General features: G+C 37.8%; 3 protein-coding genes across 6 annotated transcripts; 1 reads left to right on the forward strand and 2 right to left on the reverse strand.

The window, feature by feature from the left end:
* Positions 1 to 1,643: 1,643 nt before the first annotated feature.
* LOC134654036 (protein lozenge-like) lies at positions 1,644 to 28,589 on the reverse strand. Of its 3 annotated transcripts, none has more exons than XM_063509430.1 (3): positions 28,143 to 28,271; positions 2,787 to 2,918; positions 1,644 to 2,271 (listed from the first exon to the last, which is right to left on the reverse strand). In XM_063509430.1, the coding sequence occupies exons 1-3, from the start codon at positions 28,225 to 28,227 to the stop codon at positions 1,751 to 1,753; spliced, it is 738 nt and encodes a 245-aa protein (XP_063365500.1). In that variant the 5' UTR covers positions 28,228 to 28,271; the 3' UTR covers positions 1,644 to 1,750. The 3 variants fall into 3 exon arrangements, with proteins under 3 accessions (XP_063365500.1, XP_063365501.1, XP_063365499.1); XM_063509431.1 differs by lacking the exon at positions 28,143 to 28,271 and adding an exon at positions 27,842 to 27,966; XM_063509429.1 differs by lacking the exon at positions 28,143 to 28,271 and adding an exon at positions 28,294 to 28,589 and having other exon boundaries at positions 1,645 to 2,271.
* A 161-nt stretch (positions 28,590 to 28,750) lies between these two features.
* Positions 28,751 to 66,940, reverse strand: LOC134654038 (protein lozenge-like). Of its 2 annotated transcripts, none has more exons than XM_063509434.1 (4): positions 65,856 to 66,940; positions 53,924 to 54,163; positions 35,064 to 35,177; positions 28,751 to 29,077 (listed from the first exon to the last, which is right to left on the reverse strand). In XM_063509434.1, the coding sequence occupies exons 1-4, from the start codon at positions 65,962 to 65,964 to the stop codon at positions 28,845 to 28,847; spliced, it is 696 nt and encodes a 231-aa protein (XP_063365504.1). In that variant the 5' UTR covers positions 65,965 to 66,940; the 3' UTR covers positions 28,751 to 28,844. The 2 variants fall into 2 exon arrangements, with proteins under 2 accessions (XP_063365504.1, XP_063365503.1); XM_063509433.1 differs by having other exon boundaries at positions 65,841 to 66,940.
* A 34,690-nt stretch (positions 66,941 to 101,630) lies between these two features.
* Positions 101,631 to 105,274, forward strand: LOC134653809 (uncharacterized). The gene is made up of 2 exons (XM_063509174.1): positions 101,631 to 101,781; positions 104,631 to 105,274. Exons 1-2 carry the CDS (start codon positions 101,767 to 101,769, stop codon positions 105,258 to 105,260), a joined length of 645 nt encoding a protein of 214 aa, XP_063365244.1. The 5' UTR covers positions 101,631 to 101,766; the 3' UTR covers positions 105,261 to 105,274.
* Positions 105,275 to 144,179: the final 38,905 nt, after the last annotated feature.

Here is a 144,179-nt window from a genome sequence, read left to right on the forward strand (position 1 = left end):
TCTTTGGTGTAAAAATGCTCCTCCACTGCCGCCTTCAATGCTTCATCATCGGAAAATTTATTTCCACGCAGATCCTTTTTAAGATTGGGGAACAAAAAGAAGTCGCTGGGGGCTAAGTCCGGACTATACGGTGGGTGAGTAACAGTTTCAAACCCACATTCAACAATAGCTGCCTTGGCAATATGAGCAGTATGGACGGGGGCGTTGTCATGCAGAAGCATAACACCTTTGGTTAACTTTCCTCGCCTCTTTTCTTTGATTGCATCCTTTAATTGACGTAGAATGTTAGCGTAGTACTGTCCTGTGATATTTACACCTTTTTCTTTATAATCGATCAGTAATACTCCTTCACAATCCCAAAATATCGTGGCCATGACCTTGCCAGCTGAAGGGATGACCTTGAACTTCTTGGGATGAGCTGAACCCTTAATGTGCCACTGCATGGACTCTTGTTTACTCTCTGGGTCATAATGATGAACCCAGGTTTCATCTCCAGTAACTATTCTTTGCAGCACCTCATCAGGATTTTCACCGCACAGGTCAATAAAATCGGAACAACAAGCTACACGCATGTCTTTTTGAAGCCGAGTCAGCATTCGCGGAACCCATCTTGCACTTACTTTTGACATATTAAGATGGTCATGGATAATATCATGTACGGTACCAATAGAGAGATTGGTTACTTGTGCTATAGATTTTACCTTCACTCGACCATCTTCCAATATAAGTTTTTCCACTTTATCAATATTTTCTTGTGAAGTAGCTACTACAGGCCGGCCAGGTCTAGGGTCGTCTTCAACACTCTCCCTTCCACGTTTAAACTCGCTTGACCACTTTTGAATGGTAGATAAAGAAGGAGCAGACTCACGGTAAACACAATCCATTTCCTCTTTTATGGTTTTTTGATTTTTACCCTGTTTTGTCAAGAATTTTATCACGCATCGATGTTCTAATTTAGTTAACATTGTCAATTCCCACATGATGTTCATGTTTGTTCAGCAATTGCAGAAAAACAAAAGAACATCTCGGTTCGAATTATACTTTTTTTTAATGTCAATGAATAAACCTTAGCGGCCAGTAACGAAAGAAATTTTAGAAGAGGTGGTAAGATATCAATACCGAGAATATTTTGAACGCCCCTCGTAGGTGGAACAAGTGTATAGAGTTAAAAGGAGACTATGAAGAAAAATAAATGCATATAAACAAAAACAACTGATTATTTTTTTCATAAACGGGTACTTATCAAACAGCCCTCGTACTTAACCTCTTGCCTGAGGCTTGCCTGTGTATGATAAGGATTTTGACCGAATTTTTATTAGTCATCTACCTACTAGCATTTTTTTCGAGAAAGATTTTTTCTGTTCTATATAATATAGCATAACCGAGGTTTGAACCCACGATTTATGACCACCATACACACACATGAAAGTTTAAGGAAATAAAATACTGGCAATATATTTTTGTATTTTATTATCTTACTCATCATCTAATAGATAATTAACATTTTAATTAAGTAATAAAATTAATGTTTAACATTAATTGAGCTTAGATTATTTCTATACAGATAAATATATACAAACTAAATATTCTAAAAGTGTCCTCATTTGAGCAACCTAAGCAAGTCGGACATAAAATATTGCTCGTACCGATGCCAACAGAACTGCTCAATTAGGGTCACCTCTTAACAATTGGACATGAATTAAATCACAATATGTACAACATTAAAATTGTCTTTAGTACTGACGAAACGTCAATAGGGTCGCCACACTTGGTCCTGATTGCCACCGCCATAAAGCCCGTGTTTCACTTCGTCGTTGCTTTCACAATTTGGAACTAGCCCGCTGGCTTCACTGCCCTGTAGCTCCGCAGTTATAGAAATACCACCATCTATATCACTAATTTTGATGTCTGTGGGTATTGTATACTGTTCTAAGTTATGCTTATCGGCTGCACTGTGTAAGTGCACGTGTATTTGGTTCTGATTTACTGTTGAATAGAGGTTGGGTAGGAGCATTTGAGGGTTGGAGTTTATATAGGGTGTGTGCGACTGTAGACAGGATGGGTTGTTGTTTATATTATTGTATTGGTAATTGTTGAAGTTGTAGTTGTTGGCGGGCCAGGAGTTGTAGTAGTTGGGGTCGTAGCGCTGCGAGGTGGTGGGGTTGAGCTCGGTTAGAGCGCCCGCTCCGCTCGGGCTTCCTTTTACGAAACCGGAGCTGCTTGTCTGGAAGCCACCGTAGTCGCTATGAGGTAGGGGGATGTCTGGTAGAACTGTGGACAAAAAGGATATGTTAATTAATTATAAAATGTGCGATATTTTTTAAAAGGAAGGAGCTGGGGCCCGTTTCTCAAAAGCTTGTAACTTGTAATACACTTGTATTACAAGTTACAAGCTTTTGAGAAACGGGCCCTTGATGTTGCTTGCTATCAGTAGGTAACACACGATAATAAATGTACTAAGTAAATAATTTTTCTCTCAATTTCATACGCCGACACGACAGCAGTAGGTTATTATTTAGAAAAAAGTGGACGTTACCATGATTTTTCGATATCTTCCACTATCCTCTTAGACGTGCGTCACCATAATATTAGCACTCAAGTCTAATGGAATATATACTTTTTTACAGAGTAAAAACACGGATGGGCTTGTAGTAAGAACCTAAGCCCCTAAGCTGTAAAGCCCCCTAGGCTAGGTACACGGAGGCAATCGAGGAGCACCCAGTGGTCACGGTACCACATAGAGGGGCAGGGGCACAGAAGAATATGTTAGGGGACCTGACGCGTACCTGCGGGTATATGTATCGCTGGATCGGGCTTGTAGTAAGTAGGCTGTAGCGCCCCGTAGGCTGGGTACACGGAGGCAGTGGAGGAGTACCCGGTGTTCCACTCGCTGGCTCCAAGGATATTTCCGCCTGTTTCTGGAAAAGAGAAAAAGATAGTTATTAAAAAAGAGTAAAGGGACTAAATCTGTACGTTTAAGGTATAGCCTGCCAAATCAATTTGTCAGTAGAAAAAGGCGGTTGAAAAATATAGGTTCGAGTAATTCATAGATTATTTAAATTTTCTTGCTGTCAAATTGGATTCCCACTACTACACTATACTACACCACACTATATTAAAAAATATATACTCTCGGGGGCTTTCCTTAGAATCATAGACAGGACATTGCATGTGTCTTATTTTCTCCATTGAACAAGTGACATCAAGTGTTTTAATTCTAATGGACACTTCAAATAACCGAGCACTAGGGTAAGTGTATTATTTTAACTTTATGCATACCTACGTATTTAATTAATGGATGCATGTGCTATTTTCCAATTGACACGGGAAATAAAACTTAGATCACACACGAACCGGTGATAAGGTCGGGTAAATCAATCGGTTATTGTCAAAGCTCATCACTATGGCAGTCACGCGACTGGGTTCATTCCGGCTTTGACCGCTGAATTTATTGCGTTCTCTACACAAAAGCTGAAGTTAGATAAGCTGACTACTGTTGTTGAAATGTTGGTTTTCTTTGAAAATTTTCCATAGGAAACCTACCTTATGGAACATTTTCAATATACCTACTAAATAATACTTAAGTAATACTGCAGTTAAAAACTCGCATAAAATGTACACTTAGGTACAATTAAGTGCTTGGATTAGCCAAAATAGTAAACGCATATTTTCATAACTTTATGCTTGCATACATATTTAATTGATGGCAGCATGTGCAATTTTTGAAACCTGATAACCAATTTTCAAATGGAAATAAAACTTAGATCACATAAATTAAACGTTAGTTTTTGACTCATACTCATTTAAACAAATATGCATATCGTACTTACGCAAATTAAATGCAAACATGGAAATGACAACGAATTTTCCAATCACCACGGGAAAAAAAACTTAGATCACAGCATACTCGTAAGGTAAACAAAACTTAGATCACATGAAGTAAACAGTACAGTCCCTAACCGGTACGACCCGTTCACGGAACTAATATACTACGAGTGAGTAGGTAGTGCTGGGAATGCCGCTGATTCATACACGCCGTCATCGAGGTCGGTTACGTTGCCGAATCTGTTTATTGGTGAAATTCGTTTGTCAGGGTTATGATGAATGCAATGTTTTGAGTTAGGTATGATAAGAGAAATAAGAGAAATAGCACATCAAGAGGCAGTGTTTTTAGAATTTTCAGTTAGTAGGTAAAGTTAGTAGATAAGAATTACTCGTATTGACTGTAAGTATTTTTTTTATTAATAATATCTATTTTATTCTCAATATTAAATCATAATCCGAGTAACGCTGATTTACGTAATGCAGACGTAATGGATATCTAATTTTTAAACTTAGGTAAGCGTTTGAGAATTGCCCTACTGATTTTGCACACACTCCGCTTCGTTAAGTTGCATTAGAAATAAATTATGGAAGTTGTGGCCTAATAAATGTTTGTAAATAAAGTCAAAGTGTATTTCAAGATTTTCAAGTCAGAGAATCTAATAATGATACAGTTTTGAATAGATTTTGTCACGTGACGGTAATCACGTCTAAGATACAATTTAGTTGTGTATTTGTATAGATAGGCTATACTCGTACATACAGCTGCTAAATCCTAATCAATTAAGAGTAAAGTCTATTTTTTTATTCGGTAGACTAAAATGACATTTCATAGTATGAAATGACATTTTATGTTCATACTAAGAACTGTCATTTCAGTCTACCGAATAAAAAAATAGACTTTAGTAGGTTTGACGCATGGTATAATAATATACTCCGCCTGGTACTCTATTCCGAGATTCGCGAATGACCTAACTGGCACTTGCCTACGTCATCATGCTGTTTACAGGTTCTCAAACTATAAAATGTGGGAGAATTTTAACCAACAGTGAAAATTATTTTAACGGCATTAATTTTAAGTTATTCATGTAGAAACATAGTAAAATAAAACAAATCTATACTGCACTTTTCACTCCTACTCTTACAGTTCCGAATAGAGCAGCCAACCATTTTCGTAACAAAACATTAATTACGAAGCTTACGACGTGAAAAGTTTGGAAAACACTGCGACTGCTGACACTGAGCGAGAAGGAAATAACAATTAACACGCGTTCGACAAGGACGGTCGGTCAGGGACAAAATGGCGGATTGTCAAATGTGACAGCGCTATCCTGTGTTGCCAGTAGTGTAAACAGAATTACCCGAACGTCTGAAATTTCTTTCGTGAATCGGAAGATATTGCTAACGAATAATTAAAAATGACGTGTTATTGTAAAATTTAAGATAAAATACATATAAATGAAAATTATTAAATTATAAAGAAATAAATTAACTTATTAACCATAGATATAATGTACCCATGTAACATGTTATGTTGAAATAAAGTGGCAATGTTATTGTGACGTAGGCAAGTGACACTCTGGGAAGAGAAGACCATGTTTTATTAGACCATGGTTTGACGTCAACGTCATCCTGCGCGCGATTCCAACAGACGGAAACCTATGTAGCCTGCGCAAAGGCAACAGTCAACATACGCAGTGTCGTATCTTGTTCACCGGTCACATTGAAATGTCAACTGTAATTTAAGGGAGTAAGATCCATTTTGTAAGGGAGCGAAACAATGTGATAAGAGGAGTGCTGACTCTTGGTGTCAATGAGCGCTCCTGACTAATAAGATTTGATGTCGTGGACGAAACGCTATGGTAATGAGTAAGTAAGAAGCTTTGTATGTATATTTGCGGTACATGTCTCGGGACACGTACACACGCCCTTAGTGGCATCAATAAAGGTAAAAAATTCCATTTAAATTGGGATTTTCGAAGGACAATGGATTTGTTTGTTACGTGTGTCTGAATTTCGCTTTCACTTGTTTTTTGTGAAAGTATAATATGACAGACATGCATTGTGTTGTAAACCATGTTTTTTGCCAAACAATTTTTTTTTGTTTGTACAATAAGTAGGTAGGTATATGTACTTTCGATATGCTAAAACAACTGGTCAGGGGCATGGTATTTACCTATTACATAATAGCCTACCAAACCAAACCATCACCAAATGCAAAAGCTACGTTATCTTAGGGAAATAAACGAAATGGGAAGGTAAAATTTACATTATTAATAACTTCCTATTTTTGAATTTCCGTATGCATGGTGAGCATTGCAGTCGCAAAATAATTTGAAATATAAAATATAGGTAGGTACGGATGGCTAGTAAACAGGGTTCCATTTTATAAATAGACCAGTTATGTAGATATTAAAGGAGATATGAATATGATAAAACAAACTATAATTAAATATTTGAGCGCAAAATTTGAGTGCGCATAACATAACAATATCTGGGAGACCGAGCTTTGCTTGGAAAACATATATAAAACTAAAAAAATGCGCGTTTTCCCAGAGATCTAGATCGATTTTTTGCCCTCGAAAACCGCCATATAGCAAATTTCATCGAAATCGTTAGAGCCGTTTCTGAGATCCCCGAAATATATATGACACCGTAAGATAGCAAAGGTGCTAATGTTAATGTTTGCACAATTATATAGGCTTGCCGTAACATATGGCAAATTCATAGTTACTCGAACATGCGGTTGTTCACAAGTTGTTATTTAACTCAACTTAGTGTAATCCAGACAAACCAGTATAAATTGACCCTGACCACCATAACAACTATGCGTAGCCAGAGTTCAGAACTTCAGACTTACACTGATTTACACACGGTAGATCGTATAGTTATTATAGCACTGACGTAGGTATGTAGAGGTAATTCCCACGTTAGCAGAAACGTATCGATTATTATTAGACTGTTTAATGAGAACCGAGAAACCTGTTATACGGAAATAACTCGTTATTAAACAATGAGACTGTATTCAGGGTTTTACGAGAATTTACAAGTGATCACGAAGGGGTTTATTGGCGTGAGTTGATGGGGATTCTACAAAATTCTAATTAAATATTATGTCTATAATATGATTTGGATGTTGGGTCGCTGGTGTATTGTAAGTGTATGTATTGCTCTTATGGTAACTATAATATTATGGGACTCTATAATAGCCTAAGAAAATAAAATGACATTCTCATCATTAGGTATACCATCATCGTCGGCTTCATATACTAGATACGAGCCTCTCATGAACAACTAGACGGCTTGGGGATTTAATAAAATATGATAATATTATTTGTTTTTGGCTTATAATTCTTATAAAAAAAGTACTTAATTCAGTTTAGTATATTAACAGGAAAATATGCCAGTCGTTGTGGAATAATATTAATTATTATATTAACTTGGAATCAAATAATGTCTGTCGTTTCGGAATTAGGTGTTAAAAACAAAAACAACAAAATAAAATGTAACATATTGGCTTCCACGCAACATACAATATGACTAAAAGTTTTAGAATTGCGTAGCCAAAATGGTCAATATGCAACGCTTTTAGTTTTCCCAGCTTACCCACAGCTATGTACGTGTCGTATGAATAATTCGTATCTTATTACAACGCGAAATAAATTAGAGTAATTTATAGTAAAAAAATAGACTACATTCATCCAAGTAGGCATTATTGCCTGTGTGTATCCCTATCCCTAACCACCCGAATGGTTATTGACTATAATATATAACTATATAACTATCAGGATAACTTTATCATTATTATTCGCGCCTAAACAATGACTCGCGGTTAAATAGTGGTTTTATAAATTATAAAATGTTCGCTTCTTTGTTTTACGTATCTGTAAGTACCGGTAAGTACGATGAGTGAATCATGGCAACGTCAAATATTTACTCATTCACATTTAATTACTATTATTATTCTAAAGACGTATTGTTTCCTTTTAATTAATTAAAGGATTAAATTATGTTTCAGGGTTTAATTAAAATTGGTTGATAGATATCGCGGAATTAGCATTACGTACTGAAATTAGCAGTGAAGAGGTACGTTGTGAGATCTACTACGGGGATATTTCTCTCTTGGGAATTGTTCTATTTCACGTATAATTGTTTAACTTTTCACGCTAATAATTCTCTCTATTGAAAATGCCGGTGGAAAGTCAAAGTAGATCGGATCAACCCGTGCACTCCGGCGCCCACGCACTCTCCTAACAAATAACTGAAAAGAACTGAAAGCTGTTCAGATGGAGTGTGGTGGAATTAACTTTAAAGTTTAAGGTCTATATATGCACGTTAACGACGAATTCATTTACCATGGGCTCTTTATACTGTTTCGAATTGTGGTTTTTCTTTGTTACACGTCTCTAGATAAGATAAGCTTTGGGTATAGCAAGTAGCAAAACAGGCGGAGCTCAAATAATTTATAAATTCAGTCACGAACTATCCAAAATAGTAAACCTATGATTAAGTTCCTAACAAAATTGACTAGTTAGGATAAAAACAAATACCTAACAAAAGCAACCCCACTTGCCACACATCCATATCACCCCCACCACACTAGATTGGAAAATGAAAAACCAATTTTGTTTAGCTAACAACCTGCGTTCAATTCAACTTCGCAATTACGTGCTAACGTTAAAAGTGTCTGATAATGATTTTCACTCGTGCCGATACCAATGCCACTCAGCCCGCTCAACGAGTCCACTTCATTTTGCGGTCCGACCGTTCAGTGTTCCTAATTTTGTGCGCTCGGACATGAAATTAAAATCGGGTTAATGTATAAATGAGATATGCACTTAATAAATATTTAATTAGGTGTCTAAATAAAAGCGTTCGGTGCATTGGGGCTTGCGGTTCCCGTGCACCGCTGTAATATAGTGGCGCGCGCAAAAACCGCGGATTTTGCTACGAATATCGCTGTTGGGCAAGGATTGACTTTGATTAATGGTGTTTGAGTATTTAGATATTGTAGGAATATTGACACACATATTGAATGAAGGAGGCATAGGGCCGGAACGAATGGAAAACACAGGGGCTAAGGCTCACAAAAGGTTTCAACGCCGAAACGAATACAAAGAAGAAATAGCAAATGCATATTTTATGCAGTCAGTCTTACAGCAACTGAGATCGTAACTTAGGTAATAATTATGTGCAAAGATAGTGAAGTACCTAGATACCATAAGAGACTGGATCTCGTTTAAAGCGTAGGTGTGGTTCTATTTAGAATAGCTCGGTTTTTTACGTTAGATAAGTAGGTACTTCTAGCGATTGCCCATAAGTAAAAGATGGATAAAATATACAACTCGTAATACGTTTAATAAGTGTTGAAACCCGTTGTAGACAAAGGCACTATTATTGAGTTGCTGTCCTGTATTGATAGGTACACCAAAGGATAAACATATTAAGAAATATTACAATTGTTCACCAGTATTTTTCTCTTGACCTACAAACAAGTGATTAATCGGTATTTTTTAATAATTACGTGACATAGAGTCGTCAATGATTCCTTGGGTTTTCCCTACTTACGCAGAACGAGCGCGTTTACGAATAAAAGCTCAAACATGAATAATTTAACTTATACTGTGAAATACTAATCTACCTACATCGTCATCAGCAGCCGGACTGAATACTAAATATTTTTTTTAAATATGTTCATAAAGTATACCTTATGTCTTATGTCATACAGCGGGCTCAGCATGGTTCCATTTTTATCGACTATGCCCGTCACTTTCGCACTTACATACTTGTTAGAACGTGACAGGCATGGTGACAAACGATAAAAATATGACCGTGCTACTAGGGCAGAAATATATATTTTATATTTCTCTATGCTTATGTTTAGTAATGCTCCAAAACAGTAAACTTATTTAGGCATGTACCTTACTTCATTATCATCATCTTCCTAGTGTTTTCCTCGGTGTTTTACCAAGGCTCTCTAAGGGAGTCTAGGGTCAGCTGCCCATTGCAACCACAAATGTACCTATGTTCTGAAGGAAAGAGAGACTACGTAATATCTGTATTAAAATTATCTAAACACACACGCGTAACACTGCAATGATGATAGAGTCATGTTCAATCGTTAATGATAATAGAGTCAATTTTGAGCACTTACTTTGCTCTATGTAGCTGGAGGCGACTGTACAGTCGACGTCAAAAACATGTTAACACTTTCGCATCTTTTTTTTTATCGTGTTTTTATTATTCCTATGTCCTAAAGTCATAAATGTCACTGTATCGATTACCTGTGCCGTGCCCGTTGTTACTCACAACTTAAACTAAGAAAATGTATGATTAGTACGTAAGATTTCCATTCTTTAAATAGTTTAAATGACTATTTAAGTAGCTAAGCCCTAATAGCGTTAATTACCAGGCGCCTGAATTGGCTGTTACAAGAACGAGCGCTGATCAAAGGCCCTAATTACTCCGTCTAATCAACGACGTCCAGACGTGCACGGCATAACTATGTCTAATCAGATACTATAAAACTTGATGTCAGATCATATCAGTTGTGATTCGGTAAAAATATCTGGCAATCCGATGAAAATACATTTCAGTGTTTATATTACTAAAAGCATATAGGTAATCTACATTATTATTTTCAATCGCATGATACAATTTGTGATAGATATTTGTTAAGAAATTATCAGGTTGAGTTTTCCTAAAGTTGCAAACCCCCTTGCGAAGGAGATAAGAGGTTAGCGACTTTAGCCGACGTTTTGAAGTTGGAGCTATCATTTACTTAGCTACATCCATCTTTTTAACACATCGTGACATGGGTAGTAAAAAACAAGTTGTTGTTTCCCGTTTACCGTGATTTTCATTTCCAACGTCCAAAAGTCACTAGCACGTACCTTTTCCGTTGAATTCCGAATAAATTCCCTCTCATTTGTAGCATATTTGTTAACCAGTTCGGTTCTGTTTTGACAGGTCGCGACGCGGACGGAGGGTGTTAATGTGACATTACGCGGGGGGTGAAGGGGGAGGGAGTAATTATCTCACGTCAGGCACAGGCCTAGGCGGCGCTCTACCTACGCTAGCCTTCATAATGTTAAGTAAATACCGGGAAATGCAGATGCAAACCGATGGAAACCGAATAAATTAAGGTTTTAGGCTAGATATGAGGGTAAGTTTACTTAGATCTAGGAGGATAAAACCTCTTAGATTGACTTAGATCAAAGAGAAATTATTCATCTAAAGGATTTTTTCAACTTACTTAATTGAAAAATGAATGCTGTGAAAGGTAAATCATAAACAGGTTCCAACTTTAACCCTTAAATGCATAGTGTTGCCAAATGTCTACAAAGCAAAGCATTAGACAGCTCACAGATTAAGGGTTAACCAATTTCTATTTGTTCCTGTATATTATTTCAATAGTAAAACTTATAAATTTTCCGAATTATTACATAAATACGCAGTATTTTAATTTATAAAAATTACATTTGTTTATAGACGAAATGTCGGAAAACTTGGAAAAACCTGGAAGTTGATGATTTTTAGTATGTGATTTTGGGCAGATTTTTAAAAATAATTAATATTGTTTCATGTTAATTTCCATGTACTCCACCACACTCCACTTGCACCAATCGCAGCGAGTTGCACCGATAGATATAATACCTACTTAAGAAAACATTTAAAAAATCTAAATTATGTATAAAGGGGCCCACTGATAATCAGTCCGCCGAACGATATCGGCTTGTCAGTTAACAGCAACCAGCAGCAGCAGCGCAGCAGCAGTTGTGGTGACAGCTCCGAACAACTGACAGGCCAATATCGTCCGGCGGAACGATAAAAAAAAAATTAAAAATAGTGCGGCTGTAAAAGTTTTTTTAACGTTGCTAGTCAAGTTATAAGATTGCTCTACATAAAATATTACATTTTGTACTAGTAAAAATAAAAACCTGTACAGAAGCCATAAATATTAAAACACGTGAATCGTACTCGCATTTTTCTTCAAAACGTCTTGATTTACAAGGTTTTTGCCCTTTTCAGTGAGATAAAATACCTTCCTGAAGCTTTATAAATCTCATTAAACTCCCATAAGAATATTCTCACCCCTCGGGCGTTGTTCGTTTTGTGTGAGTTTTTGTACCCGATCACTTACAGCGTAAGTTGGCGTAATTCGATACATCCTGTGCAGTCGACGGTCGGCCCGCTTGGGAAAGGGTCTAACTGCCCTTAAAGATAGGGTTGCCACTTGGTTTCAGAGGAGAACTAGACAAGAAAGGCTGTGCGAGAAGATCGGTCAAGAAAGACACTCAAAACATGAATTAATATCAATTAATTTCGTCACATGTTAACGTTTCACAAAACTTATATAGGCATGGAAACTTTAAAATAGGTTAAGCCTGACAAATATATGATCATTGTAAAGAGGGCGCTGTTATTCTCATGTAGGGTGACAGTTCAGTATAGTATGAAAAAAATAGTTCCAGTGAAATTCCGCAATATGGCGCGTGATATTATTTATTATATATGTTTTTCGGTGGGGAATCATGAACCAACAAGAACTTATTTCTGCTTTGGGTTGGAAGCTCTGAAGGCTATAGCTTTTGACAAAGGCACATTCTCCGGCATTTGAACTTGCCGTCATCACTGCCTTCAATTGCACAAAGTGTTTATAATCGCATGTATCAACTAAGCCTTTATAAATAGATTTAAATAAGACGACAATGACCGTATATAATGAACGAAGAATTGTCTAAACAGAAATAAAAGGAGGCAACCCTGCTCAGATGCCCTCTTGAAGCCTCTTGGAAAGGGGTCAGCCTGGCACTACGCAGTCTACGGGTACAAATGGCTGTGAATACTTTTATTTTAGGTCTTCAACTTTTACATTGCAGTGGATGAGCTAACAATCTGCACTGACCATCAGTAGACGTTATGTATTTGCAATAAGGTTTAAAAACTGTCAGTTAACCGTGTGGACGGTGGTACTCGAAGATTCGCTGTACCCAGTAGCAGATTGCTGTCGTCTTTTTATAAGACAAGATTTCATTTACGTCTCCGTAATACTATATACCTTACATATACTGAGATTAATGAAATTAATCTGTGGTCTTGTTCTGTTGCACATTTAATCACATTGTAACTTATTGAATGTCGAAGAAGGAAGTAAATTTATTAATGTATGAAAATGAAGTTCAAGTAGCTTATTTAAGTCCTAATTCATTGTGGGAGTTTAATATTTAGGTCAAAAGTTAGGTTTATCAAATTTCATTTAACTATAATTTAATATGTGGTTGGTTCAAGAACTTGTATTTAACTACTAAATCTTTGGTAATTGGTGGACTTTGTGTCATCGGAAGAAGTTACGAGTTTTTAGTTAGGTAACAGCGTGGAAGATGGATCAAGAATTAAGGTTTATTTAAAGTATACAAGTACTTTAAGACTTGAGTTGTCACAAACTTGTACCCTTACATATTATCCACAGAATAATGAGCCATTTAATATTAAAATTAAGTTTTTAGCTACATAGTAGCGACATGCTTAAGCTACATTTACTAGATCGTAGGCGCGCGAACGCTGGTTCGAAGACCGACAAAGCTAAACATTAGTAGACCCTTTCTCTTTGAAAATAAGGTTCAGGAACAGTTAGTGATATTATAGTATTCGTTGATACGAGTAATGTTTTGTAATGATAGCGTGCCGACCGCAGCTCGGGAGCTACGTCTCGCACGTACTTTTAGGATGTGATCATTAAGTTTGCCTAGAGGAAATTATTTTACTACGTGGTGAAAGCATGATGATGCTTGCGAAGTAGATACCGCTTGTATTTAGAGGACTGAAAGAGGACCTGTATCAAGGATGGTTTTGTATCGGATCTCTTTCAACGGTCAGCAATATTTGTTCTGTACTACGTAATTTTTAACAGAAAAATGCAATAAGTACTTATAAAATGTGGAGGTCTAAATAAACCCCAAACGTCTAAATTTTTGACTAAGACTTAAGTAAGTAATTTTTGTTTTTTTTTTATGATAAAAGTCTCAAGTGTGGTCACGAAATCACCCAATGATGTAACTAATCAAAGACGGTCCTTTTAAGTAAATCTAAAAAACTAGTTTTGCTGCAGTTTATAAGTTCTTGTAGTACTTAGTGCTTTTTTACGAGCAAATAAGTTTTTATACGCTGTAAAAACTTACAGTACTTATACATTTATTTATTTAAACTTAAAGAAAATGAGTACAAATGGCAGGCATTAGTGGCATTAAGGCATTCCCTACCAGTCAACCAGGGCAAAACAGAAATACGAATGTCCTCAGGTACCTAAGGAGAAGGTATATGAATGAAGCGATTATTATAGAAAATCAATAAACTTTTCATATAGCTACGCCCAGAGATGGGTAACTACCCGGGTAAATAACCGAGAGTGGGTGTTTACCCGGTATATACCCGATATTTACCTACCCGCGGGTAAATACGCGGGTATTTTCGTTTTTCTTCTAAATTTGATGTGTTTAATGGTATGTGAGTATAAATAAGATTAATTAAGGTAATTTTTTATGATGTTACATAAAATGTATGTTAAAACTAATTACGAAAAGTTCGATTTTAACATATAAGTCAAATTATGAATATCGTGTAAAATCATTCCATGGCTTCCGGAAATGTTTTATAACGCTTTTAATATACATTAGAAAGATGAAAATAAAGACTACTTATGAATGATAAGAAAAAAAAAAATTGTGCAGTGTCACAACTTGGGAAGCTCATAAGTCAAATACAGTTAGTTTTAGGACAAAAATGTATATAACCTTTTTTGTAGAAAATTCTGTGTACTTTAGTTTGTACATACGACACTTTTCGATATTAATGAGAGATTCCAAGAAATATTAAAAAGTTCACTTTTACCCCCCTCCCCCCAACCACACCCCCCGCCGACTGAAGTTCGAATGTGTATTATCAACGTATAACTATGATAATTTACTAAAATCTAAAAAAAATACTCTTATGACGGTCTTTTTTTAATATTTATCAAAAGTGTACTAAAAATTCCTTAGTTACAACTGCAGGTTTCACTAAACCTTTTCATTTTAAATGACACACATTAATTACAACCATTAACTCGGTTTATATCTCCACTTTAACACAAATCGACATGTGCAATAAGAAATGAATCTACCCGTCCATTTGGGTAGATACGGGTAAATACCGGGTAGATGGGTATTTACCGGGTATTTACCTGGGTGGGTAAATTGGGTAAATACCCGCGACCCATCTCTAGCTACGCCTGATATGATTACCTACTTATATTAATTGACTTTGTAAGTTAGATGATTTCAACCTTTTTACGTTGCTGTGAAACTAAGCGAGAAACTCATCAACCTAATTAGCAATTACTTAAAATTCCAATGCAAAATAGGAGCTTAGCGACTGAATTCCGTAGACCCGCAACTTTATTGGATTCGTTGCATGTTCAGCAGTTAACGAGTGCTACTCTACAGAGCGACTATTCCAACTCTAAAAATACTAACTCGATCTGATATTGGGAGAGGACACTGACTTCTGTAACACAGGTCTTTACCTAGCTCAGAAGTTAGGGACTTCAACACCCACCTGTAACTTGTTTTTGTCAATAAAAATATTTTATATTTGAAAATATATTTTTTTTATATTGTTAAATATTATTCACACTACATATCTCGCTCGTGCATATTGTGGTACGAGTACGTGGTAGTGAGATGTTATATTATTATTCTGTGAACCAAATATCAAATTTTATTGTACCTAAAATATCAAAATCTTTTAGGTACGGTAAAATTCCGCTTATATTGTACAGAATGGGGAACTCTGTCTATCCGCCAAATTGTATCAAAATCTGACGGAAAAAACGAAAAAATATAAAAATTGGCCCAAATTGAGTTGAGGTTTTTAATGTTTGAATTGAACTCCAGGCCGTGTGCGCGCTCCCAGCCGGCATAATCAGATCACCTTCGCTTCACGGGACACTCATTCAAACGCGAGTGACCTTAGGATAGTGGGCCTTTAAAAAACAATAAATATACTGTTTTTTGTTGGTATGATTAACGGAGCACTTGTATAGATTTTAAAAGTACATTAATCCTTTTATAAATTTGTAGTTATGAAAAAAGTTGCGTAAGGATCCCAAAAGGTTAATCCAACTTGCGTAGATTTATTAAAGTTTTTATTGATAAAGCATTGGTAGAAGTAGCTACGAGAAAAACAAGACAAGAATTGTCTAATATGATTACCGGCTATAGTAAAATTAGTAAAACATGTATAGGTACACATTCTTATGCCGAGCACGAGCGCTTAGACTTTACATTCTTAACTGTATCAGATAAATGTTTAAGGTAAAATTTGAAAAACCTACTAGCACAATACCATTGTCGATCTTTCAGAAACAGTATTGTAAAAAATCCTCTGAAAAAGTTTCACATTTCTGAGAAATTGTAGATGCTCGTTTAAAAGTCATTGAAAGTCCAGTTGAATAATGCCAACGTCGACATTTCAGACACAGAGTACGTAAAGATTGTCCGAGAAACTGCGAGTATACAATAAGCCTAGAACATTACCTATAAGATTACTGGTTATAATAAAACACGTATACATTCTTGTAGAGCAGCATTAGCTGAGATGTGATAGGTAACGCTAGCCCGCGTATCGCGTGTTCACCGTATAGTATTACGCGATCGGCGGGCTGTATCAACGGTCCAATCGGCCGGATCCATTCCGTGTAACAATACCTCCGGGGTGGCCGTGAGACGGGCGGAGGCGGAGGTGGAAGCGGGAGAGGGAATTTACCTCTTTAGAGTAAGAGGGTGAGGGCGCAATACCATCAATAGCAATAATTTGCGTTAGAATTACATATTAAGGGATAAGTTCGCCTTTGTACTAATGACGAATGTTATTTTTCCTGTTTTGTTCTGATTTTTGTACAATAAAGTGTTTTACTTCTACTACTACTAAAATATTCTGTGTTTAAATATAGTGACTATTAAAATATGTATTGGCCTCGGATTGGATCATCACTGGATTCTAATAAGATTTATTCCTCCAATAACAACAGGTAATCAACTTGGGATCATGTACTGATTAGGTACGAGTAAATATTATACATAAGTAGGTAAATGTTCTGTAACAGAACTCTAACTTTGTCCCTGTAGCCTATATACCTATATCTACCGCAACATTTTCACGCTCTTTTAGCTTGGCTTTCCAATTTAATTTAATTCAATTAAAATACTGATCATTTACTCTTTAATTTAGGCATATTACAATGCGCTCTAAAATGACGAAAAGTTCCACCAAAGTGCCAAAAAGTTTGTGTTTTTCTAGTAAAGGTGTACGTACAGTATATTTTCAGACACTGCTGTTGTATATTCCGCGGGTTTAGTGGCCTCACCTAATCTCGGCAAGTCACATTAGCCACAGCGAGCGTGTCTTGAGATGCGAAGCACTGAACCGGGAAATGTTACCGTTTGTATGTTTCTATTAAAAGCTGTCAACATTTATTTGCGCTATTCCTAAGCGGTAAAATATTGGTAAAGTAGTTGTTTTTGTTAATTTATCCGCTTTTAAGTACCATTTCAAATATTCAAAATCATTATCCTTTTTCAGGTTTATTAAAGTGTACAAATTAGAGCGAGAGAATTAGATTGATTAGGCACAGGTCTGAAATACTGGTAGTGCCTACTTATTTATGCTATCCGAGATCCGAGAAAGTATCATAACTCGGCTAGTCTGTCGAACAGTTGCCATACAAATTACATGGTTAATCCCTCGAATTACCTTCCGCCCGACGTAAACTGCCTACGCAAATTACACAATTTATAATTTTAACAATAAACTTTTTTCCAAACTTATGCACATTACCGACAGAAGGCAGCCGTGTAACACGTAGAACAATAATTGATTGTATTGAGCCGGCCGACACCTCAAAAATGTATCAGACAATATCGAAAGCGATTATTTCTCGCTTCTCCTTCTTACACGTAAGTTTGTAGTTGTAAAAGCGAGAGAGAAGTTTGCTCGGTGTTACCCGATACGTATTTTCCTCCGGAGGATCGTATCCTTGGTACGTGATTCGGTGTTTTTTTCGTGGGTGGAATTATTTGTAAGGTTTCGTTATGTGTTGCTCATTACTGAACAAGCAGGCATCCTGCGGCGACCGCAAATGCGCGGTGCTATCGAGAGCGGCTGCAGGAACACCTGACTCGATGTACTTACTGCTAATGCTCCATACGTGCCGGCTACTACCGATATACTACGAGCACGGATTACATTTTTTATAGAGCAAGGGATTTTTTTAAAGTGCAAGGTCAAAGCTCAATACACCCTTGGTAAGACTAACACGTACTTAGTGTAGCGAATTGAATTTTCGGTTTAATTTTCTATTGAGTGAACTGTTTGTAAGTAAGCAATAACGATATCGCAATATTTGTAGTGTCATTAGTTTAAGTTTAGGTAGGTATTGTCTGAACTCAAAATGCGCCGCTATGAATATTCACTTATACGTATTTATTGACCTGACTTTAAATCGGAACTCAAATAATTTAACAATTTATAAACAAAGTTAATATCTATAGAGAACGATACAAGAAATTCAATTTCGCTTGAATGCGAAACAAGCGGCAAAACGTTGAAAAAGTAAAAAGTTTAACGTTGTTTTAGTGCTAAATCGACTGTTTTGCGTTCCCATTCCAGACTGCATAAATAATCCAAGACCAAGAATTTCTTCAGATGCATTCAGACTTGCGGTCGACGCGTTTTACCGCCGTTTACAAATTTACCGTAGAAAATGGTTTGGATGGTAGAAAATGGCTACCGAAAATAGTGGTCGCTAATGAGAGTAATGAGCGAGGGGAAAGGCTCAATTAAATGAATAATAGACAGAGTCGGGCCGCGAAAGTAGTTAAAACGATGCTGATTGGTGATTTGTGATATATTATGCAGCTTGATGGACAATAGGCTATCTAATCCGATTTGAATTGGCGTTATGTATCAACAGATACCCTTGAATGATCATTTGACGACCTTATGTCTAAGGGGAAAAGGTTTACCAATGGCTTAGAATCTAACTTTTTTCATATGAGTATCTACTCATGAAGGATGACTAAGGAAGTTTTACAATAAACTTGACAGTGAGCGACTATTTCGTGGGCAATTGAAAGGTTAAGTCCGAACTGGAACGAATATGGCAAGAAACCGAGAGCACCATTAAATTAGAATCTCGTAATATTACATTGACAGGTAAGTACCTACTTCGATCATTAAAATAGTTATGCTATAGGTAAGTACGTTTCTAAAATTTTTATACACAATTATGTGTGGGACATCACGAGATAAGGATTCCACGTTAAGAGCCAACAGGAGCTAAGATTAAAATATTTTAGGTAAATATACCCGTCTCGCTAACGGAAGCGGCCCTAAACTAGTGCGATAAGGACAAGGCGAAAAATCCTGCGTAAAAATATCAAAAATCGAGGTTTCGTACTCGACTGTTTCCTCCTCCAAAACTTAACCAATCGTAACCAAATTTGGAAATCTAAATGATTATGACATTATCTGTGTCGGACCGTTTTGCTTTTTTGACTAATTGATGTCAGTTTTGAATAGCACGCCTCTCATTGCGGCATAGTCAATTAGGCCATTTTGGCAATTTTTGAAGGGCTCTAGCGCCTTAAAAAACAAAAATATCAAAAAAAGGAAAACGGTCCGACACAGATATTGACAATATTAATCTGTGTTGAAAAAATCATTGCTCTAGCTTCAAAACCCACGGAGGAAACAGTCGAGTACGTTTGTATGGAGAAATGACCACTCCTGTTGGCTCTTAAAAAACTAAACGGCCAAGTGCGCGTTGGATTCAGTAAGGACAGAAGGTCTGGTTCTGGTATCATCACAATTTCTTTGAAAACGCTTTGATTGTTTTTTTATACTCTTATAATATTCTTAGATATTATAATGACTGCTTTTCTGGCCCGTCCATAGGTAGAGTACGCAGTACCTAAGATCCACTAGAACTAGGTGTTCATGATGACATGATTCAGTCATAAATAAAAATAAACCATTACTAAAAAAATTGCAATACAAATATGGCCATTTCGCGGCCTTTAAATTTTTGCCTACACCTCCATTGCTCTGAAAGTACCTATACTTCCGTTCAAAATCATTAATATTTAATATTAGACATGTTTTTTATATAAACTATAAATTTTATATAACAATTTAATATTAAAACTACACTTTTTGCGATAGCCCCCTCTTAAGGTAACCCTATGGTACATTCATTTGATTCATTGTAGGTATTCATTGTATTTTTCGATTCAAAGAAATTGATTTACCATTTCCGAAGGGTCACTCTAATAACAATACTTCATAAACATAACGTCTCTATCTCTATTTAGAATCACCGTAAAAACTTCCAATCTTAATCAGAATCTAGCAATAATCGAGCCACCAGCAACTTAGGGGCATTAAAACTATTAAAATGTTGCGAGGGCGGGCCTGCGGGTAGAATTAAGCTCCCGGCCGCAAACCACAGCTTCTGGACGATCTGGACTGATCCCTATTATCTATAACTATATCTTTATAATCATCGGAGGGCTATTCCAAGGTACCGCTTCGTCAATCCAGTTTAGACTGAGTAACTTCTTAGGAATTCAATGATGAAAATGGAACCCTACGAAGCCTACTAATATGATGGGGTTTTACGACAGTACCGCTAATATTGGCTCGCGATTAAAAATATAAGAGGCACATCAAGATCGAGAGAGCTAAAAGACGTCCACTGTTGGATATAGGCCTTCCGTAATAATCATTAGAATTTTTGGCCTCTTCCCGCTTTTATATCCAAGCAGTATGGGTCAGTGGAATTCTGCATCTCGATCGTCAGGCCATCTTGTAAACATGCAACGCTATCTGTCGAGCTTTTCGAAATCCATCTGACTAATCGTCCAATCTAACCTTGTTTGCAGATTGTCAATGTCATCAGTTCGCATGTCGGGCGCGTGCGGCGGTGAAGGCGGCAAGCCGTTTATTACCTCCCACAGTAGCACACCGATTGAAACCGCAACCGTTGCCCCTCGATTTCTGCAGCCCCATCGATCTATAGTTTCGTTATCAAATTTTCACACGGGCCCGCGCCAAGATTGACTTTATTTGAGCAAGTGTAACCACAAAGCTACGCGTTGCATTAATGGATCAAGTACAATGCTCCGATAGTTCCACTTTTAAACAATCTACAATCTTTCCGAGCATTGTAAATCGAAATGGTATGTCGGTTGTGTTGGATTAGGTTAGGCCAGTAGCCAATCATGGCGCCCGAGTTGATCATCGAAATTGGTCAATCAAATCGAAAATATTGTACCGGAAATAAGGCGCGATATTATATTACAATGTTCGTTCAATTGAATGCTTGACGAAATAGATTTCTGTTTCTGGGAATCTACCTACTTATTAAGTATTGATAGCGAAGTGTCAGAAAACTTGTAGAAATTGAATTGAAGGTGTGAATATTATCTATCGTTAACCATTTTTTTCATGCATGTGTTCTATTAAAATTTACTTTACAAAAATATGCGTGAATATTTTCAAATGGTAATGAGATTGTATGTAAAAGTGATGGAGCTGCTACTTTGATTGCTACTTTGCTTTCAGATGATAGACTACAGAAGATTATTGCAGTACCTATAACACGACAAAATTTGGCGGCGTTCATTTTTCAGTAGATGCATGTATGCAAAAAGTGGACACAATGGTGGCCACGTCACGATCTATCAAGCTGACCAGTGTAATAGGCCCCAGTTCTGAATCTCATAGAAATTCTAGTACGTAAACTTTCGAAATTCCTTTACAAATGTGTCTGATTAATAGGAGAGGAGGAGTAGGTACATTGAAATGGCATGGCTTTAAGCTTCTGACTTCTGAGAATTTTGCGGCATTAAATTATTTAAAAAAGCATTTTCTTTGTATGATAACTTGTCGAAGATGTGATTATTTGTCGAAGAAACGTCTCGAATTTAGTGAAAAGGCGAAATGGTTCAGTGCAAGTATGGTCTATTGGTGCGTAGGTCTGTGGCGCACGAAGCCAGTAATGACATTGTGCTAGCGTCGGTTTTTTCTCGAGAGTTTGATGTTATTGTTATTATATCGCATCCCGGGGTGAACGACCTAAGTCGGCATCCTGATTTCTTTACAAGAAAGCCGTACGATTTGACCAAGTTTTTTGTTGATTGTTCGGAGCTTTTTGTATAATGGTAGGACATGTGTCATGATTGGGTTGCTTATTAATCTTATTATGTATAGTAATTAACTAAATTGATTACACATTACAAGCAAAGGCGAACTCCAAGATTCTTTGTAGTTTATAGTTCTATGTAGTTTATACAAATAAAGAATAAGTATGAATATAATTTATAGGTATTATATATATCGTTTCGCAAACATCGTGCAGATGTTATTAAAAATACTTAGTGAATAAAACCATAAACATATTAAAGGATAATTCTAAAATTTGAGGTTGAAAAGCGAAAATAATTAATTATTATTCTGATACTTAATTCTTGAATGATTACTTTGGTAATCAATTGGTATTAGGTACCCCCATTATCTTTCTGCATGGCAACATGCTGAATTGTCTGACGGCTCAGATGACGCAACGGAGCCACGGCCACGCCATGGGTTTTATCGCCAACTCTATAAAATCTTGCTTGTACAGTCGCCGTCAGATATATCGGAGCGGCCGAGGTGCTCAAAAATATCTGGGCACGCACTCTAATGCCTTTACAATAGAGGCGTGCTCAAATGGTTGTGAGCTTCTTGGCCGCTCCGATATATCTGATGGCTGTACAAATATTCGTGTTTCATATATCTTTCTTCAATATTGCAAAACAACAGCCTAGTGTGTAGCCGGGGTAATATAATATATTATGTTTTTTCTATATCATTAAATGTATGGTAGTCGAAATATATATTATAAGGTGCATTCATCTATGGGCCTATGATGCCTGAAATCATTTATTTCAATTAAATTTAATTACCCAACACTAAATGATGATTTGACCTTATGTAACTCACTTGCAATCAGGAAATAATGTTAGAAAAGGTTGGGTTTACCCTATTCCGCTGGTTTAACAAAATATTATCGAATTGGAAAGGAAATAAATTAACGATGTAATCAATAATTCATATTCCTGTTGCAATACAATATTTCAATTAACATACTGGGTGTCTAACTGCCTATTGGTTTTTTAGATTTGTGTATGTAGGTGTTTGTTATCAATGTCGTGTAGGTTTAAATTCTTGTATCGTGATTTCGTGATTATTAAAATTGCATTAGGTATAGTATAAACTTCGGATTTTGTACCTTTATAACTTTAGCTAGTATAACCTTTTATTGTATACTAACTAGTATCTTTTATTTAGTAATATGTATGTATATACTAATATTGCACGATTAATCAAAAGTTACCTCTACTTACATATTTGTTGGTCTGTTACTATTCACTTTATTTTTATTTACGTTTTGAAACCTATCTTCCGAGGGAAGGAGAAATGACAGACCAAATCCAACATAGGCGCATGTGAGCTGTAGACACAATGATATATAACCATAGATAGGTTATACTCATACTTGAGGAGCATAAAAAATACTTCCATATTTATTTCTGTGCCTACGAAGAAATCTGTTATTTTTGATTAATTTTCTCATTCCATCCATCTTTCTCACACTCGTTGTTAAACATAAGGTCGTCTCTTTCTCTTTCGGTGTGCGGGAGCTCGTTAGCACGTGCACATTTCTCGCTTGTCCAGCCACGACTAAAGGCAACTTGTCCAATTTGTCACAAGTTAAGCGCTTCAATTTTGGAACGCCTATAACCTATCTTGAGTTATAAATCATTGCGTAGACACAGCTAGTCAATTATGACCGTAAAATTAGCAAATTTACATTCTCCGTCCAAACAATCCGTGTCAGCCTCTCAAAACGTTTTTGTTCGAACAAGTTTTTCTTCACAAGGCAACAAAAGAAGCCATTCTGTGCGGTAATGACTGGCTTCCTGTCTATAAAATATAAAATAAATCATATCAATTTCACCTCGATCGAATGCCCTGTTAAGTTTTTTTTATATCTTGACACGGCTGAAGTGAACTTTTGAAGGCGAAAAGTATAACGACGAAATAAAAGAATATGATATTTATTCTTTTATTTCGTCGTTATACTTTTCGCCTTTTAATTAATTTAAAATAAAAATTTTCAGCTGAAAATAATTTTAACGAATCGCATTTATTTGTATCCCGTTGGTTTCAGTATTTTCAGCAATTGTGGTCATTCAAATGATAACATTAAATAAATACATATCCCGGCAACAGAAGATAACGTAATATCATTGTTTTTCTCTACAACAGGTATCGACTCATACCTACATTACATACCTATACCTAGTTCACAGAGATTGGACAATTTTACAACCGAACCGTTTATACCAACCGATTACAACCGTTTTGAATGTCACGGTTATGTGATCTGGGCTGGGTCATACCTTAAGTAGTAATTATTTGGAATATTAGCTAATCACGAATTTTTTTAAATATAAGGACCATTTCTTCATAGACAATCTACTAATAATGTAAGGCAAGTAAGTATTTGTTACAGCATTTTTTCTAACAATCTTTTTATCCGTTATCTCCATTTATTTAGCTCTCGGTACAAAAACAGAAAATAATAAGTTGATTAACCCTTTTATTAGCTGTGCAACCTAATTCAAGGCAAAACAGATTAAATACTAAATCAAAAGCATTCAATAGCATTCTAGCGCTAAATTTCCATTACAATACCATAAGGCAAACAAAGCTATAGGGTTGTTACCGATGCAGACGCCGACGGAACAATCGGAACCGGCCAATTACCTGCTGATCGAACACCTTGTACCAACCCTAGTGCATGAATTTATGTTGTTTTGATATGGTGGGTAGGTAATTCAAATCGATTGTCGAATAGGTACTGATTTTGCTGGAGGCAGAAGAATGTAGGGATCTTCCTTTACTATTTTTTTTTATTGATAAAATCAGATGATTATTTTATGGTTTGTATTCAAATACGATGATTGTTGATAAGCATATTTTGCAGTATTGGTAAAGGATGGCTTCCTTATCAGCGATTGTCACTAAAGGGTAGTAAAGCAAAAATAACCAAAATATATTAGGAAATTTGGCAGTAATGTAAAAAAAACTCTGTGTACTATGTAGCGCGAGGGCCGCGAGGCGGCGACATAATAATGTGCAAATGAAATGAAAAAACTTTGTTTCCGGCAACTATTGGTCCATAGTTTAAATTCCTTAAAACTAACATACATAATATACATATGGTTATAATAAATTTCGAGACCAGACAGCAACATTTGGGAACAAAACTTGTTTTTGTCATTCGTTATTATGGTTAAAAACCATGATTTTACACGTTTTGAATTTACTAGTTATGCATGCGCATTTGTGGTAGTTATAACCTTATTTTATTATGGTCCACCTACATACTAACTATATAAAAGTAAAACATGTTAAACCTTTTTTCTAACTATGCTACTCACATGCCAGAAAAGCAACAATAAATTATATTTAATTGATTTGTGTATTTTTCCGTTTCAATTAACTTAAGGCCCTACTGAATAAATCTGTGCGCTGTGGAGCGGGCGGCGCGAGCGCAGACGGCCTAATAATGTGCGTAATGGCCGCGTCATTAGGCCCAGATTGCCGTCGTGGTGATGAAAGTCCCGGATCCACGAACCGAGGATGCTGTAGAGGCGACGGTGGAAACATTACAGTTTAGTTTAGTTTAGACTCTACCGAATATCAAACGGCGATCAGTGAGAGAACAGATTAGGTATTGATTTAGCCCCATGCTCGTTCAGCAAGTTTAGTATGAATTATGATATTAATGATATACGTTTATATAAAAAAACATTATTGTCTATAAGATCGAGATTATTTTTCAGAGGTAGTTCACAAACCATAAACAAGTTTTTCAAAAATCTGTAATATTCCGGATATTGCAGATTTTTGAAAGACACCTCTGTGAAATTGTACTTACATACATATCAGAACGTTTTACTTAGTTTACTTACAAAGAGTGACGTTTTACTTAGTTTTACGAAGTCGATAAAAAAAACGATTTACAAATAGCTTTCACGTGCATGCAATCAAAGGGTTAAATGAATAAAGACAGTAAAATAAATATCCAAAACAAATTACACTCCTTTAAAAAATCTTAAATCGTACCCACTTATTAAAAAAAAGCTACGTATGTAAACAAAATCCCATTTTAATTTTTTTAACAAGGGGCTGTTCATAAATTACGTCATCTATTTTTGAAAATTTTTGACCCCCTCCCTAAAATCATCCAAAAATCATGCCTCGAATGACCCCGTTTCCTCCTACGTCATGCTACCATCATCCGATGACCAGACCCCCCACCCCCCTAATTTTAAATGACGTAATTTATGAATAGCCCCCTAGCAGAAACGACTGCGATCGATGCTATTAAGCTTATTTATTCTAAAATTTAAAAGTGGAAAAAAAGAAAGAAAGAAAAAAAAAAAGGAAAGATGGAAAGATTTGCTGGCTATGGATGAGGTCTTGGTGGCTCAGATGGCAGAGCGCTGGAGTATCGATCCAGAGGCCGTGAGTTCAAGTCTCACCCAAGACAGTAATTTTTCCACTTTTATATTTGTTCTAAGCTTAAAATTTAAAATCCCATTTTATTAGAGAATGTCTGTTAGATCCGTGCGCCTGCGCAGAGGCAGCTCGTCTCGGCGGCAAATAAGCCGGCAGTCAGTTAGAGCTCGTGATTGTGAGTGTAATGAGCGAGCGGCATTAATACATTTAACGCAGCCACAGTACACAGATGAGAGTGTGCACATTCAATTTGAATAAATGTTTAACATGTATTTTTTGCACGGTTGATTCTAACTTCTCTTGATGTAACTAATATTTACAAATTAATATAAATATTAATTCATATAATTACCGTCTGATACCTACATTTATATCATTTCTCAAGAAAAAAAGAAATGCGTCTTACTACATAATAATTTAAGAATTACCTATTATGTGACTGCGTGTCAATTACTACGTGCTTAAAGTATCAATTGCAATAACGATTGCCTCTGTGTCCTACTGTTTTGAAAGTTCGAGTGCGACAAGCGCAAGCGCAGCTTCGGGACACTTTACAGTTATTTACGATATAATTACGTCAAGAAAATTAGTTATCTGCCCACCAATTTTGCCCGGAATAGTTCTTAGATTAAATAAGTTTTTTGCATGATGACAGTTGAGTGGACAGGACGATTTTTTTTATAAGTACCTATCTGCCTCTTTTTAACAGACTTAATTTTTTTTGCCATATACATGTGATAGAGCGATATGAATACAATATAATACAGATACTCTTTAATTTAATGGATACCTCAATAGAAGAGAATAATTCCTACAAAATACTTTTGTTGTTATTCATAATCTATAAATGTGCATATATAATTTGGATATCCTTATCTGTCACATTCGATTTTCCATTCGTTAAAATTAAAACACATTTTAACCAACAAAGAAATATTAAGTTTTATGAATATGAGGAAGTCTAAATAGTACCTATCATAAATCTAGCATTAGATACATTCCGTATTAGAAATGTGTCAAGTTAAAGTTTGGAGTTTTAAATGAGTCCAATAGGCATCATATTATAATATGTCTTTAGCGCGTCTCAACTCATCAGTACCTTATTGTTAATTGGCAATTACGAGTTTGTAATATCGAATAGGTACCTACTTATAAGTATATACACGACATACACGTGTTGTCACGATAAGAACGTTTACAAAACGCAATATATGTGCAGTTAACAATGACCGTATATGTATTCTAATTGAATTAAATTATAATTGGATATTAAGGGGGACTTAAATACCAACACGAGTATAATATCTATTCAATTTAAAGGAATAGGAACTGTCCGCATATGACTTACCTCTAACAGGCAGGTTGGCATTGGTCTTGTACTCTCTCTCCTCGTGCGACAAGGACCGCAAGCTCCTCGCTCTCTTGTACTCCATGTCTCGGATGGGTAGTGACGTGTCTAGGAACTGTCTGTGGAAGCCTATGCCCGGATATGACTTACCTCCAACGGGCAGGTTGGCATTGGTCTTGTACTCTCTCTCCTCGTGTGACAAGGACCGCAGGCTCCTCGCTCTCGTGTACTCCATGTCTCGGATGGGAAGTGACGTGTCTAGGAACTGCCTGTGGAAGCCTATGCTCCGGATATCACTTACCTCCAACAGGCAGGTTGGCATTGGTCTTGTGCTCTCTCTCCTCGTGCGACAAGGACCGCAGGCTCCTCGCTCTCTTGTACTCCATGTCACGGATGGGAAGTGACGTGTCTAGGAACTGCCTGTGGAAGCCTATGCTCCGCATATGACTTACCTCCAACAGGCAGGTTGGCATTGGTCTTGTACTCTCTCTCCTCGTGCGACAAGGACCGCAGGCTCCTCGCCGAACTCTTGTACTCCATGTCACGGATGGGAAGTGACGTGTCTAGGAACTGCCTGTGGAAGCCTATGCTCCGGATATGACTTACCTCCAACAGGCAGGTTGGCATTGGTCTTGTACTCTCTCTCCTCGTGCGACAAGGACCGCAAGCTCCTCGCCGAACTCTTGTACTCCATGTCACGGATGGGAAGTGACGTGTCTAGGAACTGCCTGTGGAAGCCTATGCTCCGGATATGACTTACCTCCAACAGGCAGGTTGGCATTGGTCTTGTACTCTCTCTCCTCGTGCGACAAGGACCGCAAGCTCCTCGCCGAACTCTTGTACTCCATGTCACGGATGGGAAGTGACGTGTCTAGGAACTGCCTGTGGAAGCCTATGCTCCGGATATGACTTACCTCCAACAGGCAGGTTGGCATTGGTCTTGTACTCTCTCTCCTCGTGCGACAAAGACCGCAAGCTCCTCGCCGAACTCTTGTACTCCATGTCACGGATGGGAAGTGACGTGTCTAGGAACTGCCTGTGGAAGCCTATGCTCCGGATATGACTTACCTCCAACGGGCAGGTTGGCATTGGTCTTGTACTCTCTCTCCTCGTGCGACAAGGACCGCAGGCTCCTCGCCGAACTCTTGTACTCCATGTCACGGATGGGAAGTGACGTGTCTAGGAACTGTCTGTGGAAGCCTATGCTCCGGATTTGGTGCGGTGATACGTTTGTACCTGGAAATAATGATTGTGTAAAGAATAATGCATTGTAATATATTCACAAAATAAAAAAGAGGTCTTGTATTACAAAAAAAGAATAGACAAATCATCATATTACAAGGGAGTTTTTTAATATCTGTGATTCAGTGATAAGTAAATAGGTAAATCAAACAAGACTTCAGGAAACAATGTTACTTATTCATAATTATATTAGTAGGTATGTAATTTAATCTATAGCTGGTCAAGCAAATCTTGTCAGTAAAAAAAGGCGCGAAATTAACATTTTCTATAGGACGATATCCCTTCGCGCCTACATTTTTCAAATCTGCTGCCTTTTCCTACTGACAAGATCTGCTTGACGAAGTATATAATGAATGTTCCTAGTTAAGTTGTTAGTAACACATACCCAGATTCTATGAGTTTTATCTAAGTTTAATTTATTTTATTAATTATATTTGTAATAAAATAAGTTCAACCGCAGACTATAACAGTTGAATATTAAATATTTATTAAATGATCCAAAAACCACCCGCTATTCCCTTGCGTTCCGGATCTGAGTAGTTAAATAATAAATGGCAAAAATTAAACCTTCAAAACTCGCCCTTTACGCATGCTACCCAAATTACAAGGGCATTATATCCGCATGCCGGCAAACCTCGTGTCAATCACCTTATTAGGGACAATAGATTTTTTTCTATTTTTCCCCCGAAATTGCCCATCGGGCGCTGTTAGAAGATTAGCCACATCGTGCCAATTACGAAGGCCTTTTGAGGCAAAAAATGCAAATAATTAGAATACAAGTTTACACAATGCAACCAATCTGTTGTTTTAATAGACTTTTTATTAACTAAGTACATGATGTTTTTTCTAATTAGACGGTTCTTCAAAATAGAAATAGAAATATTAAAAAACAACCATGTGTAGGTAGAGTAAAACCAATCTATAAATGGAAATCCCTCCACTACTCGATAACTTTGGAAGTACCTAAGCCTGAACGAAAATATTGAGCGGTTGGTTTAAGATTGTTTTCACTCCTAGTTTCATGGTATTACATATGTCTAATATCGATGTCTATGATAATATGAAGAAAAAAAACCTTTAGTAAAAAACTGATTAATGTTATTTTAATGTAACGCATTCATCAAAAGCATAGTAAGCAAATTGTAATGTTCAGAAAATAACTTGGCCTAAATGAACACACTATTATTTACATATTTAGTAAAAGCGAGTAGGTAGAGGAAGTGATAATTTGTAAACATTACTGCTACACTAAATTTCCAAAGGATGTATTTGTGCCATTGATAGCTATAATACATAGAATTTGTTTAAGGAAATTAAGTAAATAATTTAATATATTTGTTATTTACTCATTAATTATGCGTATGTATTTAAAATTTAGTTTACGCTTTTGTCATAATACCTATTTCAGCAAATACTACTAATGAACGTTGTTTGACTAGGTACTAACATACATACTTAATTTAAACCTACAATAGTCATGACTGGTCTATGCTACTAACTTATCGATAAAATATTATTAATTATTTTTCATAATTGTTACAATTATTTTGTTTACACAAGTAATACTTGTTAATTTATTGTATCCAGGTAGCGTACGTTTACGAGTACCTATACGCTACAAATTCACAGTAAGTTAACAAAGACTAGTCTATACTATAGTCTACTATCTAGGTTATAAAGTCTTAATCTCTAGCCGCTCAGATAACCTATAAACAGATCTCTCGTTCCTTTGAATTTGAATCTTAAATTTGACAAACTATAATTACATTTGTCTTGGCAAATTTTGGTAATTTAAGCTTAATAAATAAATAAATAAATATTATGGGACAATCTTACACAAATCGACCTAGTCCCACGGTAAGCTCATAAGGCTTGTGTTGTGGGTACTAGACGACGATATATATAATAATATAGATACATATAAGTACTTAAATACATAGAAAACATCCATAACTAAGGAACAAATATTTGTGATGAACACACAAATAAATGCCCTTACCGGGATTCGAACCCGGGACCTCCAGCTTCGTAGGCAGGGTCACTACCGACTAGGCTACGGAGGCCGACACATACAAAGGCGGATACATACAAAGTTTAATTTTATCGACGTCGATATTATCAATTTATCTCGATGTCGCAACGGCCAACACAATTAGCCCGCCCGAAGCGGCTTACCAGGGCAACTCCACTCCAAATTAAGTCCATTAAGTCAAACTTTTAAGTCCTTTGCACAAATCTTCCTTTCTTGTTCGCCCGAGTTTGGGGCTTATTCGCTAAGTACCTTATGTCCATTCGTTCGTTTAGTGTAGGGAGATCCCGTACTTTGATTGGTGTTTGAAGCTTGTCCTTAATTTTTTTTGTTCATGCGATTCTCGTTTGTTTTTAATTAAGGGGTGTGATGATATAAGCTCACTAATTTGTCTGTACCTATTACGATTTAAATAACTGCATTTAGATCTGATTTTAATTTCGACAAGAGATTCGAGATTTATTTAATTGCAGCCACATCTATAAATAAATCGGTTTATTTCCTATCCATAGGAGGATACATGCATGGCAGAATATCCTTACTTTATTGAAAATATTGGAAGCGATTGTGTCGCTACCTACTGAGTCCCTTAGCTGCATGTTGAAAATGCGACGAAATTAACTACGTAAAGTGTCATTCTATGGAACTTGCTAACTATGTAAATAAACCGCCTAATTGAAATTGTCTCTGAATGATCAATTTACTAGTGACTTTTGTTTACATAGTTAGCAAGTTCCATAGAATCACACTTTACGAGTAGTTGTTCTTTCGCAAATAGCGGAGCTATTCAGAAGTTCAATAATCGAATATTTACTGAATCTTTTTCTCATTTCGTCTGCCGTTGACATGCCATCTTCTAAAGGGCCCCACTGATTAACAGTCCGTCGGACGGTATCGGCCTGTCAGTTAGAACAAAATGTTGACCGTTCCGAACAACTGACAGATCGATACAGTCCGCCTTTACTCCAATGATTTATAACTCAAGATAGGTTATAGGCGTTCCAAAATTGAAGCGCCTAAGTTGTGACAAATTGGACAAGTTTCCTTTAGTCGCGGCTGGACAAGCGAGGAATGTGCACGTGCTAACGAGCTCCCGTACACCGATAGAGAAAGGGTCGACCTTATGTTTAACAACGAGTGTGACAAAGATGGATGGAATGAGAAAATTAATCAAAAATAACAGATTTCTTCGTAGGCACAGAAATAAATATGGAAGTATTTTTTGTGTTCCTCAAGTATGAGTATAACCTATCTATGGTTATATAATATCATTGCTTTACTCAGGCATCCTTCCCCCATTCCTTCCTTCCCTTCTTCAGAAATCAGAAATATTTATTGTGTGAACTGTGTAGGTACAAGGTACAAGTATAACTAGATACATTTTTTAATGAGTATCAACAGTTTTACCCTTTACGGGCATACAATGTATCCTTCTTTTCTTGCTCTAGTTTTCTCTGTTCCCGCAATATTTTGGTACTTCACAATTTATTATACTTTTGACGATCGAACTCGCTTTCAAAGCCGGGAGCAGTTGCGGCGTGCGTGAGCCGGACTTATTACAGGATAATTCCACTATTGTGCCGACGGCGCTCTGCTACTCCATATGGCGTAACGTGTTTTTTTGCCCGACAGCCAATTTTGTCGATAGTCTTTTGAGAGTCCTTAGTTTTGCGTGCGTGTACGCAATGCAATGGTCAGGGAGGGCAGCGGGAGCGCTTCATGCAAAAAATCTTGGCTTTAAATAACTGCCAAATTTAACCTGTTACTATAAGTAAACGTTGGACTTTTTGACAATATCGTAAACTAGTATGTTTAAATAAAATGTCAATTTTTGCAACATTGTCAGTACTGTTACTATGTAGCTTCCATCTGCCCAACACAGCTGTCGGTATGCATTCCCATTGTCATTTCACAGGTACATAGTTACATACATGCAAATCACTGTGAGATTCAGCAGCAAGACTTTAAGATATCTTGGAATTACAAAAATGTAGTCTAAATATATATTATGTATTATTGTATGTTTTAGGATAAAAAACCATTCTGATATGTAACCATTTAAAGCGTATAATGTAAGTCGGTTGCAAATTTACACTAGTATCTGATCTAGTGAAGAGACTGTTCTCTCTGGAGTCGGGCAACCTCGCAAGCGGAGCGGACACAGGAAGACGACGCTTTCCGATATTAATTAGTTCGCAGGTATATTCGACCACCGAAAGTGTCCTTAAAATTACATATTTGACAGTCGAGTTGAAATTGAATCAGGTTAAATAGCGGTGCTGTTGTATAGGGTAGTAAAGTGTCATTCTATGGAACTTGCTAATAACTATGTACAAACCGCCATATTGAAACTGTCAAAAAATATGAATTTACTTACTAGTGAATTTTGTTTAAATAGTTAGCAAGTTCCATAAAATGACACTTTAGATTCAAATATATACATAGTACCTAGTACCTAATATACAGGGTGTAATCGTTAAGTATTTTTACATGCGATTATTCCGTAAATATAACGGACATAAAAAAGTAACTGACATCGAAAGTACGTTATCCATTGAGTAAAATTTACATCAATAACTATTTTACATAAATATAGAAATGTCAAAAATATTCAGTTTAAACGGCTCCATACATCATTTAAAAAGCGTAATTTAACGTAAAACTAACGTAAACAAGTACGTCAAGAATAAACCTAATTTCCAATATGACAAACTAGATCAATCCTAAATTCTAACAGTTCTAATATATACTAGTCCATTATGTATGTTACTCAATAGACCAATCTGTACTTCTAAGTCTGTTAGTGATTACTGAAGTGTTTAACGCCTATACTCAATGAGCAAACCAGGAAAAAACTCGCAAATCACAGATTAAACGTAAAAATATCGTAACAAAAATAAACTGGAAAACGTCACGACGATGGCCTTCGTCACAATTTTGCTTATCACAGAGTCCCGTGGGAAGAAAACATGTTATCTACAAGCCTTGATAGCGCGACCACGCTTATATTCTTATCATTTACTGAAACAAAAGCTTAACTATACCGGTATAAGTGCGCTGTCCGACTACGAATGTTTGTTACGAAACTTGAGTCCTAGTTATACTGGTTTGCCTGGATGTTTGACTTGCTTCAGCAATTAAGAATATGTAGCCAGTAGGTATACCTACTGCAATATCGTATGAAAATTTAACGATAATAATAGAAATGACAATATATTTTAATTGTTTACGCGCCGTGTGCGGTTTTTGTCAGCGACGAATAACAAATTGGCCCCCGCTTTGTATCGTGACGTGTGCAATCAAATTATGATCAATTTTATTTTGGATTGGCAGGGATAATTAGGAAAGAATTTTGCTTTTTCTTTCCATATTTATTTACTTAATTTTGAGGCAGTTGAAAGTTTCCGTTAAGGGATCATGCAAAGATAGACACTGACTTTGAGCTTCCTGAAGTTACCTATACGAGTGAACATCTATTTTGGTCAAAAACCATTACCTGTTAAATATTTCTTATTCGTTTAGGTTCTTAATTTGTTACGCACCAAAGTCATAGAGCGCGGTCAGCATATTTGGTTAGTGGGTCAGGATGATAAGTTTTATTAATTGCCTAAGAAGCCACCCGGGTTCTACAGAAAGCTAATCTACGGAGGTGACAAATATTTGTGCGATGAGCGCAAGTGTTTCTTTCAGAGTCTTAGTTTGGATGCCGTTTTAAAGTAAACCTTACTTGAAAGTGTGAAGGTTTCTTTGACAATGTACGTCATAACACTTATAGTTGTCCATGGCGCGGTGGGCACGACTAGTAATGACGACTTTAGGTGTTCTTGGCGTTCAAAAGGTTAAATATACAAATACTACAAATTTCACCTCTCCTGAATTTATAACATAATATCCTCAGGTAGTATTGTTATGTCTGTGTTATTGTTAAACCTACGTTCAATATAAACTTACTAGTTTTAGATCGAGGCTCCCTCGGTCCGTCGACGGTGACTTTTATGGCTTTTTGGTATGTAGCTACTTGCGGCGGCGACGTCGATACCGTGATGGTCAACGAAAAACTCTTCCCTTTAACAAAAAAAACATTACTTTAAAACCAATATTAATTTAACACAATCACATTTTCCTGAATACTAACAATCCACAGACTTCACTGGTACTGAACTGAACTAATTAGGCTGAAGAAAACTAACTTTATTAGGCTATACTTGGTCAAGCAGATCTTGTCAGTAGAAAAAGGCGGCAAATTTAAAAAATGTAGGCGCGAAGGGATATCGTCCCATAGAAAATTTGATTTCGCGCCTTTTTTTACTGACAAGATTTACTTGACCAGCTAAATAAATGCTGTCATCAGTGTTGCCAGATGAAATCTGCAATATTCAGTAGAAAAAAAATCGTTTTAGCAGTAGGGAAAAAAGCAGTAGATTTAAAAAGTGATGTCTGCAATAGGTAAAATTGAAAAAAAAAAATGCTCTGACCTGACGGCCTACCGCAAACCACGTTCGACGTGTTGCCTCTCTGTCGCACTTGTAAATTCGTACGTAAGTGTGACAGGGAGGTAACCCGTCGAACGTGATTTGCGGTAGACCCTCAGACACCAACCTCCCATAGAAAATTTGTTTTATTTTTCCTTTTTCTGCTGACAAACTGGGCGTGATTGAGTAATTGAGTATAGCTGGCAAATCAAATTGTCAGTAACAGTAAAATGAAGAGTATCATTCTGTCTCTTACTTCTGTTATTATAATTAATAAATGAGCACAAGTTTTTTTCTACTCATCATTCGCTTGCCCTTATCCCATTCATTTGGGGTCGGCGCAGCATGTTTTTTTCTTCCATACCTCTCTCTCGCCCGTCATCGTCATTTCATCATTCACTTGCGTTCGTTTCATATCATCTCTCACTCAGTCCATCCATCTTTTCCTCGGTTTTCCTCTCCCGTTAATTCTCTCCACATTCAATCGTAATACCTTTCTCGTCACATGACTTTCATCCCTCCGCATCACATACCCATACTAGTGAGGGTGTTAAGTGAAATGACCTTTTTTTGCTTGATTAAAGCATGAAACTTGGCACAGTTGTTCCTTATATCAAAATAAGCCGATTAAGATCGGTAGCCCGAGGGAGCCCCCGCTTAAGCCCGAGAGGGGGGGGGGTCAAGTAGCGCCCCGCCCGGCTTCATTCTAAAAATTCTAACAGGCCCCGTTTAGCTAATAGGTCATATTTGGTATCAATTTCGGATAAATAAATAACGTAGAATTCATTTCTGGTATAAAAAATTGCAATTTGTTGAAAAAAATAATAAAAAAAACACAAAAAATCTAATTTTTCAAGTGTAATTTTTGTTTTTTATTTATTGTCAAAATTAAACTGCTTGGTTTTTCTACATACAAAAAATATGACAATAAAGCCTATTTAATGCAGATTTTAAAAACATAACTTTTACTAACCTTTATTAAAAGGAAATTGCATAAAAAAAACTTATATCGTCTCGCGCCGGTGAATATCTTTTTACCGACATCGGCATCGATATAGACAACATCCGAAGTGCACACTCTGGAGACCGATTAAATGTATTGTTTATTGTTGTAGATTCTATTATAAAGATAGAAAAGCGTACAATTTTTTTTAATGTGTCGTTCAGTGAAAAAGGGACCTTAAAAAAATTATCACAGCCAGCCTCGTGTTTGTATAGAAGCATACTCGTATTTAGTTAGTGCCAACCACTCCATGGACTCCATGGTCCCTGTTCTCAATTAATAAGAAGTAAACTGTAAGTATTCTTTAATATACTTGCTTATTACATTATACCACACTTTAATTTTGCGTCTTGTGTATTAATACAGTTCCTTCCCCCGACACATGAATGGGTACATTTCGTCATTCACGTATATATGTCAGTTTCAACCATATTCTGGCCACAGCAGGGTTGTCAGAACAGTTTGGAAACAGTCGTCTGCTCCTTGCTTTCATTCCCAAGAAGATGGACTGAGCAAGTTTAAAGAGGAACTAAAGTCTGACCCCAAACATATAATCCTATCCTGATAAGGCTGCTTCTATTTCAGTAGTCGATTCATGTAATTAATTATTTCGGGCATTTTTTCATTATTTAGCAACGGCTTTATCTGTAAGTATCACTTTACTTTGCTTACAAGGTTATTTCACCTATCATCATATAAAGGTATAATAAAGTTTTGGCGAATGCTATTTATTTACTGCTATTGCTCCATCCTGTAGGAGCTTGAATCCTTGTATCGGCCAGGCTAAAAAGGGTCCATGCTTAGATCTTACTTTTATACACCTTATATTAAATGGGGAACCCGGGTTCAAATTCTAGAAGGCATTTATTTGTCTGTTTATCGTGAATACTTGTTCCTGAATTACCTATGGATGTTTTGAGTGTATGTATCAAATATATATGATATATATCATGTAGTACCCACATCACAAGTCTTATTGAGCTTACAGTATTACAAGGTCGATCGAGAGAATGCTTGGAATACGAGTACGACTCCTGGTTTTTCAGGGCCCGATAGAAATAAATTAGAGTTTAATTTACCATGACGGTAAGCTTCACTTATAACCACTGATCTTTTAGTGAAACTCATTTCTTCACCACTAGGTAAATCATTTTGAGACACTGTGTTGACAAAACTTCGAAGAGTTAAAAGTCCTTATTTATGCCATCGCGAAATTGTGTAGAGAAACATGTCACAAGTAATGTTCCTCGTGAGATTCCGAATACTCCAAGAACCATGAAAAGTCCGATTCATTTAATATGATGGCCCTAGTTGCAGATGCTGTAAAACAGTCATTGCAAGGTATTGATACGCACAGTAGACACGAACGTAGTCATAGCAGCTAGACTAGATTCATGCGTACGAATATTTCCCCAACTACAGGAATTGTGGGCTCACGTTGACACAGTGGAAAACACAATTATATCACATGACACACCATTGCATCCAGGTCAGGGAATTATATTTTAAGCTAATAAAATTATCTATTCTATAAGCTAAGTAAACTATCTTTTATTTACCCTAAAAGAGCGGAAGTCTTACCCCTGTTTCGAGCATTCAGTGGAAAGGGGAGAAAAAGTGAATTCGAAGCATGGAATCTGTTCAGAGTTCAACCAAACCACTACAAGGATTCAAGCTCTTACAAGATGGAGCAATAGCAGTGGCTAAAAGCATTCCCCTAAAATACTAAAATGTTATTATATGATCGGTAATAAGTGCAATATTGAAGAAGGCAAGTTATACCGGGATATTGAAATGAAGAGTTGTATAATGTTATACCTGTTCTATGAGATTAAGTCACTGCTAAATTATTTTATTATTAAATTCCATAATGTATACCTACTTCTAACAAAAGGGAGCCATATAAATGCCCTATTACGCGCAGTGTACCAAGGGGTTGATGTTTAGGTTCAGACGTTAGTTCGTCGTCAAACTTGCTCAGTCCGTCAGACTTCTTGGGAATGGAAGCAAGAAGCAGACGACGGGTTCCACACTGGTCTGACACCTGCTTTGGTCAGAATATGGTTGAAACTGACCAGAAGTAAATGCAAACCGGAATAAAAAACGCGATGCAACTACATGAATGATGAAATGTACGCATTTATGTGTCTGGGGAAGGAACTCTATTACGACACAAGACGCAAAATTAAAGTGTGGTAGGGTAATTCGCCAGTAACTGGCCACTTTTAGTAACTGGCCACCCAAAACCAAAAATTCATTTTAGGCTAGCCAGTGGCCAGTTATTGAAAGCTGGCCAGTTTTTGGAACCTTATACTAAAATGAATTCTGTTTATAGGTGAATAGAATTCATTTCTAGTTTAGAGCGGCTAGTTATTAAAGCGGCCAGTTACTGGCAAATTATTCTATAATGTAATAAGTAAGTAGATTAAATAATACTTACAGTTTACTTCTTATTCATTGAGAACAGGGACCATGGAGTCCATGGAGTGGTTGAAATTAACTATGCTTCTATACAAAAGAGAGGCTCTATGATAAATTTTTCCAAGGTCCCTTTTTTCACTGAACGACACATTTTTTTTTCTAATAAAATATTATGTACGGCTTTCTATCTTTAATATATGATCTACAATAATAAACAACACATTTAGTCGGTCTCCAGAGTGTGTACTTCGGATGTTGTCTATATCGATGCCTATGTCGGTAACAAGATATTCACCGGCGCGGGACGATATATGTTTTTTTAATGCAATTTCTTTTTCATAAAGGTAAGTAAAAGTTATGTTTTTAAAATATACATTAAATAGTCTTTATCGTCATATTTTTTGTATGTAGAAAAACCAAGCAGTTTAATTTTGACAATAAATAAAAAACAAAAATTACACTTGAAAAATTAGATTTTTTGTGTTTTTTTTATTATTTTTTTCAACAAATTGCAATTTTTTATACCAGAAATGAATTCTACGTTATTGATTTATCCGAAATTGATACCAAATATGACCTATTAGCTAAACGGGGCCTGTTAGAATTTTTAGAATGAAGCCGGGCGGGGCGCTACTTGACCCCCCCCCCTCTCGGGCTTAAGCGGTGGGTCCCTCGGGCTACCGATCTTAATCGGCTTATTTTGATATAAGGAACAACTGTGCCGAGTTTCATGCTTTAATCAAGCAAAAAAAGGTTCGACCTTTTTTTGTTACTTAAAACCTTAACTATACCACGCTAGGCGATTCGCTTTTACTTTTTCTACTATGGGTGCAACTTTCAGGCTTCCTCTTATATACCATTCCTTATATCCTATCCATTCTTGTCACACCACACATCCATCTTAACATTCTCATTTCCGCTACATGCAATCTCTTCTCATCCGTCACCTTTAGAGCTTAACACTCCATCCATACATGACGACAGGTCTTATGATGGTTTTATAAATTTTACCCCTCGTTTTCGAAAAATCAGTAGCTCACCAGCAAAAAGCAGTAGATCAGTAGATATTTTTAAAATCAGATAGATTTACTGCTTAATCAGTAGATCTGGCAACACTGGCTGTCATTTTTATTTTGCTGTCATTTTAAATGCTGTCACTACCGTAAAGCCACCCAAATATGGTCCCATACACCTATGGTCCAAATGTTCAATACGTAATAAGTATGAGTATTAATGTTCTTTTCGGTTTTTCTCTCATTTATGAAAATATTTGGCCTTAGAACTGCGTATTCAATTATCTATTTAATAGTTACACTTACCTAAACAAATATGTACCTATTATTTTAGTTCATTTTGGACCATAGTTAGGACATAATATTTAGTAGGTATATCAGAGTCTAATTTGGTATGCGCTATCAAAAAGTTCTATATTGGTGTAACAGTTAATTATTATAAATCAAATGACAACCTATTTACTGTTGCAATGTTATTACACAGGCCAGCAATCACGGCAGCACACATTGAAGTATTATTGTCGCCACAATTTTATCGAAATAATTGGACACAGTTGATAAAATAGAAAACGCATATTTACATGAGTTTGTTAATTATTTACCTGCCAAATGTGTTGGCGTGTTTGGCTGAATGAAATTAGTCTTTTCTGAGCGCTGCACGTATGGGAGTCACAGTAAATGTAGCTCTTACAGTAGTGATTCCTGAACTATAGGTATTTGTACAGTCAAAAGCTATGTACATACATTGACTATAACATAGAATATCATATATCTTTGTTTTAAAATCTCTCGAATTTCGCTTTTACAATTAATCCATTTAGGTAACCAAAAGTCAGGCAAGATCTTCCTAGATTTAATTCTAGCTGTAATTAAATGCAGCTGTCCAATTACACCCGGATAACCCGGGCGGCGGTTAAGTTAACAAAACGACACCGGTGGGTCGGAAAGATCATAGGTAGGTACCCTGTATATGCATCAGGGATGTTTGCCGAGGCGCGGGTTGACTACTTAATTCTACGCGAGCATGCGCAAGCGATGTACATCCCTGGTGCGCCGGATCCGCGTCAGATACCAACAGCATTCTGAAAATGATCTCGGAACGTGTAGACTGTATTTATCTCAACCACGGCTGTGCTATACACCTAAACCAAAATGTCAGATATACGTACACTGATACCTGAGAACTTGTGAGGCGAACTACCTGAGATAGCGCAGAAATTAAAATTGATGGAAGTGACATTATATCAATATTTTTACATTTTTTATTTATTTTAGTAATCAACATTATTAACTAATTTGTAATTTAACGCTCGAATATTTATTTTCATTTATGCAAGCCGTTATTAGAGTTTGTGCGGAAAGAGAAGAGTCGTGGAATGTATGGGGCCCAATACATTTCACGACTCTTCTCTTTCCACACAGACTCTATCTATTATATTTTGATTTAATTTCATTTCTTTTCAATATGAATTAATTAATTTGAAGCGCTGGTGGCCTAGCGGTAAGAGCGTGCGACTTGCAATCCGGAGGTCGCGGGTTCGAACCCCGGCTCGTACCAATGAGTTTTTCGGAACTTATGTACGAAATATCATTTGATATTTACCAGTCGCTTTTCGGTGAAGGAAAACATCGTGAGGAAACCGGACTAATCCCAATACGGGCCTAGTTTACCCTCTGGGTTGGAAGGTCAGATGGCAGTCGCTTTCGTAAAACTAGTGCCCACGCCAATTACTGGGATTAGTTGCCAAGCGGACCCCAGGCTCCCATGAGCCGTGGCAAAATGCCGGGACAACGCGAGGAAGATGATGATGAATTAATTAATTTATAATATTGGTAGCAAAATGACATTGTATAGTTTATAGAGCATAGTACTAACAATATTTTATAAGGCGTCGGGATCATTTTTGTTAGTCGTAAGTACTAACAAAAATTATCCCTGATGGTCCTAAAATAAATGAATTAAAAAAAAAAATTGGATAGTAAATATAATAATTCCATCGATCGATTCATATCTCTATGGGGCTTAGAAACGGTCTCTTTCGGAAGGCTGTCACGTGTGCACAGAAACACATTGGTAAGATGTTACATTTGACAGATGTGAAGTCGATACCAGGGATGTTGCGGATGCCGGTTTTTTGACATGCGCGGATGCAGATGCGGATTTTTAAAGGCTCACATCCGCGGATGCGGATGCGGATGTCAAGATAGTACCATAAAAAACTTCAAATATTACATTTTAGTCATTTTTATTTCAGAAAACCGGCCAAGTGCGAGTCGGACTCGCGTTCCAAGGGTTCCGTATATCACTCACGCTTGACTGCTCATTTCTAATAGGTTTTTTTGCTTAATGACTAAATTACCTAGCAGTCTAGCACTTACGCCGATGCTAAGACGTTCCTGTACCGACCTGTTCCACATCCGCATCCGCATTAAATCCGCATCGATTTTATGCGGATGCGGATGCGGATGCGGATGCGAATGCGAATGTTGAAAATAATGCGGAAGTTCCGCGGTTGCGGATGCGGATGCAGATATTCACAACATCCCTGGTCGATACTGGCTAGAACGGTATCACTGTGCTGAAACTATTGCGTAGCGTTCAGGGAAAATAGCGAGCTTTTTGGGCGCCCGATTTGCGGTCAGCAGTAATGAATGCACCGATAAATACGGAATAAAATTACAGTTAAAATGAGTGGATTAACATGTCTAATGCAGATAATTCGGGTGTAGCGCACTCTATGTTTAAATGATTGATTTCACCTGGTTTCGAACGCTGTTTAGAATGTTGGTAATTTGTAGTAGCAGTAGTAGTAATACTTTCGTACATACTATATTTGATGAAAATTCCCGCTTGGTCTGAAGTAAACTAGCACTGGAATAGGTGCATAGAGCACCATCAGACCATAATGCGGCAATCGCTTTAAAAACCAAAAATACGGCAATTAAACAAAAAGTTAAACATATATTTTTTAGATTTTCGCCATTTTGAATTGACATAAAAACATAAATAGAAAAAAATCTGACGGCCTACCGCGAAAATCGATTTTGTTTATCTGCCTCTGCCTCCTATCGCTCGAATTTGCAATCTGATAGAGAGGCAGGTAACGAAATTTTGTTTTTATTTTGTATGTATTACATTTTTTTGTTTGTTTTAAAACAGTAGTTGTTTAAACCCTTGGGGTTGCCATATTTAACTATAATTCCATTTTTTTAACTGTGTCTACCTACCAAATGAAATTAAGTTGACCTAGTTACTGTGGGCGTATCTCATGTGGTGGTTTATGTTCGTGTGTAGGTACATTTATTGTAGTCGACAAGTCGTTACATGTCAGTAATTTTATCACACCTCGATTTCACACTTCATTTGTATCCTGAACTACATCAGTGTAATGTGATGCTTTAACAATATACATAACTATTATATTATATATTAGATAAGCCCAGGATAATCTGGTGCAAATGATAGAAGAACCACCAAATAGGAATTACCTATGTCGGTCACAGATTGGAGTCATTGATGATAACTATAAAATTTTAGAGTTTTTCGATTTACTGATAGGTAGCGGTTATTTTGAGCTCTCAAATGTCTCAATATCCGTATCGCAGATTTCAAAAGCACGTTACAAAATCGAGCCGCACTGCATTAAATAAGGAAACAAATCATCATAAAATATAAGTCGCTAAAGGCGTGCCCGAACGATGTGAAATATTGCTTTTAAAATCGCCATTAAACTTAATGCATTCCGCGTGATCACTCATCAACAGTTTAGGACCTAACACAATGTGCGCGGAGCCATAAAATATAACATTGTATTCCAACGACCGATGTTGAAGGTGTTGAGAGAGATGCGTGAAATATTCAATTATTCTGCCCGGGCGCAGGTGGGTAGGCGAAAGGAGGGGGGATGGCAGCCATCTTGATTTACGATCGAGCGTAAATCCTGAGTGACATTTGTGAGTGAAGACGCACCACGTTTCGTCTCTTTGCAATCCGCTACTACGATGCGCTTTTCAGGAAAAAAATCTTCGCAAATTTCATACTTATTGCTGCTTTGATTAGGCGCTTGTATTGTGAAGAAGGTGTCACGGCGTCAATGGAAAGCGAGTTTCAGCAAGAACAGTTTGTGTCTGTAGGATAATGGTTTCTCAATGAAGTATTGTTGACGGCCAATGAGCATAAACATAAAATGTTATATGCCCTAGACGGGCGAATGGGTGCGATGACAAAGACTTTGTCCCTTTCTCTAATATGTGTAAAGTTACTAACGTATGCTTCTACAATAGGTATAACATACATACTTAGTTGGATATCACTTTTTATTCTACTACGATATATGCGAGCGTGAACATTGATCGATAATCTGCGAGCCGAGGAATTTGGGTCGCCAATGATAATTGGAAGAGGCTTATGTCCACCAGTGAACAATGAACATCTTTTTTAAAAGATCATCTTCCTGTGACAAAAACAAACATTAAATAAATCTCAAAAAATGTCACATGACGGTGTCTGATGTGTTGAAACTCGAAATGTTACGGCCGATAAGGTTACATTTGCTAAGCTTCGGCAGCTAATGTCTTCATTTCAAAATACAACGTCATTATTATAATAGGCGCATAAAAATATACGGGCTCTACAAGGGCTCTAATGATTATTGGTTGACAAATTTGTTACGCTATAAGAAGAACATCAAAATGATGCTAATACTTGTGCCCACATGAGTGCATTTTATTATTTAATATCTGGGAGACCGAGCCTTGCTCGGAAAACTTAAATACTCGAAAATGCGCGTTTTCCCAGGGATAAGACCTAGCTACCTAGCTAGATCGACTCTTCGCCCCCGAAAACCCCCATTTGGCAAATTTCATCGAAATAGTTATAGAGCCGTTTCCGAGATCCTCAAAATATATATAAATAAATATACAATAATTGCTCGTTTAAAGGTATTAGATTATACTTACCTAATAGGTTTAAGATCATTTTACATATAAATGAAAATACTTTAAAATGGTCTAAATAGCCTTCGGAAAGACTGTCTGTAATATTTATTTACAAATCATAGTCTAACAATGGATACTACCTATATTCAGTATGTGATGCTATGCCTAGTTGGAGAATTCGGGGTTTCAAAAACCACATTTTCTATGATATATTTTAGTCGTTTTTACCATATTATTGAGTAATATCACATTATTTAGTGTTCGTTTTTTTTTGTGGACATATATAGGTATATACATATATTAGTCCAACCTATCGATAGTCTCCTTAAATCACAACTAGAATCGATTTTAAATGTCCGTTTTAACGAACCGGCCTGGACCCAAGCTTCTTTGCCCATTAGGTTTGGCGGTTTAGGAACACGTACAATATCGAGTGTTGCTCTGCCGGCATTCTTGTCCTCAATCCATAGCACGTCTGATCTCGCAGGTAAAATCCTTAAAACAACAAACTGCGAGATCGCGTGCTTGGATGAGGCCAAGAATGCCTGGCTAGCTAAACTGCCAGATGTTCCACCTAGACCCGAGATGCAAAGGGCCTGGGACAACTTAGCTTGCACCGCCGTTATGAAATCCCTAGTTGACACTTCGTCGGGAAGGGACCGCGCAAGGCTCTTAGCTGTGTCCAGACCAGAGTCTGGACAATGGCTACACGCCTACCCATCACCCAATACCGGCACTTTCATCGAGCCAAACACTTTAAGAATTGCTATTGGACTCCGGGTCGGAGCCGATGTATGTGTAGACCACAGCTGCGCCTCTTGTGGGGCCCCTGTTGATCGCCTTGGCCACCACGGACTCGCCTGCTCCTGGGGCGCCGGCCGCCTATCCCGTCATGCCGCCCTCAACGACATCCTGAGGAGAGCGCTTGTCAGCGCCGAAGTCCCTGCGGCTCTGGAGCCCCAGATCGCAAGGGATGACGGCAAACGCCCCGACGGGATGTCGTTGATCCCCTGGCGGATGGGCCGCGCGCTGGTGTGGGACGCCACCTGCGCAGATACGCTGGCGGCGTCCTACATTTCAGCCACCAGCAAACAGGCCGGGGCGGCGGCTGACGCCCGAGAACGCTTCAAGGCGAATAAATATAGTTGTCTCGGCGCACACTACGAATTTGTAGCCTTTGGCGTCGAGACACTAGGTCCGTGGGGAAGGGGGGCTCGGGGGCTCCACAAGGCGCTCAGCAAACGCCTAAGGCAGGCCACAGGTGACCCTCGCGCAGGCAGCTTTCTCGCGCAAAGATTGGCCATAGCAATCCAGCGCGGGAACGCTGCCTGCGTGATGGGCACCTTACCAAAGGCGCAAAATTTTGATAGGTATTTTTAATTTTTTAGCTTTAGTATTAATTGTACTTAATTCTAGTTTTATATTCATTTTATAACACTTATTGTGCAATAAATGAGTTTTTCTATCATATATAGGTATATTGTAGATTTTGTTTTTTGCAGTATTATATCACTGGTATTTAAAGAGAAAGTTAACTTTTCTAACAGTCTACAGAGTTAAAATAAAACGTACCTACACGTACGATGACAAGCGTAACACTTTGATGACCGCTACACAAAATGATTTGGTCACATTCTGGTCATGCAATTTACTGCTCGCTCCTAATGTGACTACAATTTGTACCGACATGGCTTCATCTCGTCATAGAGAAATATAGTAAGACAAGAGTGCTCACTCCATACATCAGTTTTGGTACCAAAAAGACTATTAATTTCAGTGTCTACATCTATCATCGAGTATCGGAACATGCTCAACAACATAAGACGTTCCGGTCGGTGCTACATCTATTGTCAAGTGGCAGTACTGATAGTTCCGCTACTCGATGCTAGATGTAGACACTGAAATTAATAGTCTTTTTGGTACTAAAACAGATGTATGGAGTGAGCAATCTATGTATTTTTTTCTCTATGATCTCGTTTAGAGTTATATCTTACTTGGACTGTAGTTGCTGTTAGACAATGTAATCAGTAGTTGTTTTTGCTAGTTGTGTTGATGTGTTCTGTTCTTATTTAATACCACCACTTAGAACATAGTAAAGATAATTTCTATAACATTTTTGAAGTGAAAACTTCTTTAGCGGCGCTGTGCACTTTTTGAGGTGGGGAAAAAATGTTAAACTCGAGACAGCGTAAGATGATCACGTTTAACCGTAAGATTTAGATGGCCACTCATTTAGATGGCATTTAAATCAATAAAGAAAAACTCAATTACATTACATGAAAAACTGTTACATTTTACATTTTAGTGAGTTTCGCTCTAACTGATATTAATACAACTCAAGTACTAACAGTGATGTGCTTAGGGGTTTCAAGTAATGCGACGAAATAACGCTAGATGGCATTAACCTCAATTATACTTAGTGCTGCAGACATTTTGGACTAGTCATTGAGTTTTCACTTCTGTCGGCACTCCCGGAGTGCAACCCGTTGTTTTTTTTTCTATTTCTATTTATATTACGTTAGTTAATTATAACATTTGGGAAGGCGCATTTGAAATGTAAAGAAGCCAGCATTGTTTAGAAAATATTTTCAATGTGCCTTTTTCTTTAGACAGTCATCCTTGCAAATAGGATTTGAGTAGGTAATACTTTATGAGTTTTATTTGTTTTAAAGTTAAAAAGTACCTTTGAGACTTGGCACTTATTGGCTAATATCTGGGAGACCGAGCTTTGCTCGGAAAACGTATAAAAAATCAGTTCAGTATCAGTTGGCCGCAACCAGTGTAACCTGTGTCGAAACGTCGGTAAATAAAGGTATGTGAATAAATTTCGCGTTAGACCCGTCTATAAATGTGAGTTAACGTATAAAAACTCAAAAATGAGCGTTTTCCCAATGATAAGACCTAGATCGATTTTTAGCCCCCGAAAACCCCCATAATACCAAATTTCATCGAGCCGTTTCCGAGATCCCCGAAATATATAAAAGTTGCTGAACAAATGTGGGTCAGGTTGAGGAGTACAGCCTTTAGTTTAATTTATTGCTCTTGTTACAGGAAGCAACCTGTATATAAATAAATAAATAAACAAGAATTGCTCGTTTAAAGGTATAAGATAAGATACATATATCTAAAAATTGCGTTGCATGCGGCTAGCGATATGTAATTAGAATTACCGTCCAAGATATCTCTTTCCATTAGGTAAGTTGATATTTTTAAAATTGCATCTCTGATTGTGTAACTTGTTTTGCCCCTGTCCAATTAATATGTCATTAAATAAATAATTAATTTCGAACGAAAGACATTCATATACATTTGACTGTTTTCTGTAACGAGGTGTGCAATAAAGAGTATTTCTATTGTATTGTACATATAAACATTATATAATTTTCGGCTTTGATTAAATCGTGATAAAGTTAAAATTACTATAAAATTGTTGTTTCACATCTCACTAGATTTTATAGTAATTTTAAACTATTAACGACTCGTCATAATAGTCTTGAAAGGCAATATGTAAAGAGTAATTTGTAAATAATTTCATCTTAATGAATTTGTAAGCAAGTTTCTGCATAACGTTGCATTTTTACATCATTCATTTGTAGAAACAAAACGCAGAACTATTTTTTTCTAGAAAATTGTTCTTGTTGTTTTGTTTTTGTTATTTATTTCACTACTCTTATTTGTTTGAGTTTTTCCTAGGTATGTCGTTTAGTTATAGACATGTAGTTGATGTACGTTTTTCTAGGTTGGTATAGTTAGACTTGTTGGTGTATTCCTAAAAATAAAAATAATAACCACAGAACATCCAAAATTATTGCCACCAAACTTGAACATGTAACGTTATGTAAACCATCTATATAAATTCCGAAATCTGAGATCCAACGATCACAAACCTTTCCACATAACGCTTTCGGACATGACCTTCTCAACACCAAAATTCAGTGTCCAATCATATCGACGAATTACTTCCACTTCATTACAAGTTCCGTTCATTAATCACATCACATAGCTTCAAACCTTCAAACCAGTCCAGAATGACCCTTTCAAACCGCTTCGTTACTTGTTTGATCAGTAACAGTTTTTATGGATTCGATCTAATAATGTTGGTGACCAAATATGTAATCGGATAGCAGTTGTCATCGGTTGTGACGTATTTGACGTGATTATCAAAACACTGCGTCGGTAATGTGATGAGATGGGTTCGGACAGGTTAGTCTCGATTCGGTGGCCCAGGGTATTGACGAACAGTCAGAACAACAACATGGTAATAGATCTGTGTACTTATACAGGGTGTTTTTTTAATGGGGCACCGAGGGCGGCTACCAGATCCCGTGCTGCTATGCAAAAATGCTGTTAAGAGACCGTCCCTTATTTGTCTGCAAGGTGTACCTATATAGAACTATGTAGTGTAGGATCTTATCGCTCAAAAGCTTTAAAAGCTTCAGTTCAATAACTAGATTTTTTTCAACTATAACTCGTTTTGTATCGTTGAATACAAATTTAATTATGTAAATTTTTTATGTCGTTACAAGGGTCGCAGGTGATATTAATCCTCTAGTCTGTTCCTTTAAATTTGAAAGAGATGAAATGATCGATGTTTAGTTCAGTCAACACGACAAGTCCCTTTTTTGCACAGATACCTTATCAAGTTAAAATGCGCTTAAGCATGAAGGCATGCGTTTAGTTCGGTCAAGTGATCCGAGCAATCCTAAGTCTTCAATCCTGTTCGACTCAATGGATTTACATAACCGGGAATGCGGACTAGATGCGGTTACTTGTATGACTTTGCGTCAAAAAATGGGAAGATTATAGTGTTGATTAAGACTCCAGTCCTTTAGCCTCAACTCAGTTTTTGAGACTATAGTCATTAAATCGAACCTAAGTTCTTATCGAGACCCGAGCTCTCAAATTGTGTACAAAAGCTTTCTAAAATGCATTGTTTCCATATGAAATTCGTGGGTTAGATACACGATACACATCATTCAATAACGCCTGTTTTCCTTAGTGTGAATTTAGATAAAAGGATAAAACCTACAAAAATTTGTAACGAAGTCTTTTTTCGAAGGCTGGGGTCCTTTTAAGTTGCGTTAAAAGACTCAATAAATGACTCGACTCGGGACTTAAACAGAGTCGAATCGAGTTCTTTAAATTTTGTCTCAAAAGACTCAAGTTCCTACCAACACTAAGGTAATTACTATATTTTGTTGGTGTTTTAATGAAAATCTGTGAAAATCGTTCGGGTGAAATGGGATATGGCTTCGAAAATTAGGTCCTTTTTTGTCTTCATCATTTTTTGTAGTTTAAACCTTTCCGCTGCAACTAAAATTTATACAAGACTACGTGTCTTCTAAAGATAACCCCCATATTTGTAGGCACCCGCTATATGGATTGGGACTTTTTACGACAACTTGCTTACAATACCTAGCATATGATGTTAGCCTGTACCTATGTATATCCATATATAGACTTCAAGTTGTGCTGTTCATGATATTCAGTGAAGACGGAATGATCTCGTTTTACTACTCCGGTGCATGGGGGCCATAATACATCTCTGAGCATAGTAATATGTGCAGCAACTACATCCGAAAGCTCATTCAAAATATACCTTGCCATTACACAATAAGGTACAAAGTTGAACGTATCTTCAGATGCAGATATGCATATTTACGTTAGAAAAGTTGCCTGGGCGCAACACAATAGAACAGTAAAGTGCGAACGTCGTTTATGTGCGGTTTGGAAATTAAAATATGTACTCGCACGATCCGGGGACTATCGGGGTGAAAGTGGGAAAGGAGTGAAACGATGCCAATTCTCTGGTTCTATCCAGATAAAGTATAGTTTTGACAAACACGGTTACGGTCCGATACAGGGATCAACACAAGTTTTTTTTTAATGTGTCCTATAATATTGGTAGGATTAGAAAGATTCGGATATCTTTAAAACTCTTACTTTACTGAACCAGTGAACTGAGTGAACTTCATACAGGTCCTGTCGTCGCGTCGTCCAGAGTAGGCACGTTGTTTGTTATTATTTTTGCAATGAGTTGGTAATTTAAAAAAGAACTTGTTTCGAGACTGCATTTTTTTTTAAATATAACAACATTAACTTAATTGCTACAAAATTTCCGCTTTTTAATGAATATCTGCGTATCTGAATTTTAGTCACATTTCGTGAATGAATCACATTGTACCTATTCACAACACAAGTCCAGAAATATGTACCTATCTATTCATATACGTTTTCAATAGGAAAATTATGCAACAAATATGTAGTGCCTATTGTATACATACGAACTCTATATAGGCAACAAAATGACATAAATATAGGATTTTCCACAGATAACAAAGGCAAACAAGTCCTTGTTTAAATTTTTATAGCATTTAAAGTATTATTTCTTACCTATTTATATTATATGTAAATCAAAGATTTTTTTAAACAAATGTTATATTAATGTGACTTTGATATCATTGAGTACCTACAATACAATAATGTGTTCATATTACAAAAACAAATGAAATTACCATACAGCATCAAATATCATGTGTGTAAGTTAAGTGACTTGCTGTTAAAATGACTGAAACATGGAAAAAACTGACATAATAGTACTATTAGGTGCAGTACCTAATAGTATGAGCATATTGGCAGTCAAAATGGTAAACTGCTATGCCTATTATTAACATTTTCACTTATCTACTAAACGACCCATACCCAAGCAGTATTGAGGATGTTATGATCACGTATCGAGGAAAATATATTTTGAATTCTATTTGACGGTAAATATTGACATACAATAATTATCAATATAATTTAATGATGCAGTGGTGGATCCATTTAGTTGCAGGGTAATAGGAAATGAATTGATATTAATTTTACAGCACGAACGCTAGGCAGTCTTCAGACAGTAAACAAGTCAAAAACAGTAGGCGAGGGAGCTAACCTCTAGCCCAGTGGTTCCTAACCTTTTCAGTCCGGTCACCCATATGACTAACTAGGGAACCTGATTTTACCCCTCCTCCCAATGGTAATAAAAAATAAAACGTGTACGTTTGTTGTATTGTTATATTAGGTTAGCTTATTACCCCCGTAAAATACCAGTTTTACCCCCACGGGGGTAATTACCCCCAGGTTAGGAACCACTGCTCTAGCCGCCCAGACTTCAAAACTTGCCAAGACAAAGGCATTTTTGATTTATCAAAGTAAATATTCAAAGTACTTAGAATGGATGGGGAGACCGTTTTATAGGGCTCCGGACGGCTAGTAGTGAAAAACATTTAAGATTCTATTATATTCTGTGATTTGTTGTCATCAAAGTTTCAATTAATGCGAAATTTCGAAATTTTTTCATAATTTTGTATAGGAATTGAAATTTCCCATTTCCAAAATGTAAGTTTCCTTTTTTCCCGTAAAATTTTCCAATTTTTTTTTTTATTGTTTACATTTCAGTAACTTTCCGCAATTTGCACATCTGCACGGTTACCCCTGTGACAAGTTATGTGTACTGCGAGTTGCGAGTTTTCACATTCGTGATTTAGAAACTGTTCGTCCCTCACCGCAAACGATTATTTTGTTCATTGCTGTCGCGGCGTGACGGGCCTTAATCGCGTGATCGTTTAGCGGAGATTTTCTTTTATTACCCGCTAACGGAACGCGCATATTTCATAAATGAGAGAGTGAAAAATAACAGAAATGTGACACTTTGTAAAGGTTTCATTGCAACTAGATATTTTTTGACACGCGCCACAGTTTTGTATCAATATGTTGTTAACATTATCAAAGCTCTAGCGCGCATTAGCTTCCACTTACGCTAAGATAACTTTGTGGATGCGAGGAACCAACTTAATTATGTATGTTTAAAGTGGCGACAAATATATAATCGCCAATCGCCACATTTTTTTCAAAATGCTTTTTTTTTCAAATATTTAAAATAAAAACAGAGCAGGTACAGCACCAATGTTCTTTGTCTGATTGTATCACTAACCCTAAAATGGTTTAGGTATCTTATGCGCATGTAGTACCTACATTATGAACAGTCATGTTATTCCGATTAGTCAAATTATGCCGTACAGAATGGGCAGTTAGGGCCACGGGACACTGCGGGCATTACAGAGACGGTGCCGATTAGGAGCGGCCGTAATTGCCTAATCTCCCCTAATCCGGGTGATTTGCTCCGCCCGTCTAATAACCCGGTTATAACCGTCTAATAACCGCGTTATTGATTTCATTGAGTATAGATTGGACTGTAAAGTTTGGCTGATTCAGTTACTACGGTAATGTTCATAGGGTCTGAGGACCTACCGCGAACCACGTTCGACGTGTTACCTCCCTGTCACACTTACGTACGAATTTACAAGTGCGACAGAGAGGCAACACTTCGAACGTGGTTCGCGGTAGGCGCTCTGTGCGGAAAGAGAAGAGTCGTAGAATGTAAGGGCTCCCCTACATTTCACGACTCTTCTCTTTCCGCACAGAGTATAGTTTACATAATTTATAACATTAAATCTAGATAAGTTATTAGTGTAAGGGCATAACGCGAACTGCTAGTGTATTTTGTAACCGAATTCATAACCAATTTTGTTTACATAACCTATTATACTCACTTAGTGCCATAAAATTAAAAATCCTTACCTTCTTATCTACTTAATGCTCTATTTTGCCCGAAACAGTCGCCGTCGTCGAAACCGGCCGGGAGAGTATATTTTACATCACTGAGGCGTAGTTTTTCAGTTTTGTCGGGCAATCTTCGTCACTGCCAGTTTGGATAGTGATCAGCGTCCGATCGAAGATACTCAGAGCTACCATTAAGCAGTAAAGTTCAGAACTCTATCATCTCACCTCTGCCTGATTGCCTTTCCACCGAGGCGAAGATGCTCTAGACGTGCGGGAATCAACCAATAGCATTGGTTGTATCCAGCGTCCCTTCCATGACCCCGGCATGACCCTGAGCTTTAAATCCACAAAGTTAGAACTCACCTCTCCCGCTTCGGCCGACAAACCGCAGATCGTTAAACTTGGCGACCCTATTCTTCATAACCGCCGTGTTATTCCTCAGTTCGGCGGAGCAGTTCTCATCATTGCCAGCTCGGATGGTGACGAGCGTCCCGTCGATGACTTCACTGAGGGCCACCACCTTGAAGCCGCCGGGGAGGGTCTTGTTGGAGCGCCAGTGCTGCGGCAGCATCGAGCACATGTAGTCGGGACTGCCGGTGCGGACTGAAAAGAACAAGACTTCGTCAAAACCCTTAGACTTTGCATAAGCGATATAGGCCATTGAAATACTATATTTCACCAATGACACTCCGCTTTCAAGGTCAGAAACTTGGCAAGAAACAGGGGCGTTGTTCAGGAGCCCGATTTAGATTTATAACTTGTTACGGTTTTTGAACTTATTTTGAAACGACCTTGAAGTTTGCTCAGGCTGATGTGGTGCATGCGAAATGAATTGAAATTCGTGCAATCACCAAGACGATATATTGATATATTGTTTACGTCGAAATAAATCACACTTCAGTTCTATAGAAACCCCAAGACGAACGTCACGGTCGTATCAAAACCATAACAAATTGGTAAATTAGAAGCGACCTCCGGGTCAAAACAGTAGCTTTTGATGTATCATTTGTCACATTTGTATCTAACTGTCAAAACGTTTACTCATAGCATGTTGAAAAGGAAAGGTAATTAAACTCTTACATAAAAACCTTCAATAAAACCAACATTAAATAAATAAAAATAAAAAAGCCTTTATTTCTACTACCATAAATTTAAACTTTACAATATAATAAAACCAACATTACGCAGACGTGATTGACATAAGTTGAGTTCGAACGTTATGCGGTAACATAATAAAGCATTATCACACGCATGGCTTGCGACTAATTAACAACGCTTAGATAAAAAGCGATTGTTTGAGGAAAACGCTGTGTTTACTGTAGTAGCCGAAGCCAAACTGAGGACCCGGGTCGCGGTCATATCACTATAAGGGGTCATATCATATCATATCCTTACACGGTTAGGAAAGGAATGATGCTCGTGATCGAGTCGATGAGGTTGTCAATTAAAATTGAAAGAAGAAAGAAAACACATTTATTTAACACCACAATATATGTAGTACCTACATCAAAAACAAACATTGAGACAAAAACATAAACATAGGACGGTAAAATTGAATCCCTAACTCGGTACTCAGCATAATGCCGCGGCAATCCATATCGCTGAATTCGAGTGGTCGAGTCAGGTCCACTTATAAAAGTTATATAGTATATTAGTGGCAACACATACGCCCACATGTTACGCCAACAACTCAGAAAAAAAGTTATTGCGTTTCGACCTAGGTCAGGGTGACCTCAGATTATCGGAAGCTTGGTTGTCAGCAGTGTAGCACGTTCACTGCCGCATCAGGTCGATTTGACCCGATGCAAGTATGCTTAATTGCGAAGTTAACTAATTGCCTAAGCAATAATGGTATTAGGTGCTTATCTCTCTGATTCTTGCTACCACCACGCAAGTGTGAATGAGAAATCGTCAGTTTGATTTGCGGATAGTAAAGTCTCAGGCGTAGGCGCATGTAGCGGCACGTACGGCCAGAATATCAAAATATTCTGGCGTTTCCGGACCCTAGTCGACCTTTACATTATTGCCGAGAGATAAAGTTGACGACTTTTTACTAAACACGTTTCTTTATGGAGTTGGTGTGTACAAGACATTTTGCCGTGTGCTGCGGATTGTATAGGAATACACAGAATTAACCGTTTGGATAAGATTTTGAAGTGTTAATTAGAGGTAGATACAAGAGAGAGAATACAACAGAAAACAACCCAGGAAAAAACATGAACAGAGTTTGATATTCAATAGTTATATGTATTTAAAAGTTTCAGTTTTATCTAAAGATGTCCGTTAACTTCTGTGTCGAAACTATATCATATCATGTATGGATTATTAAAAATAGTTATTAAATTGTATACTCGTATCTATGCATGCTTTCGTTATTACTAGTTTGTCATTTCGACAAACCTAGTCGTAACAAAATTAATTTCTCTAACATTGGTTTGAATAATTGCGTTATGTTGTGATACTATCAGGATTAAAATGGACATCATGCACTATCGGCGAACTGAAGGTATGGGAAGGTTATTAAGTGTTGTAATTAAATTCGTTAGCAGTTCATTACATTCCTCCCCCCTCTTTGAGCCTGGACCATGATAATGTAGGTAGTAGTCACAGTAGTGTATGTATTAAATAACTATTTAAACTTGTTTTCAATCCTAATAAACGTAGTTAACAATTTTGGCAGGAATAAAATGATGGCAAACTAATTTTGTCAGTCACTCACAGTAGGATAAAAAAAACTCATCCTTTTTTTGTGTTTTAATACGAGCATGAGAAAAATAGAGTATGGGTAATTCTCTCTGCCTAATCTTCACTGAAAAGTGACTCGTGCAAAAGTATAAACACCATACTTGTTTTAAAACAAAATAAGGTAATATAGTTGGAAATATGTTATTCATTTACCCGGAACAAACTATATTTTAATTACAAAATCAGAATTATTTTTACTGAGAATGCCTAAAACTAGGTTTCACTTTAAAACATGGGACATTATATGAAGTCATTCCAGGAAAAATATACAGTAGGTAGGTAGGTAGGTAGTGACGTCGGTTTTCTGGAAATCATGGATTTACATACTTACGTAAATGGTGATGGATAATGATTTTGATTAATCGAGTCAGTAAATTTATAAACAACACTATGAGTAACTTTTTGGTATTTTTTCATAAATGTACATAACGTTAACAAAAAATGTTATCTGGCAAAAATTATTTTTAGGAACCTACCAATAAAATAAAATGAAATATATTTATTCAGTAAACCAAACAGTTTTTTACAATATGCTAGTGCTTTGTCTCTTTTTAAGTATCAAGATACTTGTGTCAAGAGAAACTCCCTTCCGTTATAATGTAGCTTTATAATTGGTACAAACCTATATAAAACTTATGAAACCTTGAAACATTTAATATATTTTTCGGGTAGTTTAATGACAAATTAAAGCTGGCTTTGCCTAAACAAAAACATATTACATGTGCATAAAATTATATTCGCAGAAGAAACATCTCGTCTCGTCATCTTATTCTATAAGAAGCGCTGCTGTGACGTCCATTTTATCCCGACTCCTGCAGAAAGGAGGATAATGAGTTTGACTAATTTATAAAATAAATGGCATTCGAAAAATCGTGAGGCACTTTTGGATCAGACTAGCCCAGGACGGGGATAAGTGGCGTACACGAAGAGAGGCTATGCCCAGCAGTGGGCCACTAAAGCTAAAATGATGATGATGATGATGATATATTTTATAATGCAACATTTCCGACGAGATAGTGATGAGACCAATGGACAGAATGGACCTAAATACATACCTACTCGACTCTTGGGACATCGTGGATCCACATTACTACATAGTATAAAAGCTTCCCGCTGTCTGTCTGTCTGTATGTATGCTTAGATCTTTAAAACTACGCAATGGAGTTTGATGCATTTTTTTAGTAGATAGAGTGATTCAAGAGGAAGGTTTATGTATAATTTGTTAACCCGTGCAAAGGCGGATCGCTAGTAAATCTATAATTAAAAGCGGCAACAGCAACATAAAACGGATAGGTATATCTTGGCTTGGAGTTACATTGTTATTTATTGTTCGTTTGCCTGGATCATGCACAGTCTAAAATAATTATTTACAAATACAAATACAAATAATTTATTGAGAAAAGTATAGTACAGTGGTTGCTCTTAAAGACTAAGAATTTATAAAGACAAGTGATTTACAAATGCCTGAACTAGGATTCCCTGTGTTTCAGGCAGCGAAGGACAATATTAACTATTTATTAATTATTCACTTAATTATAAACTATAAGTAGTACACAATATAAGTCTTATTACCTAAACAAAAAAGTAGGTTCTTAAGTATTAAATATCAGAATACAGTAGGCAGTAGGTAATCATTTTACGACTATTAGTAAGTTCTCTGTATCATCGTACGTCATTTTTTGAAAGGCGCGTCGTAGAGTATTCTTGCAACAAGCATAGCTAAGTGGGTATAAGTCTAGTGTTGCATTTAACCTGTTGTACAAAAATGGGCCCAAAAAGACAAAGAATCTAGATGAAAATACGTATTTTCTTTGTACGGTTTGCATGCATATAATATCTTTGCGCCTTTTATTTCTATAATCAGTGTTGAAAGGAGTTCTAGCGTGCTGCTTTAGTACTGTGCTTAATATATATAATTGACGAACAGTTAGTACTTCACATGATTTATAAAGGAGGTCAGTAGGGTATAGGAATGGGCGGGAAGTGGCTACCTTTAATAAGGCTCTTTGAGCTCTTTCTAGGGTTAGTAGTGTAGTTTTAGCTGTGCCACCCCAAGACGAGATGCAGTAAGTTAGTATCGATTGACATAGCGCAAAGTATACTTGTTTGATTAAATTTGAATCAGCGATTGAACGAAGTTTTTTAAATATAAACATTAACTTATTACATTATTTATTTACCTTCTAATGTTGTTGTCGATGAATCAATAGTTTTATTTAAATAGTTTACAATTTTGTGCGCCATAGTGGTTACACCGCAATAAAGAACTTAAGTAGACCGATTTTAGTTGCTGGTATATTATTCAAAACCAAAAATTAAGTTTTATAATTTCACTACTCCGCGACTTCGCGAGATTCGCGATTATTATGACCGAATCTTTTGGAGACTAATATTAAAAGCATCTCAATTTCAAAGTATCCACCGCAACTCGGTGTCAATTTTTAACTAGCCAACTAGTTAGTGGAAAAACTAACCGTGCAACGGTGAGGGAAGTCATAAAAAGCATTAATAGTGTAACCGCGGTTTCTATATTTACGGAAGTTGGTATCTATACAAATTATAGAGCCGCAAACCACCGTGCGGTCGGATAAGGGTCGCAGGATGCGCCGGCGACTGTTCAATCACTACATGACGATCGGGTTCATTCATAAGGGGGTTTCAAGGCGTTTAATTAACTTGGTAATTGTGGTGACACGTGACCACGATTTATTTGATTTATCTCTGTTTCAGCTGCGGCAAAAATGCTTTCGTATGTCTGTCTGGCTGTTCTCAGACAGGTCGATTATCGTGAAATTTTGTGAGCAGGTTCTATATATAATTAACATTATTTTTTTTTCCAAAATTGCAGAGCCATGCAGGGGGTTTGAGAGACCTTATACCGATCACAAATCCACTACATACTTAGTTTTAATTAGCAATTCAATTTAACCGCGCAAAAGAGCGGAGTAACTATATCGAGTTTGATGGATATTTCGAGTTGTCAGAAGTAGATGCATGTATTGAAAAAAAAAACAAATTGTTGCTACGAACATTATACTAGCTAGGTATATCGAAATACATTATACTTTTGAAAGATTAGTTGTGAAAATTTTTATTGTACGGCAATGTAAAATGATGAAAAATATTACAATTTTTACGCCTAACTTAGGATTAGCGAAGTGAGACTGGTCCTGCTTAGAGGGGCTACCGCGAAAACCAAAATTCACAAATTACGGGGATCTTTCACTTTTACTCCAATAAATTAGAGTGACAGAGAAAAATGCCCGCAATTTGCGAACTTCGATTTTCGTGGTTATAGCCCAGGATGCAAGGCAGCGGTGATACATCAAGTTCATTAATAAACGGGGTTTTACGTGATACGTGCTAATGTTGACGTCAATAACATATTATGATCGTGTGGCGTTACGATCTATTTGTGTCTTATTTTGACTTTATACTTTATATATAAATCATATAATACGAGTACATGTAGCACCAAAACAGTTTTTTTATACAATCTATTAGCAAGTAAGTAGTCGTGGGTGTATATTACTCGTACATATTATATGTATAAATCGTGGTAGTATTAATACATATTTTGCCAAATTCTTCGACATTGTACAACTACATGTATGTCTCTATTCTCTACTTAATTTACTCCCATGGTAGAGAATGGCCATTAGGCATTTAGTCCACCATTTGTAAAGTCGGACCAAGCTAACTTTGCATTGGCATTCGCAATAACAAAGTGGTAATATCAGTGTATAATGCAAGTGGGTGCAAAATCTCTATTATTCTTCTCGGCCTAGCCACAGAATAAATAATAGTACTAAGTACAGAAGACTCACTCTCTAACAAAACGCGTCTGTTACGATCAGCACAGATATGGCCGCTAGGGGGCTACAGCGCCACGCGCGGCTTATGGCTTTCCCCAAAATTGGGGCCGAACGGATGTACTTTTAGCTACCTGTAGCAAAGCGACGAAATCGCGGAGTGAGACACGCATGGCCTAGCCAAGGTGACGATCGCTTGCGCTTCGCTATCGAATCGCTTTGTGTCTCTCTATCACTCTTCCATATTAGTGTGACAGTGACAGTTGCATTTCGTTCGCTACGTAGCGTTAGCGATGGGTATGTTGGTTACGGGGCCCGGGGCCTGTTCATTGCTACTAACGAGTGTCGATTTGTTACAATAATACCTATCATAACACAAATACCTATCTACCAACTCGAATTTGACTACAGCACTTGTCAGCTTCCTTTCTGTCCAGTCATTAGAATCAGTTGATTAGATTCCGTGACGTGTGTAATGTCGGAACAAATTATCGTTAATGCACTCGCGTAACGAGTTTTTCGCCAGCCTCGCTAATGGCTTGCTACTGATTTTCTACGTTTATTCGTCTTTTTCTGTTTGGATTTCAACGGAAGTAAAACCTGGGTTGCATTTAAGTCACACGAACCTACGTACAGTCGCCAGCAGATATATCAGAGCGCCCAAGGTGCTCAAAATGTCTGAACACGCTTTTGCCTTCACAATAAAGGCGTGTTCAGATATTTGTGAGCACCTTGGACGCTTCGGTCTATCTGATGGCGACTATACAATCGAATTTACGCTCATATTTTAAAATGGCATTCTCAAATAACATGATATTTGATAAGAACAGTCAAGTAATACTAAATATTGACCTACCATCTGTACAAAGACATTTTTTTCTGAACTCACTAATTGTATATATGCCCAAAAGTCTGCGCCTGATACACTGATTACATAATGCCTCTTCATGTGTGCGGTAAGTAAATGACCGGCTACGCACCTGGTAGTGTAAGGCCTGAGTGGACGCTCGAAGCGGAGTGTTCGGCGGAGCGTGCAGCGTGGCGTCGGGCTCACAAGTGATTTGAGCAGCGTGCACTAAGGCCGCTCCTATACGTTTGCATTTGTTTAATATGCACGCCGCACGCCCCGCCCCGCTGCACGCCCAACTCGAGCGTCCACTCAGGCCTTTACACGTAGGTTTTCTTTATTCACAAGACTTGAGTGCACTAAACTCGATAAAAAACACAAATATTACGTAACACTTGTATTGCCGAATAATCTAGTATCCCCAGAATTTCCAATATTGCGTTCAAAAAATTATATGAATTAGGTATATCGAACTCTATATCAAAATCAAAACATATAGGTATGTAAAAGTCTGTGTTTTGGACTTAGATATGTTCGCTTTTATGCTTTCTATACTCCACCGTGGATAATTATAACATGTTAAATATCAAAATTTTAGCCTCACGAAGAGTAGGGTGACCTAAAGGACGAATACCGTGGACGTAACAGCATATCATGGACGTCAATATCCACAATAATATAATGAATACATATATAGAATTTTATTCATTTTAGACCCTGCTTTACAGTGCGGGTGAAATTTGGACGGTCACGTTGGGTAGGTATTTCTTTGGAAAATTCTTTTAAATGATTCTTGTTATCAAAGCTATAGGAAACCAGAAAACTTGATTTACAACTCAACATTGGGCAAAACATGCCAAAAAAGAAACGTTCGCAGCGTTCCAGCAATACAAACAGACATATTCCCTTTTTCAGCATCAACAGCAAATTATAACACAACTAAAATGTCGTAAGAGCCATAGAAGTTTATATAAACTTTTGCCTTTTCGAATACGTGTAGAAATATCGACGGTTATGTCGGACAAGCGTTCATTAGGGCTCATTGAACGAGCTCATTACCGTGAGTGCGCCCTAACCCGAGGTGATTGTCGCTAGTTGTAATAGGTTTTCTCTCTTATGAACTGCAGAGTGGATTGGTGACGACTTTTGGACTTAGGAATAATAAGTTTTTGGCAAAAATTTCATTTTTGGTACAAGCTTTTATCGCTGACTGTACTTTTCTTACGACAGACAACTAATACTCATCGAGAGAATTCTAAAAACCCCTAACACAATTAGGTTGCGTTGTTTCATCACAGAGTTCCTATGGCCACCTCCTGTCTCCATCATCAGATCAGCTCGATGGTACCATAATATTGCATTGTCATCCGATTTATACATGCATGCAAAATTTCAGCTCAATCGGAAACCGGGAAGTGGATCAAATTTAACTTGCAAGATTTGATTACAGACAGACAACGGTCAGGTGAAAGTAAATAAAAGCTTGTAATAATAGGCTAAGTACACGACAAATTTTCATTTATGGTATCAATCAATCAGGTTTGTTTTTAGGATCAAATGTCTCTATGGGACCCATTGCATTAAATCAATACAAAAGTCAGAAATGATAGTCAAAATCCGACAGTCGTACTTCACTCGCGAAACGCCCCGAACAAATTGACATGTGAACGTGACGTCAAGGTCTCTGAGAGCGCATTTTGAAGTATGAACAAAACAAGAAAATTGCGTTTTTGTCGGTGAAATATTGATAGTTGCTATACAATTTTTTTTTTGGTAAAATGTGAGGAATCGAATGGTATCCTTACTTATTTCGTTTTTAGAAATTTAGAAACTTTCAGGTGCTGTATTTTTGTATTATTTCTATATATTTTTTAATTTCCACAATATTGTGATTAATTGCACATTTGCTATCTATTTTATTAGATTTTGTTATACAATTCAACATATGTCATCATCCCTATTATATTAGAATTATAATACAACAGTTAAAAATATATTACGTGAGGGAATACGGTCTAATCCCTGATACTAATATTTGTTCGTAATTACTTAATCATTAACAAGTAAAATTTATGTTTATGTCTATAAATAAAAACCGGCCAAGTGCGAGTCGGACTCGCGCACGGAGGGTTCCGCACCATCAACAAAAAATAGAGCAAAACAAGCAAAAAAACGGTCACCCATCCAAGTACTGACCCCGCCCGACGTTGCTTAACTTCGGTCAAAAACCACGTTTGTTGTATGGGAGCCCACTTAAATCTTTATTTTATTCTGTTGTTATAGCGGCAACAGAAATACATCATCTGTGAAAATTTCAACTGTCTAGCTATCACGGTTCGTGAGATACAGCCTGGTGACAGACGGACGGACGGACGGACGGACGCCCGGACGGACAGCGGAGTCTTAGTAATAGGGTCCCGTTTTTACCCTTTGGGTACGGAACCCTAAAAAAGACGTAGCCGGGATCACATCAGATATCGTTTGCGTTGATGTCTTTTCTTTGAAGTCGCTATCCTATCTTCATCGTATCTGTATAAAAACTAATTACATAGTTTGCTAATAAAATAATATTGTAAGCTTATAGTCATAATATTATGATCTCTTAATTTGATTAGTGGTTCAACGATCGTAGTTCAGGAGGAAATATTTTTCTTAAATTAATTTTGTGTAATAATAAGATCTAAAATCACGATTGGGTTTAGAGGATTTTAAATGTTATTAAATTTTTGTTACTTTAATCATTAAACTATTCTTGTGCAATTCGTGCATGTAGGTACCTATTAGTTTAGTTGAATCTGAAGTAAAAAGCTGAGGCAGCTAAACATTTTTATAAATTGTTAGAGTGTTTAACGAAATATTTATTAAGTATACTGTGTAAATAAATGTATTATATTATAATACATATATTAAAGTGGGTACGTAAATATGAATTATACCATCTTAGCTTAGACCGGCAAGTTATCAAGAAAATCTATATTTAAATATATTTGCTTAAAAATGCAAATATATAAAAAACAGACTTTATGGATCATTGAAGGCAATATTTAGTATGATAGTATAAATCTTATTTTATGCGTTTATTCATCGAAAATCTAGTTGGCGACTAATGAAAGTAATTAATTAGGGTAATTCCGGGGTAGATGGCCATAAGGGGGAGATTGCCCATCGAAATATTTCATGGTTCTGATGGCTAGATGTCGCTAGTTCTTGTTTAGTACGCTTCATGTCATGCTTGGGAGCAAAGATATGGTCAAAATTTTGGAGTAAAAAAATTTTGAAGTACATAAAATCCTTGTTGATTGTTTTGACTAGTGCAAATATTTTTTAGAGGGTTCATATTTTACATGGTGGTGATGCTAGTGTCTTATTCTAATGGTGTTATTTGCTTTTGGTGCAAAGTATACGGTTGTAGTTTTGTTCTAACCTAAATAAGAATGAAGTTCGAGTCTCAACTTTCATTGATTTTAGGCGTGGTCTTCTCTCCCGGAAAAAAAGGAGAGATGGCCAGTTCAAGTTGGGGTATTATGGCCATATGGCCGTGAAGGCATACAGTGATGAAGATGTATCTATCACGAATTAGGTATTCCAAAGGTTATCAGATATCAGTGACGATGTCCCCCTATGCATGATAACGAATAAAAAAAGGAAAATGGAGTTAATTTTGAAAGATAACTATTGCAGGTGTGGGAAAAAATATCACGAGCCTCTTCTCCTCCATGATTGCATTGAGTGTGCTGTTTGCTGGTATTCGGTGGCCTAAACGGGGTCTTGAGAAGAAAAGGGACTTAGGAAATAAAAATTAAAAACAAACATTACTAAAATTAAGAGTTGTGGCATGGCCATCTCTCCTGTAATGGTATGGTCATTACTCCCGGATACCTCGGGAGAGATGGCCAATTGTAATTTTTTTGAAACATTTTTTCAAGCTCATCGCAATAGAAATAATTTTTTGTTTGTTCCATTTCCGTAAGTCAATTAATCAAAGTTTATGAAGAAATAAAGATTTCTTTAATTACATGTAAACTTATTTTTTTATCGCGTTCTAAAAAAACTATGGCCAACTACCCCGGAATTACCCTAGATAAACTGTTAAATATCTTGACTATTAATCGGTACATAATGATAATTAACAAAATACCTATAACCTATTTCGTAACAGACACAAACAGTAAATATCATTGGGTACTATGGACAGTGTACTGATTGGACTGAAAAAAAAAATACGCATGTCATTCTCACAGAGTCTGGTGTGTCGTAGGCTCACATACATACGTACATACAAGTATTGAGCACAAAAGTGAACTAAAATTTAAATGAAATCTGCATTAAGTCTTTTATTTACTTTAAATTGTACTTGATATGAGACTTAAATATGTACAAGCGCTTGTCCTGATAAATTTTAAATGTTAATATTTTTTCCATTTTTTTTGTGGGACTCATTGTGTTTGCTATCTGTATAAATGTATTACATATATACAATTTATAAAAAGGAACTTATTTCATAACAATTCTTAAGCATAATGGAATTCAACAGAAATGGAAAAAAATGTAAGCAAACCAATTTATGTACCTTTATTATTTTGTAAAGTATTAACGGAATTTAACACAACAAAAATACAAAAAGTGTCAACAATTTATACATTTTTAAACCTTAGCTTAGGTACAATAAGTTCATCAGATTAATACTTATTTAAAGTATAACATATTTTAGTAAGTTCATGATTTTTGTCAGCCATACTAAGCGTCCTGGGGACGATGCCCCAGGCACCTTTAGGTTTTATTTTTTGTAATTTATCTTAATAAAAATATAAGGGAAAAAAATAATTAAAAGCCATATTTGTTTAATTTTTTTGCCATTTCCATTTATTATCTTTACCTAGATGGTTCTCACCGAGGTCAGGGTGCTCCGCCAGCGTCTCGTCCACGACGGACTGCAGCCACCAGGGCTCCGGGTCCATGTCCCGCCGGCGCCGGCCCCGCGCCTCGTAAGGCAAGTGCATCCTCACTGCATCACTACAATAATCACTGTCTTTTTGTTATTTTGTTACTCTGTCTTGTATACTTAATCTGTGTATTTTTAACAACACGGCACTTCTGATAACGACGAGTCCTTGTGTTACTCTGTTTGGGTATTGGTTCTGTGTATGGGATACTTTCTCCAATTGTTTTTTATGGTAATGTTTGGCGCACTTCCAATTGGATTCTTTTGTTTAATGTCTTTTGTTTATTTCCCGATTTAATGAGTATTGTTTTTAAGTTTGCTAATTATTCTTTGGATTTAATTAAAATGTCTATAGGTATTTCAGTCTTAAATAGCAAGAAGTCTGTTATAACTAATTAGTCTGTTTTTATTATTATCCGGACACAACAAACACAAACTCACAATAAACAAACAATTTTTCCTCAGTTCACATTCTACGTCGCCCTTGGCTTCAGTTTAACTTTCGTCATCTTAGCTGAGTCACTAGTCGTCTAATAGTTTTATACAAATTTGACGACATTCGGATTAAAGTTCTCAGAAATGGTCTCAAGGCGTGCGCGGGCGATGCGAGGCTCGATCGCGATCAGCTGTTGCGTCCGAGTTTTCCGATGCGTCAACTTCGGGTATGTCCGTGAGTGCTCGGGTGAGATCGTGGGCGCGCGTGCTGCCTCGCCGCCCGACCGTGTACGACTGAGCCCGTCACTCTGTTCTGTCACTCGCCTCTCTGCGGTCAATCTGCGGTTCAGCCACGCTTCATTTGTTGGGAAAATGCGCGACTCTATCCTATTCACACTCGCTAGTTTAAGTTAACGTGAGAGCGAGATGTAAGAAAGTTGTGCCATTAAATATTTTTGTTTAGCTCCATTGTTGTGGGGGAAATATTATGAGCTTTTTCATTTTGTAGTAGATATGTCTCGCTCTTCTGCTCTAGGCGTTGCGGTTTGAGTGAAAAGAGACATCAATAAAGTCAGCGTTCCTAATTATTCTTAGATTTTCGAACAGTGAAGTTCAGTTTGTTTACATTACAAGTAACGTAACATTATAATTAATACTTAAGCTTAAATAATACGAATAAATCTATTATCGTTTTACGCTCAACTACTATTAATGATGCTTGTGGTTAGACACTTAATTATGTAGTCGGCTGTAATTTGAATTGTACGTTTTAATTATCAGTATATTCCTATCGTACAGTTCATTAAATTTGAATACGGACACAATAAATTATTCCAATATATAACTAATTAATTATAAGTACACAACGCGATAAAGTGAGGCCATTTAAAAACGCTTCAAGTGCCCCTCAAAAAGCCATGAAAAACAAATGCACAGCGCTTGAGTATTTTTTTTAAATATTCATGCCCTGGATGCTCGAGTCGTTTAAGCCATGGCGCTCGAGTTCGCTTCGACTGTTTTCTCGTAAAGTTCCGTAAGATGGCGGTGGGCGTGGCGAGCGGTGGGCGTGGCCCGGGCCCGCCCTCGTCGCGAAGACGCGCGGACGTAAAAATGCACCTGTTGCGTCGCGGACGTCCCGAGTCGGGGCCGGGAGTAGGGTGGCCATAAGAAAAACATGGAATATCCTGACAAAAATCCGAACATCACCTTAAAAATCCTGAAGTATCCTCTATTTCAGGATTTTTAGGTTGATGTCCGGACTCTTGTCAGTCATCAGTGGACATTTCTCCAAACGATATTCAAGAAACAAATATTTTTAATATATCCAAGTATCTCCAATGGTAACAAAAAGAAAAACAATTATTTTAATTATTTTCATTAATTTGACATCCCTTAGGTATTCCAAACCATTCGCGGGCAATTAACCCTTTCGCGGACAATTAGCCCCTTAAGGCGCCATCGCCACCATATAATTCGGGTAACCTTCACTTTCCTCTAGCCAAGTCCAAAACTTTAGCTAGCTTCCAGTGGTTAGTTGAGGTAAAAAACAAATACCCTTACTCGACAAGTCCAAGGGGAAAACCTGACATATGGTAACCCTAGCCGGGAGTCCCCGGAGTAGAGGAGGTAGAATCGGGTGAGTTTTTTGAGAATTTGTTCATGCGTTGCGTTCACTCTAAACTCTAAAGTACCTAACGTTTAAATCTACTTGTTATATGGGCCTCGTAGGGCGTATTTTTAAATTTGCCGCCCCAGAAGTCCAGGAAGAAAAACCAAATGAAATCCGCCAGAAGCCGCATACGCCGCCCTTCGCGGATTGTCGCTCGGGCCGTGGCCCGGATGGCCCTAGGGTAAATACGCCCTTACGAGTTGTAGCCCGTAGACCCGTAGGGCCTCGTAACGTCTGAAGTATGTAGCAGGTTGCTTACAGTGATATATAATAGAAACAAAAGCACTGCAACGTCTGAAAACCACCAAAACAATTCCTTATAATATTTAATTGGGTGTCTATTGTTTTTAATAAACTTTTAAGCCATACTGTATTGTTTACCCGCATTTTCGTTTGTCATAATTTATTTGGCTCAGAAACGCGTCACATTTCAGGATTGCCATAAAACAAATCTAACCTAACCTATCTATAGGATAACCTTACGAAAATTCTAAAAAGTAACGGCTTCAGTTTTATGACTATAATGATAATATGTGACGTCCCACGGGTAAAGGTACCTTATGGCCGTTGGCGCTTACGCTATTATTAACGCCGCTCCGCCGCCGCGCGCTATTATTATTGCGGCGCTATGCGACGTAAGCGCCAACTGCCATAAGGTACCTTTTACCGTGGAACGTCACATATGATAAACGATAGGTACATTACGAGTATGACTTAAAACTTGATGGGAAACAGGGATTACAACAAAATAAATGAAATGAAACAAAGGGACCCTATTTTAATTACATACCTACATATACTTACTTATTTATTTTTCTTACATTTAGGTACATATATTATTTATTAAAGTAAAATTATCTTAGTATTCATAAATCATAATGGCCACTGAAACCTGAAAGAGTGGATCGCAGACGATCAATTCCCCGTAAAACCGCGGAGGTCACGGGCACGGGCGTGGCGACCACGACCACAGCTGTTTACCAACAAACCGACGGCTTGCGGCCTCGCCACCTCGCCAACGCCATGTGCACGGTAAAGGGGCCCACTGATTACCAGAGCCCGTACCATGAGTCACTGACAGTGTCAAAACTGACATTTACGCTATCGAGAACGTAATTTACTTTCTATATATATCTCGTTTGCTAATATGCGAGTACGAGCGAGATGTATAGAAAGTAAATTACGTTCTCGACGGCGTTTATGTCAGTGCCAAACTGATGGTAGCCGTACAGTCCGCCGGACGATATCGGCCTGTCAGTTAGAACAAAAAGTTGACACCACGGTATTCGGAAAACAAGATCCGTTCTAGAGAAGAGAACGATACGATATGATGTATACTAGATACCAACTAGTTTAGATTTCAACTAGATATCATTTGCAGCTCAATTCGGGCAACCAATGTCACTTTTACGTTAAATTATCGTTTTAAGATCGTTTCAAAATCGTTTTGAGATCTAAACACACATAACGAGACGTTTTAGACATTGTGAAAATCGTTCAAGAGTATCCTCCAGAATCGCGGAAATATCTAATTTGACAGGCTAGATCTTAAAAATATCGTTGTCGTATCTTGGTGATGTCTAATAGATATCTAGTTCAAAATCCGAATCGGGCCCACAGTTCTGAACAACTGACAGGCCGATATAGTCCGGCGGACTGGTAATCAGTGGGCCCCTTTGGTAATGGAAAAACTGTTTATTACTAACAAGTATGAGGAGCAAGTGGGTAGTGGGCGGGTAAAGATAGGTACGAGATCTATGAAGACGGCGGACTTAGCATTGAGTTAGATTTTAGAAAACGCAAGTACTTATGTACAAATGGTGGACTTAATGCCATATAAGGCATTCGCTGCGACATCCGGAAGATTGAGGGTCACTTTTGGATGAGACTAGCTCAGGACCGGGGCAAGGGGCGTACTAGAAGAGAGGCCTATGCTCAGCAATGGGAGATAAAGGCCTGATATGATGAAGGCATTCTCTACCAGTCAACCATGTGGCCAAACAGAAACTTACAATTGGTGCGGAAGAGAAAATCAACACAGAGAGATAAAATTCACTACTTATCTAAATACTACTATTATCAATTCAAAAAGCCAAAATTCTATTGGCAATTCGTAAAGTTTACTGAAAAAGGTGATAATGTTTTAAAGGTCACTGAGGTCAGTGAGAACATTCCCCATACAAAATGGGGAACGTTCTCGAGAACGGCACATCTATAGAGGTCACAAACACAGGTCACAACTACAACTAACAAACCACTGTAACAAATGTCTAAAGTTTCCATAGAGTTTAATTATTTTTCAAAGTACCTGACATACAATTAGGTATTAACAATAGCGACTGAGGCCCCTTTTGAGGCGCTTACATAACGTCACGTGTATGTAAACTGCTTAAGAAGCTGGAGTCGGTAGTTAAGTTACCGACTACTCTCAGAGGCCGTTGTTTTACAAATCTCACTGAAATAATTACGACGAGTGTTTAAGGCCCCGTCTAGCGCCGCGGGGCGTCGGGTGGCAAAAGCTTCAGCTCAGTGACACCCTGACACAGTAACGGAGCCTCATTAAGATCCTGTCAACAACATGGCTACCCGAGTGGCGCAGGGAGTACTGCACCACTCGGGTATAATTAGGTACAGTAAATAAATATTTTAAAGGAAATGTTTTTTTTTCTTTGATTGTCGCATAAGTATTAATAAATACAAAATGACGTAATTATATTGATTAAAAAATATATTAAAATTGGCAGATCGTTTTGTACGAAGTCCGGTTAGTACGACGTAATATCAGCGGTCCCTTGGACGTCGTTATAACCGGACTCTACTGTATATCGTACACTTCCAAAACAATTAAAAATTTCAATCGTATCAAAGGAACACCGTAGTAGAATCTTCTATAAAAGGTTGCCTGCCGCAATTATGCACTCTTCTATTTGAAATCACATTTTTTTCGTCAAATTCCTAACCGGCGATACCTATAAGTAATAGATTTAGTCAGTCTTTCTCCCAAATCACATGCGACATGTTATAAGTCACATGTTATAAGTAACACTAAACTCGTACACACCAATGTTGAAATAAATAAAATATGTATTAATTACAACTTACTTATGTACTTTGAACATTCGTCCTAAGTTAAGTTAGACATATACAACTTCAATGCACCCTTCAACACCATCAGTAGCCAGTCCCATTCCATCCTACCCGCTTTCAGCCCGTCTTGGTCATCATTAATCGGGTTACCCTATCCCATCTCCATAAAGAACAAACCCTTAACCCATTCACACACACTTGTGCCCCTTTAGCTCCGCGTTTTCAGTTAACGAGGCACGTGGACATTTGGACAAAGCTTTTGGTCTTTGATCTTAGTGCCCTTTTGTGCAAATGCTTTGTTTTAGGCCTATTAGGGACTGCAGTCTGCGGTCGAATTAGGAATTTAATTTATAATGTTTTTTAAGAGGTTTAAGCTGCTTTTACATACGATTTATGAATGAAATTCCTTAAATATTTGCTATACCTACATAATATATAGGTAGGTAAGTGAATATAAATAATTAGGTTATGAGAGGAGTCAGATTTTTATACAAGCTTTTATTTAACTTGCAATGTACCTACCTATCTACAAATGTTGTTACAGAGAAACGCATGAGACGCAATGAGCAGGCGTCCAACCTCGCCCACCTGGGGGAGCATACACCTGCCGCGTGTGTGGACGCGGGATCTACCTATACGTACCTTATTGGTATCCTTTTTGTAAGCTGTTAATATTTTTGGACGCTTAGAAAACGAAACCAGAGCGCCTACCGCGAACCACGTTCGACGTGTTGCCTCTCTGTCGCACTTGTAAATTCGTACGTAAGTGTGACAGGGAGGTAACACGTCGAACGTGGTTCGCGGTAGACCCTCAGTTCCCCGTTCCGGGGACGTTGAGATAAATAATATATCTTTCTCCTAATTTTGTGCATCTTTATTTAAACGCCATCTATGTCTATTTTGCAGAAGCTTTAAAAATTACTCTGCCATCTAGTGTCACCATGTCAAACTATCTGGGCTATAGATGTAACTCAAGGGCAATGCTGACCTTAGTCGTTCAAAGTTCTATTGTCATATCATAGGTGGCAGCACAGAGCTTCGTGCACAACAGTTTAAAATAGTTCACAAAAATACTCATAGATGTCGCATGAATGCAAGTTAGCAGAGTGATTTAACTTTGCAACTTAGCAAACTTTTTACCCGACAGCGCGTCGAGGAGGGTAATGTTTTTATTCCTAATAAGGAGGTGGATGAGCATTATTCGGATTATTCCCTAAATAGGCATGTTGCTGTATTATGGGCAACGTTAGGTCAAACGCTGTTTTTGTGGTCACGTTATTTCAAATTTAGAATTATTGGATACTTATGTCGTAAAATAAACTCTTAGTGGAGTCAATATAAAGTTAAAGTTACATTAATTGCACAATCAAATGTTTCTACACGGGTGAATTATATATCATATTGAATACCCGGCTGCGAATTAACAACTTGATATCTGTTCCCGTTTTTGAGAAATAACATTTTTTTTATTTTATATTTTATACTACCTAAACAGTAATTTCACACTAGAGATTTTTTGAAGAATGGGCTATGAAGCTTACACGACTACACGGTCAGAATTTCTCCCGACAATAATATTAATTATAGATTTAATGAAAAAAACAATAACTTTGTAAGTTTTTCATGACCGAGAATATCCCACACTGAGAGAAAAGTTTACTATTGTGGTTAATAGTATTTGTTTCGATCATGTTTAATTTATCTGCCTGAGGAACTGCTATATTCGCAGAATAGCAGCATGATATTGGAAACAAACAGCAAATAATGTTCTACACAATTAATGGACACTTCTAGTTTTTTGACAGTAACTGTACAAGTTATTGAAGAATAACATACTTATTTTTCTCGCAATTATTAAATCAATTTCCAGCATAAAAAGTCAATGAAGTATGCTGTATTTCCAGGCTTCCACAGAGGCCAAGTCAAACTTTGTTTAAGATGTCAAAAAGATATCATTTTGTTATCATTCGCCCAACCGTCTCGCTCGCACCAATACATATTTCATCTAGTACGAGTGAAATGCACGCGCGAATGATATAAAATGACATCTTTTATAACAAAGTTCGAATTAGCATCAAGGTGTATTAGGAAAATATACCTTATGACTTATGGCATTGCGTTAAGGTTTAATAATTCAATGCATAAAGTGTCTGTGTTTATGTGAAAAATGATAGGTGTCAATTTTTATATCTATTCACAAAACGTTTAGAATACAGGATGCACAGTCAGATATAAATAGACCCTTGAAGTCTTACAACTATCTCTGATACTGGATCTCAAGCTTATTTGGTTAGTAAGTACCGTCCACCAAGTTATACTTCGAATAGCCACCCGGACAAATTCCAAAGCTAATTTCGAATTTTAAAATTTGACAATTCACGAGAAGAGTAACGTAACGTCAAAGGATATGTTTGTCCCTTTTCAACGATCCTGTCATCCGATGCTTGAGTAGAGTGAAACTAAAAGAAGCAAATGTCAGCAATTCGTAACGCTTAGTTTTTGTTACCGTTAGCGCATCGCGACATGAGAACTAGTATGAGCCTGGCCCTCGATTACGTATAATTGCAAGGAAACTTGGGATCAAGTTATCTTAGTCAATTTAGAGCAGTTGGAATTCAACTCATTGTGAAATTTTTGAACGTTTTCAAATAATTTGTTGGATTAAGTAGTAAAAGTGTTACAGTGTGTTATATATTTGTGATCTACTCACAAGGCCCTTTCATTTGGTACCCCACATGGTATGTTTAAAAGAAAAATGGTAAAAACTTTGCGTCATAGCAACTACCCTCACCACTTTCGCGCTTGTCATCTCATATATTTGTGTTCAGGATATTATACTGAATGCACTGATACCAAATATACTCATATCCGAGACGACATGAGCGTAAATTTTTCTAGAAGACTTTTCGAGAAAAGGCCAGGCTACAATATCTTTACAGGTTGATTGATACTGAGTGTATTAACACCATGTTCACCCATATCCAAGACGATATGAACGAAAAGTAACCTAAAGCCACCCTACCAACATTTTCGTAACAATGAGAGATTATTTCTTGGAAATAATGTTGTAATATAAACTCCTTGTAGAGCACCTACCTGCGAAGAGATCGTGCTGTCAAAGTTGTTAATGATTTAATATAATATTGTTAATTAACTAAAGTTTTATTAATGCATCATTTCATTTTATACACCGCGGGATTTAATAACCCGAAAGATTTAAATCACGTATTTTTGACGACAGTACGAGTAAATAATGTTATATCAACATGGGTCCAATTATATATTTTAATTAAACTACTATTTCAGTACAAATTAAATCATATTAATTTACCGCTTCTTTGTGAACAAACCTTTATTCAGAGAGTGAGCGAGTTTAATTAATCTCAAGTAGAGAAACAGAGAGCGAGCATGACATTTCATGAATCACTCCGATATCATACGATGCACGGCGAATGCAGTGACATGTGTTCCATGACAAGAAGTGTCAAGTTATGTCTAGGATCATGTTTACGTTGAAATTATTTCAATTGATTGGCACCTCAAAATACCACAAATTGTATCAAAACTTTATTAATTACTACAACAGTAGGTATAGTGCAGTTATTATTGTTGAAACTTTGCGATAAAATCTTTTCCTTTGAGTGAGGTAACCAAAGCCATTAACCATGATTATATCCGAAAGAAATCATGCCTCTTATTGTTTTAACTCATACTACAGCTGGAAAGGGATGATTACTTGAATGACCTTTTGTTAAAATATCGATCATGCTTATCAGTACGTATTTTAAATTCTCGATGTGTTGATTTATACTGAGTAAAGTAAAATAAACAACTATGTTAAACAATTACGCTTTTTTATTAATTTAATGAATTAGGTTTTCGAAGTGTGTACCACCGTTTTCAGCACAAAGATTTAATTTTAAACGGATTTCATTATTTAGGTTTACAAAAGTGTTCTTTATTTCTTCGGAAGCCGTTCGAATTTTTATTAATAATTCTTCTCCAGAGTTCACTGGTGTTGAGTATTCCTTCCTTATCTTTCAGAGTTCCCCATAGAAAAAAACCAATGGCGTTAAGTCGGGTGACCGGGCGGGCCAGGTTAGGACGTTGCTTCCACGGCCAATCCACCTCTCAGGGTATTGTTCGTCTAGCCAATTTACGAACTTCTAGGCTGAAGTGGGTCCGTCGTGCCGGAAGCACATAGTTCTTCGGGTTTCCAAATCCGTACACAAAGTGAATATCCGCTAAATGAATTTTATTTATTACAGTCAATCAAATTTAAAGATGTTATCTTGCGCATATCTTGTGTGACATATGAAATATGTCATTTTATTGACATCAATTTCGTCATTTTCGTCAAACTATCAGCCAGTTATCGTAAAGGTAAATAGTTTGTACTCTCGTGATTGAGAACAGAACAAAATTTTGGTAGTGAAACCTTTTTGTAGGATATCAAACTTAATTAAGTGAAACTGGCTAATAACCATGTACCTAGTTAGTGCGTCTGCGTGTAAAATTAGTTGGTGGCTACGTCACGCATAAGGGTGTGTTAGAATTGAGATTTTTTTACTTGTGATTTGTTTTAAATAATTAATATCTCTTAAATTAAGGGTTTTTGGACTATGTGTTATATAACTTTATATACTCTAATTAGGCTCTAAAATCGTTGGTTTAAATCTTTCGGGTTATTAAATCCCGCGGTGTATATAACCCTATTACCCTTTGAATGACCTTTTTCACGTTTTCTACAGCAATGCAGTCGACTGCAGCAATTTTGAAGCGCGACATTGCTACCGACTGCATTACTGTGGTAAATGTCAAAATCGAAGTTCCTGTCTGGATTTTGGCGTCAATTAAAAATAAATAATCAAAGGAGGTCATCGATCAAATGGGCCGGAGGACAAGCCATCGTTAACTGGTAGAGAATGCCTTATGGCATTAAGTCCGCCTCTTGTACTATAAGGTTTTTCTTTTGTGCAATAAAGATTAACCACTTTATTCATAAACTTTACGGGCCTGATTTAGTTCAATTATGTTTATCCCTTACTTACAAATACATAAGTTAAAGTGACAGATAAGGACAAACGATTATTACTATTATTAGCTAATTGAGGTTTGTAGCGCGTTTATGAATAACGGGGGTTAAAGAAATAAAATAAATACAGATGATGACAGTAATTATATACGCATTTTATTACGGAAAAAGATTTAATATTGGGTGTAAATGAAACGGGAATTGGAAATATGAAATAAAATGATATTATATTATTCATTTCCGTAAGTCAAACCATCATCTTTATTAGCATTGACATAACGCTCAACTTCGCACAAACCGTATGGTTTTTCACTAAGGAGTGATATATTCTCTTTACGCTAAACTTTATGGTGGGTAGACAAGTCTGTATACTTGTTTGGAACTAACTGCCACAGTCTGTCATAGCCATGTCATAGCCTCATAGCTGACATATGTGACGTATAGGAGATACCGCAATGAATGCATGCATTGCGCGTTTTATAGGAGCTTGGCCTGAGGTGTGTTAAGTAAGCGCGCAACGCATACCGATGAAACTGGGTAAGATAGTCATTGGAGAATTAACGGTCGACCGGATCGCGAACTCTCGGCTGTTGAAGCGGAACAATCGTCTGCCGCGAACATTGAAGTGAGACGGAGATATGGAAGTCGATAAAACGTTCTCTACAGTGAATCAGTACCCGCCATTTAGGGTAATTTAAATAGCTTGGATGATTTAATAATGGTTTTATTCCATACAATATTACATATACGTGGGAGATTTTTTGTTGTTACACTAACATGAGAAAGAGATTTGAGAAAGTGAAAAACAAACCCACTGTCCATTTTCTCGAAGCAACGAAAACATTTTCAAAACAAAAATGGTTAATAGTAATTAAATGGATTAATTTACGTGAGAGATTTTTTTGTAGGATATAGTAAATATACAGAGCTTAATTAACATGTAATTGTTATGTACACATAGTTGTTATTTTTATATAAAAAAATATTTTTAATATTGAAAATTATTGGGAGCTGGTTTTGGTGTCAAGCTGGGAGAAAATATAAATACATAATGAGTATATGTTTGAGAACTGCATATTAAAAAATCTCGAGTGTCGGATTCATGTTTTGATATATTTTTTCTATTTTAATAATAGTTTGGATTTATTAAAACCATGTGACATATTTTGTGGAGATTTTTTTTTAAATATAGTATTTGCAACATAGGTTATCACATCTCAAAAAATCTCTAGTGTGAGAATTCATGTAGAGCTCTCATACATTATGAACTGTGCTGACCCGCCTATCTTTCATTCAATTATTTCCTCTTTTTCCTATTTTTTAATGATGAAAACTGAAGGGTTAGTTAAGTATAAAACTTATAAACTTTTAACTATGGAATAATTATGTATGTAAGGTACTGGGTAAGGTACGGGGTAAGGTAAGGGGTAATAAATGTAATAATGTAAGGGTAAGGTGATAGGTACATAAGTACTAAAAAAAATCGCGGCTTTGGTGGTAATGGTTGTTCTGAGCCTAGGGTAACCTAAGTAAAAAGGTTTTAAAGTACATCTGGTGCTACTTTACCGCACTAGTACGATAATTAACACATTACGTAACTACATATGTCTAATATTTAAAGGGCCATATTATGTACTGTAAAACGTGGAACGATACATGTGCGAATAGGTGTAATTCGCAACTCGTGTTTTAGTTTATGGCCACTCTTTACGAATTTCCTATTTTTCGCACTTGTATCGTAATGTGCTAATATAATATAAGTACCTAAATGTTTACCTACCTTATTGCATTGGATTAAGGTGATGAAATGTTTATATATTTATGAACTCTACTGTAAGCGTAGATAGTCAACTTGGTCATTAGGTAATAAAATTGCACCCCTATTTTAATCCGGCATCATCGCAGTGCCAGATTACTTATACGACCTACCTTAGTATCTTCTTCCTCGCGTTGTCCCGGCATTTTGCCACGGCTCATGGGAGCCTGGGGTCCGCTTGGCAACTAATCCCAGTAATTGGCGTGGGCACTAGCCAACTTAACCCAGAGGGTAAACAAGGCCCGTATTGGGATTAGTCCGGTTTCCTCACGATGTTTTCCTTCACCGAAAAGCGACTGGTAAATATCAAATGATATTTCGTACATAAGTTCCGAAAACTCATTGGTACGAGCCGGGGTTCGAACCCGCGACCTCCGGATTGCAAGTCGCACGCTCTTACCGCTAGGCCACCAGCGCTTTTTTTACCGACCTACCTTAGTATTTCACTATAATTCGTTTCTACATTTAAATAGGAAACTGATACATATTATTATAGCCTGTAGGTACAGTACAGTTTGAAATTAATTACATTTTCACTAGATAATGTTTTAAATACAAAATAAAAACTTTTAATGAAAACGTGAAAATAATCTGTGAAATCGTGTCACCGGCAATAAATTTCACAAGACAGCATAAAATCTTACAAAAGTGAATGTTCTTCACAAAGAAACGCATTGTAAGTAAATATTTGGATTCGGCGATTCAAAACATTTTGGAATCGCGGAACATTAAATCCTCGGGCCGAGTGTGGTCACGCCCTCTCTCGGTCACAAAAGGAAGGTCGTAGTTTCACCAAAACTGCAAATTGTTATTTCCACGCCATAAACTTCTTTAAGGTTTTTCTTTAAAGAATAAATGTAAAACGCGTGAACTATTAATCTTATTTGTGAATGTGTTCGCGGCAGATGTTCGCGGAGTCGGATTGCGGGAAAAAAGTAACGTCTTATTTAGTTTTTTTGTTAATTTTATTTTATTTATGATAGCGGGTCGTGCGGGTTATGATTTAATCCAAATAGTTACAGTTTCTGTTGGTTCCTTCGTATGTATAAATAACTCATATCACTTAGGTATATGCTTTAATTATTCACTGAGTTTATCTAATACCTTTAAACAAGCAATTCTTGTTTGTCTATTTATTTATATATATATTTATGTATCTTGGAAACGGCTCTAATCTAGAGGTTTTTGGGGGCAAAAAAACGATCTAGCTAGGTCTTATCTCTGGGAAAACGCGCGTTTTTGAGTTTTTATATGTTTTCCGAGCAAAGCTCGGTCGCCCAGATGTTCTATGTTTAATTGTCAATTATCAAGACGCAACAGGAATAGTAATTACTCCATACAAACGACTGTTTCCTTCGAAAACATAGAAACTAAAAATACAAGCTTTTATCAGATTTCTATTAAAATCCAAATGAAACGTCCGATTATTCAGGTTTAATTTAAAATGGATTTATTGATACTCGTTTTAATTAGGCTTTTTCCCGACTATCGAGAGCTAATGTGGCTAAATGTGATAGCTGGTCAATATCAGTTAAAAGCCTTTGTATTAAGTATGTATTTTATTCATAGTTTAATATACCTTCGCTCTAATTGAAAAATTGACTGAAATGTAGACATGAGTTTCATCGGCGAATCATTTAAAAATATACATATACCTATAGATTAGTTATATATTTTATCACTTTCTTTTTGGCTAATATCCTATCAATAAATTGTATGTAGGTACAGAAAAACATTTCATGGTTGTCATTTTGTAGCGAAATGGAAAATATTTTTATTTGCTCTGTTAATCCGGAGAGAAGCGCAGTATCCAAGTATGTACCTACATCACTACATAGTATAAAACAAAGTCGCTTCCCGTTGTCTGTCTGTCTGTATGTATGCTTAGATCTTTAAAACTACGCAACGGATTTTGATGCGGTTTTTTTAATAGATAGAGTGATTCAAGAGGAAGGTTTATGAATAATTTGTTAACCAGTGCGAAGCTGGGGTGGGTCGCTAGTACTTAATACCTATATGATATCAAATGCTTGTTTACCCGCTGAAAAATTCACTTAAATTCCTGTGTGTTTTATTCGCATAATGCTTTTCTAAGCCTTATAAATTGGTATATACCTTGTCCACATCAACACAACACAACTCGCCAACAAACTGCATTCTATTTTTCAATCGCCTTTTACACCTAGTTTATTTATGAAATTGGCTAGCCTATAACAATTTTTCAATCGAACAGCTTCATTGAGACTCCGGCTAAGTTATGATAACTACACGTCACGCCCCCGCACATCTCAGTGTTTCTTCAGTTCACACATAAATTCTTATCAAACGCGTACACGGAGGCGTTTCGGTTTCACAGCGCTTTGTGTCTGTTTTCAATCAACATTCGCCATTTATTATCAGATATATGAATGGCTTGTCGCTTCGCGCAAACAAAGCTTGCTGAGGTAACCCGGCCAGTTAAACTAGAGCCATGAGTCCACATTAACTAGATCATTGGCAATACAAAAGTGCGGTGAACAACGCAGCCGCCAGGGGTCTATGTGGGCTGCTGCACGCGTTATAATACGTTTAATGGCCTGTAATGAATGGCATAACATCCATAAAGCGACAATACGGCCACTCGAACAAGCCCTTTTATAATAATGCTTGATTTATAGGTGATGCCGCGAATTCACTTTGTTTTGCACGTGCTTTATCGCCATACTTCTTCAAATATGAAATCGATTAACGATGCCTTATTCCAGTGGGTTTAGAGTGATAGTCGATTGGCTCGAGAATCGTAGAAATGATAAAGAAATAACTTGCCAGACAATGTGGCAGCGTTAACTCTATTATGTTTGGAGGCAGAGACCATATGAGTTGATAATATAATGTCTTACGATATTTCTGATCTATTGATTCAACGATGACTAATGTCTCAATATAACGAATAAGGTTTTTCCTTAGTCCATCAATAAATAGTTTTACAGATCAAAACATTATCACCAGTGGGCCGTGCTTAAATAATTCCAGCACTCTACCCTTAACATTCTACAAAACTCAGTTATCGGACTGAGTTGCCTAGGTACTTTAGTCATCTACTACTTACTTTCATTCAATGTACTGCTGACTTGGAGCCAACAGGAGGTTAGGAGCTTAATAAAACGTTAGCAGAAAAGCTAATTGAATAACGATGTCTTCATTTAACAACTTGAAGTCACAGTGACACATTTTTTCATATTATAATGGACATTATTCTTACAACAGCACCAATGAGCGAACACTTCTAAACAATCTGATGTTTCAGCATTTTCTGATAATTATTTTTGAAAGGTTATTTGACGGCGACTAAAGAGTTTGATAGATGACATATAGAAATATTGTTACATTATGGTCTACATTTCCCATGGCAGATAAACCGTCAATAAGTCAAGGTTCGCGAAAAATATAAAGTTACCGTGATTTAAATGTAAACGCAAACATAGGGTTTCAGTCATTATTCAGTTTTTTGTGCAAGATTATTCAATAAAGGTTTAAAAATATGATAACGAAAACGAAGAATACAAACAATCAGAAACTTCCAGGTAAGCATCAAACCGTATGTTTTGGTTTTGGGTTCAAGAAATATGGAATAAAGGGTATCAATGCATGAACCCTACCGTATTGTCAGGATTACGGGTCGCCACAAAGGTTGGAGGATTTCGCGACTGTGACGATAAACGTATCAATGTTTGATCAAGCCGTCAAAGTGTTTGCTCTTTTTATCTCTGCTTTTTAACCACAGACATATGTTTAATAGATTTCGCAACGGATATAGCACATGCTAATGATTTCACAACTTTTGTTTTTATCAAAATCTGATTGTTAAATTTGTATTAAACCTAATCAAAATCAGTAATGGATTACATAGTTTTATAACTATTTACTGATATCTTAAAAGCATAAATATCAAAGGAAAAAGGAAAATTCTATGTCATAACTCATAAATCTATGTTTAAGAGCCCAGTAGATTTTAACGATTTTTTAAATAATTAGTTTAAGCTAATATTTAGGTATGCTTTCCATAATAATTCACTAAAATTTCTTTCACGCAGAGCACATCATAAACAGGGGAAAAACTAAATCAAACAAAAACTGAAGTACATATTTTTTATAAGGCAAGGGCATTTTTACATACCGGAAAAATTAAACAGAAAGCCATCATCGGTTTATAAAAAAGCGTAACCCGCGAGAACTACTAGGATACATATCTGTAAGTACTTTGCTCTTTTTACCGCTCTCCCCAATCCGTACCCACAGCTGCCCATGTCCATGTTAAAGATCTTAAAAAGCCGAATAAAAAGCTTCTCGTATTCATTGCGAACAACACCTACGTAACAAGGCATTGTCAAGACAATGACGGGCAAATGTGACGTGAAATCTGTGTTGAAGGAATAATCCACTTAGGAAGGCATGTTGCTTTTGTCAAAATAGACGGCTTATTGAGTAGTAAAAAGAGACGCCGCGGGTGCCCTATGTGTGCAAACAGAGGTCGGGGTACTAGTTGGAGGTGCTGCGTTATGTGACAGATGGCGTTAGCGTCACTGATTAAAAATAATACCTTTAAAAGCCAGACGATCTGAAAAGGCCTTACCTACTATTATAATTTTTATTTTTATTCAATATCAGCTAGTATTGCTTCAGCCAGAAGCACAAGTATCGCTCAGATCGGGGCAAGCCAGGAAATTAGATGAAAATAGTTATTTGTTTTACAAGGGGGCAAAGTTATTGTTTAACCGCTCATGCTAATATTCATACCTGAGCAAGCCAAAGATTCCAAAATTGAACCAAAGCGTAGCGAGTAGTTCGAAAAATGGATTCTTGAGCGTTGCGAGGGTTTCAAAGCACGAGGGTTAAACAAAATTTGCCCCCGAGTGAAACACACAATTTTTCACCACACCACATCATCCAAAATCATCATTTAAAATTAAATTCTACCAGCAAACATAGGAAAATAACTCAAAATTTGCATTTGATTACTTTGCCTCACATGTGGATAAAATGCAACTTTGCTATCAGTTTTTGAAGTGCAAAGTAAGCCTTTCCGAGCTGGTGTGGTGAAAAAGACATTGCTCGCCGTGCGAAACGTGTGACTGAAGATTTGGCCACATTACTCTGAAAATATACTTCTGTTTTAAATTTTGGTGGTCAGTTGATGCTGATCATGTACATAGGCCCCAAACAAACAATATTAAATTACATAATCAGTTTTAACTTGTAATTAATTACCCGAGAATAGGTAGGTATGGAAAATAAATTGAGTTTTCGAACGCCACTTGCGTGCAGGGGGGCGGGGCGTGCGGCGTGCATGTTTAAACAAATGCAAGCGTATCGGAGCGGCCTTAGTATAGTGATGGGTAGGACATCAATTTAAAATGAGTTTGTATGAGTACCTCATTTTCTAAAATGAGGTGTTACAATGTCTTACTTCAAATGAGGTGAGGTACTAGTATATTTTCAGCGTCGACTATTCCATTAATTCCAACAGCGACAATTTTTTTAAATGTATATACATATTTATGTATTCATCACTTCCTTTACGCACGCGAGCACCTAGCGCCTCGCGCGATCCAGTGACTCTCTTGCGAGTTGTGAGGAGTGTATGAGTTTTGAGGGTCGCGAGACTCGCGAGTGAATTTGAACGGATAAGAGTTTTTTGAAATTGTGTGAATGAATAGAGGAGTGAAGTAAGACATTTTTGCGGTACGAAGTACTGCGACAAATTAACAAAATGAGTGGTACAAATGAGGTGCCTCACGAGTGAGCGACTCAACACTACCTTAGTACACGCTGCTCAAATCACTTGTGAGCCCGACGCCACGCTGCACGCCCCGCCGAACGCTCCGCTTCGAGCATCCACTCAGGCCTTACACATACTGTTGTTACGCTGTGAGGGGTAGGATACCTACCTATGTTAAGGTACACAGTGGGGTATGTACGCTTTGACCCGTCATTATGTGTTGCGTTTGCATATCAAAGGCGTCTGCGTCAACATATGATATCCAGTCTATCTGCATATAGCAAAGTGCAGACTTTATTTTCAGGTGTCTCTTACTATTTCTGCTTTTTTTTAAACAGTCGTAAGCACCAAAAGTCAATTGAAAAATTTCAGTAATGTATCGTACTTTAGAAACAAATATTATTTAACGTATATTGGTAACTATTAGCGACTCGCCCCGGCTTCGCACGGGTTAACAAATTATACATAAACATACCTCTTGAATCACTCTAGGTATCTATTAAATAAAACCGCATCAAAATCCGTTGCGAAGTTTTAAAAATCTAAGCATACATACAGACAGACAGACAGCGGGAAGCGACTTTGTTTTATACTATGGCAGTGATTATGGTTGTTACAATACTTATGTATAATGTTGAGTTTCCAAAATCAGGATTGTGTGATATTTATAGGCCCGCCAAGCATAAATGGGACTGGGCTAAGGCTACCGTTGGCATCATGTCAAACAATAAAATTCTTCAGAGCATAACCCATTGTATTTACAAGCGGTAGAACAAACATAAGGAGGCCTAGACTCTCCTTAAGCGTAAGGTTCAATATCACTTGTGATTCTGGGATCGTCGACGATTCTTAAACCTAAGCAGATTATTATGGCAATAAGACCTGGACGCATTTCTAGAAATTTCACTTAGGAGGATTGGAATTGGAAGTCTAGAGTCCCCCTATAGAACAGCAGTAGGGTAGTCCAGTGCAGGGATGTTGCGAATATCCGCATCCGCATCCGCAACCGCGGAACTTCCGCATTATTTTGAACATCCGCATCTGCATCCGCATCCGCATAAAATCGATGCGGATTAAATGCGGATGCGGATGTGGAACACGTCGGTACAGGAACGTCTTAGCATCGGCGTAAGTGCTAAACTGCTAGGTAATTTCGTCATTAGCCAAAAAAACCTATTACAAATTTGCAGTCAAGCGTGAGTGGGACTTAATGTACGGAGCACTTGGAACGCGAGTTCGACTCGCATTTGGCCGATTTTTTGAAATAAAAATTACTAAAATGTGCCTAATATTTGACGTTTTTTATGTACCTATCTTGACATCCGCATCCGCATCCGCAGCCGCGGATGTGAGCCTTTAAAAATCCGCATCCGCATCCGCATCCGCGGATGTCAAAATATCGGCATCCGCAACATCCCTGGTCCAGTGTTTGTCTGAGTGTAGATAAGTACCTATTTCATGCGATGCGACTCTCATGAGGTAAATCTGTATCTCATGCGGTGGCAGCATGATTGCATTTTTATCGCCTGTCAATATGCCTGTCAATTTCGCACTTACATACTTGTTAGAACGTGACAGGCATGGTGACACTGACAAAAATGCGGCCGTGCTACGCCGCTGTTGACATTGGACCACTATCACTGTCACTATTGCTAAAACTGTTGGTCACTATTGCTAAAATCAAGTACCAAAGCTTTGGATAGAATCTTGGTGTTACGCTCAAATGTTGCCATTTATCCACGCTAAAGGTCTCTGCCCACTACACCGTATCATACCATGACCGTAGTAGGAACGTGTCAGGCAAAAAAATATTCTTTGTATTAAAAAGTATGACCACTAAACCCGTTATGCACGGATATGAAACGATGTGGACACGGTGTAGTGGGCATAATAGTCCGTGTCGCGTTACATTACGTGCCTGATACGTTCCTACTACGGTCATGGTATGATACGGTGTAGTGGGTAGAGACTTTAACTGAATAGAATGCCAACAGTCCTGCCGCAAAGGCCACGGCCGCCATTCTGCCATTCAAGCCACTAGCGTGGCAATAGTTTTTGTCACCTCTAGCGTGCCAATGCGACTTTAACGTTAATATCTTGTTTGCGTTTGATTTATGGCAATTTCGTGTGAATTAAGCTGGATTTTGGTATTTTGTTTGGTGTTTTTTTTGTTTCCGTATCCAAATAAAATACTCGTACAGTATCAATAAGATAAGCGGCTAAGATATGTATACTAAAAAGCAAAAAAAAAAATGATTTTATTTCTATCGACACAACTTTAACCTTTCAAGGTTTTGGCTGTAGTTTATGCTTGCAAATTATATAGTCTAGTTTCCGTGTGAATTGTTCATGGCATTTACCTACCCTTAATTAAAAATTTATACATAAAATATAAACGCGACAATTTTGCGTTAGCCCCCTCATATGGTACAGTCAGCAGCAGAAGTTGCTAAGCGGGCGAGGTGTTCGAAATTACCTTGTCGCGCTCTTATTCTCTAATCAATAAAGTCGCGTCAAGATAATTTGAACACCTCGCCCGCTTAGCAACTATTGCTGCTGACTGTAGAAATTCGCTCGATTCAACTAAACGTACCTATCATAATAAAAGGCTACATTCCGTCGACATCCTAAAAATGGCTATAGAAACGCGCAAACAATGTTTACTAAAGTTTTGAGCAGAATTTCACGGCTTTTCAAAAGGCTGCGGGCGCTTAAGGGCTATTTAGGCATGATTAATGACGTGTTATAGGTACTTGTGAATTTATCGCTATGGCGGTGATTTACGATGGTGTATTATCACAGGTCTTTGACGTCGTTTACCAATATTAAATCAAATTGGGAGTCGTTTTTGCGTGTAATGCTAGTAAGTATTGAAAATATGATTCGTGTTTATATTAGAACTCTAGTATATATGTAAATAAAAATAATATATTTCTACCATGTAGGCAACGATTAAATAAGCGGAAAAAAATTAAACTTCATCTTTGATACCTACCGGATGGCATCTGGTTAAATATTTGGCACGGCCTAAGCTGCCCAAATGACTCATTTGACTTTTTCGTGTTCTTAGATTGTTTCAGTTGTGGAAGTAGTTACCTACTTCCACAACTGAAATACAAAATATAGGCGAAACATTTTATAATCAATCGTGTTTTATCGTTATAATCAATTTAAAAGTTAAAGCAAAGGTATATTTAATGCATAGATGCGTGTGATTATTATTTCTGCCTGCCTACAATTTCGTACTAACTATACAAACCTACCAATATCAACCTTATAAAACTCCACGGATCTTTAACCGTCCCAATCCTCTCTTTACCCATAAAACCAAATCCGATACAAATCTGTATCCACCAGTAAGTCGCGCCAAACTTTATGTCGCGCGGGATATCAGTTTTCCGACTTTACCCAATAAAGGGTAACCCCTGAGCCGTTAAGTAAACAGAAAAAAGAAAAGGCGAGCCCGCGAGGCGACGTAACGAGTAAATCACGGTAAGCCCCAATACGAGGCGAGGCTGGCACTCGCTTAAGCCCTTAAGTCCCGTAACCCCTTGAGTTCACCTTTCCCGGGACATTTGCTCTTTTTCCATGGCCAGAGATAAGTCAATTTTAAGGATTGTTATCTCTCACTACTAAGAGACATCTCAGGCATAATAAACGCAACGCTGTCCTAGTGAGCTCTCTGAAAATGTCAAAAGCGATTACGATGCGATGAGGTGTCCGGGAAGACATCTACAACAATGATGAGATTGATTTTGCTGCAATGGAAAAGTAGGTATTTGCATAGTGATTTAAAGTATCCACGGCTTCCGGGCACTATGTTGGTGGCAAGGGGACTGCATTGCCGTTTAATTAATAGTCATTCTTCTGCCTACTTACTTGCAATTCCACTTGTTTCTGGGATTGGCAACTTTCTTGTCAAAAGTAGAATTGCAAGCCTTCATAGACTGCGATGTACCTGTATACTCGTACCTAGCAGCAGATGGCAGTAGCATGCTTGTTAGTCTCCGTCGTGATATGAAAAAAAATTAGCAGTCTTATTATCTTCTTGTCTCTGCTTAAGTCCCACAACCCCTTGAGTTTACCTTTGCCGAGACATTAGCTCTTTTTCCGCGGTGTTGACACTGCGAAACTGGTTAGCGATTAATTAATTTGATGGATTGTTAATGTAACAAACGGATATTTTGTGTAAACGGAACCACACGGAACGAAATTTCCTCCCGCGATCTCTCCAGCTGTAGAATAAACTATTTGCCGAGGTGTCCTCGAAGGATTACAGCATGGGATTCAAGGATTGTCATTAACACACTACATTAAATTATGTACTATGTAGTGTGTTAACGACAACCCTTATGCTTGACTGTACTGTAGTTCGTTTTCCACCTGAGAGAAAACGAAAATTAGGTATAGGTACTTAAGAAGTCAGATTCTACAGTAAAAACGCCTCACAAAAGAACCGAAATCTAGCTCGTAAAACGCGCAAGCTAAAGTGTCTCAATCCCCAACCAAATGGCAAAGTAGCAACGTAACCAATGAAAAGGCACGTACTTTCTAAGGTCATATTAGTGCCCACGCGGGCAGCAAAGGCCAATAACGCGGAACGATCGGGGCAAAAGTGTAGGGACTATGACAGTAACCTGCTTCCGCATCTTTTAAAATGTATGGAAAGTACGATGTGCATTTAAATCAAGATAAAAGAACTATTCTTCGATTTACTCGAGTGCTAGCAGTATTTTGGAACCATACTCCTCCTCATCCAAAACATTATGAAGCATTTACGAAGAGTTGCGATCACATACCTGTTTATTTACTTATTTAGGCGTTCATTTACTTGTCAAATACAAGGTCGCGAACCAAATCATTCCATTCAATCATACAACAAATTTTTACAAATGAGTTGTTGTGTTCAACAGTAATTTATTATGGAAGAGCCAATATCTGGTGCCGTGTCATTCTAGGTATAAAGGGGCCCACTGATAAACAGTCCGCCGGACGGAATCGGCCTGTCAGTTGTTCGGAACTGCCAAAATTTTGTTAATCAGTGGGCCCCATAAGTTGAGCCATTTGGGGTTATAACTAAATTGGACATTCCAGCATAGTGTAAGTATTGATCAACCAATTTAGCAAGGACCCTAAATGGCTTAACATTCTCCTGAATAATCACGGAGCGTGACCTTACATAGGTAACCTAACCTACCGTCTGCATGGCCCATATCCAATATCCATGCAGTACGTTTTAGGTAAGTGATTATAGCAATATTTGTTTAAAGATAGACTACTCTACATAAAAGTACTCTGACAGAGCTGACCCCGTCACCAAACTACTTTCCAGGGCCTTTACACAAATTGATTTTAAATGGCGATTTATTTCCGCGCCATATCGCCGAGCCGATCTTCTATGAGTTTTACGGCTGGCTTTACGTGGGGCTAAGGAAGTTGATGTTATAAAACGGTTTATTTCTTTTTCAGGGATCGAGCCCCTAATTATAGAGGATTAGGTGCCTGAAAGTATTTGGGTAAGTGACTTAATACTTTTGGAGATTATTGGTCATTAAATTTAGGCTAAGGGAGACCAATTTACTGCAAAATAGAGCTAATACATATCATCATAGCATCGTCCTCGCTACATCTGCGCACACATCCTAAGATAGATCCATTGGAGTAAACATCTTGCACTGGTCTTTTGGATTTGCCATAGCTGGGTAAAAAGCAACCAACATTACAAACCTGTAATACAAAGTTAAACATGATGATACAAAGGGTAATTTACACCCCGAAGGCTAAACGAGTTATAAAACTACAACTAGCGGGAACGACGCGATTTTTTACCGAAACTCAATGCGTAACGGGTATTTCAAATAAAAGTTCTCCGTTAGTTGAACCCTTTTGCGAATTTGTGCAAATTACTTTATGAGATAGTACAATGGGAAAACGTTTTTTGCACTATCGTTTACAAATGCGACGAGGTGGAAATGACTGTTGTAAAGTTAGGTGGGAGGCCGCAACTTTATGGACTGCTCGTATCTATGTTTAAAACCGTTTTACTCGACAACGAGTAAGTAATTAAAAAAAAAAAGATATTAGCTATATATTTTTAACAAGCTTTTATTAGGGCGACCTGTATGTAACTAACTATGTAATGGAATCTAAGGTAACTAATTTAACCATCTTCCAAGGATCGTAGCGTCATGAAAATTGGCAGCTGTATGTAGTTCAGATATATGACAATACAATAATATGGTACTGTGTACTGTCGAACTGATCTGATGATGGAGAAAGGAGGTGGCCATAGGAACTATGTGATGAAACAACGCAACCTAATAATTGTGTTAGGGGTTTTTAGAATTGTCTCGATGAGTATTAGTTGTCTGTCGTAAGAAAAGTACAGTGAGCGATAAAAGCTTGTACCAAAAATTAAATTTATGCCAAAAACTTATTAATTATTTCAGTCAGCATCAATTACCTATGGCGGATGAAGCAACGCTCCAAAAGTATCTTCCATTCTGGAATTATTTTCGAAATAGAGATATGTATTCTCTTCAGGGTCTGTAATCTGGCGGATATAGGAATTAGAGTTTAGAGTTATCTTATGGGTCGAGTTGCATTGGTTCGCGATCGCGCGAATTTATAATATGTAGGTATCTAATATGTACGATACAACGCGTAATTCAGATACTAAAATGACATTTGTTGCCAAATCAAATTGTCTATTTAGGAGAACCCATAATAATTGGGTAGTACAATGGGCAATCAAACAATCTTTTGTCATATCATCTGGGACAGAAAACCAGAGTTAAGAATGATTTTAAGCGGCATTGTAAAAACATCGCAGCTACAGTCACAAAAATGCATAGGTAATAAAAAAAATATTTGTTCACAAAAACGAATGACGTCCAATTTCCACTGATTCCATTGATGTAACTGCATTATTAACATCTAAAGAAGACCAATTAATATAAAGTCTAAGTTTTGTTTGTCGCAATCAATATTACGCAAAAATATACTTTACATTTATACCACCGTATTCCATTTGGCCAGATTTTACGACATTCGATTTGAAAGTGGCCAAGCTGGAACCGGCACTGATGGACCATAGAAATGGCGGCTTCGCCAACCCTTCGGTGGCGGCGCGTTTTATTGCCAGCTTTCTATACCCCTTCATAATTGCGACATTGCGAGGGTTGAAAAAAAACGTTTTTTCTCCTGCTAAAATTTCGCCAATTGTGTTTTATAGTCGTAGCGGATTTTTAGCGGACTATTAGTTAGACGCAATAACAGTTTGGTTGTGCCGTTAGACGAAAGACAATCGGGAAGGGTAATAAGCCTTTTGCGAATAGAAAGTTTTTGCAAGCTACATAACTCTTTGGGAAGGGTTTTTGCAAATTGTTTATTTTATTGCGTTTTTATATTTTACAATAATTTTTAAGGCAGTGTTTGGGTTAACATTTTTTTTATCACTTACCACTTATTTTTTCATATCTTACGCTTTAGGTATGTTATCGGTCTCATTTACCTAGTACCAGTTTTCTTACTTCTATATTGCTCCTATCTGACCGTGAAATGAACATAATACAACGTATGTATTAGAACAAATTAAATTATTTTCAGTAAATATTTTAATTTGTTTTTATTTCAAGTAGACACACTACTATATAAATTATAAACTTTAAATAAATGATTCCAGCCTGGGGCACTGGAGGCCTTGGTCACTTTTAGTCATTTAGTCATTTATTTATTGTAACCATAGTGTAGTACGGATCTTATAACTAGGTACATGTACATTTAGAGTCAATGGGCCCTGGCAGGGCATTGCAATGTCATACATATTTTAATTTACAATAATCCCAAAAATTTTATAAACTCATATCTAACATTCCTAATTTTATACATTATATCATAGGTATTTATTATTTATATTTTTAGAAACATTGCACTTACATTTTAAAATCACTTACATCTAGATCATATTTCATGTCAAGTTAGCTTAGGTATATAAAATTTCAAATATCAATTCCAGTATTTTTCGTAGTATATGACATTTATTTAGTTTATAATACAACTTGCCCCAGTTTGCATCAGTAGCTTACCCAACAACCCATTTTTTTACCGCCTAACAATAAACAACCTTTCACTACTTTCAAACTAATCACCAGTATCTACAACTCAAGCGGCAAAAGTCAAATAATAAGGCCTTAATAAATTCATCCTCTCAGCAGGCCGTACCTGCTCTACACTCATGTCAATATTAATGGTACTACACTAATATAAATGGCTGTAAGTGATTTAAACTTGCTATACACTTACGTCTTTTAGACAATTATAGACCAGAAATACTCGGTAAACGCAAAAAACTAGATTGAGACATTTTGCGACCGCAAAGGCTGTGTCGACGGGGGGCACCGATTGACGGTTTTTTCACATTTCTAGTAAATGTTAGTCAGTACTGATGTCGTTGTGAGTAATGTCGATAAATGGGTAATGCGATGAGAATTTTTCGGTGACAAAAGCCGTCGATAAGGATTTTGCGGTCAATGATTACAATAGAGTTACGTAAAGTGCAGGTGACTGTATGTTGTAACTTATAAGCGCAATAGATGATATTACGGTTTACAATCAAGAAGTACTATTTTTTATTTTTATTTGTGCGAGTTGTCGTCGAGTAACCGAAATAGGTACATAGATAATATCAGCCAGGACAATTGCCACTATGGGACAAATGCAAGCTACTCTAAAAATACAATTGAGTTTATGTAGACCTAGAGCCACGTACCTATACAGTAGTTGCATTTGACCTATAATTGCAATTTCATTGCCTGATCTTACCAAAACTTTGAAGCGCGCTATTGACAAAAGATGCCATTTAAATTAAGTATGTACTTAGTTCAAAATCTACCCTAAGAAGTTGCTTAGCGGGCGAGTCGTTCATAATTACCTTGATGCACTCTCATATTCTCTTAACAATAAAGTCGCGTCAAGATTATTTTGAACACCTCGCCCGCTTAGCAACTATTGCTGCTGACTGTACTATTCATAAACAACACGATTTCATTAATTTAATTGTTCATAAACCACAGAAACTTATAATTACAATTTAAATTTATTTCACAACATAAGATTTTATGTCCATAATAGCCGCCCCGCCCTAGGGCCACCTACAGATAAAATGAAATTCTTATAGTTATTAGTGCAATAATTACCACTTCCAGCTTAGTATTTTGGATTAAGATAAGATAGATAGCAGAAAACAAAAGGATAATGAAGCGATACGGTTTGGTGATTAAGGGAGTAAAAGGAATGGATAAATCTGTTCTATTCCCGAATTAGTGTGACTATATCTCGGTTTGGCTTACATGCCTCTGGTATTTTACATGGTGGGAATTCACTTAACATAAAATCATTGCTGATGGTTAACTACCGGTAGATAAATTATTTGACTAGCCACTTTAGTGCTAGTAAATTTAATTTTTAATTTTATTTTAAGTTATTACCAGTTTATCACCGGAAATTGCAATAAAGCGAACGATGAACTTATAATGATTAGAGGACTAATATTTGTAGTGTTCTGCTTTGTGACATTAGTAGGTACCGACTAAGAACGATGCTTAGCATAATATGGGGCATTATCTATGAAAAGGGACCTTAATGTCGATGGCGCTTACGCCGCACAGCGTCGCGCGGCATTGTATTTATATCGGGGCATCGTTAATAATGGCGTAAGCACCATCGACAATAGGGTCCCACTTCATAGATAACGTCACATATATCATTATATTTCATAATTTATTTGTAAGTTTGATTATTTTTACATGAATCGGGCCAGTCATAAAGCAACTCATGTTCTTATAAAAAAGAGATCCTAACTTCAAGTGGGGCACCCTACCCTAATTTTACTCCAAATGTGCATCCGCATGACCAGCTGCGGAAACTATTGAGAAAGTATCATTGCGGGGTGAGGAAGCCACACTCCTATGTGTAGAAAGGAGATCTTAACTATACTCGTATGTATAGGCTTGAACTTGATGTAAACCGCACTTTACCCCAAACGCGCAGCAGCATCAGAAAGCACCTGAACCGCGCTCTTATTGAATACTAGCTTCTGCCCGCGACTTCGTCTGCGTGGTATGATGATGATGATTGCTTAAAACTACCTGTGTCTTCTCCTTCCCCGGGCCTAAAATTATGTCCATAGAAAATTTCACCTAAACGGTTCAGCGATTTAATCGTTAAGAGGGAACAGACAGACAGAAATACAGACAGAGTTACTTCCGCATTTATCTATAATATAATTAATATTATATTAGAGACTAGCTTAATTTGGGCTACATGCTATATACCTACATCTGACTCACAGCGGTTTAATCGGGAAGAGGTTACAGACATCAGACAGACAGGCATCTGTCAGGTTTACGGACAGAGTTACTTTCGCAATTATAATATACGTAGGGATTGGTCGTTTTTGGTAGGGTTAGTGACTTTGACTTAATTTGGGTTCCATGTAACCCTCGCTTTACCCCAAACGCGCGGTATCCACGTGACGCGCGGCGGCAACAGAAAGCATCCAAATCGCGCTCTCGTAAAATTTTATCGCTTCTAATGGGCATCGGCGGAGATTTGTAGCACCGCGCAGCACCGCGCGGCGCCCGAAACGGTCTCACTGTAATTATTAATAGTTTCTGAATGCCGATGGAACGAGAGGTAACGATGTAGGTAACGAGGGTAGAGCTAATGCAGAATTCTATCCAAGTTTAGTTACGAAAGTAACTTAAATTTAACATAAACAATATCTATAAAACACTGAAAATTTAGGTTGTAACTAACACACTTCGTTTATTATTATTAAATATTAATGCAACTCAATGGAATAAAATTTGTTGTTGCGACCCTATCCTGGTTTCATGTTCTTTCAACATTGCATAGCAAGCTTTGACCAAAAACCCATAGTTTTATAATAAAAGTGCAAAAACTGAAAAAAGTCTGAAATTTTTGCAGTTTTTTGCAAATTACGAAGGGAGCACAACTTTTTTTTGCTTGCAAACATAGTATCACATTCCTCCAAGGACTCCAAATAACATACACAAAAATATAGAACTACATCACGCAATGCTTTTTTATTGTAAGATTTGACTGATTTAGTAGGTATAGGTACCTATAAAAGTTCATCCGAAATATTTTATCACACGAATATATTATTCGTATTTATAGTTAAAAGATCATTTGTTGAAACGGAGCCAAATTTCCGGCGGGCTTTCAACGGAATTTACAAAAAGCCCCATAAATTGGCAAATAATCCCCCACATACGCAACCTTTGTTTGGCCACACGTGCTTTTAATATCTGGCTCGTATGGCACAAAAGCCGGGTTTAGTCTTTGTAACGCCACCTAAAGTAAACATTGGCACTTGGAAAAAGTTGGTGGGACATTGTTTAGCGTTCAGGGGTTCCGTGCCGGTTGGCTAAATCGCTGTAACTAAGTTTTTCTAAGTATTTTTATCTGATTTCTTCAGCTCGCTATTTCGCCTGCGTGAAATGATGCTGATGATTGGCAAACTATCCTATATCCTTCTTTGAGCCTCAAACTATGTCCATACCAAATTTGATCTAAATCGCTTGATTGGTTTAAGCGACAGACAGAGATATACTCGCTTATATCCTCCTAAGGCCCAAGGTCCTACCCATAGTACTTATTAACTTTGTTATTCAGACCCAGCTCCTTCAACAATTGTGTAGTCATAGCGTACCACGGTCCTACCAGTAGGACTTAATAGAAAACCCATCATTTTGTTTTTAAATTACGCGCTTATCGAAATTGGCTTCTAAAGGACTGTTTTGTTTTGTCTGTGAGCCCTTTCGTTCGCAAGTTCGCAAAAAAAACAAAGTGCTGTAGTAGGTGCTGTATAAATACAATAACATTAAAAAAAGTCTTCTAAGTACTTGAGTCTGAATGAGTATAAAACAATAGTACTACTGGTAGGACTACGGGTCGTACTGACTACATACTCAATTTTTCGTTGGGCCTTAGGAGGATATATTTAATATTAGCAGGGATTTTTCATTACAACTAGCTTACCTGGCAAACTCTGTTTTCATACAAATTTAATTAATTTAACTTACGACTTGAAATAATATTATGTATCGTACTTAAGTTATTTTAAGCAACTTCTGATGTTAAGTGAGGCATCAACGCATCCCAAAAACATCCGCGCCGCGAATATACGTGTTAATAAATTTTATTAAACGACACGGCAATGCATCTCAGTCATTGTCCGACAACAATCCGTGACGAATTTGTCATGGAACTCCTTTGTCCGTCGCCATGAGAAGGAAGAGCTTCCGGTCGAGCTCTAGGCGATATCTTACCAACATAATGCGTTTTTTAGAGTTCCGTATCCAAAGGGTAAAAACGGGACCCTATTACTAAGACTCCGGTGTCCAGTGTCCGTCCGTCCGTCTGTCACCAGGCTATATCTCACGAACCGTGATAGCTAGACAGTTGAAATTTTCACAGATGATGTATTTCTGTTGCCGCTATAACAACAAATACTAAAAACGGAATAAAATAAAGATTTAAGTGGGGCTCCCATACAACAAACGTGATTTTTGACCGAAGTTAAGCAACGTCGGGCGGGGTCAGTACTTGGATGGGTGACCGTTTTTTTGCTTGTTTTGCTCTATTTTTTGTTGATGGTGCGGAACCCTTCGTGCGCGAGTCCGACTCGCACTTGGCCGGTTTTTATATCGATATCGATACAATAACATTTTTTACAAATTGCCTGATATTGCTCTATTCATAGGAAGTGATACCTGCTCACTAGCACTACTTGTGTTACATGTGTATGTAGTTTTATCGCAAAAAAGACGATAATAAGGGTTTTGTTACAAATAACATGCTTTTTAAATCTCTAAAAACTTCGGTAAGTAAACTTGGATTAGACTCTTTTTAAACAAGGTGAACATTTGATGGCAAACAAAAATATGTAGTTCTAGGTACATATAGGCAGTGGATTTAACACCAAATTGGTAACTCGTGCTTTTTGAAAATTTTGAGGTTTATTTTTGAGATTCATGGTACATGTTACACCTTTGTTATTCTAGCTGTTGCCATTGTAGTATTTAATACAAAAATATGGCCGTACTTAATAATAAGTTGTATTTGTATGTGCATTACATCGTATGGTACCTATGGTCGTAACTGTTCATATGTGCCAATACTATTATCTAACTTATCTGTCGCCTGCGGTATTTCCGGAATGATACGACCTTCAAACCTTCAAGAAAAGAGCGTACTATCATCTTAAAGGCTGGCAACACTCTTGCGACCTCTGGTGTTGCAGGCGATTCGTCTGCTCCTATATCAATAGGAAAAACTTTAAAAGTAATTACTTAACTTTTATTAACGATACTATAAGGTCAGCAACCTTCCAATAAAGTTTTAAAATCCCCGCTGCGTTCCCGAAAAGTAACGCTAATAATAACACTGTTCAGTGCGCGGAGTGAATAAATGAATGAAGCCTAATTGACACGCGGAGCTATGTCGCTATGTCGCTGTCGCGTCTGTTGTCCCCGTGTCGCACGTAAATGTACTATCAGTAAATACACTATGAACATCTGATTTTTCAAACCCGATTCTCTTTTTCTGTTCTTAGTTTAATTTAATGAATTCATCGAGAGGGATGGACTCGTAAGCTTTTTCGCTTACTATCACTGCACCCAAACTTACCCAATTATCTTATAATAAGTACCTAAGCCAGTTCTATGTCCGCCTTGCCACTGGACTGGAGGGTAGCATTATTTTACATGATTCTATGCAACCTTGTCTTGAATCGATTCCATTTTACGGCCCAGAGAAGCCGGCTTAATTTTTTAAACTTCCAAAAAGTAGGAGCTTCTAAACGCACAATCGTCGCGCTAAAGTTTTTTAAACGTTTTACTAGCTTTGTTCCAGAATAGAGTCACCGATATGACAAATACGCGGCTGTTGTTTAGCCCAACAACGTATGAAACTTTTTGCCGATCCGCGCGTGCGACGGTTCGATGGGAATTTATCTTCGGATTGTGTTGCCACTGTTGCCAGCATGTGAATGAGCTTAGAGTATCATTCCAGGTTTGCTGGTTCCATACCTATAGAACCTATGGGGACCTAGGTATAAAAGTATGGCTGTGGCGGTGGCAGCTTAATTTTTCAGACGTGTAACTTTCAAATTTTGATTTTGTGGTAGATTCCTTGTTCATGCCCCGAGTAAATCAACAAAACTGGTTAAGGTCAATGTGTGCATGAGTATAATATAAAAGTTATGATACTTTACTTTGCTTTGATCAAAGAATTTCATAATACCCCCCCCCGCCTCCTCCAAATCATCATCTCGTCATCGTGTTTACGCGGATGTCGTCGCCGGTCCGAAAGTCGCATCGAACCGGGTTAGTATACCTGTAAAGGGTACTGAAGAGCGAGCGGCTCCCAAGGAGAAGCTCCCTGTTGCCAGTGTGGATGAGGAGGATTTCACACTGGTATCAAGAAAGAAGAAGGCGCGCACGGCGCGTCGTAAGACTCAGTGTGGTACCGCCGAACCGGCTAATTCTGGCTTGCGGATTGCTACACCGAGTAAGGCGCTGTATGTTAGTCTGTAAGGTATTTGTAATATGGGCCTTGTTGCCTGAATTAAATTTCTAAATAAATAAATAATATTTAACCAGTTACGATGCCAATTGAAAAGGCAGTAAATGACAGCACCATAAAGACGCTGCCGCAGCTATCGGCCGATCTGTTCAATGGAGGTTATTTACATACCAATAAGGCGATAGAACGTCTCCATTGCGCTTCCTTGCTACTTACAAAGCTCGTAGATTACGGCGATAGAGCCCGACCAGTATAAATCTAACCTACAAGTATGAAAAGTTCGTAGGAATATGGAGGTCTTGTAATGCTAGTGAAGAGCTCGAAGGCGAGTAAAGACGTATTGTGACTAGATTTAGGCTTATCTCCCTTATTGCCAGCGTGTGCGGGCTTATGGTCGGGAAGAAATCAACCGGAGCGTCTTACTAACCAAGCAAAAAACGACAAGAACGCGTCCGAGCTCAAACGTGCTTAGTACGTTTTTCCTTTGCGCGAAAGATCTCGGATAAACGGTTTTTTAAACAACCCCCGCTGATTTATTTAGAAATTCGAATGCGGACACGTTGAAGGAAAACCGTCAATTGTTTTCGTTAATCAAATGTTTTTCATTGTTATCAAAGTTGTTTTGAAATGCGCCCATCACGCAAACTGAATTTAATTTATTTAGTACGTACTAGTAAACGTACTAGTGCTCGATATGTGTAGTATTTTGGTAAATGTAGGTAGCTCGTAAAAATATGTCAAATGTCGTTTTGCCGTGAAATACATGTCCGTTACGTTGCTATCCGAGTGTTTTAATCCAAATTAAATCCCAAACACAATATTTGGCGACGAGAAGTACCTAACGCGATAAAATAAGTGATAAACTAGTGGATTTATTGTTAAAAACGATGGCAGCGAGCGCTAACGTGATTTATGGCGGCAATCTCACGTTCGACCACAACGCGCAAGAATGGAGGATTTTTAAGGAGCGCTTTGAAGCTATGTGTTTTGCAAATGATTTGACGGACACCACCGACAAAGCGGGCACAAAGCGGCGTTCCATACTCCTTACGACGTTTGTGGAAGAAACTTACCGCGTTGCAAAAGATTTGGTGTACCCAAAAACGTTGAACACCATTGAATATTCTACCCTCCTTGAAAAGCTAGATGCTCATTTTGAGTCACCTAGGTGTTCGTTTGCTGAACGTTATAAATTTTATAAAGCGGAGCAACGGACCGGCGAAGATCTAGCGGAGTGGGCAGCGCGAGTGCGAAGTTTGGCACAGTTCTGCGGGTTCACGACGGAGCTCGATACAGCACTGCGGGATCGTTTCGTTCTCGGGCTCGAGAACGCTAAAGAACGAGAGAAGTTGTTTGCGGAGAGCGTCGACAAGCTGACTTTTAGCAAAGCGTTACATCTGGCGCAGGCTACTCGCAGCGCCCGGCAGGGCCTGCAAGCGACCGGCTCGTCCAGGCAGGCGGCGGGGGCCGCCGGCGGCGAGGTGTTCGCGGTGCGCGCCGGCGCCGCCGCGACGTCCCAACCAAACAACTCTAATAATAGGGGAAACTGGGGAGGGTTGATCACCCCTTTTATTTTTAGCAAAAATTTTCTTAACTATTGGCTGTTTTGAAAAACTTTATAGACCATACGATTCAGAATTTATCTGTTCATCAATAGTTTGAATTAGAACAGATTTGTGCAATAAATTAGACCATTATTTAATGAAAACCCATACTGTAGACTTTTACCATGTGTCCCCTATATTAGGGAGACTTGTTTACCCCTAATTGGGAGCCTTGATCCTAGGGGGATCAAGTGTCCCTGGTTCTTGGGACACATGGTAAACAGATTTTTACCATGTCTCCCCATACCAGATTCTCATTTACTATATAACTCGGATCGCTATTAGTAATGCATCTAGAATTTGGAAAACACACAGCAAACATATATATATTGTATCTTCCATACTTTGAGGTTGTATTTCCGGTTATCAGATGTGTTAGTCCGATGGGATCAAGTCTTCCATATTTGGGGACACTTGGTAAAAAGATTTTAAGCGGAAATGCCATACTTCGAGGGTTGTATCTACATTAATTTATTAACTTTACCTACAGGAAATTAATATTTTAAGGTATGAAACACATAATAATCCATAATCTTATGATTTTAAAATACAATGTAATTGTATTTTCCATACAACAACATAAAATTTGGAATCAATTTTTGTACCAACAAAAGTAAAAAAAAAGTCAGAAATTAAAGTTATAAACAAAAAAATTCTTGTAACAAGCAAGCTAAAGCTTTTAAAGTTCTTTTTAATGTATTTTTAGCTTCAGATACAGCATATTTTTATTTTCTACTGGTTTTTTACCCTTCTCTGGTCGTTATTATTTACTAAAAGTTTATAAATTTACCACGCACGTTTTGAGGACGGTGCTTGAGCTGCATAATCCTAAAATCCTTTCTACGGACCGTCGTCGGTTCTATAGTATAAAAGTTCGGAGGGCCATTGAAATTGCATCTCATCCGTTAAAACAAATATCGTTCGGTTGAAAAACCAAATATAGTTATGAGTGTTGTTTGTCGACCCCGGAACATCCCTAGTGTGTAAAACGTTTAAGTTGATAAACAAGACCAAGTGCGGGTAGTTCGTAAAATGTCGATGTCAACTTTTCTGAGACCACGGGGACAATTCCGTTTTCGAAACGTCGGAGGTATAATTGAAAACTAAATTATACAATTAATAAACAATAATGAGTCAACCTTGAAAATTTTAATCAGTGTTTCTCTGGTCGTACTTTCGCGGCATGATTTCCAAAAGAAAAGAAAATATTTATGATAGCTCTATGAATCATTTTGTAAGTAGATTGATTACAAGGTGTACTTGATCCATGTGGGGGTGACATGATCCCGGAATCATATCTCCCCTGGAGAAAAAGACTAAGTCTCCCCAAACATAGCAAGATTATAAAACGTGCCGTACTCGAAACTTGTGTTCGCGTATTTCAATGTAATCCAAGTTAATCATCACTTCAATAAACAACAAATAAAATAAGCACACTCACTAACATCATTTCCATCCCATGCTATAAAATAAATCCACGTAAAGCTTACCGAAAATGTAATATAATACGCAGAAAATCTTTTACCGTCCGCCATTTTTAAACCACTGACTTCTTCGATACAGCGCCATGACAGAACGTGAAGTTAGGAACGAATGAATGAGTGTTACTAGCGTAAAAAAATGTATTTCGTTTGGTTTAATAAAAAATGAAGTTTACCAAGTGTCCCCTAGGGATCGACCCTCCCCACCCTCACCTACTGTGCAGTATGCGGATATAAAAACCACACCAAGGACAAGTGCCGTTATATTAATTACTCGTGTAAAAAGTGCAATACTAAAGGACATCTAAGTAGGATGTGTAAAACGAGTGATAAAAAGTTTAATTTCATTGCTGAGGAAACCGATGACATACATGAAGGTATCGTAGATGTTTATTTATATAGTATCAGATGTGATAACGGTAAACCTATGCAGCAGGTGGTGTCGATGGCTAACGAGAGCGTATTGTGCGAAGTAGACAGCGGAAGCGCTGTCTCAGTGCTACCTGTTAGTGTTTATGACGCGTTATTTAAAGGAAAATATGCCTTAAAGAGATCCAATGTACGATTAAACTGTTATAATGGTAGCAAAATATTTCCTTTAGGCCGAGTTTTATTACCGATTACTTTTGAAAATGAAACGGAGGAAATTGACATGTTTATTATCGAGGATACAGCGGATCAGCCAATTTTGTTAGGAAGAGATTTCATTAGTAAGTTCGATTTACATCTGTGCAGTAAGAATTGTAATCATTTGAATAGCGAGGATGACGTCATCAGGTCGTTAAAGGATAAATATTCGAAAGTTTTTTCTAATGAGTTGGGCAGGTTCAATAAATATAAAATAAATTTAAAACTAAAAGAGGATGCGCAATTTAAATTTTTTAAACCTCGAACCGTGCCCCTGGCTTTAAAACCTAAAGTCGAGGAGGAATTGAACAGATTGGTTGAGATAGGTATTTTGGAAAAGGTTAGTCATTCCGATATGGCTACACCCATTGTCCCTGTTTTACGGCCCGACGGCAATATACGAATTTGCGGTGACTATTCCGTGACCTTGAATAAAGCATTGTTTATCGATAACTATCCACTGCCGCGTATCGAAGACCTATTTTCTAGGTTACACGGGGGGAAAGAATTCTCGAAATTGGATTTATCTAGGGCATATAATCAGTGTGAGCTGGATGAGTCATCAAAGAAATTGACGTGTATAAATACACACAAAGGGCTTTATTGTTATACACGCCTCGTTTTTGGCTTATCCTCCGCGCCGTGTATTTTTCAGCAAATTATCGAAAAATTACTTTCGGGAATCGACGGAATATGCATTTTTCTCGACGATGTACTTATAACTGGACCGACCCGAAAAATACACGTCGAGAGGCTCGAGCAAGTCCTCAGTCGACTTAATGACGCCGGTTTGTGTTTAAAACAGGATAAATGCGAGTTATTTAGGAGTTCTGTGGAATACTTAGGGTTTGTAATAGATAAACATGGATTACATAAATCCAAAAATAAAGTTCAAGCCATTCTTAATGCAAAAAGTCCGAAAAATGTATCTGAACTTCAATCTTTTCTAGGCTTGCTAAATTACTATCGGGCATTCGTACCTAATGCTTCGGGTATTTTAAACCCGTTGTATGCGTTGCTTAAAAAAGATTGTAAATGGTATTGGGGTGTGGAGCAAGAGGAGTCATTTGTGAGAATAAAGGAGGAGTTAGCGAGTGAGCGAATCTTAGCGCACTACAACCCGGATTACGTCACGATTTTGACCACGGATGCCGGACCGGCGGCTTTAGGGGCTATTTTGGCCCAAAACAGCCGGACGGCTCCGAGCGCGTCGTCGCTTATGCCTCCCGTTCGCTCACGCCCAGTGCAAAAAAACTATGCTCAGATACAAAAAGAAGCGGCATCGCTAATTTTCGGAATAAAGAAATTCCATTATTATTTGTACGGCAGATCGGTACCTTTTGTTTTAAGAACGGACCACAAACCCTTAGTATCAATTTTCGGATCCAAAAAAGGTGTTCCCGAATTAGCAGCAAATCGGTTGCAGCGTTATGCTATATTTCTGTCGGCTTATAACTATGAGATCGAATACGTAAAAAGCGAACACAACGTTGCCGATTTCTTGTCTAGGGCCACGCTGGATGAAACGCAAGGGTGTCCCGAAGGAGATATAATTGATCGGGCAACATACATAAATTTTATATCTGATTCATTGAAACCAATTACGGCGAAAGATATTTGTTTAGCAACAAAAAAAGACGCGGTATTGTTGCGCGTTAAGTCTTATATAGAAAAAGGGTGGCCACGAAAATTGAAGGATAATGACTTAAAAATGTTTTTTAACTGTCGTACAGAGTTGACCTTGGAAGAAGGCTGTATTTTGCGTGGCCATAAAGTAGTCATACCTTCCATTTTCCGGGAGCAACTTTTGAATGAGTTGCATGATTCTCATCTCGGTGTGGTAAAAACTAAATCGGAAGCTAGAAAACGAATGTGGTGGCCAAATATAGACCAACACATTGAACAAAAAATTGGGTCATGTAGCGTGTGCATTACACTAAGAAACGCCCCGGCGCGATCTCCGCTAGTTTCGTGGCCGTACCCGGCGGCGCGCTGGGAGCGCGTGCACCTGGACATGTGCGCGGTGCAGAGTCGGCAGTTTCTTATCGCCGTAGATGCGCATTCCAAGTGGGTCGAGTGTTATGTAATGACACAGACGGACACCGCTAGTGTAATTATGAAGTTAGCAGACATGTTTAGTAGATTTGGACTTGTTCGCACTCTGGTTACAGATAATGCCTCAAATTTTTGTTCTACGTTGTTTACAGAGTTTTGTGCGTTAAATGAAATTAAACATGTAACTATTGCACCTTATCACCCGAATTCGAACGGCCAGGCCGAAAATAGTGTTAAATTCGTTAAAAAAGGCATAAAGGCAATATTAGCGCAAAATCCTTCTCAGTCAAGTTTCAATATTAAATTAAGTAAATTATTGTTTGACTATAGAAACTCGGTTCATTGTACTACTGGATTCTCACCGGCTGAGCTGTTACTAGGCCGATCGTTACGCTCTCGACACGACTTGCTGCGGTCACCGCGCGGTGGTGCCGACGCCGACGCCGGTACTCAGGCCGGCACCGGCGCCGACGCCGACACCCAGGCTCCGCGCCTTCCGCTGTCATTGGCTTCCTCGGCTAATCAAAATGTTATCTCCAAACAGATCTCACAATGTAAACAATACGGCGGGCAGAGAAAATGTAATTTTAAACGAGGTGATAATGTTTTAGTAAAATCATTTTTTAAGAATGGTACAAAGCATACATGGAAAAGAGGTACTATTGAAAATAAAGTGGGATCCAGAATGTTTATCGTAAAAATAACGGACTTGAATATAAAAGTAAAGAAACACGTCGATCAATTGTTACATTACAAAGGCTGTGACGACACCGACGAGTCTGATTGCGAAGGCGGCGTGCCGACATTACAACACGATGACGACTCCCAAGACGACAACGTCGAGGAGGTGCAAACCGATGTACCTCTGCCTGAAGAGCAAGAAGCTGTCGAGCTGGCGGAGGGCGGCGTGCCGAATTCCCACGACACGTCACCGGACACGTCTTTCGAGAGTGTCGCTTCATCTGTCAGCTCTCCGCAGAGAGACAGACAACCATTAGAAGAGGACACAGATATAATAATGTCGTCAGATAGTCCGTTGGAGGTTATGGAGGCGGACGACCACGGTGTTGAGCCTGACGCTCCAACTGAAGGTCATGGCCTTGACGACCTTGACACTAGGCGGCAACGGCCGATAAGAAGTACTAGGAACAAGGACGTTAATTATAAAATTTAATGGGCCTCTAAATTATATAAAACCTATTGTAAAAGGTACTAAGTAGGTAGGTAATTAGTATTGTATTCTCTAGAGTCTAGTGATTAAGTATGTACTTACTTACTAAAACTGTTTTAACTTTTTTTTTTTGTGTCGATTTCTTTTTTTTGTGTAATTTACCTATCACTCGAATCCTGCCAACCGAAATTGTACCATGTCTTTCAACTGGGTTGAAAATGGCATAGGATTGAAAACTTAGGCTAGTGCGTTAATTGTTGGGGGAGGGTGTAGAAGGCGATATGGCCTTATTATTGGTTAGCTTTTTGGCAATAATTTATTATTGTTTTTTATTTTATTTTAAAATCTAAATAAGTACACTGTTTGGATAAATATTGGTGGAGGGATTGTAGTATTTTGGTAAATGTAGGTAGCTCGTAAAAATATGTCAAATGTCGTTTTGCCGTGAAATACATGTCCGTTACGTTGCTATCCGAGTGTTTTAATCCAAATTAAATCCCAAACACAATAATATGATAATGCCCAATAGATGACACCCTGCTGTCACGTCTATTGAAAACGACTTAAGTTTCAAGATGGCATGTATTGGGACCGCGTCGAGTGTACCAGTACGTTTACCTTATAACAATAGTTAACCGGCGTGATATTTACGAAATAATACAATCAGTACCTACCCAACATTCAAAGTCTAAAATGGATTAATAGAGAATAGATGTTTTATTTAATTATTCTCTTTTATGTAACATAGGTATAGGTACTAAAACTGTGAATTGTTATTTTGTTTATTACTTTATTTAGATTTTTGTCCAACAGGCCCACGCCACATAGACATTTGTAATAAATTATTACCAATATTGGACCCGCGCTCCCTAGACAATGTTGTTCAATGCCATGTCCTCATTTGCCCTCGCGCATTTGACGCGGGTCATCATGCGCTGAGAATAATCGTCCTTTATAAGGGCCTCCGGGATCCAGGAGGATATACCTACGAGTAGTCATGTATCTGCTTATATTATGTAATCAGTCATTCCTAATAAAATGAGCTGACTGTAAAAAATAAGTACTGGAGTAGAAAACTTCATCTACACTAATCTAACCGTTTAAAACAAAAGGTTGTGATTATGTGATTATGCAACTGTCGCGTCTACTCGATTGAGCTAATTTTGCAAAGATATTGCATCGTATCATTTCTAAATACCTAGAGGGTAGATATTCTTCATTTTAAAAACTGAATAAACATACCGAAATCGGGACTAAGTTTATGTATATGCATAACGCATACGATCTCTACAAACCTATCCCCGGGCAGCTCAAATGGGGACACAGCTCCTGTATTAGTCACGCAGTCGGCAAATTGATAATTCCCGCGACAGGGGTGAAGCTAAATATTAAAATCAAAATTTATGAGGTGCGACGTGAGCGGCGACCGTGGCGAACCGATTTGTATGGAAATTTATATGGAAATCTGTATGAAGTCTCACTCAAACACCACTAGGACACCGGAGGTGCCATTTGATGGCATAATTTGGGACAAGGAACGTAAAACGGACGATTTATGTTTGTTTGTCATATTGTACGCATGGTTTTATGGGATTGTGTTAATGTGTGTATATGTGGGGTGTGTTGCGTCTTTGTTAGGTGGTGTGGGGTTGAGATTAATGTTATTGAAGTATTTGTGAATTGTATTATAAACATTTGAATTCTTTTTACATGCTGGGGTGCCGTAAGAAACAATAAAATACCTATATACTTACTTACCTAAAAAAAAAAACAAAGGGTGTCCGGCAGAAGTGAAAACTCAATGACATTGTAACAATTTTTCGATCAGGTCACGTGTCCGTCTGACGAATTTTCAATCTGTCGAATCTGTCGGTCACGTGACCTGTCGCGAGTTTAAAATTTTTTCCCCACCTCAAAAAGTGCACAGCGTCGCTGTCGCTAAAGAAGTTTTCACTTCAAAAACTTTCACGTCTCGTTTAGGTACGTGCTGGTGTTTTTAAATACACACTTACTATAAGATACGCGTATTTCCTTCTTAACAAACTAACGATAAAGTAAATGTGTTGTTTCTCTAAATAGTGTATCAATGGCGGACGATTTATTTCTCACACCCTACCCGCTGGTTGGTATGATTTAGTATAAGTATGAGATACTGTGTAGAAAAATATAATAAAGTACAATATAATATTTAAAACCTTCGCGTTTTGAACACATAAGACGGGTCTAACGCGGGGTGCGCGGGTAGTTGCACAAATCTCTGTTTTGACATTTTGCTGGGACATCAGTTGGCCGCGACCATGACCAGTGAAACCTGTGTCGAAACGTCGGTATATAAAGGTATATAAAGGTAATTGAATAAATTTCGCGTTAGACCCGTCTATAAATGTGAGTTAATAAAGTACAGGTTGGTCTAGGGACACGAAATCAGTGTTCTAAAAGTTTATTTAACGAAAATAATACAAACTTAATACTTAAGTACCTTATAAAATAAAATAACTAAAACTAAACCTAATAAAAAAAAATAAAAAACAATCCCTAAAACCTACCTTCTAAACTAAACCTAGGCTCCTCGGCAAGGTGCCCATTTACTGGTTATTTTGTTAATTTTGCTAGCGAACCATCTAGCGTCAGAATGTTTTGTTAGGACCATGATTTTACACAAGATTGCTAAGATCAAACGGTATGTAAATTCGAATAATACCCACTATCCATTTCACTATCAATGTTCAAAGTAACTTTGCGACTTATGTGACAGAACAAATAATCTGACCCATATTTAACCATTGGTAGACTTTATATCGGTTCAATAAGGTTCCAAATAGTCAAATAACAGTGTGTACGATGGTATAGACGATACAGTATACGTGTACACGTACGGGTAAAGGTGAAAAGCGTGTACCAGCGTGGATTTGGAGCGGGATTTTGAAGCGAGTGACTGCGGAAACGAAAATAAAATAAAAGCGGCCGCCGCAATCTAACCCAGCAACTATCAGTGTTAATTTCTCGTCCCTATATCGGAGATTTATTTGGCTGGCGGGACTTTAAAAGCTCAGTGAAGTTCAATAGCCAGAGGCGAAGCTGGTTTGCGCTTGAAATTTCTTGCAAATGCTAAATTTAGTCCATTTTTGTGGCTGTTTGTAACAGATACTCGTATTCGCGGTACACGGCGCCATCTACGAAGATATATACATATGTCTCATTTACGTTATAATAGCTCAAATAACAAAAATAACAATAAGGCGTTGCATAATTGAAATTCTATTAGATTGTTATGCAAACGCATTTAAAAGTCATGCGATCGTAGAGTAGTTTTGGTCTACAACGAGAACTTCAAGCTACGCTACGATTTAGTGCTACGTCGTAGCTTTTCGTAGCTACCGACTACGTTTCACTCAAAAAACACCAGATGGAATCTATGTCGTTGACATATGAGCTGAAATCGTAAAATATGAGACCATTTACATAAAATAAACCATTATCTAACGGAAGCGCACTCGGAACCTATCTTTCGGCAAATCTGTCCTCACAGGTACTCGGATCGCAGATGCGAAAGATAAAACCGTATCATTTGCTTAAAAAGCCCCATAAAATTAAAGAACACAACAATAACACGCTGGGACAGACAAAAACGTTTACAATGCTCTGTTTTTTCCCGTCCGCATTATGGGATGATCCGTCATTGTGCCGCCGGCTCACAGATGGCGCTGATAAGTGGGCGCATCGTTTTATTAATATCCGAACCACAAAATCAGAAAGCCCTAAGAGACAGTGAGCTCAATAGCCGCTTGTGACTTTGTTTTGTTAAGATGAGATGTAATAAAACCAGTTTACGGTGAGCTAGTGAAACTAATACTTGTAGGGTTGTTGTGATAGGGCAGGTGAGGGTAAAGAGGTCAGGATAGAGTGGTGTGATGCTGGAGATAATCGGACGTTTGATCTGAGGGTTCATTGAGCGGTGTGCAGTGGCTCGAGATATGTAATACCTTCCCACGAGGACTGGGAGCTGCGCACGCGTGCGCTGTGGGAAATGATCTGGTGATACCTTGATTGCGTATACTAGGGGTCGGCAAACTTATTTGAAAAAGAGCCAAACTGCCGTATTCGAACTTCAAGATATTCACAAGAGACGACACATACTAGATCCATTCTAGATACGTTATAGTTTAGATTTCAACTAGTTCTCTTTTGCAGCGCAATTCGGGCAACCAATGTCACTTTTACGATAGATCGTGTTAGATATCTATTAGATGTGAATTAGATCTCTAAGTAATATCTTGTGGAAATCGTTCAAAAGTATCTTCAGAATCGCGGAAATGTCAAATTTGACAGGTTAGATCTTAAACATATCGTTATCGTATCTTGGCGATGTCTAATAGATATCTTTTACATAATCCGAATCGGGCCCACAGAATCAAAAGCATCATTTCCAGGGATTTCATTTAGTGACCATCATTTTTCATTACATTTATTTTATATGTGTGACACATACCTATTTTATTAGATATTTTTATCTAAATACTTAAAAAAATGCTTCTTTGACAGGTATCATCCTTACGGATTGTACAGTCGTCATCAGATATATCGGAGCGGCCGAGGTGCTCAAAATATCTAAACACCCACTCTAACGCCTTGACAATAGAGGCGTGTTCAGATATTAATTGTGAACACCTTATCCGTTCCGATATATCTGATAGCGACTGTACGATATATCGCTTGAAAGTGCAATGCTCGTAACATAGTGCATAGAAAAGTAACCCTTCTTGCACAGACAGACATTGCTAAGCAGTGAAGATTTTATTTCACAGCTGACCGAACATTTGAAAATAAATGAAATAAAATCCATTCGACGCAGATTCCAAAATCAACTGCTACCGAAAACACCCCCAATCACACATACATACAAAACACATACGTACGCCATGTTAAGAGCGCTCCTCGAACATTTATTAAAAGTTACAGGGGCAGGGAAGCCGCATGAGCCCTAATTAAGCCTCTTTTTACAAAAACGCGAGGGCGAGACCCCCGGACTCTTAATGAGACCAAAAGGTATAATTACAATTGCTTCACGACCTTTAGTGAGTAATAAATCTCAGACAAACTAGTACATGTACGTATGTACTCTTTGATTACACATAGTTGTCACCTAAAGTACCAAGAATTTCGTGCAAATTTCCGCTTACACAAATATAATTATGCGCGTACGATAGAGATAGAAAATAGCTGGTCATGGACGAAATTCTTCGTGTTTAGCATCCTTACTTTAGAAGCTTATAATAGTACTGTAATAGTTTGCACATACCTGGGCGTTTTTTTTTTGTTGTCCCAAACACTTTTTTTTCAAATTTGGTATTTTTTGTGTTATTTCTACTCAGAATCACGAGCTCTTTCTGTCCTAATAGGAGAAAAAAAGTGTCCCAAAATTTCCATACATTTTTCGATCTTTCCATTATGCGACCGCCATACAAAGTCTATGAAAAATGGTGACAAATGGAAAAAAAAAAACCTTAGGACACTTTTTTTCTCCTATTAGGATAGAAAGAGCTCGTGATTCTGAGTAGAAATAACATAAAAAATCCCAAATTTGAAAAAAAAAAGTGTTTGGGACAACAAAAAAAAGCGGCCAAGTGCGAGTCGGACTCGCCCATGAAGGGTTCCGTATTTAGGCGATTTATGACGTATAAAAAAAAAACTACTTACTAGATCTCGTTCAAACCAATTTTCGGTGGAAGTTTACATGGTAATGTACATAATATATTTTTTTTAGTTTTATCATTCTCTTATTTTAGAAGTTACAGGGGGGGGGGGGACACACATTTTACCACTTTGGAAGTGTCTCTCGCGCAAACTATTCAGTTTAGAAAAAAATGATATTAGAAACCTCAATATCATTTTTGAAGACCTATCCATAGATACCCCACACGTATGGGTTTGATGAAAAAAAAATTTTTGAGTTTCAGTTCGAAGTAGTGTTGAGTCGCTCACTCGCGAGGCACCTCTTTTGTACCGCTCATTATGTTAAACTGTCGCAGTACTTCACACCGCAAAAATGTCTTACTTCACTCCTCCATTCATTTTATTTTACTCATTTACTCGCGCGCATCACATACACCTCTTGCCACACAAATCATTCACACACTTCAAATTTCAAAAAACTCTCATCCTTTCAAATTCACTCGCGGGCCTAATAGCTTACACGCCCCTTACAACCAACTCTCGCGCGAGGCGCGAGCCGCTAGGTGCTCGCCGGCTCACTGACACTCAAATTAAGAAACGAGTAACCGTCCACACTGTCAACTGCCGAACTACAAACCTTATTGCAATGGCAAAAGGTCCACCGAGAAATGCGTTGAGTTTGTACCATTCACCTCGTCACTGTGACATTGACATGAACACTTCAAATTCTTCTAGCCGGTTTAAACTCGCGCGAGCCACGAGACGAGCCGCGAGCCGCGCCACGAGACGAGAGTGTAAGCGGTGGGCTCGCGGCTCGTCTCGTGGCTCGCGCGAGAGTTTAAACTGGCTATTAAAAATCATTTCAAAATGAAACAATGAATTAGAAATACCAAAAGAGGGAGTGAGACAGACACTTCAATATCACCGCTTCACTACCGAAAATACGTTAAAAATTAAACACGAAAGACAACAAGCGTAAGTGCTAATAAGTGCTGCACGCTTTCATACATCTTACGCCTTTTTGATCCTAACTCACTTGTCAAAATGGCCGAATGGCGCGGGAAATCTAAGTCATCAGAACGAAGTTCGACATGTTGCTTCTCTGTCGCACTTGTAAATTCGTACGTAAGTGTGACAGGGCGGCAAGACGTCGAACGTGGTTCGCCTCTGACTGAGCATGCATGTGACGTGAGCATTTACGAAGCATGCTTAGAAACAGTAAAGGATTACTGAACAAAATAAAGTCCGTCAACCAAATCTTGTCAGTAGTAAAAGGCGGCAAATTTGAAAAATCGCGGGTTAGCAACACTGTGTTCGAATAATTCCAAAATGCGTGTCATCTGTGTTTTATCTGTGGAATGTGGATCGTGAACGACAGCCGTCACCTTATTTGTTTTCATTTGGTTTTCATTCTGAATCGTTTCTGTTTCAAGAGATATTTCTGCTGTCACCATTAAATACCAATACATTAAATAAGAATAAGCAAAGCTAAGGGGCCTACAATGTATAATCATGCTCGTTGATGGTAAACATTACTAAAAATTGAGGTTATGACAAGTACATACTGGAAGAACTCTTTCGAACTTTTAAGATTATGTTCAGTTTTTTTGTTTTAGGGTTAAAAGGCATAAATAAAATTAAAACGTATGCCTAAATCTATCCAACAAGACCATAAATTGTGTCCTGGAAACCGTCCATAGGCCCACATGTCTAATATTTTCAGCAATCAGTTGTGACTATTTACAAAGATGCAATAGAATACTACAGAGTATTATGCTTGGTTGAAGTGACCCGGTAACATTGGTAACTTCATTATATTTTTTCAATTAATGACCTGAATTATAGTGTAAGCTAAAGTGACCCTTATCTTATTTACCTTTAAATTAAATAAACACCCAAATATCAGTTGTTTTATTTTTAATATGTAATCCTATTGTACAATATATACCAATCAAAAAAATTACACAGGTATGTCATATTCATCCAGAAGAGTACACTAATTTACATTAACAATTGGCATATTATATTGTAAATAACAAATATATGCACTATCTAATTATCTGCATTTTGATATGATTTTATTTTAGTAAACATAGAAGACATAGATAGGGAACAAAGAGAATATAAGCACTATTATAGGGAGTTGTTTTTGATATCTTCAAATTTGTTCATCATTTTGATTAACATTGTTTTAACATCGCTTTTAAATTGTCCGTCCATGTTTCAAAATTTTTCAATAAACCGCGAGTGACAATTTGAATTGACGTACGCAGGGCGCGCTCAGCGGAAAAAAAAAATCTTTTGGTTCGATGTACATTGCCGCTATTCTTAGCGCAATACTGCTCTTTGAGTGTTGCCCTACTTTAGTTTGCTTTACATTGCTACTGACAAGATTTGGTTGACGGACTATATTATTTAAATTTTTGCAATATAATACGGTGAATACGGTCGGTAGTTTACACAAAATGTGACAATTTACGTTAGTGTAGTAATTAAATAGTAAGTATAATTTACTAAGTGTAATAAACATGTATTTTACGTAATGATTTGAATTTGTATTACTTTTTGTTACCGTTCTTCGTAAACAACGTTGAAATAAGTGGTATCCAGACAAGACAATTTTTCGCCAATCTGATGAAATTCTCCGATCGAATCAGCAGGTGCGGACACATAAATGTCAATTTTCATAGACTGTTTCATAAGGGCCCTCCACACTCGTGCGCGAATCGCGGTGCGAAGCCGCGAACGCGAGTGTGGCGTCGATTTCGCAGATTGTTCACGCCTTCGCGCATTGTTCCCCATTTTTTGTCAATTTTTCGGCCCGCGTCAAAGGAGGCGCGAAGCGCGAACTAGCAAGACTCCACATTACTCACTATTTTGGCTCATCAGTTGCAAGATTAATATTAATTATATTATATAAAGCGTCTATAATTTACGGTTTTACAACAAAACAAAATGGAAAAATAGCCACAGCAAGTATGATGCCGTAGATAAATGACAGTTAAACTCGATCAGCTGATGCTTTTCCGCCATCTTGGCGCGAACCAAACTGCGAATTCACCGTGAAGTGTGCGAGTGTGGAGTCATAATTCAACGTCGCAATATGTTCGCTCTGCGAAGTCGCGCCGCGATTCACACGCATAGTCTGGAGGGGGCTTAGGGAATGCAAATTTCCTGTTAGAGTCTGTTCGGAAAGAGAAGAGTCGTGGAATGTATTGAGCCCCATACATTCAACGACTCTTCTCTTTCCGCACAGACTCTATTCTATTTCTTCACTTGACATTCTTGACAATCTCAACAATCACCATGAAGTAAGACTGAATTCGCAAGAAATAGTGCGAAATGAAACGCAATTTATAGGCAGCTGACACTGACAGTAGTGACAGTGACGGAACAAGTTTGCAACAAAATCTTCGTTTAGTTTATGAGTCCAATATGTTGTCTTATAGTGATAATGCTAATATATATATATATACCGAAATATCTAAACAGGGACATTGTTTACACGATTAAATATACCTGTAGCTCGTGGCTCTACCTTACCTTGGTGTCTTTTGCATACGAAAATGTAGTGAAAAATATTGCGCGAATGTGCTTTTATTTACTATCACATTACTGTTAAATGATCTGAAGTGGTAAGTTAGTTATTTTTATCTATAATGATATCTAATTAGAAGAAAATATGGAATTTGTTCTCCTTACTTTGCTAAAAAACAGTCGTGCCGTTTTAAGGCTACTATTCTTATTGAAATATATTATTATTAAACTGTAAATAATATCAAGTAGCAAGGATTGAAATTGAATTGAACAATCCATAAAACAGCTAAATTAGAACAAGTTTCATAAAAGCATCAAAGTTTCTATGTAGGATGTAGGTCACTAGGTCCTTGGTTTGATTCTTAGTTCTTAAATTGATCTGTCTTTCTTTTTCTTCACCTCGAGAATTGCATTCAAATTAAATATTTATGTGTAAAGGATAATAGGAGTATAATTATATTATATGGTTTGGCCCAGGACTGTCTCATACCAAATAGAGAGAATCATATATATCATACTGTCAATAACTCTATCTTTTCTAGTACTAGCATCCAAAAGAATGGGATGAGTATAACTTTCCTGGTTCTTACTGACTGACAAGTTGTGTTTGACGACTAAAAATTCAGTTTAACTAGTTTTTGTTGCCGATAACTCCGATAAGCTCTGAACTTATCGGAGAAAATAGCCGATGCCGATGCTGAAAATATGCAAATATGCCAGTACCTCACCTCATTTGAAGTAAGACATTGTAACACCTCATTTTTGAAAAAGAGGTACTCATACAAACTCATTTTAAATTGATGTCCTGCCCATCACTAGTTCGAAGTATGGGGAACCCCAAAAATTTTTTGTTTTTTTTTTCTATTTTTGTGTGAAAATCTTAATGCGGTTCACAGAATACATCTACTTACCAAGTTTCAACAGTATAGTTCTTATAGTTTCGGAGAAAAGTGGCTGTGACATACGGACGGACAGACAGACGGACAGACGGACAGACGGACAGACAGACAGACAGACAGACATGACGAATCTATAAGGGTTCCGTTTTTTGCCATTTGGCTACGGAACCCTAAAAACGCCCACCTACTCGTGAAACAAACATGTGAGGCAAGGAACTGGAAATCCCGGCGATATTTCCAGGAGATATATGTAATTGAAAGCAAAATATATACGTTTTTAAGTTGATGTACTAGCTTAACAGTTATTTGAGACCACAAAAAAAAAACAACGGATTGCACTCCGGGAGTGCTGGCAGAAGTGAAAACTCAATCACTATTGCAAAATGTCTGCAGCACTATGTATAATTGAGGTTAACGCCATCTAGCGTTATTCGTCGCATTACTTGAAACCCCTAAGCACATCACTGTCAGTACTCGAGTTATATTAATACCAGTTAGATGGAAACTCACTAGATGGCATTTAAATCAATAAAGAAAAACTGAATGACATTGTAATTTTTTCGATCAGGTCGCGAGTTTAACATTTTTTCCCCACCTCAAAAAGTGCACAGCGCCGCTAAAGAAGTTTTCACTTCAAAAAGAACATATGACAACTAAAACTTGCAAATAAAGTTTCTTAGATCTCAGGAGGTCACATTTAATCGGTTCTTAAAATATCGAGTCGCCCGCGTTCGTGAACCAATGGGATTACATGGTCAGAGGCCGCCGTGTGGATTTCACGGGACCCCTTCCTTATATTGTGTGGCCAGCTTTAAAAGAACATTAAAAACGGACGTAAGATTAAAGGCGCTTTTTGACATCGTTATGTAACCATAGAGACTAAGGAAGTGGTTAAACTACTTAAAAACTTGGCATGTGAAGGGTAACCAAATTCACTGCCATTTCCATCGTAAAAATTATTAAGCTTAAACTGTGTTACTGTAACAACAAAACTATACTACATATGAAGTTCTTACTTTGGATACTAGACGACGATATAAACACTAGCTTTTGCCCGCGACTTTGTCTGCGTGGAATTAGTTCCAGCAGTTACAGTAAATAGAGCGCCTGGATAAAATCTAATTTTGAGCATAATGCTTTTTCTCATTTCGACCCCCCTTTTGGGTTCTTTAGGGATGACTTCCGACATAAAAAGTATCCTATGTCCTTCCCCGGGACTCAAACTATCTCTATGCCCAATTTAAACTAAATCCGTTCAGCGGTTTAAGCGTCAAGAAGTAACAGACAGACAGACAGACACCCTTTCGCATTTATTTACAACTAGCTGTGCCCGCGGCTCCGCCCGCGTGGAATTCGGTCTGTGTCAGTAAGCTAATTCATCCCTAATTTCTCTTTCTCTCCCCTGGAGGCGGAACTTGAAGTAAAGTTGACAGATGGATACGATTAGCGGGCTGAAGTCCAGATAAAATATTTTACAATTAGGTAGGTACCACTAAACAAAATTACACTCCAAACCCAATAGTTTTTTTCACCCTTCCCCAGCTTCGCCCAGGCTGTAAGTACCTAATCACAGAACAATAGTATAAGTGTCTAAGTGCGAAGGCCGAAGGCCGAGCTCCACGTAGGGCCGCAGGCCCGAAGCGTCCAGGCGGTCAGTGCTTAAACACAGAACATGAACAGTATAAGTGTCTAAATGCGAAGGCCGAAGGCCGAGCTTCGTGCAGGTTCAAAGGCCCGAAGCGTCCAGGATGTCAGTGCTTAAACTTAAACACAGAACAATAGTATAAGTGTCTAAATGCGAAGGCCGAAGGCTGAGCATCGTGTAGGGTCGAAGGCCCGAAGCGTCCAGGATGTCAATGCTGAATCACAGAACAATGGTATGTGTTTAAATGCGAAGGCCGAAGGCCGAGCTCCGCGTAGGGCCGAAGGCCCGAAGCGTCCAGGATGTCAGTGCTTAAGTCGTAATAGTAGTCGCTCGGTAGGGGCAGAGTTTACGTGAAATTTTGGTGTGGATATCTAATGCGAAAGCCGAAGGCCGAGCTCCATGTAGGGCCGAAGGCCCGAAGCGTCCAGGATGTCAGTGCTTAAACATAGAACAATAGTATAAGTGTCTTAATGCGAAGGCCGAAGGCCGAGCTTCGTGTAGGGTCCAAGGCCCGAAGCGTCCAGGATGTCAATGCTTAATCACAGAACAATGGTATAAGTGTCTGATTGCGAAGGCCGAAGGCCGAGCTCCGCGTAGGGCCGAAGGCCCGAAGCGTCCAGGATGTCAGTGCTTAAGTCGTAGTAGTAGTCGCTCGGTAGGGTGCCCAGAATACCACCTTTATCAAAGTAGGCTTAGCTTTAAAAGTTAAAAACGCGAGCGTAGCGAGCGCGAATTTTTTTTAATAGAAAAAAATTGAGAGAGGCTATGTCAGGGGCACAGCCGCAATGGTTTACGTGAAATTTTGGTGTGGATATCTAATGCGAAAGCCGAAGGCCGAGCTCCAGGTAGGGCCGAAGGCCCGAAGCGTCCAGGCTGTCAGTGCTTAAACACAGAACAATAGTATAAGTGTCTAAATGCGAAGGCCGAAGGCCGAGCTTCGTGTAGGGTCGAAGGCCCGAAGCGTCCAGGATGTCAATGCTTAATCACAGAACAATAGTATAAGTGTCTGATTGCGAGGGCCGAAGGCCGAGCTCCGCGTAGGGCCGAAGCGTCCAGGATGTCAGTGCGTAAGTCGTAGTAGTCGCTCGGTAGGGTGCCCAGAATGTCATCTTTATCAAAGTAGGCTTAACCTTAAAAGTGAAAAACGCGAGCGTAGCGAGCGCGAATTTTATTGATAGAAAAAATTGAGAGAGGCTATGTCAGGGACACAGCCGCAATGGTTTACGTGAAATTTTGGTGTGGATATCTAATGTGAAAGCCGAAGGCCGAGCTCCATGTAGGGCCGAAGGCCCGAAGCTTCCAGGCTGTCAGTGCTTAAACACAGAACAATAGTATAAGTGTCTAAATGCGAAGGCCGAAGGCCCGAAGCGTCCAGGCTGTCAGTGCTTAAACACAGAACAATAGTATAAATGTCTTAATGCGAAGGCCTGAAGGCCGAGCTCCGCGTAGGGCCGAAGGCCCGAAGCGTCCTGGATGTCAGTGCTTAATCACAGAACAATAGTGTAAGTGTGTAAGTGCGAAGGCCGAGCTCCGCGTAGGGCGTAAGGCCCGAAGCGTCCAGGCTGTCAGTGCTTTAACACAGAACAATAGTATTAATGTAGGTTAATGTGTGTGCTCAATGAGTTTAGGAACTCCAGAGGGTCTGTTGTAACGTTGCCTTCATCCAAGACAGCGTTAATGGATTTAGGTATATACTGCCTGTTCACCTTCGATTTCCGCCAATATCCGCGCATGTGTAGGTAAGTATCCAGTACTCGCTGATGTACCACAGTACTTACCGTCGAGCGCGTCTGTCGTGCGAATCCGCTGAGCGGTCAACCGTTCTTCGCACTGCGTGAACGTCTCCGAGGCACGAGATTCTTCCTCAGATTCCTGAGACCGTGCTACCTTGTAACCTCAATACGTTGCGAGAATTTCGCGAAAAATTGTTTTTTTTTTGTCCGAAAGGTTATGGTAACGCGTTTAAAATGCAAGTCCCAAATTGTTTGACATTTACAAAGACATATACCTAATATTTAAAAACTTTCGCGTTTTGAACACATATTAACTCACATTTATAGACGGGCCTATCTCGAAATTTATTTTATTACCTTTATTTACCGACGTTTCGACACAGGTTTCACTGGTCGTGGTCGCAGCCAACTGATGTCCCAACAAAATGTCAAAACAAAGATTTGTGCAACTACCCGACGAAAAGTGTATGAAAAAGTTTGGGGTAGACATCATATTTTCAAACCACCCACTTGAAATAATGTTAATTATTGTCAATAGAATATGATTTAATACTTATTTTCAAAGACGTTTGACATCGACTACGAAAAATGTTGTTTTTTTTACAAAGTACAAAAAAAAAGTTTACACCACTTTCTTAAGTTAGCGCCATAAGATTCAGGTGCAAACATAACTGAATTGAGTGTAGTGGCCACCCCCCCTTTTAGGGGTTGAATTTTTCTAGCCTAAAATGTGGCCAGGGATTTTCTTGACAGATTAGTAAAGTTTGCATCAAAATCCGTTCAGCCGTTTTCACGTGATGCGCGGTCAAATAAACAGATAAACAGACAAACAGACAAAAATTCTAAAAACTGTTGGAACGTGTTCTGTTATCGATTCTAAGTATCCCCAGCCAATTTTTTTTCAAATATCTTCCATGTACAGACTTTCGACCCTCTTCAGCTTTATTATATGTATAAGATATTAGTATGGATTTCAATATATAGTTAAACACTAACTTAGAAAACATCCATAACTCAAAAACAAATATTAAATTCTCTAACCGAGATTCGAACCTAGGATCACTCTAGGATGTCCAGATTCGTAGGCTACCGACTAGGCTAGGAGGCCACTGTCGTAAGATATATTAGTAATGCCCAGTTAAAGGGTCGAAAAAGTGAAAAAGTGTAGTACAGTGCAGAAAACTAGTTACCAAGTGCCTATAGAAATAATAAACTCCACTGATTACTGAAGCTACTACAAACGAACAGTGAAAATCATCTCTGATAAAAAAAGTGAGGTTAACCGCCTATAAAGACTGCGTTTTGTTTGCAACCCGTAACCAAGATGAACAACGACGAATTGTTCGAAAAACTGAAACAACATATTAACAAGCAAACAGATACCTTAATTAAGAGAATAGACAACATTGAAGAAGAATTAAAACCATTAAAAGAAGAAAATACATACCTCAAGGAAAGAGTGTCAATCTTAGAGTCAAAAATAACCTCATTGGAAAATAAAAATAAAAGGTATAATCTGATCCTGTACGGCTGGGCAGAAAGCAAGGAATCAAACTACGAAACTACTAAAAAAATATGTAGCCAAATGTCAAACGAACTTGAAATTGAATTAAAAATGGACATGATAGCAGGAATCCAAAGACTCGGCAGATATAATAATGAAAAAATAAGACCGGTCCTCTTAACATTTACTTCAACCTGGGTGCGCAATGAAATACTGCAGAACAAAAAGAAATTAAAAAGCGGCTTAGCTGTAAAAGAAGATTTTTCAAAAGAAGTAATTGCCAAACGAAAGGAACTTCAGAAAGACTTAGAAAAAGAACGTGAGAACGGGAACATAGCTTACCTGAAGCATGATAAACTCATAGTGAAACCCAAAAAACCAACGTCGAACAAAAGACCTTTTATAATTTCACCGGAAACTAGCATACAGGCAAACAAAGAAATCCGTAGACCGCTAAAAGTGAACAAATGTCAAGACCAGGATAAGAATGCCTTTGATATCATGAGAGAAGGCGCATATGCCCTTTCGTCAAGGAATGACTATAACAAATAGCAATTACAAAAGAGTGGTAGCAACCGGACTACCACAACAATTAAAAACATAATCAACCAAAAAGAAAAGCCTCCCCCAATACGGCCGGTCACCGAGGGGGCAGTAGACTATCACCCTCCAGCAAACCCTAATAAACAAACACGAAGACAATACCTTTATATATGCACATGGAATGTTAGGTCATTAGTGAAAGAAACAAGGATGTTAGAACTTAAACACAGCATAAAGAAGTTTAATTGGGATATAATTGGCTTGTCAGAAGTGAAAAAAGAAGGAAAATCAATAACTGAAAACGAAAACCACATATTGATTTATCACGGCAAGAAAAGTGGAAGAAACGGAGTTGGATTCCTCGTTAAAAAACATCTCAAACCCAATATATTAGATATAAAAACTATATCAGATCGTGTTATACGCCTAGACATAAGCCTTCACCAAAAAACATACCACTTAATACAATGTTATGCTCCGACAGGAAATTCAAGTGAGGAAGACCTAGAGGCATTCTATGAACAACTGCAAGTTGCTTTAGAAAACACAACAAAACATACAATAGTAATGGGAGACTTCAACTCTAAGATTGGTTTACCAACAGCAGAAGACAAAAACGTCATGGGCCCATGGGGCTTTGGTGAGAGAAATGAAAGAGGAAACACACTTTTACAGTTCTGCTTTGAAAACCATTTTTTTGTAACCAACTCACTTTTTAAAAAGAAACCTAAATGCAAATGGACTTGGGTCTCGCCAGCAGGTGATGTTAAAAATGAAATTGATTTTATTCTCGCTAAAAATACTAGAGATATTTATGATGTGCAAATAGTTAATACTACATTTCCTACAGACCATCGACTTGTTCGAGCATGTATAAAGCAGGATCTAGTCGAAAGAAAATCACGAAATGGATACCGAAACGCAATAAAAAATTTTAATCCACTAGAGAAAGAATCTTTGAAAAACATCATTGAGGAATACATAAAGGATATGGATTTTGATGATGTTGATTTAGCATATCAGAAATTGGCAGAAAACATAAAAAAGGCAGTGAATAAATTGCCCATACGCAAAAAATCAGAAGAATCGGTAATCACGCCATATATTGAAAAACTTATTAATGAGAGAAATAGACTCAAAAACAAAGAAAACAGAACACGCTCCGAGAGGAATAAACTGAAAGCTCTTTATAAACTTATCAAAAAACAAATTAAGCGCAGTCAGAAAAATCACCGCTATAAAATAATAGAAGAGGAATTGGAAAAGAGAGCATCAACAAAAAGAGCACAACGCAAATTAAATACTTCTAAACCTTGGCTCATGACTCTACATCATAATGACAAAATTATATCAAAACGAGAAGATCTTATTAATACAGCAACAGAGTTTTATAAAAAACTGTACCAAAATAATGAATTAAGCCACCAAATTTTGGACCATCATAGTGATGAAAACATACCACTCTTCCTTGAGACCGAAATAAAACATGTGATACAGCTACTTAAAACTACAAAAAGCCCAGGGGAAGATGGGATTACGAACGATATCCTAAAAGCAATTATAGATCCACTCACACCAGTCCTGACTAAACTCTTCAATCAAATAATGACACAGAAAAGAATTCCTAAAGATTGGGAGACTCTACTTTACAAAAAAGGTGACCCTACCGCTATAGAAAACTACAGACCCATAAGCTTGCAACAGACTGTCTACAAGATATTTGCTACAGTATTACTAAAAAGGATATCACAAGTGCTTGACAGCCACCAACCAAGAGAACAAGCAGGATTTCGGAGAAACTACTCCACTATTGACCACATCTTTACCCTTACTCAACTCATCGAAAAGCATATTGAATATAGAAAAACATTATATATAGCATTCATTGACTATTCAAAGGCGTTTGACTCTATACACCACAAGCCGTTATGGGAAGCGCTAGAAGAGCAAGGAATACAAACAACATACATAAATATATTAAAAGAAATCTACAGAAATAGCAAGGCGGCTGTCAAACTGGATAGAAAAGGAGAACCATTTCATATACACAGAGGAGTAAAACAGGGAGACCCAATTTCACCAAATCTATTTACAGCCCTACTGGAATCAATATTTCGCAAGTTAGACTGGGACACAAAAGGGGTCAAAATCAACGGTGAATACCTAAGCAATCTTCGATTTGCTGATGATATAGTTTTAACTGCAAATAGTCATGAGGATTTGGTTTACATGCTTAATACATTAGATAAAGAAAGCAAACTGTGTGGATTGCAGATGAATAGACAAAAAACCTTTGCCATGACAAACAGTACAAAAATACCTATTATAACAGAATCAAGCCAAATAGAGTATGTGGACCAATATATATATTTAGGAAAAATAATATCATTTACTCAGCTAACATCTAATGAAGTCGACCGAAGGATAAAACTAGCATGGAGTAAGTACTGGTCCTTAAAAACAATATTTAAGTCTAAACTCCCCATACACTTAAAAAGGAAAGCCATGGACTCAATAGTACTCCCAACATTACTATATGGATGCCAAACTTGGACACTTACCAAAGACATCATACAAAAGATAAATGTTTTCCAGAGAGCGACAGAGAGAAGTATGCTTAATATTAGAAAACGTGACAGAAAAAGAAACAGTGAAATTAGAAAAATTACAAAAGTAACAGATGCAGCCGAACTTGCATGTAGGCTGAAATGGAGATGGGCGGGCCATATAGTAAGAACAACTGACAATAGATGGAGTGAGAAGATTATACATTGGCACCCACTTGAAGACAAGCGAGCAGCTCACCATCCAAAGAAAAGGTGGGTTGATGATATTTCCAAAGTGGCTACACATACTTGGACCCGCAAAGCCAAGGACAGGACACACTGGAAGGAGCTGGAGGAGGCCTTTGCCCGACACTGGGTACCTCAATAAAATAAATAAAACAAATTTATAAATTATTTAAAATATATTTAATGCAACTATGTACTAAATGAGAAATAAAGGCTTTATTATTATTCTCTTTATTTACTTGAACTCTCTAGGCTAGGTGATTTATAATATGAATATAAAAGTAAAATATAAAAACACTTACAAAACAATAAAAAATACATATAAACACATTATAAAAAACCTAACCTAGGGTATTATTATTATTATAATAATTATTATTCATTTATTTATCTTTCCTCTTACGTTAGGTTATTTATAATATGAATATAAAAGTAAAATATAAAAACACTTACAAAACAATAAAAAATACATATAAACACATTATAAAAAACCTAACCTAGAATGCCGCCGGCAGCGGGGCAGGGCCCAAGCTACCGGTGGTCAGGGCCGCAGAGAGAGGAACCGGCGGACTATCCGCGCCGTGTCCAAGATCACCGCCTTCTGCATCTGGCCCTTGATCCAACCACCTAGCGAGAGTCTCTCAAGATGTTGGTCGAGACTCTTCGCTATTAGACCGTTCGCTGAAACAACTATCGGGACAATGATCGTCGAATCAACATCCCACATGGCGGTTATCTCGTGAGCCAAGTCTAGGTACTTACTGGACTTGTCCTTCTCGGCTTTCACGAGATTCTCATCATGGGGGATGGTGATGTCAACGAGCACGGCCCGGCGTTGCGCTCGATCTATTATTATAATAATAATTATTATTATTATTCTCTTTATTTATTTATCATCTTAAGTTAGGTTAATTTATAATATGGATATAAAAATAAAATACAAAAACACTTACAAAAACAATACAAAATACTTATAAACATATTATAAAAAAACCTAACCTAGGGTGCCGCCAGCAGCGGGGCAAGGCCCAAGCTGCCGGTGGTCAGGGCTGCAGAGAGAGGAACCGACGGACTATCCGCGCCGTGTCCAAGATCACCGCCTTCTGCATCTGACCCTTGATCCAACCACCTAGCGAGAGTCTTATTATTATTATTATTAAAGGGTCGAAAATATTATACATTCAGGTTGACTTAGGGCATAGAGAAAAAAATACATAGAGTGCTCACTCCATACATCAGTTCAGACTATTAATTTCAGTGTCTACATCTAGCATCGAGTAGCGGAACTATCAGTACTGCTACTTGACAATAGATGTAGCACCGACCGGAAAGTCTTATCTCAACAGCATAAGACTTTCCGGTTGGTGCTACATCTATTGTCAAGTAGCAGTACTGATAGTTCCGCTACTCGACGCTAGATGCTAATAGTCTTTTTGGTACTAAAACTGATGTATGGAGTGAGCACTCTATGTATTTTTTTCTCTATGCTTAGGGGTTGTGCACAAATCACGCAAGGTGTTTTCGGCTACTTTTTGACCCCTCCCCGCCCCCTTGGTGATATTTGGTGAAGTTTTTGGCTTAATAAGAGTTAGGATACAAAATTTTGGAATTTAAACTACTACGTTTGAGAAGCGGTAGTTCACGTCGATCTTTCCTCTTAAGCACCAATCCATAAGGCAAAGCCACCAGTAATCATAGCAATGGACCGAGGTCAGAATGAACATCCCTCCGTACCTAAGGGTCTGACCCAAGAACCCCCTAATGGCCACTGGGTGTTATACAGCTCATCTTCTAATTAGCCCGCTACACCGATCTAATTAATATTAGGATTTTGTGTAATGTTTACGAAACGGGGCTCTGATTCTCCTTTTATGGTTCATAATAATCATAATCATAATATAATATATTGTGATTATAGGTATACAAAAAAGGTGTTACATTTCATAAGTACTAAAACCATAGCCTACCATCTTAATGGTGTACAATATTTGTTACTTAAAGCTAAAAATAATAATAATATTTAATGTTTTCGTTTAATTGCAGGTACCTATAGATACAATTACCTATTAATTATAACTGATATTAAGTTTCAGGAATAGGTGTGGTTTCTATTTTTATAACTAAAAAACTTCAAGACAAAACTTCTTCTATTTAGTATAAGTTAACTTCAGACTACAAAATAACTGTGTTATTAATGTTTAAAAGTTTTCGTTCCATATTAAAAGGACGACCGCTTGTCCATATATGCATAAATAAATGGGAACTATTATCAGGAGCTCAAAACAGTGGCAGAGAGAAGAACAGAATGGCGATTACTCCACCGACAAGAGCCAGGCTCTTAAAATTGTGATGATGATTATACTTTTGTATGCAGAAGCGTCGTCCACTTTCCTCTTAAAGTGTCATTCTATGGAACTTGCTATGTAAACAAAGTCACTAGTAAATTCATATTTTTTGACAGTTTCAATATGGCGGTTTGTTTACATAGTTAGCAAGTTCCATAGAAAGACACTTTAGGTAGGTAAGTAGCTTTAAATTGGTTAAAGTCACACAAACATCATAAAATCAATCATCCTCGGTCTACAAAATCTCTTCAGTTTATAAAATTCCGAACATCATCTCATAAAATAAAAAAACAAACCTCACCATTGTGTAAGCAAAAAGTAAATCATAACAAGCCAATTTACCTTCACAAAGAAACTTCCTAAACCCGCAATAAAAACACGGTAAACTCCTTATACCTAACTCTTCCTTCACCCGCGGGGTAAATACAGAGTAAATTTATATACAGTATTCCATCTTTAAACATAGTTATACAACACTACAAAGAACCGCTAATAGGCTAGTATTAGATAATGACTGATGTTACATATTATATTTTTTATAGTGTCATACACATAAAGAAAAACAAAAGTTATCTTTCAGAGTCCGTAAATTAAGAACTCTCATAATTTCTGGTTCCAATTTAAATAAGTGAAAATCACCCAACGCCGTTTGGTATGTATCAAAATTGCAGGTGTTATTTTAAATTTTCGGGATAAGAAAAAAAAAATGTTGTAAATTATGTCTGGTGCAAAGGTTATCCATAGCCATCCAGCGCGGCAATGCCGCGAGTATTATGGGAACTTTTGCACCGGAAGCGTCTAGCGGCAGCAATTTCTAGTTAGTAACTTGTGTGTGTTTAGTTTGTAAGTATGACTCTGTATGTTTGACAGCTAGCCGAAGATAGCTTACTGTTGTAATCTTTATACAGTGGCAAGAGGTAGGGTGGAGTAAGATGTAGAGCGTCTTGCCCCCGCCTTGGGCTGAATGTGGCCAAATTGGGCGAACGGAAACCGAGCGCCGCCCGCGACTTGACCGGAACTGCGCCGCCCGCCCACTGCCCGCCTTGGAACTAGTTTCCATTGCCCTGGTTTTCAAAGTTTAAATTGTGTTTGTATAGTTTTATGTTCAAACTTTTTCTCTAGTAAACGTTCCTTATTACACAACATGTTAGCACAACATGACATGACCATGATGAGTGAATTTTGCGAGTCAATGAAACGCATAGGAAAATGTATTTAACTTTTGGCAGGCAGTATTCTTCAATATACTGTTTCTACATTCGGGAATATATAATGTATGTACATCGAGTTTTGTTTTCAATTTACAATTTTAGTTTGAATTCCTTGGTTTTATTTAATTAAGAGAGATATGACAGGCTTCTGCAACAGCTACATAAGAATTGTTTTAATCTGTCAGCTCCCACGGCTCATATATGACGCTTATGGTGACGTCATATCGTGGGATTCGACAGGTTAATGCATCACAAATAAAATATCGTATCGTCAGATAACGGACACGCGCGACGTATCCAAGCAGTTTGTTCAGGTGAGGCGCGACACGGCCTTGCTTATTGAGGTAGGACGGGCCTTACAAGAGTTACATAAGATTTATAGGTGCCTGTACTGTGTCTACTTACAGCACATCAATGTGATTAATTATGATAATTTTCCCGATGTTAGAAATTTTGTTCGTTTAAATTTGTAATGTTCCTTTCACTAAGTACTTTTACATCTCGACGCCAGTAATCAACTTAAAACCAATATTATCAACAAACCACTGTAAAACACAACACCACAAGCCGTCAGCATCCTAATAAAGTGGTGCGAAGTCGCACCGTCGAATCGTAAGGCAATTAATAACGCCTGGCGCCGCACGGTCGCCACTATACTGCCGGCCTACGCGTCATTTTTAACCGTCATCGCTAATTTGCCATTGTTTTGCCCACCGACGCCATAGATTTTTTTGTCAAAAAACATAAAACTGATAAGCCTCTCGCACCCATAATTGATTATAAAACGTTAAAAGCGCAACAGACTTCAAGAAACCGAGCAAACTAATTAATAATGCGAGATAAGAAACTGCAATAGAGATGTCGAATGAATGTTTGTGCCGGGCTATAAATGGATTTAGGCTGAGTAAGGGCCGGCGAAGCTGCAATAAGTCAGGTGCGCCTCGGTGCAGCGTCAAGGCAAGAGGCCTGGGCTGCATAAAGCACGGTGCAATAAAGAGAATGGATGCCGCCCATCGGCAGCCAGCCGGCCGCCGGCAGGATTACTCGAATCGCCACTATTTATCGCTCAAGCCTTCCACCCAGGTGCCATCAATCTATTTAATGATCGGGTCAGCACGTACTCTTGTTCTTTTTGGGGCGCCCGGCTTGCACAGCGAGGCAAAGGCTGAGAACGGGAGATGGACGTTTGATGAGGCGCTTTGTTGGTCGTTGCCGCTAAAAGGGTTTGTGCTCTGTCGTTGGATGCATGCGCTTTTGTTTAATTTATCCTGAGATATTCTATTGCAGATGAAAGTTAGTGAGACATCTCAATTTGAATGAGATATTTCACTCGCTTTATCGTAGGTGTCACTGAAAAGGATTGTGAGGTATCACTGCATGTAGCGTGAATAATATCTTTTGATGTTTCCTCAGATTGCAGAAAAGTGTTAGCAACGCATCTTATAAATCCTGCTGCTCATCTCAACAAATGATAAGCACTTTTATTAAAATTAGCTTCGTAATAAATAAAAAAAGTATTAAGAGCAAATCTTATATAAAATACGTCGGTATTGTCCTACATATCTACTAAATGTATTTAAAACTGTTTAGACGACAACGGTTTCACTCACCTGAACTTTTAGTCGCTATTGGCGACATGTTTCGGGCCCTTCGGGGGTCCTTCTTCAGGCTCGAGTGCTCGCGGCGACTACAACTCGTGCACACAAACACAAATGTATTTTATTTATAAAGACTGGGAAGAATCTTATCTCTCTTCTCTTTTTCTTAAGTAACTATCGAGGTAACCGAAGACAATTATTAATGTTTGTAGCTATGACAAAAGTATCCCAGTATTCAATAAGTCGACTCCACATGCTAAGTTGCATTTACTAACATTTGCTAAAGTATACTTCTATACTTCTATCTTAAACCCGAATCTAGGATCTTTTATGTCAGCTATAAAATAGACGAGACTATAATAACTTATAAAAGTTATAATATTGTTCAAAGACGGTTCTTCAATAGATTTCACACATGTGTCACCACCGTCACCCACTCTTACAATCTTTTATGAGACGTGAAGAGTGGCCTTTACAAATGGCAGTCGTTGACCACGTCGTTCGAGCGACAAAAGTCAATGGCACTAGACACAATGCGTCCGGTCCTATTCGGGCCCTTCCCGGCCTTCCGGATTCTATATAACGAGTATGCGGTCCTCACTCAAGCCAATTAATTAAAGAAAGGATTAGTTTTATTACTAGGTTGTTTAACATTATGGAAATGACTTAGAATATCTTAAAGCCTAATTTTGGTGAATTGAGATGATTTACTATTTTTGATAAAATATGACTAAGTTATGAATTTCATGCATAATTTTATTACTTAAAACTTTTGTTGTTTTTTTACGAATGCTCCATGAAAGTATAATTTTAACAATGCTACTTTTATAATAAACTGGATTATAGTTTTTATTCATTCCCATTGTTTTATAGAGGTTTATTTTTGGGAAGTATCTGCCTCCCTGTATATTTGAGCAATATTGATTTGCCACAAATACGCATATTGAATATAATTTTATAGGAGTACCTAATATAGAACATAAAACATGTGTAATTTTATTTCAATTTTGTAACATGTACATCTAGCATCAAGGTTTCTGTTTTTATCATATCAACCTGTATATACAATTATACATAACATACCTAATTGTAGCATTAGCGTTAAGTTTGATCGGTATTATTTCGCCGGTTGAAAAAGGGAAACTTTGAGAACTAATTTTCCTAAATGTAGGTAATAGGATTTAATTGCGATTTAATATACGGTTTGTCCTTTCTGATCACGTTTCTATTACATACAACAGCTTCTACAAGTAATACGCACCGTAGTAACTCAATAATTTTACAATAATGTCCATCCTAATGTACCGGAATAGGGCAGCCGGAGCTACGATTGGTATACATCTGTCCGACTCGTGAGTCAAGCAATGGACGCAAGGATTTGACAGCTCTTAACTCACTCTTTGTTTATAGGTGAACCACTAAGACTGACTACAGGCGATTATAGACCTTCTGTCAACGTAGGAAGAGCTTTACAAGTTTGTTAGGCCAACGCGTGCTTTGGTTTAACAGCCATTGAATAATTTGTCATCAAATGGATTGAGCTTTAAATAACGATGAATGGCTTCAAGGTGTGTGGCTAGGCTTTAGTAAACTACAGTTATGTAATCTTTATAAAAATGTTTTTTGTCAAAGATATTCATGGCTTTATTTTAAACAACTTGAGAAACGCGTTGTGCAACAATTCTTCTGGCGTCACATTGTGGTATAATTACGCTCTCGTTAGTTTCAATATAGTTCTGTATTTCGACACGAACGCAGTAGTAGGTATACATATGATATACTAAAGATCATCAGACCCGTTTTTGTTTTATATTAAGTTGACGTATTCTGCAGCCCCGAAAAAAGATCTTGAGAAATCTCAGAAATAGCAAATTAATTGTAATAAATATTTGTATTAGTAAATAAATATTTGTATTCTTGCTTTTCAAACATTAAGTCTACAAACTCCGCCACAATCTAGATTAGGTATATCTATAAAAATACATATGTATTTTAGGAAACTTCCTAAAAATACAAGATTTCTATGACACATTAGTAGCTAGTATCCTTAAAAATTGCATCACCGTATCTGTCAGTGCCGTGGTGACAACCGCTTTAATTAATGACCACCGCACAAAGGAGCGTTTTTGCTGCAGCGCCAGACATCAAGATCGTGTGTTATGGATGCCATCTGTCAGCTACAGCTAGATGTTGAATCGGTTTTGTATTTATAAGCATACATTTGATTAGGTCGTATATATTTTTACATAGGTTAAGACCTTCTTACTTGTGGTGGAATAAAGACGGGTTTAGAGGCGTAAGCCGCGTAAGTGTAACTGACTGGTTGAGAGATGTATTCTCCTAAACTTAATTTTATCTATTAAGTACCTTTACATATATCATTGGATTGAAAAATTGCATCTAACAAGCTTTGTCAATGAAAGAAAGGTGAAACGTAAACACGCATAGTTTCGTTTCAAAAAATTTGAAAAACTTCCTGGAAGCTACCGTCAAGCGTGACCAACAAAAAAGCCGTTCTGAATTTCAAACTTCATAAAGACTTGTTACTCTATAACAAACACTCGAACCGCATTCCAAAAATAGAAGGAAAAATATTCCGGCATGTGTCGATGGTACATCGACGAGCGCGGGCCGCGATACGAGTAGGAAAGAAAAAAAAACAAAAACCGCTACCGGAACAATCGAAGCGAACTTATAAAATATGTATCCTGTTCCTGGCTTTTCAAACTTGCTCTCGTACTATTTTGACCGCGATCGGGATTTTTCCATGGCGACAATGGAATAAAAATGATAGGCTTCGCTGGGGCGGATATCTATACACATCGGGAAAATCGGGTAATGCTCCTCGTGGAATGTTTTGATGCGGAAAGTTGGGTGCTTGTCTGATGAATTTTTGTTAGGACCGTGGAAGTTGTCGACACTAAACTGCCGTGTATTTGGTGACGGTTCAAGCTGTGTGAATGAAATTGGAATGTTTTATCTTTAGTGCGATGCATCAAATTGCTTACTAAACTGCTCGTTATAAAAAAATGCTTTAGAAAGTTTAGAAGTGTGACTTTCTTGGGAAATCAAAATATATTAAACAACCTCATTAAATATTACATTTAATTGCCCAATATCTATACAAGGTGTCACATTTTTTAACAGATCAAACGAAGCCCAAAGTTAGAAGACCTAAGGGCTATCGATTTGATCCCCATGGATGTTCAGAGAAAATGAAACTTTTTTCAACCATCAATTTTGGCTGAACATACATAATAATATGTACAAGTACTTACGGCCCTATATCATTGGGCTTTGTAAGATCCGTATGGTAAACGACACCGTGTATATGGCTTTATTTTCCATTCGTTAATATACCTATTTACCTATCCATTCTGTGGTTTGTGTGACACGTAGAAACAATGTTGTAAATGTTCTAACACTGATAGCTATAAACATAGTGGGAATACGGAAATGTTTGCGATTCGCACAGTATTTACGCGAAACAATGTTATTCAAAATAACAATATATGAAAAGCGCAAATCCCCGCTTTGGTTATCAGCACTCTTCTTCCAAACACTTGTCGAGAATCGGCCTCTGATGAACCGGTATAATTGTGATCTCATGTAACAAATAGATTTGATAGATATAAGGGTCAAAGTTATACTAGGTTAATGGTAAGCTGTGGGAATTAAAGCTCGGTTCGTATTAATGGAATGCTCAATGCTCATGCGTTCGGTGGACCGGAGCGCATTTATCACAGTGCTCCTGAATCTGCCCTGTTAGGACACATAGTATCTAGTACTATGTTAAAACAAATGTGAACCAGTGAACTAGTGGTTAAATATGAGCGGATACGGTTAAGCAGTTACTTGGGGAAGGAATTCGTTATTGTCAATAAGTAGGTAAAGAAATAACAATAATGTTATTTATTTTTCGATTAATATGAATAGTCCGCACTGGTTCGAAAAGTAAATGAAATATTTTTGCTGCACCACAAAGCCGAACAAAATTTTATTAAATATAGCACACGACAATCGAATATTACTTGTCAATTACAATATGCTGACAAGAGTCGCTTATCAACTGTCTGTTTCATAGAATCTTGAGGAAATAGGAGTTTCAGAAAGGCCGTCAAAAATACGATGGCGAACACTGCTTAATATAATTGTTATCAATTTTTATCTGACAATTTGTTTACGGTTTTACTTCGTTGTCCTTACACTTTTTATAAGTATTTTTTTGGGAATGCTGGCTATTAAAAAGCGCTGGTGGCCTAGCGGTAAGAGCGTGCGACTTGCAATCCGGGGACCTCCGGTCGCGGGTTCAAATCCCGGCTCGTACCAATGAGTTCTACGGAACTTATGCACCTACGAAATATCATTTGATATTTACCAGTCTCTTTTCGGTGAAGGAAAACATCGTTAGGAAACCGGACTAATCCCAATAAAGGCCTAGTTTACTCTCTGGGTTGGTAGGTCAGATGGCAGTCAGTTTCGTAAAAACTAGTGGCCACGCCAATTCCTGGAATTAGTTGCCAAGCGGACCCCAGGCTCCCATGAGCCGTGGCAAAATGCCTGGACAACGCGAGGAAGAAGAAGCTGGCTATTGACTCTATTACACTACTAAGGTCTAGGTTAACCCCGGCCCTTCTCAGCGTAATGTGGTTTTATGTAAACTATCGACCGTATTCGAAAAATCCTTATAAGATTTCATAGCGATACGATGCCGGTCTGTCAGTGTCAAAAGTGACGTTTTTGGTTGAAGAAATGTCACTTTTGACACTGAAAGATCGGTATGGTATCGCTGTGACAACTTATAAGCATTGTTCGAATACGGCCGTATGCCGTATGCTACTGTATATATATGTCAAGTTGTTTTACAGAGTGTGGGTTATTGAACGGATTAATTTGCGTTTCAATTAGTTTCAACACATTACAACGTTAGATTTCTGTATTTTGGATCTGGCATAATAACTAGCAAAAAGCAGAGCTTTGTAAGGGCTCGCGGAGTTTTTCTACCTAAACGTACCGTACACCGTACCGGACCGCGACTTTGATACCGTCAGAGACTTGTTCCATGTTCGATAAGTCCGTTAAGGACGCAGCTATATGTGAGAGCAAGAAAGAAATATACCTACTAATTGGACCCCAGTCGCTGTCCGGTACGCCTGTCTGTTACAGCTTTTACTTTGTCCATTAAAACGTGTCCATGACGACAAAATCAAATTGCCAAAATCATCCACACGTAATATACAATTTCATAAGCGCCTATACATCCTGCGCGGTCGCCCAGTACTTTTTGTATGGAAGCCAACTGGCTTTTCTACATTATGTTGGGTCAGCGAGACAATGTCCTTGAATTTATTTATGTGTCCACGCCACACAATTGAGCGTAAAACTATCCCGTCTGGACACCTACTGGCGGTAATCATGCTGCTCCGCACATAAACTTACGTATAATTTGCTCTCTTAAGTGCTCATCAAGACGAGTGAGATGACCAAAACAGCGTGTGCCTATGTTACAACAAACGTGAGTTCCACTAAATACCTACTGTCAGGGTTCAGCTACAGCTCTATCGTGCGTATCTCCTAACTGCTCAAAAAGACGAGTCCAGTCGGATGACCAAAATAGCGTGTGCCCATATTGTATAAAACCCGAGCTCCACTAGGTACTTACTGCCAGAGTTCAGCATCAGCTACCTTGGGTACTACTCTACCAAGTGATCATCATGACGAGTCGGATGTCCAAAACAGCGTCCCAGACCCAAACCCGACCTCCACTAGGTACTGCCAGGGTTCAGCATCAGCTCTATCTTGGGTAGTACTCTCCTAAGTGCTCATCAAGACGAGTGAGATGACCAAAACATCGTGTGCCTATATTGCAACAAACCTGAGTTCCACTAAATACTGCCAGGGTTCAGCTACAGCTCTATTTTGGGTATTTCCCAAGTGCTCAAAAAAACGAGTCGAATGACCAAAACAGCGTTTGCCTATGTTGCACCAAACCTGAGTTCCAATAGGTACTGCCAGGGTTCAGCATCAGCTCTATCTTGGGTACTGCACTCCCAAGTTCTCATTCTGACGACTCAAATGTCCACAACAGCGTGTATCTATGTTGCACCAAACCTGAGTTCTACTAGGTACAGCCAGGGTTTAACATCAGCTCATCAGCTCTATCTTGGGTACTGCTCTCCCAAATGCCCATCAAGACGTGTCGGATGACTAAAACAGCGTGTACCTATGTTGCACCAAACCTGAGTTCCACTAGGTACAGCCAGGGTTCAGAATCCGCACTATCTTGGGTACTGCTCTCCCAAGTGCTCATCAAGACTTGTTAAATGACTAAAACAGCGTGTGTCTATGTTGCACCACTTGCACCAAACCTGAGTTCCAATAGGTACTGCCAGGGTTCAGCATCAGCTCTATCTTGGGTACTGCTCTCCCAAGTGCTCATTCTGACGAGTCCGATCTCCAAAACAGCGTGTATCTATGTTGCACCAAACCTGAGTTCTACCAGGTACAGCCAGGGTTTAGCATCAGCTCATCAGCTTTATCTTGGGTACTGCTCTCCCAAATGCCCATCAAGACTTGTCGAATGACTAAAACAGCGTGTGCCTATGTTGCACCAAACCTGAGCTCCACTAGGTACTGCCAGGGTTCAGCATCAGCTATCTTGGGTACTGCTCTACCAAGTGATCATCATGACGAGTCGGATGTCCAACCCAGTGTGTGTCTATGTTGCACCAAACCTGAGTTCCGCTAGGTACAGCCAGGGTTCAGCATCAGCTCTATCGTACTGCTCTCCTAAGTGCTCATCAAGACATGTCGAATTACTAAAACAGTGTGTGCCTATGTTGCACCAAACCTGAGTTCCACTAGGTACTGCCAGGGTTCTGGGTCATTTTGTTGAACTGCACGCCGACGTTGCAATTGGCGTGCAGTCCGCGTGCAGTTTCCATACAAGTTGCAGTCGGGTTGTAGTCCATCTGTATTGTTAATACAAACTTCAGTGATTTAGGGCGGATACAGACGGCCTAATATGCTTATCTTTATTTATAATTTTGGCAGTTCCAAGCACAGCAATAGTAACACTAAAACTGTTTCTCGAACTGAAAATACCCGATTTAAGTTTGCTAACACAACATGACTGATCAGTTCATCGGCGTCACAGAACAGAACATACGAGTAAATTGACCTCCGCAGTGAATATACAAACTTAATTGCTAAATTGGGAATCAAACCAGCGAAGCGAGATGGGTCAGAATCCAAAATTTTTACCCTTTTTTGTATTCATCGTTGTTATTGCACGTAGTACATTAGCACGAATTTTAATTCATAATTTTTCGAACAGATGGCGCTAGTAGTATTACAAAGTGTTATTCCTTTATTTTATTTTTTTAGGTTTATAAAATGATATTTTTATGTTTGATAACACATCTAGACATTAATTTAAATTACTATGTTAAATTTCAAACCTATAAGTGCGATAGTTTTTCCGTAAAGTGTACCACAAGAATGCATAGTTTGTCGAATAGTGATAGGGCTCGCTTCGCTCGCCCTAATTATTTTCTTTATAGCACTGAAATATACATTATATAATATAATTAAATATGTAATTCAAAATAAAATAAAAAATGGAATATTAAAAAAACCTGTCAGTTCACCAGCTAAAATAAGCATCGAGAGGCGCCAGCAAAAACACAATTTTGATTTCTAAAAAAATTGGTTAAAATTCTAACACCTCGCGCGGAACGTGCGAATTCATTAATGTTATTAAAAATGCACATCAACTCATACTGGCATATTTCGCAACAGTCAAAATCAAAGCCGATACGTTTGCAGCTGCATACACGCTGAATGCAAATGTTGGAGGGGTGGTCAGACTGTTCCGACCATATAGGCTCGAGATAGTACGAGAGCCCGTAGCTAGTTGCGCCGTTTCGTTGTTGCGCTAGGGCGTTGTGAACGCACAGTTGGCTGCATTGTGTGCCTCCCACGGGCCCCGCACATCCCGCCAGAGTTTGTTTTTCGGAGCAAATAGCTATAGCCTTGATAATGGCCTCGCGGGGCGCGACTTGACTGGGTACGGTGCTCTACTTGAATCATAATATAAATCACAGTATACATATAATAAAAAACAGACAAAATATAATTTTTTTATTATTGCTTCCTAAAAATAGAATAATCACGTCACGACGCAATTTTACAAATTATTATTATTTCCTTCAATTATGTCTCTTTCTATCTGTATAGGTATGAGTTTTTGTTGTAAGCCAATTTTAACGAACCTAAATTGATAGACTTAATATGTATTAAAGAGGCAGCGTGGTATTAAAGATTCAGTGAATGTAGAAAGGAATCCCTATACCGGCTTAGAGGTAGGTTAGTGTAGTGCCTACTCATTGTCTACCTAATACAATTTTATTTATAACGTATAATGCAAATTATGCTGTAAAACGTATTCTACACCCAGCTGCTAAATTGCATGGCCATTTAAAGAATTTTCAGAATCATTCATAATGTATCCATAAAATTTTGCAGCTCGCTATACATACTTATATATGACGCCGCTGCAATACAACAATACTGGGGAGTAGAGTAAACAGCCCGTCAATGCCACCGAACTCGAGTGGCGGATGGGTTTTGATTTTTGTAGTTTCGTATTATTTGCGTATTTATCCGCCCGCCGCCCGGCAGATACATTTATTTGCGCCTGCCCCCCTCCCCACCCCAGTTCGATTGATCGCGATATCATTGCGATAATAGGAGCAGCGCGATCGACGCGCGGTACCGTCACGCGGGTTCAAAAATATGGCCGACGCGCTGCCCGCTACGCGCTACCGTAATGACTGTAAAATCGACCGCCGGCTCTCGCACTATTTATTAAGAGCACAATATCGGAGTTTTACGGCGTTTTTATCTTTATTAATTTGTTGCATATTAATAAGAATGGCGGTTTCGGTTCGTTGATGTGAACTCATATTGTAGGTTTTAGGTTTTTGTAAAAATGATCGATAATTATTTATTTTGCGCTTTTACGTCTGAATTCATTGCGTAGGTACAGCTCGTGGAATACTGTTCGTTTTTGTTTTACAAATAACATGTAACTAATTTGTAGAAACAATTTCTTGTGTCAGAAGCAAGCTTTACAGCAGAATCATTATTCCCGGTTGGCAAATCACACTTGTACCGACTTGATGCACATATATAGGTAAGGTAGATTGAAATAGAATGCATATCTTATAGAAGCCCAAGTAAGGACTTGACGCAGCACTTGCTATAAAAACTGAACTTGGTCGGGTCGGACTCATCCTTTCCTGGTAAAAGCTTGTGTCGGCACAAACATATTTATGTATTTTTTTTACATATTCTTTAATGCAGGATTAGGCGCTCTCCGCCATAAAAATCAGTCCAGAATCAGCTTTAGACACCTAACGTCTCATATTATTGTACTTATGGTCAATCAAACTGATGAAGGGCTGAGCAAGCTTTTCAGTCTCAGTCAAACTCGAATACTTTAGTAAAAAAGCTGTTCCTTAGGAGTAAGCCCTAGAAGTGTTACATCTGTTCTCAGTAGAACGTGACTCATATAAACTGAAATTTGATGCGAAATCACATACCACCCGTAGAACAATAGTAATTTTTTACCATTTTATTGAAGTGCGAAATGCGGCTTTACAGCTCATGGGCCATCAATCATAGCAAACATTTCGGGTAAGCCGGTGGCAAACAAATATCCACAAAACATGCAAATGATCACTGACAATGGCACCGTACCGCCGTATGTAAATAAAATGTCTCGTTCGTCCAAGTCATATAAATTCTCTGAGGGTTTTATTTAACTTTAAATCAGTGGACAGAGGAAACCAAATGAGGATTTGGTAGTTGAGAAGAAATGTCTGCTGAAAACAGCGGCAGAGAGAAGAATGGAATGGCGATTATTTAACTGAAGAGAACCAGGCTCTTAAAATTATGCTGATGATGATTATAAGTAGGTACCTACTGTACCTTGTGAAAACTAAGCATACTACCTGCTTTTGAAATTCTTACGAGTATACTTACCTATTTCTAAGTCAATAGTAGAAGCCAGGGCGGCATCACTGCTATAAATAGACAGATGCAACTTCGATTCTATCATCAGACACATTCGTTTGTAATAAAATTTAGTAGAAAATAATGTCTTATGTTAGCAATTTGGTGCATTGCTTTTGATTTATAAAAGTATACGTTAATAATGCTTCTAATTTAGTAAAATAAATTAGACAATAAAACGGTTACCTACCCTACAAAACAGTGCTTTAACAAACTTTCAAATGACTTGGGACAATAATAGTAAAAGGGAAACACCAAGCTAATTCAAAATATTTTATTTTCATAATAAATGTAATTATTTTACAGACATTAAATTCCACACTTTAATTTAAAACAAATACCTCTTACCTTAGTTAATGTCCGGCAACACTATCTTTCACCACTCTTGTTGTAACTGCTTGGCGCACCGTAACAGAATGCCTCGCGAACGGCCTGTTCGCCTTTTTATTAACTACAGTTCCCACCATTTTACCGACTACCTGCTCGGTGAATCATGATTGGCCGTTACTCGACCAATCAGGGACGACAACCAATGAGGTGAGAGGTAGTGTTGCCAAATAGTACCAATTAATGTTCCTAAAGCGAAAATGTTGCTATATTAAAATAAATAATTGTTGTTTAAGTTATATTCTACTTATACATAAAATAAACGCTAACAGCTCGGCCGTCCTACCCAAGCGAGTCCCTTCGCGGTTATAAATTCAATAAATTGTTGTCATAATAATTTTTCTGTTTATATAAATATTATACTAAACATCAATATAACATACTCTTGAAACTAAATTATTATTGGATAATTTTAATATTACAACCATTTTCATAGACTATACTAGACGCTTAAAATATAATTACACATTCATATAAATTTAATTGACTAAGTTCAAAGCTCAATATACTATACTTTTCTCTAAAGATTTTAACAGTGTAATTCCTTTCATATGTATGTAATTATTTATCAAATTAACTACTTAGTACCTAACAGTTGATCAATACATGAACATTTAAGTTGCAATATATAATTGAATCTAAAACAAATAATTATAATTTAATCGTAACCCTTTCAGGTATACATACTTATTGAACGTTTGGAGTTGTTATATCATCTGAATCTGTGTGATCTTCAGCCTCCGATTCTGAAGTTTCTAGATCCCTACTAAATGCTAGCCAAGGTTTTAACTTATCTATAGCGACTATATTTTCATATTTACGATGACCACGCTTACGTGTTAGTGGAGTGTCTTCTATCAAGAAACGATCGTTAGGTAATACTTTCGAAATTCGGTATGGCCCTTGAAATTTAGCAGCTAATTTTTTTGATGTGCCATCGCTAGGCACCTCTCGTCTTACACTAACCAAGTCATTTTCTGAATAAATGAGATCCACTCTACGCCTAGAATCGAACCTTGCTTTGTCTTTTTCTTGTTGCTGTGCTATACGTTTTCCTGCCTCCGTCCTAATCTCCTGTACATCCTCTACTGTACCCTCTCTAGTATCGTCTAATACTTCACTCAAAACATTTTCAGAGCTGCAGTTAACGTTAAAAGCAAAAAGAAGCTCGGACGGGCTTTTCCCCGTCGTTTTGTGTAAAGTAGTATTAAGTCCCACCTGAATATCACATATGTACTCATCCCAGTCTTTATCATCTTTATCACTTGTTTTTGTGGATAATGCACTGAGGATAGTCCTGTTGTACCTTTCGCATTGTCCGTTAGCTCTAGGGGTCGCTACTGCATTTAATATGTGTTTAATATTTTTTTCTTTTACGAACGAGCGAAATTTGTTGCTAGTAAATGACGTTCCTCTATCCGTTATTAGTCTTGTTGGTGCACCGAAGCAACTTATGTGTTCCTTTAGAGCCCAAATAGTAGTAGAAGTTTTAGTATCCCGCACTGGTTTGATATTTGTGTATTTGGTGAACCCGTCAACGATTACCAAAAGATAACAGTTTCCCCTTTTGCTTCGTACAAACGGACCTAAATGGTCCGCATGTATTGTGTGAAACGGTACTTCCGGCTTAGGAATAGGATGTAGTTCCCCTTGTTTTTTGCCGGTCGTATCTTTCTTTCGAGCGCATTCTAAACATGATCTTACATATTTTTTTACGAATTTCCTCATTTTTGGAAACCAATAAGTTTGCTGTATACGTCCTAAAGTCTTGTCGAACCCGAAATGACCTATATCGTCGTGATACATTTTGGCAATTTGCCATCGCACGCCCTTAGGAACGACCCATCTAATATCGCTATCCTCTTTACCTACAATACGGTACACCTTGCCATTCTTTATTTTATAATTATTAACGGTTTCTCTGACTTGGTTAGAAGCTGGATCACTAAGTATTTCTTTAATACGTAATATTTCATCATCACTATTTTGAACCGTGGTGATCCAGTCCTCCGTACCAACTGTAAGCACTTCTAAAACATGCGATTCTTCCCTAGCTTCCTCTACCGGGTTCCTACTTAAGGCGTCGGCGTGCATCATCCTTGATCCGGGTCGATATTCAATGTCACAGTCAAATTCTTGTAATTGCACCCACCAGCGCGCTATTCTAGGTACAAGGTCTCGCTTAGATAAAGTCGTCCTCAACGCGTTACAGTCTGTTATGATTTTAAAAGGGATGCCCAGTAAGTAAACTCGAAATCTATTAAGAGATGAGACTACTGCAAGGGTTTCCAGTTCGAACGAATGGAATTTACGTTCATCTGGTGTGGTTTTCTTACTGAAATACGAGACTGGTCTAAATACTCCCGAGTCATCTTTTTGCAATAAAATACCGCCTACCCCAAATTTACTAGCATCGGTGTGGACTTGCGTTTCTCTCTTGGGGTCATAGAGGGCTAAGAGTGGCCTTTGGGTTAAATGCAATTTTATGGCTTCGAACGCCTTGTCTTGTTCGGATCCCCAAGTGAAATCAACGTTCTTTTTCAGAAGGTCTGTTAAAGGTCGTGCTAAAGTCGAAAACCCTTGGACAAATCTCCTAAAGAAACTGGCGAGGCCAAGGAACTGCTGTAACTCACGTGGATTTTTCGGGACAGGGAATTTTGAGACCGCCTCAGTCTTCCTCTGTCCTGGTTTGATACCGTCTGCGTTAATCTCAAAACCAAGGAACTCTACGCTATCCATGAAAAAGTGGCATTTTGACAACTTGAGGGTGAGCCCCCCCTGCCGAAGCAGGGAGAGGACTTCCCTCAGGCGGTCTAGCCCTTCTTTGAAAGAGTGTGCTGGAATTAAAATATCATCCATATATACAAGGGCATACTTTATTTTAGCCTCTGCTAAGATTTTATTGATTGTACGTTGGAAAACTGACGGGGCATTAACAAGGCCAAAAGGCATCCTAGTAAACTGAAACTGACCGTCGGGTGTAATGAAAGCAGTTTTTTCTTGCGACGCTGGTTCTTTGGGGATTTGGTAGTAACCGGACGCGAGGTCTAATGATATGAATACACTATTTCCGGCTAATCTGTCAAGTTGGTCATCTATCAATGGTAAAGGATAATGGTCCTTTTTGGTACGTTTATTAAGAGCCCTATAATCTACGCACAAACGTTTTTCGCCCGTCTTCTTCTTGACCAATACAATTGGACTAGCATATGGGGATGAGGACTCCTTTACAATCCCGGCATCAACCATTTCTTGGACCATATCACTTACTAATGTTCTCTCGCTATATGACATTCGGTATGGTCTATAGACTACCGGCTCGGAATTATTAAGTTCTATCACCATCTCGCCTGCCTTAGTGAACCCTATGTCCTTCAACCCGGATGAGAAGCAGTCTGCAAATTCGGAAAGTAACTCTTTCAATTGCTGCCGTTCTGTTATGGTTATTTGGCTTCCACATTGAACACTTTCGTCAAAACCGTTCTCATCAAATGACACCGAACATACATTACGCTCTTTTATAATTGGGACGGAACGGGTTAGTAGAGAGCGCTTCTTAAATGAGATTGAATGGCTACAAATGTTTTGAACAAGTAAGTGCCCTACTCCATTTACTATTTTGTATTCGCCGGGAAGCAAGTAGTGTTTATTATCATCTGTGCCTCTAATAGTACCGTTAACAAATACCTGCCCTGTATACTTATTTACAGATTCTACTGGGATAATGGATATCTGTCCCGATTGAATGGTCAAGTCATTGAGAACTGTTAGATATATTTTTGTTTGACTGTCTCTTTCAAAGAAAATTTGATCGGGAGTCTTAATAATTGTGATATGAGGTAATTCTGTGAACGTATGACCCAAGAGGGCGGGGTATCTAATGGCCGCATCTTCTACGACTATAATCTCAATGTTCTCTCGTATGCCTTGAACCGTTACGTGTGTAAAACATCTACCTAATGCCTTAGCGACGCCACCGATACCTACTAAAGACGGCAACTCGTCGTATGTCAAGATTAGTCCTAAACGTTTGGCTTCGGATTCTCTTATAAGAGTGCATTCGCTACCACAGTCTACTAGGCAAGTTATAGGAGTGTCGTTAACGTATATTTCAATCACGTATTTGCGATTAGATCCGGACGCCCCGTCTACTACGGCTACATGTTTTTCAACTGGAGTGCCATTATTGGAACTTTCGACATTATGTGGCCTATTGGTAATTTTAAGTCTACAGTAAGCATCCAGGTGTCCTGATTTATTACACCCAGTACACTTGCTGGGTGGTTTTTTACAATGAAAACTTTTATGGCCTTCTTCGTTGCAATTATGGCACTTTATAGTGATATTACTCATGCCTACTTTTCTTACCCCTTCAGTTCTATTTTTGTCGTTATTACGATCGAATCTCCTATCTCGGGTCAGTTTGTCACTTTGTTCTTTACTACTGCTCGCTTTAACAGTTTTAAAATATTTTAGAACATCTTCAGGCACACGGAAACGTGCTGCCTGAGCACCTACTCTAACAGCGCGATCGTCTACGCCGTGTAGCAAACAATCTACAGCATTACGTCCACTTATACCACACCTATTTATTAAGTTTATTTTCGCGTAATAATATTGCTCTAAAGACTCTCCATAACGCGCACGCTTGGCCAGCATATCACCTAACAAGTCTGCGTAATCTTGCCTACAAGGAAACGACTCGATAAGCTTTCTTTTCCATTCAGTCCAACTATAAAGCACAGAGTTTAAGCCCTGATACCACAGCTTTGCAACGCCTGTCAATTTTGGTATGGCAAAGTGTATAGTTTCACGCTCATTCCAATTATAAATTTCCGCGCATTCTTCTACTTTGGTAAGCCAGGTTATAATAGTTTGATCTTTGCACATGGGGTCAAATTCCGGGACAACGTTTGTTAAAGAAAGCTTAGAGGTCGAATTTCCCTTTACTTTCGCTAATACATCTAAGAACTTTTGA

The sequence above is a fragment of the Cydia amplana genome, chromosome 14 (genome assembly GCF_948474715.1).
Source record: "Cydia amplana chromosome 14, ilCydAmpl1.1, whole genome shotgun sequence".
NCBI classification, from domain to species: Eukaryota; Metazoa; Arthropoda; class Insecta; order Lepidoptera; family Tortricidae; genus Cydia; species Cydia amplana.

Bases quoted from the DNA above. Each gene is read 5' to 3' on its own strand.
- LOC134654038 (XM_063509433.1), bottom strand. From the start codon at position 65,964: ATGCACTTGCCTTACGAGGCGCGGGGCCGGCGCCGGCGGGACATGGAC. The intron at 35,178-53,923 runs GTGAGTTCTAAC...TTTTTGTTAAAG, and splicing joins TGTCGGCCGAAGCGGGAGAG to GGAAGAGTTTTTCGTTGACC. The intron at 29,078-35,063 runs GTAAGTTTATAT...CATTATTTCCAG, and splicing joins GGAGCCTCGATCTAAAACTA to GTACAAACGTATCACCGCAC.
- LOC134654036 (XM_063509429.1), bottom strand. From the start codon at position 28,468: ATGCCAACCTGCCTGTTGGAGGTAAGTCATATCCGGAGCATAGGCTTC. The intron at 2,919-28,293 runs GTAAGTCATATG...TCTCTTTTCCAG, and splicing joins TGCCAACCTGCCTGTTGGAG to AAACAGGCGGAAATATCCTT. The intron at 2,272-2,786 runs GTACGCGTCAGG...TTTTGTCCACAG, and splicing joins AGCGATACATATACCCGCAG to TTCTACCAGACATCCCCCTA.